The sequence below is a fragment of the Myotis daubentonii genome, chromosome 15, assembly GCF_963259705.1.
Source record: "Myotis daubentonii chromosome 15, mMyoDau2.1, whole genome shotgun sequence".
NCBI classification, from domain to species: domain Eukaryota; kingdom Metazoa; phylum Chordata; class Mammalia; order Chiroptera; family Vespertilionidae; genus Myotis; species Myotis daubentonii.
In genome coordinates this window covers 20,778,768-20,917,042 of record NC_081854.1, presented here as the reverse complement: position 1 = coordinate 20,917,042, position 138,275 = coordinate 20,778,768, and the positions used below count along the sequence as shown (strand labels likewise).

The following is a 138,275-nucleotide window of genomic DNA, read 5'->3' as shown; positions in this document are numbered from 1 at the left end:
AGAGAGAGAGAGAGAGAGAGAGAGGTGAGAGAGACACATTGATTGGTTGCTTCCCGCATGCACCTGACTGCAACCCAGGTACATGCCCTTGACCAGGAATGGAACCCATGACTCTTTGGACCCCAGGCCAATGCTCCAACCACTGAGCCAAAACCCACCAGGGCTGGCCCGGCTTTTCTGCTCATCATTGCTGTACCATTCCTAGAGCAGTCTAGGCTAGGCCCTGTCTCAGGGCCTTTGTTCATGCTGCTCTTTCAGTAACTTGTCTCTCTTGCCCCCCCACCTTCCCCTGCTTGATTTTCTCTATAGCACTCATCATTACTACTTACATTACATTATGATTTGTGGTTCTGTTGGTTTATTGTCCCCACTGTCCATAACTTAGCTTTATAACTTAACTTACTGTGTCCCTTTGCTATATTCTCAGAGCATGATGTGTAGTAGTCGCTCAGTAAACACTGGTGGACCAATGTGAATGAATGAATGAATGAATGAATGAGCTATAATAAGTAGTGAGTGTCATTGCCAGAATGTAGGATGGGGACCCGCTCTGGGTGAGGAGTACAGGGCAGGCTTCCTGAGGAGGAAATGGCACTTGCAGTTAGCTTAGAGAGGAGGTGGGTAGGGGCACTGGTGGCGGAGGGAGCTGCCTGTGCAGGAGTTTAGGCGGGAGCATGCAGGGGCACTTGAGGACCTGAAGAAAGACCAACATCAGTGTCAGTTCTCCAGGTGGTCTGGATTCGAATGATCACAGCCACTCGAGCCTCTCTCTGTCTCAGTTTCTTTCTCTCTCTAGACCTGAGGTTACTCTGGGTGTCTTTACATCTCTGAAGTTCTGCCCCTAACATCCTTCCCCAGGGCCTGGCATGAAAATGTGAATGTGATTTTTTTTTCTTCCCACAAATACTCTGGAGTGCCTGGCCCTTAGTGGCCTCCAGGGACACAGTGGTAGATAAATAGACCCAGTTGCTACCCAGTTTGGAGCCTGCCTCCGGGACTCTGAGCCTTCTGAGGCACCCCTGCCTGGAGGCAGGAGGAGGCCTGAAATAATCTTGGGCCTGGGCGTCTTTATTCCTCAGGCTGATTGAGTAAAAGGAAAACAAATTGAGGGCTTGCAGTGCCAGGCCCAGTGACCCACACAGCACCACCCACTTCTGCCTAAGCCTTCCTGGAATCCCAGAAGGTGGCTACGACCATCGGACCTGCTTCACAGATGAGGGTGAGAGTGACATCAGTGGTGTGTGCTTGGCTCACCCTGCAAGCTGGTGCTGAGCACATGTGGTGGCATCTCCTTGTGGTGCTAATTTGCATTCCCTGGTGGCAGGTCAGGAGAAGGAGCTCTCCACATGTTTTCGAACATCCGGAGAGCCTGTCCTGTGAAGTAGCCCTTCATGTCGCGTGCCTGTTTTTCCCTCGGGCTGTCTGCGTGTTTATCTCTGAGTTAAATTAAATCCTAGATTCTGGAGGAGAGCCTTTGTTTCTAAGATGTTACACTATCTTCTCCCAGTCTGCAGCTTGCGTTTTCACTTTTTAAATTGTCTTTCGATGAACAAAAGTGCTTAATTTTAATGTCAAATGTGTCACTCATTTCCTTTGTAGTTTTATGGTTCTGCTTTTCACATTTATTCTATTTGTTCTGGAATTGGTGTGTGTGTGTGTGGTAAGCATCCAGTTTTATATTTTCCACCTAGATCCCCATTTATTAAAAACAGACCAACTTTTCTCCACTGCGGCCCTGATCATAAATCATGTCTCTGTCTAAGTGGGCCTGTTTCTGGGAGCTCTCTTCCTTTCTCACTCTGTTTTTCTATTCCCGTAGCAATACTACACTGTCCTAATTTTAGTTATAATAAGTCTAGATCATGAGAAAACAAGCCCTCCCACTTATCTTGGTCATTCTTGGCTTTTTGTAATTTTGTTTAAATATTAGACAAGCATCTGTCACACACACAGATATGGCATAGACTCTTTCATTCCATGAATGTGGTCTGTATTTATTTATGTCTTTTCTGATGGCTCTCAGAGAAGTGTCATAGTTTTCCATCACAGTCCTTGTTTACCTCTTGTTGGATTTTTAAAAATATATATTTTTATTTATTTCAGAGAGGAAGGGAGAGGGAAGAGAGATAGAAATATCAATGATGAGAGAGGATCATTGATTAGCTGCCTTCTGCATGCCCCCTTCTGGGGATCAAGCCCACAACCCGGGCATGCGCCCTTGACCAGAATCGAACCTGGGACCCTTCAGTCCTCAGGCTGACACTCTATCTACTGAGCCAAACCAGCTAGGGCACCTCTTGTTGGATTTACCCCCAGGTACTTCATGCCATGGCAGGGGGAGCCTGGGCCCTCCTCTCCAGTGAGGTGCCTTGCTCACTAGGTTGGGCCTTGTTGAGTGAAGCTCTCATAGCAGCGGCAGGGCCCACCTCCCCCATTCCCTGCTTCCTCCCTGGCACCATCCTGGGTCCTGGCAGAGGACAGGCAGGGTGCCTGCAGAAGAGGTTGTAATTTTCCTGCGTGACTTTAAGCCTAATGAAAGGTTTTCCTTGACTAATCAGTTTATGGTTTAATTATCTGGAACAGGCTCAGGAATACGGGAAGTAGGTCTGGTGGGAATCTTACAGTGTGGCTAGAAGGAGCCAGGGCATAGCTCTACCCTAGGGGGTGGCAAGACTGGTATACCCCAACGCCCTGCAGCAGGCCAGTTGGGCTTCTCCATGTCTGTGAGAGAAGATGTGGAGGCCAGCGGGTTCGGTTGAGGTTAGAATGGGTCCCATTCTGCTTAGAATCCTTCACAGCTCTGTTGCCCAGGGAGGAGGCCAGGACCCAGTCCCTCCTCTGGTCCATAAGGCCTGCTCCCTTCTGCTTGCTGGCTGCATTAACACCTGGCTGGCCTTTGTTTAGTGTTCTCACTTCATTTATTCTTTGGGTCTTGGCCTGAAGGTCACTACCTCTGGGAAGCCATGTCAGGCTGCCCCACCAGCCAGAGCAGGTCCAGAGCAGGTGATAAGCTCCACCCTCCCCATGCCTGCTATCAGGGTTACTCATTACACCACTGATAAGTGCTTCGCAAAGGGGATGCCTGGGCTGAGCCTTATGGTCTAGCACTTGAGTTGCAGGGGACCCAAGAGAAGCCGTTCAGGACTGGTGCTCCTACGTGAGGGCTGGAGTGGGTGTTCAGGCCTGGAGGACTGTGTGCTGGCTGAGGCCTACTCCCGGGAGGCGCCTGGCTGGACTGGACTGGACTGAGGATGGGCTCCTGGGAGTTTGTTGAAGGGGGAGGGGACCTGGAGATGGCCGTGCCAGGCCTGGCTTCATTCCTTGCATTCCTTAGCAGGCCCCAGACTCTTGGTGTCCTAAGGTGGGGGAGGGTGGACAGGCAGAGCGTGTGGGGGGGGGGAAGGGGGGTTCCTGGGCAATTGACCCTGTCCCTCCCCACTCTTCCCCTCCTTGTCCCTCCCTCTGCCTGGCTCTCAGTGTGTCTCACTCTGTACTCCCTCCAGAGGCTCAGGCCTGGGTCTGTGTGTCCAGTCCTTCCTCCAGCCCCCTCATCCCACACTCACCCTTGGCTACACATTAGAGTTACCTGGTGGGGCCTCTGTACAGGGACCCAAGCCCAGACTGTTTGAATCCAAATCTCTGGCTGTGGGGCCTAAGTGTTGGTTTTTTTTCTTAAAGCTCCCGGGTGACTCTAGTATGATGCTGAGCTGGGATGAGAGCCACTGGCCTACAGGAATGACAGCAAACATGTATTCGCTTTTGCGATGTTCAGGACACTTCTCTAGGCTTCTCACATGGTGTGGTTAAATCATGTCCCCCTCACAGGCACACTATAGGAAGACATTACTCCCATGTTATGGATGAGACCATGGAGGCCCTGGCGGTGCAGCCTCTGCCACTGTCCTATCTCCCCAACCCCCATCCCTGATCTGGACTGCATCTCTCTGTCTCCCCACCTTCTGCCTTTCTCCCGGTCTCTCTCCCTTCTTCCCACCCTCAATTTCCACTCTCCCCCACCCCACCCCCATCCCCCAGCAGAAGCTTTCCCAGGCTCCTCGTTTAGAGCCAGGATCCCCCTGATGCCACAGAAGGGAGCTGGTTTCTGCAGGCCCAGGGCAAGGATGGGAAGGATGCAGGTGTCATTGTGCACCAGCCTCCCTCACTGTTTCCGGAGTGCAGGGAGTGGGGGAGGGCACCCATCCTGCCAAAGTTGGGGGTACTGGGGCTGGCTCTGCAACCTTGTCGGGAGGACCATCTAGGCTGGTGAACCTTGACAGATCCTGTGACCCTTACCCTTCCGTGGGCCCCAAATTTGGTGTCATCTGTTACCATTAACTTTTCAGGATCCTATGGAGCAGCTGATGGTTTAATGTCAGCAGAGGTTTATGCTAAGATGTGAAGGCTCTGTATCTGGAGCCTTTATTATTTGATGGGAATGAGAGCCCAGCGCTCCCATGCCTGGCAAGGACTGGGGCCCCAGCTACCTCTGTGACCTTGGGTCAGGCCCTGCGTCCCAGATGTCTCTTCATTGGTTCCCACATCTGGAGCAGGAGAAGGATTCTGGCTGCCTCCCAGTTTAGCTGGGTGCATTAAGTGAGTCAGTGTGAGCGCCTGTGTGACGCTCAGCAGAGGGCTGCCGTCATTATGTCATTATGGTTGCTGTTGCCTCGATTACTGTTACAGTTATTAGAGGCAGGTACATGTTTGGATTAATAGTTAAGATTCACGCGGTGAGTGATCCATAATTCTTTGCTATTATGACTAGGTCACATTTCCTGTTGTATAATGTTAAAAGTCTCATAAAATATCATATACTTTAACTATAAATATTTCAGATTTTCCTCCTTTAAGAGATAAGGCATCTTTAAAAAAAAAATAGCCACAATACCATTATCACAGGAAAAAACAACAACAAAATAATTCCTTCATCTCCTCACATTTCCCCAATTGTCTATCACCTTTTCTTCAGTTTGTGTGTTTGAGTTGGAGTGCAGACAAAGGTCAACGCTTTTGGATTTGGTTGGTCTGTGTTCTGTAGTCCATAAGATTTACTCCTTCAGTTCTTTTGTGTCCTTGCTGTTTGGGTCATTTATCTTTCAAAGACCCTGGCCTTTTGTCTACATCCGGCTGATGCTTTTTGCGGTGTCATCTAACATGTTCCTCTATACCCTGTGCTTTTTGTAAATTGGGACTTAGGTTAGAGACTTGGTTATAATTAAATTGTGTTTCTTTCATGAATAGTATGTGCCTGGGTGACTTTAAAAATAAATTTAGTTAAGTTTTATAAAAAGTGAGTGGATTGAAAAAAAACTTCAGTTGCTGCTAGTAGGGCTGGTACCCAGATATAGCAGAGTAAGAGGGGAGAACTGAAGGACTGAGATTTGGGAATTCCTGAGAACAGAGGGCTCAGTATTAGCTTCCAGCCTGCAGTGAACCGCTGTCATAAATGCACAGCTTTGGGCTCTTGCTTTGCTAGGACATAAGCCCCCAGATGAGAACTGTCCCTGACCCCTATCCCCTTCAGCCTGGCCTGGTGGTTAAGCCTGAGAGACAGAGCTAGACTCTGCCCTTGGCCACACTGGGAACCTTTCTCATCCCTTGCCTGCTTCCTCCTGCATAACATGATGGGAAGGGCTGTGGTCAGGACTCAGTGACCACGCGGAAAAGGGCATGGTGCCTGGCGTGTGCTCCGGAGCTGCTGTTCTGCATTTAGTGTAGATCTCTTTGACCTCAACTGCGTCACCCTCCCCTCCAACTCTCCCTTCCTGCCACGCTGGCCTCCACGCGCACATCTTGAAATGTATCAGGCGGGCTGTAGTCCTTGGGCCTTTGCAGTGGCCATTCCCCCCACCTTCAGTGCTCTCCTCATGGCTCCCTCACTTCTTCTGGTCTTGCTCACATGCCACCCCCCAGACCTCCCTGACTGTATTCTCTGGCCCCTCTCTCACTTGTTATATACATTTTTATTTACTTGTGTATTGTATTATATCCAACACTAGAATTTCTGCTCCAAAAAAGAGGGACTGTCTTACTCACTGCTGTGTCCCCAGAGCCTAAAACAGTGCTTGACAACTGAGTGCATAATAAAGGATTGCTTAATGCGTGAACTAATGAGAGAATGAACATGGTTAAGTGAATGGACTTTGGCACAGGTTAGACCTGCCATGGAACCCTGACTGATACACCGTGTGACCTTGGGCTGGCACCTCTCCTCCCTGAGCCTTTTTCCTCCTCTGCAACATGGGGGTGTTAGCAGCACCTTGTTTTGCAACAGCATGCTACCCACATATATGCTTTTTAGCTGGCCTCACGACTGTCCTTTGTCTCCAGCACAAGGCACAGGTGAGCCAGCCAGGGCTGTCCCTGCCATGGAGACACTTTATCAAATCTTAAATAAGGCCTTCTAGTCTGTGTGACCAGCTGTGGTGCCCCAGGGCCGTCCAAGGATATGGATAGGTGAGTCCCCAGGGCCAGAAAGGCTCCCTGGGGAAGGTGACTCACAAAGGACATGAGAGTGCCAGGATGTGGAGAGACCTGTGTGCTGTGGCCGAGTCTGAGGGCTCTGTGGCTGGCTACTTCCAGGCCGTTGTCTTCCTTTCAAGAAGCAAGCAAAGAGCTGCAAGGGGTCAAGAAGGACTGCTGCTCTGAATATAGTAGCAGTTCCAGGAGTGCGTGTGTGTGTGTGTGTGTGTGTGTGTGTGTGTGTGTGTGAGAGAGAGAGAGAGAGAGAGAGAGAGAGAGAGAGAGAGAGAGAGAGAGAATGCATGCAGTCTCATCTGGCCAGCATAGCTCAGTGGTTGAACATAGACCTATGAACCAGGAAGTCACAGTACGATTCCCAGTCAGGACATATACCTGGGTTGCAGGCTTGATCCCCAGTGTGGGGTGTGCTGGAGGCAGCCAATCAATAATTCTTTTTTTATCATTTATGTTTCTCTCTCTCTCTCTCTTTCTCTCTCTCTCTCCCTTCCTCTCTGAAATCAATAAAAATCCTATATAATAAAAGGCTAATATGCAAATTGTCCCCTCAACTAGGAGTTCAACCAGGGGGCAGAGCTGGCCAGCCGGTCAACTGCCTGCAGCCCCTCCCCCCATCTGGCCCCACTCCTGATCAGCACCCCCACCCCGATTGGGGGCGGGGCTGTTCCCCAACTGCCTGCGGCCTGATCGGCCCTGATTGGGGCGTACCAGCTGAACCCCACCCGTGCACAAATTTGTGCACTGGGCCTCTAGTATATTATAAAAAATAAGAGAGCCAGCGCAGCAGAAACCGGTTTGGCTCAGTGGATAGAGCGTCGGCTTGCAGACTGAAAGGTCCCAGGTTCGATTCCGGTCAAGGGCATGTACCTGGGTTGCGGGCACATCCCCAGTAGGAGATGCGCAGGAGGCAGCTGATCGATGTTTCTCTCTCATCGATGTTTCTATCTCTCTCCCTTCCTCTCTGTAAAAAATCAATAAAATATTAAAAAAAGAGAGAGAGAGAGAGCCAGCGCACACATGCATGTGTAGATGAAGCTGCATGTGTAGATGGAGCTGCCAGCTGTCAGAATTGCTATCACTGGTGTTTCCTGCATGGGAGTGTAAAATATGACGTGTATATAAAAGTGTATAGAACCTCCCTGTTCAGTTTAATGACTAATTATAAAGCAAACACTCATCTGTTGACAACCTGATGAAGACAAGCATCGCCAATGCCCTAAAAGCCCCCTCCTTCATGTGCTCTTTCTAGCATTATCAAATAAATGCAATAATCTTTTCTTCTTTTAATTATTACCTCTTTTTGTGAATTATGAAAGATTTCAGATGTCCTAGGAGAATAGAGAATCACCTGATGAACCCCCTCAGGCCTGATGCGCAGCTAGGAGAGAAAACACTCTTGCTATGATTAAAGTCCTCCAGATGCCTTCCCCCAGGTACCCAAGAGCCTCACTGTGGTCCCTCCCTGGGCTTCCCTAAATAGTATACTGGATGATTCTCCAGGTTTTAAAACGGTGTAAATGATCCCAGGCTACCAGTACTTGGCTGCAGCTTGCTCTCAATATTTTGCTCTTGAGGTTTCTCTGGGTGGATAAATGAAGTTCCGTACCAATAGGGATACATCCAGCATTGATCAGAGGCGCCCCCCTTCACCCCAGCAGATAAAAGCAGCCTGCCCTGCTGGAACTCAGGAGGGCACTTGGGGCTCGTCTGTCCTAGGCCCACAGCCCCCACCCCAGCCTGGCATTGCCTCCAAGTGAAAGTGAGCATTTTGGGGGGTGGGGAGCACTGCTAGCTTTGCAGGTCACCAAATGGAATTCAGTTACAGGTCCTTGATGTGTAAGGGGCTACCCCTGAGCATCTGTAAGGTAAAAATGGGTTATCACCTGGGATCTGTCCAGAGAAAGCTGAGGCACTCCCTCCATGTGGGAATAGATTGGGGGTTGAGGTGGGAGGGTCTCTTCTCTTTGGCTTCTCCTGAGGGCTCTGTTTAGTGATCTCATCTAGCAGCTCATGGAGAGGCCCTCTGGGTTGGAGATTATTATCAAAGGCTCTGGATCTGGAAGCCTGGGTTTGCCACCTGGCTCTGCCATCTACTAGTTGGGTGACCTTGGGCATGTGGCACCCTTAACCCTTTGGCCTGTTCCCCCATTTATAAAATCAGATTGTATAAAGGTTATTTCATCTATGTAAAGCACTCAAAAGAGAGCTAGCACATAGAAACCTCTTAATGAATCCTAGTTCTCAATATTATTGTCATTATTGCCATTCACTCATTCATTTTGTAGATACTCACTGAGTTCATCCCTGGGCTGGCTGATGCCTGAGACAGGCTGGTGGCCTGATAGCCCAAAGTCCTACCTTCATGGAACTTGAGGCAGTGACATTCTAGAGTCACCTTGCGGAAAGCACAGTCCAGAGTGTCCCAGCTCTAGCCTAGGAAATCAGGGAGGCTTCCTGGAGTAGGAGACATCTGAGCAACTGGCTGGAAGAGGAACAGAAGTTAGTGTGTGGAAGGCTGTTTTAAGGAGCATGAACAGCATATTCAAAGGCTAAAAGTTGGGAAAGGGGTTGGCATTTTTAATAAAATTATTTTTAATTAAAAATTTTGAGTTAATTGTTGATTCACATGCAGTTGTAAGAAATAATTCAGAGAGAGTCCTTGTGCCCTTTACCCAGTTTTCCCAGTGGCAACATTTGGCAAGTCTATAGTTAGTACAAGAACACAACCTGGATATTGATGTGGATATGGTCAAAATACAGAACATTTTATCACAAAGATTCCTCCTGATGCCTTTTTATAGCTACATCCCCTCCCTGGCCTGTCCCTAACTCCTGGCAACCACTTATCTGTCTATTCCCAGTTTTTATAATTCTGTCATTTCAAGAATCTATCTATATCTATATATATATAAAAGCCTAAGAGACCATTACAACCGGTCGACCGAACGACCAGTTGCTGTGACACTGACTGACCACCAGAGGGCAGATGCTCACCGCAGGAGCTGCCCCCTGGTGGTCAGTGCGCTCCCACAGCCAACCTCCCATGGCTGGCCAACCTCCCACAGTCCCTCCTCCCAGCCGGCTGGGTGGTCAGTGTGCTCCCACAGCCAACCTCCTGCAGCTGGCCAACCTCCCACGGTCCCTCCCCCTAGCTGGTGAGCCGCAATTGGCAGCCAGGCCAAGGGACCCCACCCGTGCACAAATTCGTGCACCAGGCCTCTAGTATATATATAAAAGCCTAAGTGACCATTTGACCTGTAGCTATGATGCACACTGACCACCAGGGGGCAGATGCTCAACGCACAGGCATGGAAACATGGAATAGCCCTAACCGGTTTGGCTCAATGGATAGAGCGTCGGCCTGTGGACTCAAGGGTTCCAGGTTCGATTCCAGTCAAGGGCATGTACCTTGGTTGTGGGCACATCCCCAGTGGGAGGTGTGCAGGAGGCAGCTGATTAATGTTTCTCTCTCATCAATGTTTCTAACTCTCTATCCCTCTCCCTTTCTCTCTGTAAAAAATCAATAAAATATATTTAAAAAAAAAGAAAGAAAAGAAACATGGAATAGACTGATGAATCTCAGAGGGAAGAGGGGAGGGGAGAGGGCAGAAAGAGACTAACCAAAGATCTTATATGTATACTAGAGGCCTGGTGCATAGATTCGTGCACCGGTGGGGTCCCTCAGCCTGGCCTGCAGGGATCCGGCAGAAACCAGCCGTTTGACACCCCCCGAGGGGTCCCAGATTGTGGGAGGGCTCAGGCCAGGCCGAGGGATACCACTGGTGCATGAATCGTGCACCAGGCCTCTAGTATATATATATAAAACCCTAATATGCAAATAGACCAAACAGCCGAACAATCGGTTGCTATGACATATGCTGACCACCAGGGGGTGGGCATTGACCGCAGCAGGATAGTGGAGCAGGTGAGCGGGGATGCCAGAACAAGGCGGGGCACCTGTCGCTGTCATCAGGGCGAGCCTCTGGTGGCTACTGAAAATCCTTTGCCTCTGTGCACTGTGGTCCCGCCCGCCCGGCACTTGCACCTGTTGCCAGTGCCAGAGACACTGCTCACACCCGCTGCTGGTGCCTGGCGCTGGCCTCGATTGCTTGGCGTCATCGGCGGATGTGAGCAGCGGCTGCCAGCCCCGATCGCTCCTGAGGGCTTCTCCTCCTCCCCCTGCTCCCGAGGGGCGATCAGGGCAGCAGCCACCGCTCACACCCACTGATGGCGCCGGCCCCACTCACACCCACTACTGGTGCCGGCCCAATCTCTCTGTGCCGTCAGTGTGTGGGAGCAGCGGTGGCGGGAGCAGAGCTGCCGGCAGACAGGGGACTGGGGGTTCGGGCAGGGGCGCAGAGGATGGGCCAAGACCCTCCCTCGGCCCACCACAGCCTCACGGCCCACAGTTTCTTTCAAGGTGTACGAATTTGTGCATTGGGCCCTTAGTGTTATATAAATGGAATCATGCTATATGTAACCTTTTGGGGTTGACTTTTTTTCACTAAGTATATTCTCTGGAGATAAGTACCTGAATTCATTCCCTTGATATGAATGTACCACAGTTTGTTTAACCATTCACCCATTGAAGGACATCTGGGTTGTTTATAGTTTAGGGTGATGAAAATAAAGCTGCTATAAACAGCCACATACAGGATTATGTGTGAATGTAAATTTTCATTTCTCAGGGACAAATACCCAGAAGTGCAGCTGCTGGGTGGTATGGTAGCTGCATGTTTAAAGAAACCGCCACATTGTTTTCTAGTGTGGCTGCACCATCTTACATCCCCACCAGCAATGCAATGCATGGGCAATCCAGTTTCTCTGCATCCCCACCAGCATTTGTTGTTGTCACTATTTTTCACTTTAGCTGGTATAATAGGTGTGTAATGATAACTCACTGTGGCTTTAATTTGTATTTCCCTAATGGCTAATGATGTTGAACACCCTTTCAAGTGCTTATCTGTCATCTGTGCATCCTCTTTGGTGAAGTGTCTCTTCCTGTCTTCTGTCCATTTGTTAATTGGATTGTTTGGGGTTTTTTGTGTGTTTTTTAAACTAAGTTTTGAGAGTTCTTTGTCTCTTCTAGATATTACTCCTTTGCCAGATAAGGAGTTTGTAAATGTTTTCTCCCAGTTTTTAGTTTTTTATCCTCTTCACATGGGCTTTTGCAAAACAGACGTTTTTTTTAATTTTGATGAGGTGTAATTGATTAAAATTTCCTTTTATGGATCTTGCTTTTGGTGTCATGTTTAAGAACTCTGCACCTAGCCCTAGATTCTGAAGATTCACCTATTTGTTGTCTAAAAGTTTTATACTTTTAACATTTTACATTTAGCTCTGTGATCCTTAATGAATTAATATTTGTGCAAATTGTAAGGTTTGGATCAGGGTCCCTTATTTATTTATTTTTTGCATATTGATATCTAGTTGTTCTAGCACCATTTGTTGAAAATGTTGACTTTTCTTCATTGAATTGCTTATGCTTCTTTGTAAAAAAAATAAGTTACCAGAGTAAGATACCCGTTTACACCTACCAAGATGGCTATTATTTAAAAAATAGGAAAATAACAAATATTGGTGAGGATGTAATATTCCTACCATGCATTGCTGGTAGGAATATTAAATGGAGTAGCCACTGTGGAAGACAGTTCAGTCATTTCTTAAAAGGTTAAATACAGAACTACCATAGCAATTCCAATCCTAGGTATAAGTCCAAAAGACTTGGACAGATATTTGTATACCAGTGTTCATAGTTGCATTATTCACAGTAGCTAAAAAGTAAAAGGTTTAAGTGTCTATTAACAAATAAATGAATACACAGAAGAATCAAGATGGCGGCATAGGTAAATGCCTGTACTCATTGCCTCTCACAACCACATGAAAATTACAACTAAAATACTAAACAGCCATCGTTCAGAACCACCTGAAAGCTGATTGAATGGAAGTCCTACAACTGGAGAAGTAAATAAGAAAGCACATTGAGACTGGTAGGAGGGGCGGAGGCACAGACCAGGACTGGCACCCATGTGTGCCGCTTTTTTTAATCAGGAGGGAGATCATCTTTGTGGAGGCCACCCATGAGGAACAAGGAGTCCCAGACCCACACCAGACCTCCAGCACAGGGTTCCAGAGCTGGGAAGAGGAGTACCCACAACTATGGGCTGTAAAAACAGTAGTTTGTGGCTGAGTGACACCAAGGCTGCTGGAGACCCAAGTGTTCCATTTAACGGGCTGGGCACAAACGTACTCGGACTCTCAGTACGGGTGGCTTTGGGGAACACAAACACATATGGGGAGGAAGTGGGTTGTCTGGCATTGGGGCAGGAACTTGGGGTGGCTTTCTCCCAGATGGGGTTGCTCACAGGGGTCATTGCTCCTGTACTGGAAACTCCTCTTTCGCAGGGCTGACTGACAGCCATATCTGAGTCTCCATCAGCCTAGACCACACTGTTTGCTGTATCATGGGTATTCCCTGACACCCTGCCCCAACCAAGTTGCAGCCCTGCCCAAGTTTGCAGCAGCTTTTCCATATGAATGGCCTGTCCTGGCTCAGGCTTCAGCCTGAGCTGAAATAAAAGGCCCAACCCCAGCACTAGCACCAGCCTTCCTTACTTCCCAGCTGGGCCTTGCCTGGGCACATCCAAGCCCACTACAAATAGAAAATAGCAGCCATATGTAGATCCCTCTATAGCTCCTGTTAGGTGGCCCCAGGCAGTGGCTGACTTTGCATCTCCCTGGAGGTCCTAGAGCCAGTGCGCCTGGTGGGCAGCTTCAGACTATAGCAGATTACAACTCTACACATCCACAAGCGACGCACTCAAGGGGCAGACTCAGTGAGCACCAAAGCCCCACTGAAGCAAATCCTGCTCCATTGGGGTGTTTCCTGCACAGCAGCTCTCCCACTGTAGCCACAGCTGGTCCTCACAGCTAATTGGCCTCCCAGAGTTGCCAAAAGCAGTTAAGGCTTAAGTACAAGACTGCACACAGCCCACACAGGGGTGCACCAAGAGTGCCCGGCTCAGAAGACTGGGGAGGCTGAGCCAATGGGCCCTACAAGATATCTACTACACAAGGCCACTCTACCAATTTTAGGAGACATAGCAACTCTACCTAATACATAGAAACAAACACAGAGAAGCAGCCAAAATGTGCAAAGAAACATGTCACAAATGAAAGAAAGTAAGCAAGCAAACTACTGGATACAGAATTCAAAACCATGGTTATAAGGTTGCTTAAGAATCTTCATGAGACTTTCAAAAATCTTAGTGAGAATGTCAAGGACATGAAAAAGGACCGGTCAGAAATAAAGCATACACTAACTGAAATAAGGAATAACTTACTGGGATTCAATAGTAGAGTAGAGGATTCCGAGAATCAAATCAAGGGTTTGGAATATAAGGAAGCAAAAAACACCCAATCAGAAGAACAACAACAAAAAGAATCCAAAAATATGAAGATAGAGTAAGGAGCCTCTGGGACAACAGCAGGTGTTCCAACATTCGCATTACGGAGGTACCAGAAGAAGAAGAGAGAGAGCAGGATATTGAAAACCTAGTTGAAGAAATAATGACAGAAAACTTTGCCTACCTGGTGAAAGAAATAGACTTACAAGTCCAGGAAGCACGGAGAATCCCAAAAAAGAGGAATCCAAAGAGGCCTACACCAAGACACATAATTAAAATGTCAAGGGCTAAAGACAAAGAATTTTAAAAGCAGCAAGAAAAAAGCAGTTAGTCACCTACAAGGGAGCGCCCATACAACTTGTCAGCTGATTTCTCAGCAGAAACTTTGCAGGCCAGAAGGGAGTAGCAAGAAATATTCAAAGTGATGACTAGCAAGGAACTGCAATCAAGATTACTCTACCCAGCAAAGCTATCGTTTAGAATTGAAGGTCAGATAAATATCTTCACAGACAAGAAAAAGCTAAAGGAATTCATCACCACCAAACCAGTATTACATGAAATGTTTAAGGGTATTCTTTAAGAAGAGGGAGAAGGAGAAGAAGAGGAAGAGATACAAATTATGAACAATAAAATGGCAACAAATATATATCAACAATAGAATCTAAAAATCAAAATAAATGAACAAGAAATCTGATGAACAAAATAAACTGGTGAGTAAAATAGAGTCAGAGGAAGCATTGGACAGACTGACGAATCTCAGAGGAAAAGGGGGGAGGGGCGGTGGAGAGTGGTAGGAAGAGATTAACCAAATACCTTAACTATAGACACAGATAGTAAGATGGTGAAGGGATGGGGCAGGAATTGGGTGAAGGGAGGCAAAGAGGGGAAAATAGGGGGACATCTGTAATACTCTCAACAGTAAAGATTTTCTTTTTTTAAAATTTTTTAAAAAATATATCTTATTGATTTTTCATAGAGAGGAAGGGAGAGGGATAGAGAGTTAGAAACATCGACGAGAGAGAATCATCGATCAGCTGCCTCCTGCATACTCCCCACTGGGGATGTGCCTGCAACCAAGGTACCTGCCCTTGATAGGAATCGAACCCAGGACCCTTCAGTCTGCAGGCCGACACTCTATCCACTGAGCCAAACTGGTTAGGCCCAACAATAAAGATTTTAAAGAAATAAAATACATAGATACACAAATTGTAGAATATTATTCAGTCATGTAAAAGGAAGGAGACCTGGCCGGTCTTGCTCAGTTAATTGGGTGACATCCTGTGCACCAGGAGGTTTCCTGTTCCATTTCCGGTCAGAGCACATGGCTGGGCTAGGTTTTCAATCCCAAGTAGGGGGTGTACAGGAAGCATCCTATCAGTGTTGCAGCCTCACATTGATGTTTCTTTCCAGAAACCAATAAAAACTATTCTTTAGCCTTGGCTGGTATTTCAGTGGTTAGAACACCAACCTGGGCACTGCAGAGTTGCGGGTTCATTTCCCAGTCAAGGGCATGAACCTAGTTGCAGTTTGTTCTCTGCCCTGGTCATGCTGGATGCAACCAATCAATGTGTCTCTCTCACATTGGTGTGTTTTCTCTCTCTCTCTCTCTCTCTCTCTCTCTCTCTCTCTCTCTCTCTCTCTCTCTCTCTCTCCACCCCTCCTTCTTTTCTATTCTATCTAAAAGCAATGGAAAAATATCCTCAGGTGAAGAGTAATACAAAAACAAAACAAACAAAACTATTCTTTTTAAAAAAAAAAAAAAAAGAAGGAAATTTTGATATATGCTACCAATATGAATGGACTTTGAAAACATTATACTAAGTGAAATGAGCCAAACATGTGGCTCAGTGGTTGAGTGTCAACCCTTGAACCAGGAAGTCATGGTTAGATTCCAGGTCAGGGCATATGCCTGGGTTGCGAGCTTGGTCCCCTATAGAGGATGTGCAGGAAAGAGGCAGCCGATCAATGATTCTCTCTCATCATTGATGTTTCCCTCTCTCCTTCTCCCTTCCTCTCTCTGTAACCAGTAACATATTAAGGAAACAAAAAAGAAATGAGCCAACCATAGAAGAAATAATGCAAGAATCCATTTACATAATTTGCCTAGAATAGGCTAATTCATAGAGACTGAAAATGGAATAGAATTTACCAGGGGCTGAGGAGGAGAGGATGGCGAGCTATTGTTTAATGTATACAGGATTTGCATTAAAGTTTTGGGTAAAGACAGTGATGGTGATTACACGACATTGTGAATGTATTTAATGTCATGGAATTATCCATGTTACATACAGCTAAAGTGATAAGTATTAGGTATGTTTTAACACAGTGAAAAATATCAGTGTTTTAAAATGTTAGGTATATTTGTGTGGATCTGTTTCTGCGTCCTCTCTCTGGTTACTGATCTATGTGTTTATCCACACTCCTGATTACTGTAGCTATCTTTTAGGCCTTAATATTAGAGACAGTGAGTCCTCCCACTTTATTCATCTTTTTCAAAATGGAGCTGTTCTAGGGCCTGGGCCTGGCAGTTTTGGAGCCTCTCTCAGGCTCCCTTGTGTGGAAAATGGCACTATGGTTTACCCAGCTTCAGAGTCACCCTTGGCACCTGCCTTGTCCTCAGTCCCCTTATCAACGAGCCTTGCTTTTTCTTGGCAGACATAGCTCTGTCTGTCCTCCTCTCTTCATGTCCAACCTTCTTGACTACCTTCATCAGTTGCTGGAGCAGTGATGCGCTCTTGTCACGTGTCCTCACACCTCTCTGGCCCCCTTAGTTCCGTCCTCCACAGACAAGGCAGCTAGAGTTACATCTTCCAAATGCAGGCCCTCTGGCTCACCCATGGCCTGGCTCCACCACACCCCTGTCCCTCCAGCCTGTGAGTCTCAGCTGAATTTCACATTTAATTTGTGTGATTTTTGACTCTAAGCCCCACAGGGCAAGGACCATGCTGCACCCCCTCCCCAGCCTGTGCAGAACATGGTGGACACGCATTGGACTTCTATTGGTGGAATCCATGAATGTGGGAAGGAAGCTGCATGCTGCTGGAGCTGATGACTGGAGGAGGAGTGTGTTGGGAAATGGGACCGAGATGTGGCAAGAGCCTGGGGAACCCGGGGAGGAGGTAGCTTTAGCTGTGCTGGCCACAGTAAGTAAGGTGCGGGACATCAGGTTTACAAAGCTCTCCCTGCCCATGCAGAGAAATAGGCAATGACTTAGAAGAGATACTCAGCAGAAAAGGAATTCTGACTCTTGTGAAAGGATGTGCAGCCTGCTAAGCAGAAAAAAAGCAGATGACAACTAGGCTGAGGGGACAGCTTCACCTATCTGACTGGCAAGGAGTTTGACAATCCCATGGGCTGTGAGGCCCTCACACTGGACAACTTGGCAGTGCTGAGCTTTGCCTGCAGTTTCACTTCTAGACATTTGACCCACAGGCACACCTGTGAAATGACATCTGTACGTGGTTGTCATTGCTGCACTGTTTGTAAGAGCTCAAGGCTGGAAACCACCAAGGCTGGAAACCACCGGTGGTGACTGGTTCAAGGCACCTTGGCCCTTCCATGCAGGGCTGCGCTTTGTGGAGATCAAGGCGTGGGAAGACTAAGATATACTGTATATATTTTTTCTATTAAGTTATAATAAGGTTTTTATTAATAAACAAAATAGATAAACTATAAATAACAATAAATATAATAACATTTTAAAATAATATAAATTGTTAGTATACATGATGGAAAGTGAATAAAGCATAAAGACGTAGCATAATCAATTATTATTAAGGGAAGACCTACATAGCCCCTGCCTCCCCAGGCCCTCCCGCCCCAGTGGCAGCCCCTTTCCTCACTTTCGAAGCAGTCACTCACGGCCTTGCTTTTCTCTTTGGTTTTACCCCCTCTGTATAGATCCCTAAACAGTGTATTTCATTTCGTATGGTTTCAGACTTTTTCTGGACAAAATCCTAGGATGTGTTTTATGTCTCACTTCTTTTGTTAGCATCGTTTTGCTATTCGTGCACATGCAGCTATGGTCATTCCTTGTCACTCTTGTGTACTATTCCATGCAGCCAGTAGATCACACTTGATTATCCATTTCCTGTGGATGAGCATTTGTGTTGTTTCCAGTCTCTGGCAGATTCAGATTGTGCTTCTTGAACCTTCCCATACGTGTCCCTGGAGCCCAAGGGCCAAATTTTGCGTGGTAGGCTCCCAGGGGAGCGCTGGCCAGGTCCAAGTGTGTGTCTTCACCTTTACTAGATGCTGCCAAACTCCTCCTGGTGCCAGCAGCACAGGAGAACCAAGAAATGTTCTTGAAAAAAGCAGGTGCAGAATAGTCTATGTGGTGTGCTGCCATTTAAAGAGTGTCAGTGTAAGTGTGTACCCGCATACATACGTGGATTTGTAGGCTCTCTCAGAAAGGACAAAACCCACTAGAGGTTGTTTCCGGGGCCAAGCTAGGACAGGGCAGGAGGCCATCCTGTCACTGCTTACCCTCTGGTGCCATTGGCTTTTGAACCATGTGTCTGCATTATAAAGAGACAGACACTGAGATGGAAAGAAAGAAAGGGCAGAGATGAAGCCCAAATGTGTCAGAATGTTAATAGTTGGGAATCTGAGTAGTAGATTTTATGGGGGTTCACTGGTTTAGTCCCTATTTTGAGGAATGTTTAAAAAGTTTATAATAAAATCTGTTCCAGTGAGAGAGGAACTTCGACGACCTCTCCTGGCCCCTGAGGCCTATCACCAGGAGAACCTCTTGTTTCCAGTGAGACTTCTAGAGGCTTGGTGTGCCCTCCTTCCTCCCTTCCGCTTCTCTCCTCTGTGCCTCCTCTTAGGAACTCGCTCCCCTTTGCTGGCCACTACTCGCTTCCCCCACCAGAGCCCAAACCAGCCTATCCAGTTTGGGGAGGTTAGAGGAGCCGCCTCCCTTGGCTCATGTCTGGGTGGCTGCCTGACAGGTGCTCCACCCTGGTGGGGGAGGAGTGGCCTGGGATCTGGGACTTCTGGAGTCCCCTACCTACCCTGCTGTAGCCCTGGGAGCCTCTGGCTTACTGAACAGGTGATGGACAGGAGCGGGTTTGAGGGATTTCCAGGCCCTCCTGGTCTGAGTGATGGGAGTCCTGTGGGAGTTGGCCACTGTGGGGGAATGGGAGTGGCTCAGGTTTCTGTCCCCCTGTCTGCCTGGGCTGCTCACTGTTCTCACTGGGCTCACCAGCAACTGGGCATCTGTCCTGGACCCAGCCACCTACTCGAACCCGGTCCCTGTCACTCACAGGACCCTTTAGTGAGGAAGCCCAGGGCAGGGAGTTTTATCTAGTTTGTTCATTGCTGAGTTCTCAGGGCCTTCAACCGGCCTGCCTGGTATGTGCTAGGAGCTCAGCCCATGTGTGAACCAGTGGGGCAGACAGACATTCAGAGACAGTGACAGCCGGGAGTGGTAGCACTGGGATAAGGCCCAGAGGGGGCACCTGACCCAGCCTAGCGTGCCAGGAGGGCATCCTGCAGGAGCAGCCTGTGGTAGGCTCCAAAGGGTGAACAGGGATGAACCTAATAGCCGACCCCTGCCCCCAAGTCCTCTATCATGGGTGAGACAGACAGAAACAAACAAATTTCACACCAGGAACTCTGACCTGGGCCAGCGAAGGCTTTGTAGAGGAAGCGAGATCTAAGGGCAACGGGTGTGAGGTAGGGCAGCACGGCCCCTTCTTAATCCCCCTCTCTGAGTGCCTTTTTCTCCTGTTCTGGAATGGGGGTTCTGAACAAGTTAGCCTGCTGCTCAGAAAAGCTGGTTTAGGGCACAGGCACTGGGACAGGTGGCAGGCGCCCAACTTCCCTGCCTCAGTTTCCTCTAATGTAAATGGGCCAGATAAAGTACTTGTCCATTGAGGGGAGCAGTGAGGTAAAATGACTTAATGTGTGTCAAGGCTAAGAGTAGAGCCACTTATTTTCAGAAGGGTTAGTCACATCCTGGAAGACAGAGCCAGCATGGCACAGCCCTTTCTCTCTCCCCATTCCCACCATCCATATCTCCCAGCCCTACACCTAGAGATGGCGATGTGGGGGTTTCACCATGAACTAGATCTTCCCCTTCTGGTTAGGCTGCAAGTCTCAGGCCCGTCCTCATGCATGAGTGGGGCAGAGCTAGAGAGGCTACCTTCGTTGTCTTTTCTCGAAGCTCTTGCTGGATTCACAGCCTGGAAGTGGGGGGAGCAGAGAATACATCCAGCCCCAGATCTCCAGCCACCCCTCCATATCAGAGCCCCATCCCTCTGTCCTGCCCCCAGCCTGGATCATTGTTTCAAACCTAGCTGCCCGCCAGCTGCTCTTAGGCACTGTGCAGCACTGCTTGCTTCCCTAACGCCTGGCATCTAGCCTACCTTGGGGACCGAGGTGGGGGTGTGGGTGTGCTAGTGGGGTACTGGCCCTCTGAAGCAAGGGCTGTGGTTGGAGTCTCCTCTGCCTGTGTCCCTGCCTAGCCCCTCCCTCTGCCGGACATTGTGGTGATGGTGATGTGGCCCAGGCTCTCCAGACTCAGCTCCGCCTCCTTCTATCTCTCCCTCCCATTCTCCCCCTCCCTCCTCCTGTGGGCTGGAGCCACAGGGAGCTCAACTTCTGCCAGGTCAGGGCAGCGTCACCACCCACTGCCAGGGAGGCTGGGGCACAAAGCCCAGCCAGCTCTCCTTGGTGGGTGCGTGTGTCGGAGAGCCAGGGGAGCCCCCTTGGTACCTGCTCCCTGCTCTCCCAGCTGGAAGCCTCTGTCTGTGGCTCACCCCAGTGAGGGTGGCCCAGGACCCAGGGAAGAGGATGGTGGAGGTGAGCTGGCCCTGGCCTCAGGCAGGAGGGGAGGATAAGGAAGGGCTGCACTGGGTGTGAAGAGGGTAGTCCTGCGGCCTGGTCACCTGAGCCAGTGTGAGCATGTGATCAAGGGGCCACACCTTTACTGGGCCCAGGAGCAGGGTTCCTGTGTTGGTGGCAGGTGTCTTTGCTGGGTCTTACCACATGTCACAGTTCAGGTCGCTGAGCATGTCAGTGGGAGCGCCTTCCTGGGGTCTGGTTTGCATGGGGTGGTTCTGAGGGGCTGTGCCTCTCTAGGTGACTGACCCTGGAGTTGGCCGTGGCTGTGCCTGGGTCTGCCATGGGGACTCATTGCATAGTGTGTGTGGGTCTGGGCTTGTGTGGGTCTATGGTCTAACTCTGTCCTGGGGAATGTTTCTGGTGTGTGTACGGGGTCCTGGGTCTGCCTTTCTAGGGAAGTCCAGCAGTTACGATCCGTCTGTGGAATTGTAGGTGTGCATGCATGCGCCTGTGCTTCTGGCTGGTGGCCCAGGTCTGTATTGTGTGTGCCATTGACATGTGTCTGTGGGTCTCTTTCAGGAATGCCTGCACCTCTGGGATGTGTGTGGGTCTTTATAGTGGTTTTGGAAGGGTCCTGAGTGCATGGGTGCTTCAGGGACCTGGCTGTGACTCTCCTAGTGTCTGACCCTTCCATGCTGAGAGCTTCCCCTGAGCCAGCCCCACTTTAAGACTGCTTCCCCCACCTTCTCCCATTGATGCCTCACATTTCCTTTGGACTTGCTCTGTGGGTGCCCATATCCAAGAGGCAGGAGCTGAGGCTCAGGGTGTCATGTCCGTTCCCATGCTCAGGCTCTACAGCCGCTGCCTCTGTGGAGTTGGCATGACTGCTGCTGGCCCTGGCTGCTCAGGGAGTTTTCTGTATGACCATGGTGTGTGTTCCTGTGCGCCTGTGGTTGTGTAGCTGGATGTTTATGCTGAGTCTGTGATATGGTCTCTGTAGATGACTGTGCTTCTGTGTCCAGGGTGGGTGTGTGTGTGTGTGTGTGTGTGTGTGTGTGTGTGTGTGTGTGTGTGTATCAGGGAGTTGCATGGCAGGGGACGGCTTGAATTCCGGGGACCTGGGAGGGCTCCAGAGCCTCTTTTCTGCCTGTACCCTCTCCCTCCTTCCTGCCCTGCCTTAGGGAAGAATGAATGAAGTCTAATCTGATTTCCCCGTCCCTGCGGACTCACCCACACTCAGGTTTGCTGTGGCATTCATTCCCACCCTGGGCACCTCTGGGGGGAGAGGGATACCAACAGAGCCCTTTGTGTCTGTGCCCTCTTGTGCCTGGCCAGGAGGGCAGGGGTATTCGAAGCTGGGGCTGCCAGAGGAGCTAACTAGCCTCCCTTGAACCTCTGAGCACCAGCCTGGGCCCAGCTGGGTAAAGGAAGTGGCATCTTTTCATTCAACCACAGTCAGAGCTGTGCTTCCCCCCCCCCCCCCTGTTCCCTTTGCTGGGCAGGGCTGGGCACACAGGGTGGCTGAGATGGCCCCAGGCCCTGTCCTCTTGGAGGCTCCCAGTCCAGCAGGAGAGGCAGATGTGTCCTCAGACAGTGGCAGCCCATTACACTCTCCCACTCCAACCCTAGAGAAAGTAAGACTTAACAGAGATAGTAAGACTGGCACATTTGCTCTGGCAGGAGAGGAACTTGCCCAGCATCCTCTTTTATTTATTTGTCCCTGATTCATTCAACAGCAGCAGCAGCAGCAACAATGGCAGTAAGTATTAATAACAGCAGCTAACATGTAGTGAGGACCCATGGGTGCCATGCACTCTTTTAAATGTCATCTCATTCTATTGTCTAGACCAGCCGTGGGCAAACTACGGCCCGCGGGCCGAATCCGGCCCGTTTGAAATGAATAAAACTATTGAAAAAAGAGACCGTACCCTTTTATGTAATGATGTTTACTTTGAATTTATATTAGTTCACAAAAACACTCCATCCATGCTTTTGTTCCGGCCCTCCGGTCCAGTTTAAGAACCCATTGTGGCCCTCGAGTCAAAAAGTTTGCCCACCCCTGGTGTAGACATTCCTGGGACATAAGAGACTTGTTCCCCTCCATTGCAGATGAGGACATGGAGGCCCAGAGAGGTTGAGTCACTTGCTCAGAGACACACAGCTTGGCAGTGGTGGAGCTGGTATCTGAGCCTGGGCAGTCTGCTCTTAGCCACCAACTGCCTGCTGAGCCCTTGTACTGGCACAATCTGTATGAAGGCCTGGTGGGGGAGAATGGCACTGTGTCTGGCCAGAATTCAGAGAGCAGGGCTGCTTCTCACTCCCCAGGCTGCTGACTCCAGGCTCTGCTTCCCAAGACCAGGGTGAACCCAGATAGATCTATGTGCTTCTGTGGGCTTTCACCCGCTGGGGAGACTCATGGATTTCCAGCAGCATCCTCCACTCTATGACTTGCCTCTTGTCTGTAGCCCAAATATGCCGCCCCCTTCCTCAGATTTCCAGCTTAGGCCACATGGCTGGGGCAGGCCTTCCTGTGGTGGGGAGGACCTGGGATGGACTCCCAATGGGTGCTTCTTGTGTTTGGGACACACACCTGGTTATTTACTAAATAGCCAGCTTCACTAGGACTTGGGCCCCAGTTCCTTCTCAGGCATCAGATCAGACTTCCAGACAGTGTGGGATGGGCCTTGGGGCTCCTATCTGCCCTCTGCCCCCAATACCCTTCCCTGCCTCTCCTCAGGGTCTGGACTCATCACACTGGCAAGAGCATCACTCCTTGTCCACTGATATTTACTGAGTGCCTACTGTGTGCTCGCGTCCTACTCTGGATGGCAGGGACACAGCAAGAACAAGACAAAGGCCCCTGCTCTCCGGGAGCCGACATTGTACTGGGGGGAGAGGTGATGCCAGGTAGTAATAAATGCCATGGGGAATTTGTGAGAGGGGGTCAGGGGAGGCCTCTCTGAGGCAGTTTTATTTACACTAAGACCTGAATGTCAAGAAAGGGTGAGCCATGCAGCTCTGGGCAGAGAAAATAGTAGGTGCAAAGGCCCTAAGGCTGGAACAAGATTCCTATGTCTAAAACGAAAGAAGAGACACCAGTGTGGTTGGAGTAAAGTGAGGGGAGGAGACAAGGTCCTGAGGTTGGCAGGGCCCACTGGGCAGTGCCATGTTAAGTCACAGTTTGAGCCGAGGTGGAAGCCCTTGTCGAGTTTTATTTGTTTAACATTTTTTCAGATTCCCTCCTAACCAAGGCAGCCTTTCTGATCCTGATTCTGGTTATCATTAGTGAAATTGTCTCTGTCCTGGTTCTTATCCCTTAAACCTCTGGGGTCTGTTGTCTGGAATGGAGGCACTGGCTAGAGCCAGGGCCACTGGGAAGCAGGAGGCTGAGGAGGCATCAACAAGGCCTCTCTGTCAGAATGGTTGCTCCTGTGACCTGGTGCTGGGCAGCCCTGTGCAGTGACTTCCCCTCTCTGGGCCTGTTTTCCTGGTTTGGGAAACAGGAAGGAAGAGGACTCCATACCCACCCACCCAAGAACTATTTGGAAGGCTCATCATGGCCGGATCTGCATGCCTGGCATAGGCTCAGGCCAGAGTCAGCATCGAAGCATGTCTGTGTCCTCTCTATCCACCCAGCTGCCTCTAAGGGGTGACCTGTTCTAGGTGCTGAGATCCGGTCATGACCAACCAAAATGTGGTTCCCACCTGTGTGGAGCCACAGGAGATAACAATAGACACACTCATGACCGTATAACATATTAGGTGATACTAAGGGCCAGCAGAGAGTGGACCAAGTGCCAGAATGTGCCAGGTGTTTGTGGGATGTGTTGATGGGCAAGACCAGACCATGCCCCTGCCCCCGGGGAGCTCACACTCCAGCTGTTACTAAAGTTGTATCATTGGTCCTTGGCAAGTCCTACCAACTCGACCTTTATAGCGAGCCTGGAACCTGCCCACTGCTTCCGCTTCCACCATCCCCAGGTGGTCTCCCGCTGGACCCTCAAGCCTCCTCTTCCCCGGCTCCCTGCTCCAGTCCCAACTCCAGGGTCTGTGCTGCTCGCACAGCGTCAGGCCCTGTCTCTCCCCTGCCAGATCTTTCTGTGGCTCCATCTCACTCAGGAAAAAGCCAGTGTCCTCCCCCGTGGTTCACAAGTTCCTACTCGACCTGCCCCCACTGCCTGCCTGCCCTCCTCTTTCATCACGTGCTCCCTCGCTGCCCAGGCCCCAGCCACTTAGACTGACTTCTACTCTTTGTCCATATCAGGCATGTTCCTACCTCAGGACATTTGCCCTGGCTGTTCTTGCTGCCCAGTGCTCTTCCTCCAGGTACCCACATGGCTCCCCCTTCCCTCCCTATTTAGGTCCCTCCTCAAGTGTCATCTTCTCAGCAAGGCCCTCCCAGACCTACTGAAAATTCTAACCTCCCCTTACCCTCCTGATCCATTTCATTTTCTTCTCATCATGTATCTGACTTATTAGCTGTTTTTCGGATTTATCTCATCTGTTTACAGTCTCCTTACCCCTAAACCGTGAGCTCTGTTGGGGCAGGGATGTTTCTGGCTGTTCAGGCCACTGCTGTCGGCCCTGCCTTGCCTGGTAGATATCAGCTCTCAGTAGACAGTGATGTTTGGATAGTGGGTTTGTGAGTGTCATGGGGTCATTGTGGGTAGAGTAGGTGTTTGACAAGGAGGGGGGCATGTGTCAGTCACAGGTGTGTGAGAATTTCTTGGAGGAACTAGGCTCATGGGGCGAAGCTTGAGTGATTTGGACGGGGGACAGCAAGAGCTGAGGAAGGGTGCGGAGGTGGGAATGGCATGGGATGTTAAGAGGGGCAGTGAGGAGCTTGCTGTCAGCTAGAAGGTAAACTGGCTTTTCCCTCCATTGTCAGAACACAGCCCAGAGAGGTAGGCAGTAAACTGAGGTAGGGAGAGGTTTCCTGGAGCTGGTAGGTAAAGATCACGGCAGAAGGGTGAGCAGGAGCCAGTGGTGGAAGCCCTGAGTGCAGCTGGGGACAGTGAGCGCTTCATAGTCCCCTTCCTGGTTTGGGTTTCAGTTTGGAGAAGATGCTGTGATCCCAGTCACATCCCCTCTCTGCCCCTGGGCCCCTGGGTTCCAGCTGGGTCAGCTCCCTTCACTACCAGGGGAGCAGCTTTATACAGAGCCTGCAGCGGGGAGGGAGTAGGAGGTAAGGATTTTACACATGCGCACACACACCCAGACAGCTTTGTCACACAGTGGCTCTTGCTCTTCTGCCTGTTTCCTCTCATGAAAGGTCAGAGGGTAGAACAAGCCAGAGTGACTGGAAAAACTGAAGCTTTTGCTAGGACAGGTTGAAAGCTGCCTGTTCCATATGAGAAATGATGTAATTGAAAATATTTTTTAAAATTGAAACAAACATTTTAGAGTAGGATGCAAAAATGTGTCTGCATTCTTGGGATCAGACACTGGACTTCATTCAGAGGGGTCTGTGTCCTGGCTGGTGGCTGCGGGCTTCATGCTGTCCTCTTCATTCTGTCTGAGCGCACTGGTTCACGCTCTGCCTCTGGGCTCCAGGGCTTTCTCTGCCAGTTTCATAGTCTGCCTGTGCAGAGGCTGAGACACGAGAACAGGAAAGTAATGTAGTGGGTACAGATGAATCTGTGGGCCCAGCCATGTTGTAGGCATTGGGGTACAGTGGGGAGCAATTGAATGACAGGCCCTGCTCTCATGGAGCAGACATTCTAGTAGGTGAGACAGACACTGAAGAATTACACACACACACACACACACACACACACACACACACACACACACATAATGTATGGAAATGCAATGAGGAAAAATAAAGCAGAGAAAGGGGGCATAGAGAGTGATAGGACAGAAACAGGGACATTTGAGCAGAGATGTGGGTGGAGGGAAGGAGAGAGAGCGCCATGTGCAAATCAGTGAGAAGTAAGTTCCAGCAGTTAGCAACCACCAGTGCAAAGGCCCTGAGGTGGGAGCATTTCTAGGGTTTGAAGAATAGTGAGGAAGCCCATGTAGCTGGGGTAGAGTGAGCAAGGGGGTGTGAGGAAGGACAAAGGGGAGAAGTGATGGGCCTTGTGGGTTACAGGGAGGAGTCTTTGTGGGCCAAAGTAGGGTTTAAGGATGTTGACTCTGGAGTGAATAGGACTGTCTCCCTACCTCAGTTCTGCTGGATGCCCTTAGTGCAGGATTTCACTTTGTGAGCCTCAGTTTCCACATCTTCAAAATGGGCATGAGAATAACCACTTCACTGAGATTGTGAGCTCAGCATCAGCATCTGTGCAGGGTTGTGAGGTCCACTGGTGTTGATGGGAGTGTAAATACTGGGGCTGAGCCTCAGCGAGCCACATGTGGTAGTAGGGACTGGCTTTCAGACACCTTTTCCGCGGCAGCCTGTCACACCAAAGGCCTGTGGGAAAGGGGATAAGGAATCACAGGGGAGGGGAGGCAGCTGCCCCACTTGTGCTGCCTCTTGCTATCCCTGGGGGCCGGGGCCAGACAGGTCAGATAGGAAGTAGGGACCCTCCCCCTGAGAAAGGTTCAGGGCAGGAGAAGAAGGACAAGATCTCGGTGGGGAGAGGGGAGGAGGCCAGGACCTACCCCAAGATGATAATGGTGATGATAATGTCATGGCTGCGGCTGGCTAGTATACCTCAGTGGTTGAACATTGACCCATGAACCAAGAGTTCACTGATTCGATTCCCGGTCAGGGCACATGCCCAGGTTGCAGGCTCAATCCTCAACAGGGGGTGTACAGGAGGCAGCTGGACAATATTTCTCTCTCATCAATGTTTCTATCTCTCTATCCATCTCCCTTCCTCTCTCTCTAAAAATCAATAAAAACATGTAAAAATTAATCTACAAAATAGCATGGCATGGTGTCCAACACTCTGGGTTCAAAGCCTGGGTCCCCTGGACAAGGGGCTCATCTCTGAACCTCGGGGTCCCATCTGTGAATTGGGGATGATAAGAGTGCCTCTCTCAGGTTACCGTGAGGATGGAGTGGGATTAGGCACAGAGAGCATCAGGCAGGGCCCAGCACATAAGAATCTCCCAAGAGGCAGCTGCTGCTAATTTCGAAAACTGGGTTGGACAGGCCTGAAATCTCATGTCCACGCTGCTACTAAACTGTGTCACCTGGCGAGGGGGTATGTCCTCATCCTCTCTATGCCTTGTGTTTTATTGTCTTTTTTCACCTGTAACCGGGGTCAGGTCTGTAGCCTGGGTCAGGTGTGCAGATTAAATGAGGGACTCTGGCCCTAACCAGTTTGGCTCAGTAGATAGAACGTCAGCCTGTGGACTAAAGGGTCCCAGGTTCGATTCCGGTCAAGGGCATGTACCTTGGTTGCAGGCACATCCCCAGTAGCGGGTGTGCAGGAGGCAGCTGATCGATGTTTCTAACTCTCTATCTCTATCCCTTCCTCTCTGTAAAAAATCAATAAAATATATTTTTAAAAAAATAAATGAGGGACTCTGGGTTTAGTGCTTAGAAGAGGGGCTAGAACCCAGCAGGTGCGCAGTAAGTGTGGGTTGCCTCTCTAAAGGGCACACTTCCTTTCTGTGTGCAGCTCCTAGGGGCCTGGCCATCAGTGCCTATGCTCTGTGACTCCTTATAGAACTCCGGGAGCTGTCACAGCCCACTTACAGGAGGAGACTGAGGCCCAGAGTGGCTGAGCTGCCAGTGCAGGGCCACCCAGTGAGCTCCCAAGGTGGGCTGGCTCTGCTGTTTCACGGGCACAGAAAACGAAGTGGCACAGTGTGCAGCAATAGAGCCCGGGTTTGGGCCCTGGGCTGACTGATTCCTAAGTTCCAAGCTTGTCTGGGAATCCCAGCATCCCCCATTCCTGGTGCAGGCCCCTACCTTCACGTAGCAGCTCCTCTCCTTTTTCTTCTGAGGCCCCCATAAGGTCAGGAGCTTGGGGATTTAGTGGGAAGGGGGGCGTGGTAAAGAGCCAGCTGTGCTTGGAGCTGCCCCAGGGTGGGGCTCCCGCCGCCTGATCATTATAAACATGGCCAGTTCCTCTGTTTGTCCTGCCCTCCATGTGGTGCCAGAGGGAAGGGGTGGCCCCAGGCAAATATCCGGAGGTGTGCCCCTCTACCCCCTTCCCCTGTGGGGTCACTGCCTGCACTGTGCAGAGGTGGCTTGGTGGTTTATAGGTGGGTGTTCTGGGTTGGCTGCTCCATGTGCCAGGCTGCTGCCTGCCCACCCATCTGGATCCTGAGCTCCCTCTCCTCGGTTAGTAAGGGGTCATGTGGCTAACCCTCTCCTGTGAGGCCTAGGCTGGGAGATGGAGGATATGCAGAGCAAAGAGTGAGAAAGGCCGAGGGGAAAAATGAGGCTAGGCCTGGGGCCAAAGGGGGTTACAGTTGGGAAGACAGTGCAGAGGTGATAGGATATAGGGCAAAGATTGTGGTGACAGAGCAGGGAAGATGGGAGAGGGTCGGGTGTAGGGTGTAGTGTGGGTCAGGGTCACCAATGGGAGTCTGGGAGGGAGGGCTGGTCAGTGTTCAGAGGCCTGGAATGGGGGTAGACTGAAGGGGCTCCTGGTTTGGTTGGGGCTATAGAAGGGGCTGAGGCAGAGGCAGAGGCAGAAGCAAAGAGGCCCCCTCCCTGACCAGGGCTGTCCCACCCCATATCTAGACAGCTAGGGTCCCTGGAGCATGGAGGACAGTGCCCTTGGCTAGGGGAGCTCTGCCCAGATCTGATTCTGGCCACCTGCTGGCCAAGAGGCCCAGACCAGTTGAGACAGGTTAGCTGCTGGGTTCCTGCCCACCTCCCTCCACTGCCAAACCGGTTCTCCTAGAGGCTGCCCATTGATGGTCCTTCCTCTGAGCAAGGGGTGGCAGCCTATTTGGCCTCACCTTACAGAGCTGCTCCCACAGGAAAGGAGCAGCTCTCTCATGAGAGGAGAGCCAGGGGCTGAAGAGGCCACATCCCAGACATGCTTCTGAGCATCCTCATAGGTCATAAGACTCACTGAGCTTGTGACTGACCCTGTGCCAGGCCCTGGGAAGCTAGCCATGAACCAGACAAAATCCCCACCTGGGTGTTTCCTCTCGTCCTTAGATATAAGCTCACAAGCACTCCTCTGGGAATCCTCCCTATTTCCACCCTGCCATTCCTCCATCTGGGCCCGGTGCTCCCTGGCCCAGTCCCTGCCACTCTGGGCTGTCAGAAGCTGTCTCTGTCACCGCTGTGTCCCTAATACCAACCAGCACAGGCTGGGCACAAAGGAATGAGTTATTACTGAATGAGTGGGTGAATAAATGAATGGATGAGTAAATGAGACGTTTTCTTCCCGTTTTACAGATGAGTAACCCGAAGCCCCAAGAGGAGATGGCACCTGCCCAAGGGCACTTCTAGCACAGCCAGTGTCACACCAGGTCTGTGGGCTCCGGGGCTCGTGTGTGGGACAGGGGAGCCTGAGTCCCCCTCCCTCAGGCACTGCTAGCAGTAATCCTAACCATCAACAACGTAAATGAGGACAGGCCCTCCTTCTGTGCCTAGCTCTGTTTGTATTAACTCATTTAATTCTCGCAGCAGTCCTAAGGAGGTTGGTCTAAGCACAGAGAAGTGAAGTCACTTACCCAAGGTCACACAGAGCAAGTGGCAGAGAGAGATTTACTCTCTGGGTATCTTGCTCCTTCCCATTATTTCTCTGGTCTCCCTGTGGGACTCCACCATCAGGTGTCTCCCCTTTGGCCCCTTTGGATTTTTTGTTTGTTTGTTAATCCTCACCCAAGGATATTTTCCCATTGGTTTTTAGACAGAGTGGAAGGGAGGAGGAGAGACAGAAAGGGAGAAATACCATGTGAGAGAGACAGGGAGACACATCGATTGGTTGCCTCCTGCATATGCCCCAACCAGGGCTGGAGATCGAGCCCACAACCGAGGTATGTACCCTTGACCGGAATCAAACCTGGGACCCTTCAGTCCAGAGGCCTACCCCTGTCCACTGAGCCAACTGGCTAGGGCTGTCTCCTTTGTTTGTTTGTTTTTATATATATATATATATATATATATATATATATATATATATATATATATATACACACACACACACACACACACACACATATATATATATATACTTTTATTGATTTCAGAGAGGAAGGGAGAGGAGTGAGAGAGATAGAAACATCAGTGATGAGAGAGAATCATTGATTGGCTGCCTCCTGCATGTCCCCTACTGGGGATGGAGCCCACAACCTGGATATGTGCTGTTGACTGGAATCAAACCCAGGACCCTTCAGTCCGCAGGCTGACGCTCTATCTAATGAGCCAAACCAGCCAGGTTTTTTTAATCAACTTTCATTTACACTGTGCCTGGTACTATTCTGAATACCTGACTGGAGACCCCACACCCTAAAAACAGGGACTGTGTTGTCTGTCAGTATCTGTTATGATGTGGGTCTTCCCAAATGTGTGATCTTGGTGAGGAGCTTCCCTCCTCTGAGCTGCAGTCTCCTCCTCCGTGGAGCGGGAGTGGAGCGGTCAGGCTGCCTGGGCATGGCGAGGCGCAGTGACCATTTGGTGAACAAGTAACCAAAGGGGTGTGGTGTTCCTGGCCCAGAGTCTAGGCTGGGAAAGCATGATGGTTGTGACTAGGCCATCAGGAACGGGTCATGAGCACACTGTGTGCCAGACACTGTGCTACGTGTGGGGGGCGGACATGGGAGCCTGGGCAGATGAGACCTGGCCTACAGCACTGATGTAGTGATGGGCTGTAGACACTAAACTAGTAAACATAGGAATAAACAGCAGAATGTCTAGAAGTTAAACGTGCTATGAAGTGGGGCGTGGAGCGTGGGCCTCTTTTACTTGGGGTAGTCAGCAAAGGATTCACCAAGGACTCTGAGACCTGAAGGAGGGGAGGGAGGGAGCCATGTATGGATACTGGGGAAGAGTATCCCATGAAGGGGACAGCCAGTGTGAAGGCCCTGAGGTTAAAACGCCAGTGTGAGCAAGGGGAGATACAAGTCGAGAGGTGATGGGGCAGGCCATGTGGGGTGGATCATAGGGACGACTTGGCTTCTCCCCTGAGTGAGATGGCAGGACCAGAGAAGCAGGGAGAAATGGGCAGGTTCTGGTGAGTGGCCCCCTCCCCCAGGCCTGCCGCAGGAGCCCACGTCTGCGCCCTCCTGGTACTAAGAGCCTTGGCGCCATGTTTGGGAAGAAGAAGAAGCGGGTAGAGATCTCGGCACCATCGAACTTCGAGCACCGCGTGCACACTGGCTTCGACCAGCATGAGCAGAAGTTCACGGGGCTGCCCCGCCAATGGCAGAGCCTGATCGAGGAGTCAGCTCGTCGGCCCAAGCCCCTCATCGACCCTGCCTGCATCACTTCCATCCAGCATGAGGCCCCCAAGGTATGCTGGCACCCCCACCTCGCCTGACCCTCACCAACCCCACAGAGGGACCCCAACCCTTAACCCCACACTTGACCCTGTGGCCAACAGCTCCTCGCTGACCCCCATCCTTTATGACTTCCAAATACACGCCCCAACCCTCCACACTCATCCTCACCCCCAGTGCTGCCCTTTCATCCACCCCTTTACCCACTGGCGCCTTACCTAGCCTCCAGCCCTGAGAACCCCACACTTACCTTGATCCCTCCAACAGTCCGTTCATACCAGCTCCTAAGTTGTGCTCTCCCAGAGCCTCACACCTAGAGCTCTGTGTTCCTGACCCCAGTGCCATCCATAACTTGTCCTTGGGTCTTTACAGAGCTTCCATGGCAGTGAGGGGGAGGGGGGAGGGCAGACCTATTCCCAGATGGTGACCCCCCGCTTAAGTGGTCAGGGCTGGGCTGGGGAAGCCCAGAGAAGAGGCCTGATCCAGGCCTGGGGTTCAGACCCACTTCTCAGAGGGGACACCTGAGCTAAGCCCTGAGGACTGAGGAGGAGGAGGAGGAGTCCTGGGCAGACGGTGAGCAGCAGGGCTTTTAGTGGAGGAAGAGGCCCGTGTGAACCTTGGGGATTGGGGTTTGGGATTGCCAGCAAACGAGCAGAGCTGGGATTGGTTCATCATGCTCTTTCTAAAAAATATATATTTTTTTATTGATTTTTTTACAGAGAGGAAGGGGGAGGGATAGAGAGTTAGAAACATCGATGAGAGAGAAACATTGATCATCCGCCTCCTGCACACCCCCTACTGGGGATGTGCCCGCAACCGCAACCAAGGTACATGCCCTTGACTGGAATTGAACCTGGGACCCTTCAGTCCATAGGCCGACGCTCTGTCCACTGAGCCAAACCGGTCAGGGCAAAAGGCTCATGCTCTTAATCCCTTTCCTGCCTCCATGGTTCAGGTGCTCTAGCTTGGCCTACAGTGAGGCCGGCCTGGTGGCATGGACTTTATCCCAAGGGCAGTGGGAACAGGAAGGGCCTCAGGCCAGGGGAACGAATCAGGGCTGTTCCGGGAGTGGAGGTGGGTGTAGCAGGCTCAGCGCCTGGGACCAGGCTTGCAGATGACTCATCCTCTCCAGTTGCCCAACCCAGCCTCCAGGTCAGTGAGGTGGGTGTAGACACAACTGTGGACACTCTCCCACCAGGATCTCAGTCTGGGGGCCCACTGAAGTGTTCCTGTGTCCCATGCAGGATGCTTCTGAATATTTTGAATTATTTGTCACCTCTTATAAAGTGAGCGATTTCATGTCCAAACTTCTGTTTCTGGCTTCTCCTGACTGATCAGCTGAGGCTGAGTGATAGCAGCCTCCATAGGCAGGGGACTGGCTCCTCTGAGGTACAGGCCCCACCTGGGCGACCAGGAAGAAGAGGCACCTTGTCTTAATTCACCCAAAGGTGCCACACAGTCTAGCACTGTCCTGGGGCCCCTGTGTGTTTGCTGCCCAGTCCTCCCAGGCCCTTCCTCCCTCCCCCAGGCACTTCTGACCCTAAAGCCTGACCAGCTGTCTGCCAGGCTTCCGGGCTGGCAGCCAAGGCCCAGCAGAGGCAGGGGCAGGCCCCATAGGTGGGTTTTGTGGGATCAGTGTTTTCTGCACAGTAGGGGCAATTCTGACTTCGGGGTATCTGGCAGCCCTGGGCCCATGTCCCTGTGTGTCAATGGTTGACAGCACAGAAGTGGGGGCCATATTCTCTGCTTCCCACAGCCTCCACTCAGCTCCCCTCACTCCCTCACGGTTCAGCAAATGTTTGAATGCCTTCTGCAGACCGACACTGCTCTAGGTGTTCAGATTTAGCAAGAGCAGAAACAGGAAGACCCAGTCGCTGCTCACACACACATTGCACCTGGGGAGCTGTAGGTGTGTTTATATCCACTGGTTTTATGTACTTTATTTTTTAAATAAATATATTTTATTGATTTCAGAGAGGAAGGGAGAGGGAGAGATAGAAACATCAATGATGAGAATCATTGATTGGCTGCCTCCTACACGCCCCCTACTGGGGATCGAGCTCACAACCTGGGCATGCGCCCTTAACCGGAATTGAACCTGGACCCTTCAGTTCGCAGGCCGATGCTCTATTTCCTGAGCCAACCCAGCTAGGGCTCCAGTGGTTTTAAGTGCTCTAAAGGCAGGGAAGAGGGTCAGGGAGTGTTAGGGGCTGGCATTTTAGATGGCTGCTCAGCAAAAGTCTCCCTCTGAGAAGCTGAGTTTCCAGCAAAGACCTGAGGAGAGGAGGGAGGGAGCCATGGCATACTTGGGGGAAGATGTTCCAGGCAGAATGAACAGCCAGTGCAAAGGCCCTGAGGTAGGAGCTGCCTTTGTACTTGAGGAGCAGTGAGGCCCATGTGCCTGGAGCTAAGTGGGGGACAGGGAACCCTGGAGACTGTTTCTCAAAGAGGGAGCCAGGACCTGGATGAGGGTGGTGCCCATGGAGAGGGTGAGCACTGGGTGGATTTGGGACACACGCTCCACCCAGCCCCCATCGGCATTCTCATTGCCATCCCCGCTCCTGGGGTACTCTTGCCCTCTATGTTGGGCCCACTCCTTTCTGACTCTCCCTATACCCAACACTTGGCTTCCAGGGGAACAGAGAATGTGTTTTGGGGGTTAACAACACTGGCAGGCTGCAGGGGAGGAAGCACCAAGCTGTGCCCTGGCCCCGGCATCCTGTAATTTGCAGCTCTCCAAGGCTGATTATGGAGTGGCGTGGCCTCTGCCCTCCCCCTTCACCCACAGGGCAGCAACCGCCCCCCTTCCCCAAGCCAGGAGAGCAGGAGGCAGGAGGGTGCTTCAGCTAGCTTCCGGCTGGGGATGGGGCTGCAGGTGGGGCGGAGGCAGCCTGACTGAGGGATGTTACTCCTTCAGCCCTCCCCCTGCAACTGACTTCTCTGTGTGGGGGTGGGGGAAGGGTGCTGCGGGGCCTCCCTGGCGCTGCCCCCATCTGCCCAGCCCCATCATCACCCATAGCATTTCTTCATTTGTCTCTGTCTTGTCTCTGTGTGTGTTGTATTGTCCTGTCCTTGTGTGTTGGTTACATATCCTTTGTCCCCCTCCTACTTGCCCGGCCCCTCTCCCACCACTGCCCTGGATCCTGGACCCCAGACCATCGTGCGGGGCAGCAAAGGTGCCAAGGATGGGGCCCTCACGCTGCTACTGGACGAGTTTGAGAACATGTCAGTGACACGCTCCAATTCCCTGAGGAGAGACAGCCCGCCGCCGCCACCCACTCGTGCCCGCCAAGAAAATGGGATGCCCTCGGAGCAGGCTGCCATAGCCAGAGGGGGCCCAGAGAAGGCGGCCAGCCAAAGCCGGGTTGCTGGTCACCGTGAGGGGAGTGGCAGCAGTGGTGACAAGCGGCGGGTGGGGCCGGAGAAGAAGCCAAAGTCTTCCAGGGAGGGCTCAGGGGGGCCCCAGGAATCCTCCCGGGACAAGCGACCTCTCTCTGGGCCTGACGTCAGCACCCCCCAACCTGCTGGTGTGGCCAGTGGGACGAAAGTGGCTGCTGGCCGGCCCTTTAACACATACCCGCGGGCCGACACGGATCATCCATCCCGGGGCGCCCAGGTAACTGATCCCCCACCCCAAGACCCCGTATGTCTCCTTCCCCAAAGCTTTTCCTATCCCCACCCACCTACTCCAACCTGTGCCCAGCCCACTGTGCATCTCCATCCTGACCACCATGTGTCTGTGCCACAGCCGGGCCCCTGTCCTGCTCAGGAGAGCAGAGCTGGCCCCTAGCCCCTCCACTGACAGCCTCCTCTCCTTTCTGTTTCAGGGGGAGCCTCACAACATGGCCCCCAATGGGCCATCAGTGGGGGCCCTGGCTGTCCCCCAGTCCTCTTCCTCCCGGCCTCCCACCCGAGCTCGGGGCCCCCCCAGCCCTGGAGTGCTGGGCCCCCATGCCTCCGAGCCCCAGCTGGCCCCTCCAGCCCGAACCCTCGCTGCCCCTGCTGGCACCCCCGCCTCTGGGCCTCCCGGACCCCGCTCTCCACAGCGGGAACCCCAGCGTGTGTCCCATGAGCAGTTCCGGGCTGCTCTGCAGTTGGTGGTGGACCCTGGTGATCCCCGCTCCTACCTGGACAACTTCATCAAGATTGGCGAGGGCTCCACAGGCGTTGTGTGCATCGCCACTGTGCGCAGCTCCGGTCGTCTGGTGGCTGTCAAGAAGATGGACCTGCGCAAGCAGCAGAGGCGTGAGCTGCTCTTCAATGAGGTGGGCCTCCTGGCCTCCCTGTCCTGCCCTCACCTTCCTCCCAGTGCTCCTCCACCTGATGGTGTTGAGGCCGGAAGGAGGTGGCCCCTCTGCCAGCAAGCTTGTTACAAAAGCAGAGGGCTCTGGGAGCAGCCTCTGGACTCTGATGCAGGGTCCATCAGCACTGTGCCCCACAGCCCGGCCCCCACCCCCCCCACCCCCCCACCCCACCCCCGTTACTATGAGCTTCGCTTGAATGTGGCCCTGAAAGCAGTGTGTTCCCACCTCCCCCATCCCCATCCCACCTTCCATTCTAACCTCGGCTCATACCTACTTGTCCTGATCTCAGCCCTGTGCTCAGACGCTCTCTTCCCACTTCCTCTCCCAACACCAGCCTGGTCTTCAGGGCCACTCAGAGACCAGCTCAGGACTGGTTACAGATTGGGATCAGAAATGTGTGTGCGTGGGGAAGAGAGCACCCTCAGAATGGAGGCTTCAGGCCTAAGCTGCCTTTGTGGTCTGTTAACTTTGGGGAAGGCCGTCCAGGGCGATCCCGATGAGCAAGAGCGGCAGGTGGAACTGGGCCTGGAGGGTGGCAGAACCCAAACCCTGGCCCGAGAGCGAGGTAGGAGGGCGGCTGGCGGCTGGCGGCCCTCCCCCCACCACGCTGACCCAGCCTCCCTCGTCAGGTGGTGATCATGCGCGACTATCAGCACGAGAATGTGGTGGAGATGTACAACAGCTACCTGGTGGGCGATGAGCTCTGGGTGGTGATGGAGTTCCTGGAGGGAGGTGCCCTCACTGACATCGTCACCCACACCAGGTACTGCCAGGCAGCACAGCCCTGGCTGGCACCCAGCCCACTGTCTCCCCAGGCTCCCTAAGGTGGCGCTAGATTCCCCCCAGACCTCTCCTGTGACAGGATGAAGTCCCCTCCAGATCCCTTGGGGTGGCGGAGCCAACAGGGCTATATCCCCCTCAGACACCCAGGGTTGGACTGGACCCCCCTTGGACCCTTTTGCCCCAGTTGCTTCCTCCCCCCACACAGGATGAACGAGGAGCAGATCGCCTCAGTGTGCCTCGCCGTGCTGCAGGCCTTATCTGTGCTCCACGCCCAGGGCGTTATCCACCGGGACATCAAGAGTGACTCCATCCTGCTGACCCACGACGGCAGGGTGAGGATTCGGGTGTCTTGGGCTTCCGCTGCCCCTCCCCAGCTCCCCTCTGCCATCAGGGCAGGCTCTGGCCCCCAGTGCAGCGTCTTGAGGAGCAGTCAGCTTGTTCCTCGGGCAGCAGTCCAGCGTCAGGTCAGGTGGCCCAGGCTGACGGGGCTCTGCCATCAGCACAGGACACTGGCACCTGCACTCTTGCCCTAGGCTCAGAAAAGGGAGAACGCATTTGGGTGGCCACCACAGTTTGGCCATGTGCTTCTCCCACCCCTGAGACCAAGCACCTGAGTGGCCGTGGACCCATCCTGCCTCCCGTCTTCTGGACTGAATGAACTTGTGGTCTATGGATGAGCCACAGAGTGCCCAGAACCTGCATGTACAGTCCAAGAGTGGACTCTCAGTGGGAGGGCCCCTTGACTATCACCCAATTCTTGGAGATTCGACCTTCCGCCCCCAGGAAAGTTAATCCAGACAACAGAAGTGGCAGTGTGGAGCTCTTTTCACTGGGCGGGCTCAGGGGGGCAGCTTCAATCCAGGGCCGTGGTTGGCAAACTGCGGCTCGAAAGCCACATGTGGCTCTTTGGCCCCTTGAGTGTGGCTCTTCCTAAGCCTTAGGAGTACCCTAATTAAGTTAATAGCAATGTACCCACCTATGTAGTTTAAGTTTTAAAAATTTGGCTCTCAAAAGAAATTTCAATCGTTGTACTGTTGATATTTGGCTCTGTTGACTAATGAGTTTGCCGACCACTGCTCTAGGGTCTATGAACCCCTGAAGATGTCTACAGAAGTGTTTTAGGGACATGTGTAGCCACCTAAACTTGCACACACTCTGGGCAGGCTTTCCGGGGTTGCGACACACAGACATCCTCAAGAGTCTGGAAGGGGCCTGCGACTCAAAAGAGGTGTGCATCCTTGATTCTGTGGGCCTGGTTGTCGCAGAGGCAGGCCCAGTGTCCTCACACTCCAGGGAAGCAGAGACCCAGGCGTGAGCTTTAGGATCCAGCTCTGGTCTCGGCCCCAGCATCAGCCTGGGTACCCGTAGGACTCAGGCCACTTCCCCTCACAGCCCTAGGGCAGACCCTGTCTGGAAGTCAGATGGTGTGATGTGGAGGCAGTGACACACCTAAGGGCTCCCTACCAGAGGTGGAGACCCAGCATGTCAGAGGCCAAGGAATTAATAGGGGGCTGCCTCTCTCACCCTCCCCATGCCAGCACCTCTGACCTCGCTGCCTGTCCCCTGCCCCAGGTAAAGCTGTCAGACTTCGGGTTCTGCGCCCAGGTGAGCAAGGAGGTGCCACGGAGGAAGTCATTGGTTGGCACGCCCTACTGGATGGCCCCAGAGCTCATATCCCGCCTTCCCTATGGGCCAGAGGTAAGCCAGAGGGAGCAGGTTGTACAGCTGTCAGCACCAGTTCGTGCTGTGAACAGCATGAGTGGCGGGGTTCAGAACAGCCAGAGTGACGGGGTGAAGTGGGTCTCAGTCTGGGGAATGGGTCTCCAGGGATGATTTTGGAGGAAGAGGTAGACATTCATTCATTCATTCATTCATTCATTCATTCTTGATTGGGTACTAGTTCTGAGCCATGCCTAGTGCTTGGCAGTGAGAACAGAATGCTGAGCAGAAGTGGTCACGGCTTTGACTAACAGCTGGTGCAGAGGCCACAAAGTGGCTGGCTCCTGGCTGGTTGGCTTGAAGATGCTTTTGCAAGCATTTAAAAAAGATAAGTTTCTCATAGAAGTCCAAATATCCATTCTCCATCAGAAAACCAAGATGTTTGGTCACATGGAGGCCAATTCCCACATGGCAACAATTGGCAGCACAGATAGGCTGCCCTGCTGTAGAAAGGGAAGCCCCTTCGTCTTGGTCATAGCCCCCACCCATTCCTATTAGGTACACTGACCTGCATCACTGCCATCACCTGCCTGGCCCTGAGGCCTGTGAGCTGGTGCCCATGGCCCTGAGGATTCCTCCACAGTCAGTCAGCAGGACCTGACCCAGTGCCTGGTCCTGGGACAGGCATCCTGGGAAGCACATCTTGGGGGGCCTCAGGCTGGAGTGGGGTCACACTGGGAGGGGAGACTAGTATGAGATTCTGAGGGGACATCTCAGTCAGGACAGCCTGTGAGTGACAAACCCTGCTCAAATGGATTTAGCAAAACCTGGAAGCTAAGGGTCCCCAAAATTGTGACAGGCTTCAGGCCTAGCCGTCCACATGCTCCCTCCCTTCAGGCCCTGATTTTCTCTGCAGTGTTCTCTCAGTCAGGTGCTCCCCTGGTGACAGCAGAGATGACCCTGACAACTGGGACATGTCTCCCTGCCTATGAATACCATAGGATATTTGGCTTATAGTCTCAGGGTTGACTCTGATTGGTTCAGCTTGTGTCCATGTGCCCATTCCTGACCCAGTTACTGGTCCCAGCCAACCTGGTCATGCCCTTGCCTCCCCTTCCCCCCGCCTGCCCCTGGCTAGGTGTGAGGAAGGGTGGGGGGTCCGCCAGAGGAAACTGGTTGTGCTTAGCAAAAAGAAAGGGGACAGGCTAGGTGGGCAGAACCCTCCAGGGGGTTCCCTGGGTGAAGAGTGCATGGGGTTGGCAGGCTCATGTCAGAGCAGGGGTTCCGGGTCCAAAGCTCAGGTTGCAGAGAGGCAAAGGTAGAATGGGGGCCGTCCCTCCCCAGGATTCCCCCAAACCCTGGCCTCCTCCAAACCCTGGCTCACCCAGCACAAGCCCTGCTATTATCCCTTCCTCCGCTGCAGGTGGACATCTGGTCGCTGGGGGTGATGGTGATTGAGATGGTGGACGGGGAGCCCCCCTACTTCAATGAGCCACCCCTCAAAGCCATGAAGATGATTCGGGACAACCTGCCACCCCGACTGAAGAACCTGCACAAGGTGGGCCTTGCCGGCAGGCAGGTAGTGTGAGGAAGATACACAAGCCTGTAGGGTGGCTGGGTGCCACCCGGCCTCACACCCAAGCAGAACGCTGGTGGTTGGTGTGGACTGAACTGGGGCATTGATATCTCCTGGGATGGCATTTACTGGGTGCTAGACTCATGGCCCTCCTCATCCCACAGAGGTGCTCACGCTGGCCTGACTGAAGGCACACAGCATGGTCAGGCCCTGGAGAGGGGCCTTCCGGGTAGAGCTATCTGGGGAGAAGGGGTGCCTCCAGGGCCCCGCTGCTGCCAGCTCCTCACCAAATTTTGAAAATAGGGGGGAAATGAGTCCGTGGGGCCAAGCTCTAGACACAGGGCACCTCTTTCCTCCCGACCTGGACAATAGGTGTCGCCCATTAACAGAAAGAGGCGACTGAGGCCCCCACAGCGAGTAAGCAGTGGAGCTGGCACTCAGACCTGCCCTGCCTCCCCCACAGGTGTCACCGTCCCTGAAGGGCTTCCTGGACCGCCTGCTGGTGCGTGACCCAGCACAGCGGGCCACGGCAGCCGAGCTGCTGAAGCACCCGTTCTTGGCCAAAGCGGGCCCGCCCGCCAGCATCGTGCCCCTCATGCGCCACAACCGCACCAGATGAGGCTTGGTGCCCTGTCCCTGAACCAAAGAGCCCCTTGGGTTACCCCTGCCTTGCCGAAGGCCAGTAGGGGGCCAGCCCCTGCTCCTCCTGGCCTGGGAGACACTCCATGTGGCACTGCCTTTGTTACTGGGGCAGTGTGTGGGACCCTACTACTGAACTCCAGTTTTGACTTTGTGACTCAAAATATGGGATTTGTGGGAGCAAGTGAGGCTCCCAAATCCCCCCCTACAGGACAGGCCCTCCCTGTGTTTCCCTGTCCCCAGGAAGGACAGGCAGCTTCCCATCACTGGAACTCTGCAGTGGGGGCTGCTAGGGGTGGAAAGAACACTACGAAAGAGGCGTGTGTGCGTGTGCGTGCGTGTGCGTGCATGTGTGTGTGTGTGTGTGTGTGTGTGTGTGTGTGTGTGTGTGTACAGGGGTGTGCACACAGTGGAAGGTCCAGCTCCTCTGTCCTCCAGACTGCGAGTGGGTGTCTCTGACCTTGCCTCACATACAACCCCCTCTCCCCCTGAGCCATGGTGGGGGTCGATCATGAATGTCTGAAGAGTGGCCTTCTCCCTTAGCCCTGCATCTCCTTTCTGTGGTTGGATGGGGAGACAGGTCAGGGCTTCCCCCCACCCCCAGCCTCTGCAGAAAATGACTACTGCACCTGGACAGCCTCTTCTTTTCTAGAAGTCTATTTATATTGTCATTTTATAACACTCTAGCCCCTGCTCCCAGTCGGGGACAGATGGTCCCTGTCCTGCGGGGGGCACCGGGGACGAACCACTGCTTGAAGAATCAGGTTCCTGTCCCCTTGGCGCAGCCCCACCTGCCCTCCCTCAAGTTAGTTTTACAATTAAAACATTTTCTTGATTTGTGTGTGTGTGTTTGTGGAGTGTGTAGAGGCCCCTGCCTGCCACACTGTCCAGGCGGAGGGACTCTAGGGTCAGGAGTGGGCGGGCCTGGCCTACCCAGGATTCTAGCCCAGCTTAGGGCAAAGGCTATGTCTGTGGGCGAGTGGGGTGTCCCAGGTCAAAGGACAGCCAGTAAAGCTCCTGCTCACGGGCACATTGACACTGCCCACCCCCTTTCTCCGAGCCTGGGAGGAGTCAGTTTACAAGTCCATGTGCCGTGATGACCACTGTACCAAATCTGCAATTTCTGGCAACTTGTTTCAAAGGTTGTCTTGAGCGTGCTCAGTGGGTAGGAATGAATCCGTGTTGAGTTGATGCTAGTAAATTGCTCAATGGACAGATGGGCTTTGGGGCTTGGCTAAGGTGGATGGACCAAGGCTGCCAGCTTCCCAGAGACTCCATCAGTCAAGCTCTTCCCTCCAGGCTGACTCGGGCCTGGGCCTAGCTCCCAACAGGGGAGAAGGAGTCCAGCTGTCATCGAGTGACAGTGCGGCGTTCTGGACACTGATCTCTCCGGGGCTTTGTGTGTTCCCCCAGCATGCTGAGGGGTTGGGCAGGAGCAGCTTCCTGGGGGCCGCTGGGAGCACAGGAGAGAGCCCCTCTCCATAGCCCTCCGGTATCACTGGCACCAGCAACCCCAGCCTGGTTTGTGGGTGGAAATGTGTGGTGAGGATGGAGAGATTCCAGCTTGGTCCACACTACCACTCTCCTCCACTATCACGTGACTATCTCCAGAGCGCCCCTCTCCACTGGCCCCAACTTCCCCCAAGAATTGGGGTGCTGTTTCTGTGACAGCCTGGCCGAGTCCATGCATGGTCTAGATCAGCCGTGGGCAAACTACAGCCCGCGGGCCGGATCTGGCCCATTTGAAATGAATAAAACTAAAAAAAAAAAAAAGACCGTACCCTTTTATGTAATGATGTTTACTTTGAATTTATATTAGTTCACACAAACACTCCATCCATGCTTTTGTTCTGGCCCTCCGGTCCAGTTTAAGAACCCATTGTGGCCCTCGAGTCAAAAAGTTTGCCCACCCCTGGTCTAGATAAATAATCAGATTTAAACAGCCCAGCACGAGCAATAATTGCTGTATGTGAATGTGTCTGGAAAAAATATGCCAAAATTGGCATAAGGAGAAATAACCCAAAAGACCAAAATATCCCCCGACACACAGTGCTTTGAGCTTGAATTCCTGTACAAATGAGTTGTGCCAGGCTTTGAAGTATCAGGTAGTTCCTACCTTGTACAAATTGTTCCAGAAAACAGGAAAAGAGGATAGCTGTCGGAGGCTATCTTTTAGCCTGCAATACCCATAATCCCCAGAACAGATACGGGTGATGAGGAATGAGCGTTGCAGCCACACTGGGCGCCTGGAGGTGCCACTGTGGGTGGAGACGCCCACCGAGACTCAGCGATGACATTTGCCCCTTAGGTTGTGGAGGAAGAGCCCACGGCAACTCTGCTCTTACCGTGTCTTCAGTCACATAACTGCAGTTTTAAAGAATGGCTTTGGGGAGCCCCTTGTCCAGCCCCCCTTCTTTCCCCCAGCTGCTGACGTCCATGCTGGAGGAGTTCCTACGGTATCAGTAAGAAACTCCTCTAGTTCCAAACAGGATTTAATACAGGGGGTCGGTTACCAAGGCACTGGGGAAGCTGGAGGAGCCACAGAGGGCCAGGAACCCAACCAGTAGTCATTAAAGGCAGGAGCCTCCACTGTGGGGCTAGAGGGACGAAGGGTCAGTGGCCCTACTAAAGTCCACTTGTGTCCCTGCTGCACTGAGCAGAATGGCTGTCCAGCTTCCCACCCTCTACTCCCACTGGAAGCCTCCTCTGGGCAAGACCTTACTGATTCCAACTGTCAAGAGTCGTCCAGGCAGCTTCTCAGGCTTCCCGCCTCCGTGGAAAAGGAGGCACTCGGAAGGGCAGGTGTGGCGGAGCAGCAGTCATCTGCTCCGCTGGGATGTGGGACAGGGGTCTCACTCTGTCCAGATGTTACTGTGCAGACATGGCGCTCCACAAGGAGTGTTAACTTAGCCACAGCGAAGGTCCAGGAGAGAGAGTTAAGGACGTGTGAAGGTCAGACTTAAGTCAGACCAGTGGTTCTCAAAGTGTGGTTCTGGACTGGCAGCATCCCCGGGAACTTAATGGGAATGCAAGTTTCTGGGCCCCACTCACCCCATCACACCATGTGGGACCTGGCCCTCTGGACTACACAACAACCTGCCGGGGATTCTGAGGCCCTCTCGAGTGTGAGAGCCACTGAGACCTATGATTGGCCAAGGAGTGTGGGATTCAGCCCTGCCCAGTCAGCAGGATCCCAACCTCCTCCTATCTCACGCTCCTCCATACTGGGACTGTGGCCTCTCCCCGTGGTCCAAGAGCACTGCCACCACCAGAGGGAGCCAGAAAGAGGGCACCTGCCTTTAAGGATAGGACCCCTGTGGTCGCACCAGGGTCTCAGTGGCCAGAGCTTAGGTGACCACAGTCAGAGCAATGAGGTTAGGAAATGTAACCATTGTGTCTAGCTAAAAATTCTATTACTATAAAATTGTGCTCCTTTATCCCTGCTGATAGACTATAACGTTTTAGAGGAAAATATTTAATGGCCTAGAGGCAGAAAAGGATTTAATTTATTTTTATTTTTTAGAGAGGGAAAAGGAAGAGAGAGAGAAACATTGATGTGAGAGAGAGACATCAATCTGTTGCCTGCCACTGTTGGTGCCCCAACTAGGGATCGAACCCACAACCTGGGCATGTGCCATGACCAGGAAGTGCACAGGATGACATTCAAGCAACTGAGTCACACCAGCCAGGACTTCTTCAATAAAACTTAAAAGGAACAAATTATGCAGAAAATAAATTTGGTTATATCAAAAATTTGTTCAAGGAAGGACATGAGCAAATATAATAGGTTCAGAATGGGGGGAAATATTTGCAAAGTATAACACCTTGTAAGATTTTTTTAACAAGAAAAAGAACAACCCTAGTAGAAAAATGGTCAAAGGCTGTAAACGGGTAACTTACGTAAGAAAAACCCAAAGGCCAACAAGAGTGCACAGGTGCTCAAACTCATCAGTAATCATAGAAAGGCAGCTTCCATCACCGAGCTGACCCTTGAGCATCACGGGTTTGAACTGCATGGGTTCCCTTATATGTGGACTTCTTCTCATAGATACCGCTACTGCTTTCGATCCCCCGTTGAGAGTCTGAGGATACGGAGAGCCGACCATGCATTGAGCTAAGTCTTTTTACATAGGGAACTTGAGCATCTGTGGATTTTGATATTTTCTGGGGGTCTTGGAACTAATTCCCTATGTATACCAAAGGGACAAGTTAAGTTTTGGGGAAGTCAGAAGTTATACATGGATTTTAAACTGCAGGAATAAGGGGGTTGACACCCGTAAGCCCCACACTGTTCAAGGGTTAACTGTATTGCACATTCTATTTCCCAGTAATTCAGCTCCTGTCTGACTTACCACAGAAATCTCACTTGGGACCATGTAGGAGCCTGAGGATGTACACTGCAGCAGGACTGATGGGATGGGAGCTGGAGGCAGCCTGGGTGTCCACCCCAGTGAGTGAGTGAGACACCAAGGGGTGCAGCCGGTAGGACCATGTGTGCCCGCGGGGGGTGGGAGCCAAACCAGTTAGGGCAAAGTAAAATTAAGAGCTATATTGCCAGACAAGGTGTATGAATTACAAATTGTGGACATAAAACAATCATTTTGCAAGACCAGAAAAGAGACTCATTTACATATTACAATGGCTCCCAGTGGGAAGCAAGGGAGGAGGATAAAGGTAAAGAATAAACAAGAGATTGGCCTTGGAGGTAAGGCCTCGAAGGCCATGCTGAAGATCTGTTCTATAAGCAAGGGCAACCCCATTAGTGTGGATTGGGGCCCAGGTACTGGTATTTAAAATGGAAATTATCTAGATGATTCTAACACGCAGCCAGGATTCAGAATGCGAAGATGGCAGTTTGTCACTGTTGACCTCAAGCCTCATGCCTACCTCTTGCCAACACCTCACACCTTCTCAGGGAACATTTCACACCTTACTCTATTTCACAGATGTGGAGACTGAGGTCCCCAGAAGGGAAGGGCCTGCCCAGGGTGACAGGGCTTAGGAAGGCCAAACCTAAACTCTTTTTATTTATTTATTTTTAATACATATTTTTATTGATTTGAAAGAAGGAGAGAGATAGAAACATCAATGATGAGGGAGAATCATTGATTGGCTGCCTCCTGCAGGCCCCCCACTGGGGATCAATCCCACAACCCAGGCATGCGCCCTTGACTGGAATCCAACCTGCGACTCATCAGTCTTCAGGCCGACACTCTATCCACTGACCCAAACAGGCGAGGGCCACACATGCCTTTTTGAAGGGCTGTCACTACTCAGGCCACTGTGGCCTTATGAGAGTTTGGCCCCACAATGCTAAATGTTCTGATATTTCTCCAGAAATCCTCATGTTCATGGAAAAGCTCTTGAATCTTAAAGATAAGCAACTCACTCAAAACATTTAACAATATTCTATGGACCAAGCAAAATCACGATCATAGCTAATATTCATCAAGATCTTACTATGGCCCTGGCCAGGTAGCTTAGTTGGTTAGAGTGTCGTCCCCATACCCCAAAGTTGTGGGTTTCCCTCGTCAGGGCACATACGAGAAACAACCAATGAATCCGTAAGTAAGTGGGACAACAAGTAAGTGCTTCTCTCTAAAATCAGTAACTAAAGCCCTGGCTGGCGTGGCTCAGTTGAGCGCCGTCCCACGCACCAAAACGTTGCTGGTTTGATTCCCAGTCAGGGCACATGCCCAGGTTGCAGGTTCCAGCCCCAGTAGGGAACGTGCAGGAGACAGCCCATGAATGTTTCTCTCATTGATGTTTCTTTCTCTCCCTCTCCCATCTTCTCTCTCTCTAAAGTTAATAAAAACATATTTTAAAAAATATCTTATTGACTCCTAATTGTTTGACCTCAGTCTTTAGTGAGTTGAATGCCACTCCCCTGCCCCCATCCCACCCCTCACCCCCGCACCTGCCACCGAAAGACATGTCCCTGCAGAACCTATTAATGTGCCCTTATTTGGAAAAAGGGTCTTTGTAGATGCAGTTAAGGACTTGAGATGAGATCATTCTGGTTTGTCTGGGTGGGACCTAAATCCAGTGACGTTTGACACATGAGAAGGCCGTGTGAAGAGGCAGAGAGTGGAGTGATGAGGCGCAAGCCACCCCACACCACCACCACCAGCTTCAGGGTGAGCATGGCCGTGCTGACACTGATTTCAGGCTCTGGCCTCCAGAACTTGAGCAGAATACATTTCCTGCTATTTTCAGCATCCAAGTTTGTGGTCCTTTCTTACGCAGCCACAGGAAACTAATACAACCCTCCTAGCAGCCCTCTCAGGAAGCACCTCCCTCACCCCATTTTACAGCTAGAAGACTGAGGACAGAGGCACGAAGCCACCAACCAGGTCACACAGCAAGAAAGGGGTAGAGGCTGAGTTTGAACCCAAGCACTTAGCCTGGGAGTCCCTCCAGGAGATCATCACACCACAGCCTCCCAGAAAGATGATTGCTCAAGGAGAAAGCCTGGGGCTGAGAGATGTTTGGGCTGGGGGATGAGGTGAGCAGCAAATAGAGTCCTGGCCGCCAGTTTGGGGAGGTGGGGACAGCTCAGAGCCTTTTCCTGGAAGACTAGAGGCATCTATAGAAGTTTGGGGCCTCCTGGATTAAACAAAATTAAACTCCCTTTCTTCCTCCCTCTCTTCCCCATTCCTTCCTTTATCTCTCTCTCTCTCCTCTCTCCTCTCTCCTCTCTCCTCTCTCCTCTCTCCTCTCTCCTCTCTCCTCCCTTCTTCTCCTTCTTCTTCTTCTTCTTCTTCTTCTTCTTCTTCTTCTTCTTCTTCTTCTTCTTCTTCTTCTTCTTCTCTCTCTCTCTCTCTCTCTCTCTCTCTCTCTCTCTCTCTCTCTCTCTCTCTCTCTCTCTCTCTCTCTCTCTCTCTCTCATTTAGTATTTGAACAGGTAACCTTAGCACATGGCACAAAATTCCAAGGGGGAAATTGCAAAGTCCACCTTCTTCCCCATTGCAGCCTCTCCACCCCTCCCCAGAGGCAGCCACCAGTACGAGCATCTTGCATCTCCTTCCAGAAATGCATGCGCCTACCAGGACACACCCACAGGCATATACAGACATGTGTCCCACTGTACATAACTCCGCAGTACACCTTCTGTGCCTGGCTTTTTTCTACCCAACATTGTATCTTGGTGGTTGGCCCCGGCTGTTACATAAGAAGCAACCTGCTAATGGAGCATGTGAAACATGATTTATTCATATCATGGTTTATTGAATGTCCCTGTTGATGGCCATTCAGGAAGCTGGCAGTGCTCCACTGTTCCCATCAATGCCGCAGCAGAGATCTGCACGGACTTCATGTGTGACACGGGGGCATATTTCTCTGTGTGCCATGCCTTGCCTCCTCCCCGGCCGCTACAGGACTCCCACCTGCCCCTGTCCCAGGTAATGCTTCCTGGGCATGGCTGACCTCTGGATCCTTCCCTGGCTCTGGTCAACCCCATTGGAGGTTAGCCTGAGCTCTTTCTTTCTGTCTCTGCTTCAGCCTCTCTAGATCTCTCTACCTCTTCTCTCTTTTTATCTTTGTCTCTCTCCCTCCCACCCTCCTTCCCTCCCTTTCTCTCTGTCTCTTCTTATTTCTTCCTTCTATCCTCACTCATCCCTGCCTCTCTGCTGCCCCCTGCAGGGTGAAGCTGGCTCCCAGCACAACTGCTCCCCACCCCTGTGGTTTATATTAAAGGAGACAACACCCAACCCAGCCCACATTTCTCCCACCCTCAAGCCCCCTCCTGACCTGGCTGGGCTTTCCCATCCCCCACAGTCCGGGCTCCTCTAAGCCCCTGTGCCTGCTGTCCAAGACACCATCCCCCCATTCTCTCTATTAGGGGGATTAGGCCTTGGGACAAACTGACACTCCTAGGGGTGACACTGGCTTTGAAGCAGGAATGGTGAGAGCTAGACTTGGGTGCGTTGAATGTGGTTCCTTGGCTGGCAGAGTCTTGCACTCCTGCGGGGGGCCAGGCCTTCTTGCCCTCCCTGTTAGCAAAGAGAGCAATCAGTCTGTGTCATCTCTGAGCTGGGCACAAATAATAAACAAACCACCCAAGGCCCTACCCTGGTGAGTCTGACATTCTCACGGGGTGACAGTTCATGACCAAGTGAGCATAATCATATACTTAAGGTATTTACAAATACCTAAGTTCATGAAAGATAGAACAGGGTGTGGCAATAGGGAATAACAGGGGAAGGCCCGGATTACTGTTGACAAACCAACAGCGAACAATTACCAAGATATTGTTAGGTAGAAAAAAAGCCAGAAGGATATGTGCGTTATGAAGAGGTGACATTTCAGTGGAGACGAAAGCAGCCATGGAAGCATGGAACGTGAAGCCTTGCAGGCAGATGTGGCAGCATGTGCAAAGGCCCTGAGCTGGAAGGAATTTGTAGGTCAAGGACCAGCAAAACGATGGGACACCATGAGTGAGGGGGAGAGTGGCACAGTTTTATAGCTGAGAAACTAAGGCTTGGAAAAGGAAGTCCTTTGCCCAAGGACACACAAGGTTTGAAATGGAACTCGCAATATCTCTGAGGTATGCCTGTATTGCTTTTATTACCTCATTCAGCCCCGCATTTGTGTCTCAGCCCTGACCCTGTCTCAACTCCAGCCTCGAACATCAGCCACCCCTGGTTATCACCCTTTGGATGCCCAGGACCTAACACATGTACAATGGAATGCTTGATTTCCTGCACCACCCCCTCTGTTCTGGTCTCTCTCTTCCCCTCTCTGCAAATGGTGCCACCTTTTGCCTATTGCTCAAACAAAAGACTGAACATTTCATCATCCCAGGAAGTCTACTCCCATATGTCTTTGCAGTTCATCCCCAGCTCAGGCTAACCTCCACCTGCTCTTTTTTATTCCAAACTAGAGGTCCAGGGCACAAAGTTCATGCACAGGTAGAGTCCCTAGGCCTGGCTGGCAATCAGGGCCAATCAGGGCCTTCCGGCTGCCAGCTGGGGCCTTCCTTCATTTCGCGCCACCCCCTGGTAGGCAGCATACGTCATAGTGAGTGATCAAACTCCCGGTCTCATGGTTGAACTCCTGAGGGGACAATTTGCATATTAGGCTTTTATATATGTAGACTAGAGGCCTGGTGCATGAAAATTCATGCACTGGAGGTGGGGGTCCCTCAGCCCTGCCTGCTCACAGTCTGGGAGCCCTCAGAAGTGGGAGGCAACCCGGCCATCAGGGGAAGGCAATGCCCCCATCACACCTCTGCTGCTGCCACTGCCAGCAGCGCAAGCCTCAGCTGTCCCTGGTTACCTGAGCCTCGGGCCTGCCCTGGACAGCTGGGCAGCCAACATCCGAGGCTTGCCTGTGCCTTGGCTGGCCCTAGGCGGCTGGAGAGCCGCCATCTGAGGCTTGCCTGCACCTCAGGCCAGCCCTGGGCAGCTGGGGGGCTGAGGGTAGGTCTGGCCGCACCGTGCGCCTGCCGCCCCCCTGGCTGGGCTGAAAGGACTGTGGAACTCCAGCAGTGGGAGCAAGGAGCAACCAGACCCGCCTGCCACCCCCAGTGGGGCTGAAAGGACTCGGGGACTTTGGTGGGGCTAAGGGGACTGGACACTGCCATCTTGTGGCTATGGGCATCGCCATCTTTTGTGACGGTGTGATAGTCAATTTGCATATTCCATCTTTATTAGATAGGATTACTGTTGTCTTTTCTAGAATTTGATATAAATGGAATTACACCGGCCATGCTCTTTTTTTACCTGGCCTTTGTCACTCTTTGTGATGATTTTAGTTTTGCCCATGTGGTTGTATGTTTCAATAGCTCAGGCTTTTGTCTCACTTAGAGTAGTCCATGGTATGGATGGAGGTCGCCTACATTATCCATTCACCTGTTGATGGGCACATATTGTTCTGATTTGAAGCTATAGTTGACTCTTGAACAATGTGGGGGTGAGGGATGTACAGTAAAGATCTACATATAACCATTTTTTTTGGTTATTTCTCACCCTAGGATATTTTTTTTTTCATTGATTTTTAGAGACAGTGGAAGGGAGGGGGAGAGAGAGAAAATCACTGATGTGAGAGAGACACATTGATTTGTTGCCTCCTGCACTTGCCCCAACAGGAGCGGGAGATCGAGCCTGCAACCAAGGTAGGTGCCCTTGACCAGAATCAAACTTGCCACCCTTCAGTCCTTGGGCCAACACTCTAACCACTGAGCTAGGGCTCTACATATAATCTTTGACTCCCCCCAAACTGAACTGCTTATAACCTACTGTTGGCCAGATAACCTATCGCAGTGATGGCGAACCTATGGCACGCATGTCAGAGGTGACACGTGAACTCATTTTTTTGGTTGATTTGTCTTTGTTAAATGGCATTTAAATATATAAAATAAATATCAAAATACAAATCTTTGTTTTACTATGGTTGCAAATATCAAAAAATTTCTATATGTGACACAGCACCAGAGTTAAGTTAGGGTTTTTCAAAATGCTGACGTGCTGAGCTCAAAAGGTTTGCCCTCACTGACCTATGGTGTAACTGATAACATAAGTAGTCAATTAACACATATTTTGTATGTAATATATATTATCCTATATAATAAAAGTGTAATAAGCTAAGTGTCTGACCAATCGGTCAACAGTTCAGTCGACTGCTTGGCCAGTTGCTATGACATGCATTGACCACCAAGGGACAGACATTCCGACCAGTAGGTTAGCTTGCTGCTGGGGTCTGGCCGACAGGGACTGGGCAAGAGGGCCGGACACATCCTGGAGCCCTCCTGCAGTCCCTCCTCGGCCTGCCAGCCCCCATCGGCCCCCATCGGGACTGGGCGAGATGGCCTCCAATCGGCCCTGATTGCTGGCCAGGCCAAGGAACCCCACCCTCTCATGAATTCGTGCACCAGGTCTCTAGTGTACTATATTCTTACAATGATATAAGCTAGAGAAGAGACAATGTTATTAAGAAAATTATAAGGAAGAGAAAATAAATTTTCAGTATTGATTTAAAAAACCTGCCTATAAGTGGACCCACACAATTCAAACCCATGTTGTTTAAGGGTCAACTGTATTTTTAGAAAGTGTTGGGTGCAGGTCTTTGTGGGGACATGACCTTTCATTTGAGGCTAAATCCTAGGAGCAGGATTGCCGGGTTATAGGGTGGGAGGACAATCAGTTTTAAAAGAAATCATAAAATTGTTTCCCAAGTGGTCGCACCATCACTCATCTTTTTTAATGTTTCCTGATGTATGAAGGGTGGCTTTGGGGGAAGGGTGCCATTTGGTCAACAGGCCTGTTTGGAAAGGAGACCTTTGAGCTGTAATGCTGAAAGCCACTGGGCTTTGCAGGGCTCTGGTTGTTCTCCTGGATCCCTCAGAATTAGGTAAAAATGTTTCTCATAGTAGGAATGTGGGATGTGAGCTTCTTAACATTTATTTATTTATTTATTTGTTTGTTTATTTATTTATTTAATCTTTATTGTTGAGATTATTACAAATGTTCCTCTTTTTTTCTCCCATTGCTCCCCTCCACCCGGTTTCCACCCCACTCCAGGCCTTTCCCCCCTGCTTTCCCCGACTGACCTCGTCCATAGGTGTAAGCTCTTTGTCCAATCTTTTCCCTCACCCCCCACAACCCCTACCCCACCCGCCCCGAGAATTGTCATTCTGCTCCCTTTCCATGCCCCTGATTCTATTCCATTCATCAGTCTGTTCTGTTCATCAGGTTTTTTATTCATTTGATTTTTAGGTTCACTTGTTGATAGACATGTATTTGTTGTCACTTTGTTGTTCATAATTTTTTATCTTTACTTTTTTCTTCTCCTTCCTCTTCTTAAAGAATACCCTTCAGCATTTCATATAATACTGTTTGGTGGTGATGAACTCCTTTAGCTTTTTCTTGTCTGTGAAGCTCTTTATCTGACCTTCAATTCTAAATGATAGCTTTGCTGGATAAAGTAATTTTGGTTGTAGGTTCTTGCTATTCATCACTTTATATATTTCTTGCTACTCCCTTCTGGCCTGTATAGTTTCTGTTGAGAAATCAGCTGACAGTCGTATGGGTACTCCCTTGTAGGTAACTAACTGTTTTTCTCTTGCTGCTTTTAAAATTCTTTCTTTGTCTTTTGCTCTTGGCATTTTAATTATGGTGCATCTTGGTGTGGTCCTCTTTGGATTCCTCTTGTTTGGGGTTCTCTGTGATTCCTGGACTTATAAGTCTATTTCTTTCACCAGGTAGGGGAAATTTTCTGTCATTATTTCTTCAAATAGGTTTTCAATATCTTGCTCTCTCTCTCTCTCTTCTTCTGGCACCCCTATAATTCAGATGTTGGTACGTTTGAAGTTGTCCCAGAGGCTCCTTACACTATCTTCATATTTTTGGATTCTTTTTGCTTTTCTGGTTGGGTGTTTTTGCTTCTTCATATTTCAAATCTTTGCCTTGATTCTTGGAATCCTCTTCTCTGCTTTTGGATCTCTGTATATTATTCTTTATTTCAGTCAGTGTATGCTTAATTTCCGATTGGTCCTTTTTCATATCCCTGAGGGTCTCACTAAATTTCTTGGAGGTTTCTAGAAGATTCTTGAGTAACATTATATCCATGGTTTTGAACACTATATCCAGTATTTTGCTTTCATCCGTTTCTTTCATTTGTGACTTATTTCTTTGTCTCCACATTTTGGCTGCTTCCTTATGTTTGTTTCTATGTACTGGGTAGCTACTAAGTCTCCTTGAGTTGATAGAGTGGCCTTGTGTGGTAGGTGTCCTATAGGGCCCAGTGGCTCATCCTCCCCAGTCACCTGAGGTGGACACTCTTGGTGCACCCCTTTGTGGGCTGTTTGCAGTCTGGTTTTAGTTACCCCTTGATTGCTGTTGGTGTCATTGGGAGGAATTGACCTCCAGGCCAATTGGCTGTGATGACCAGCTGTGTCTACACTGGAAGATCTGTTGCGCAGGAGACACCCTTATGGGGCAGGACTTACTTCAGTGGGGCTTTGGTGCTCACTGAGTCTGACCCTTGAGTGTGTCTTTTATGGATGTGAAGAGTTGTAATCCGGTATGGTCTCACTCTGACCACTGGGTACACTGGCTCTTGGATCTCCAAAAAGGTGCAAAGTCAGCCACTGTCTGGGGCTGCCCAGCAGGAGCTACAGAGAGATCTGCAGATTCCTACTCTTTGTATGGGGTTTGGAGGTGCCCAGATGAGGCCCAGCTGTGAAGCAAGGCAGGCTACTGCTTCTGGCCTTGGGCCTTCTTTTGGAAGCTCTGGAGCTCTCTGACCCAGCTGCAGTTTGACGGGTTTTAGGTGGAGAGAGGACAGGACATTCATATGCAAAAGCTGATGCACACAGCTTGGGTGGGATCCTAAGTTGGGTGGGGAGGGGTCTCGGGAATCACCAGGGCGGAGCAAACACAACGGCTGCCAGTCAGCCCTGCACTGGAGAGGTCCCCGGGTCTCCGTGTCCCACGCCCCCGTGCAGGAACAACGATCGCTGTGAGCACTTCTGAGAGAAAGCCACCCTCGCATTCCTGTTCCGATGCCAGACAGTCCAGTTTCTCTCCATATGTGTCTGGGTCCCCCAGAGTCTCGCCTGGAACTGGAGTTCAGAGCAAGCGGGAGCTTGTATCTCCCTCCTGATTAAAAGAGCAGCCCATCCAGGTGCCAGCACTTGCCACGCCTCCACACCTCTCACCGGTCTCAAGGCGCTTTCCTCACCTCTCTGTTGTGGAACTTCCACTCCGCCAGCTTTCCCGTGGTTCTGGGTGGTAGTTGTTCTGCCTTTTAGTTGTCATTTCGATGTGGTTGTGAGAGGCAGCAAGTATAGGTGTTTACTTATGCTGCCATCTTGGTTCTCGCTTCTTGACTTTTAGATTCTGGGGGCAGAGGGACTGAGTAGGACTCCTGGGAGGAGGGCTTGAAAATACACATTTTAAACAAGCTCCCTGGGTGAATCTGAGGTGCCTTAATGCTTGGGAACCTCTAAGTGTGGGGGTGTGGGGAGAAGGCAGGGCATTCCAGGTGGGAAGAACTTCAGGAGCAAAACCCCTGAGATGAGAGAACAGATCACAGAGGCGGGGGCCCGGGGATGCGGGCCCCGGATGCCTGCCAGAAGCCTGGGACTTGCTGAGGACACTGGGGGGCATGGCAGGTGTCAGTGGGGGAGTGAGTGGTTGGCTGTGGGCTTTCGTAGAACCCCCTGGCTGCCACCGTGTGTGTGTGTGTGTGTGTGTGTGTGTGTGTGTGTGTGTGTGTGTGTGTCCACTCTCAGGGAAGGAATGATGTGGAAACCATGGCAGGCAGGGGGCAGGCAGAGGAGGGGGTGTCAATTTCCGCCTTGCAGACTCTCCCTTGCCCTTATTTTTAGGTGCCTGGCTCCCGGCAACTCCCTGCCCTGCCCTGGATTCTAACCTGGAGACAGCTCTGACTCTACTGGCCACACTCTTCTTTCTCCTCCTCGTCCTCCTCCTCCTCCAATGAGGACAGGTGAGCAAGCCACCAGATAGGGTGTGGGTTTGTGATGCCTGGGGAGAGTCTCTGATTGTTGGGTTGTCCTGGGCTCTTTGAGTGCTTGTCTGGAAGTCTCCTGGCAAGTGCATGTGCTGTGGGGCTAGGCGCCAGTATGTATTAGTTGGTTTGTCCCCTCCCATGGGTCCTTTCTGCCTGCCAGTATCCTAAATTGGCTAATTCCCAACTTTCCCAGGACAGGTTGCTTCACCTCTCTGCCTCTGATCTGTGAATGAATCAGTTTCTGCTTCCTGAGGTTGTTAGAAGTTCAGTGAGTTAAAGACAGACAATAAATATGACCATTATTATCTCCTGTCTGCTTCTGTGTGGACCAGTGTTTCTCCTTGGGTGTGATTTGAATCTGTGTCCCTGTGTATCTTATCTGAAGTTCTGTGTATCCAACGTGCCACATACCAGCTGTGCAACCTTGTGTGAGTTACTAGACCTTACTGTGTCTCAGTTTCCTCATCTGCAAAATGAGTTTAGTATTTGCTTCCTAGGGAGGATGCGGAGATTGAATTAATCACCCCACCTGAAGAGCTAGAACAATCCCTGCCACAGTCAGCCCTCAGTTGCATGAGTGTCATCACTGGGGTGTGAACTCAGTTCCCAGTGTCTGCAGCATGTTTCCCCTCCAATCTGGGGCAGGAAGCTCCCAGGCCTGTGAGGGTGGCCTCTGTTTTCTCATCTGTGAAACAGGGGTAGCAACAGCACCCACATAGGATTGATGTGTATGTGAGATGGGACTGGAGCACGTGGGCGCACACAGCTCCACAACACGTTTGCTGTTACCTTTCCTTATAATAGCAGCACCTCCCGCCTCTGGTCTTAGAGGATGAAATGAACGTGTGCGCACTTAGACGGGCACCCAGCAAGCAGAAAGCACTGGCTGACACTGGGAATCTGTGTGGAACTCTGCGCCTGTGCTTACCTGGTATGCGATGTGGCGTGGGCAGGATGTGGCCGTGGGCATCTGGCCCTACAGGTTTCTCCACCATCCCACTTCCTCCACACCCCCACCTCCTGCCCCCACCATCGTCCCATCCCTCACTCCAAACTCCTCCTCTGAGGGAGGAGGCTTTGGCAGTCTGTGTTGCCTGCCTCACCCCAGGAAGGAGTGCTGGCACCCCAAAAACCCAGGTAGTGTTGCTGCTTCCGTCTCTGCTGCTAGCTCAGTGTCTCACCAGGGACCCCCATGTGGGTGACTCCCTATCTCTAGCTATAGGTCTCTTTCTGCCCTGCACCCCACACCTTGGTTTCCAGAACAGGAAATGTCAGGGTCCCAAGGGAGTGTCCCAGGTGGGGACAGAGCAGGACCTCCCCCTCTGCTGAGAGGAGAGGCTGAAAGAGGGGGTCTTCATTAATTAACCTCCTGCCAAGCTGGATCTTTTTTTAAAAAAAATATATGTTTTTATTGATTTCAGAGAGGAATGGAGAGGGAGAGAGAGAGAAACATCAATGATGAGAAAGAATCATTGATTGGCTGCCTCCTGCACGCTCCCTACTGAGGATTGAGCCTGCAACCCAGGCAGGTGCCCTTGACTGGAATCGAACTCGGGAGAACCCTTCAGTCCGCAGACGGACGCTCTATCCACTGAGCCAAACCAGCTAGGGCCCTGCTGGATCTTAATGAGGTGGATGGGCCTCCTTAGAGAGCACTAGCTCCCTTGCCACACCCCAATCCCGGGGCCAGCGCTGTGGGGGATTGAGCAGGAGGCTTGGGAAACTGAGGAGGGGCTAAAGACCTGGCCTCCTGGTCTGAGACGAGGCGGGCGCTGAGGGCCTGAACTCCTGGCTCTGAGGGAGGAGGGGCTGGGGACCTGGCCTCCCTCGTCCGAGGGAGGGGTGCCTGGGGGCACAGATCCTTCCCACTACACACCCCTCTCTTTAATTTCAGCTGGAGAGCCCCGCCCCCCCGACCCAGTTACCCCGAGCCCTGCGGAGGAGCCCAGACAGTCGCCAGGATGGAGGAGGTGCAGGAGGGACGCGAGCTCGGCGCCCGGATGGATACCGAGGAGCCCGCGAGCCCCCAGAGCCCCCGGGAGCCGCCCTCGCCACCGTCGCCACCTCCACTGCAGTCGCCGCCGTCGCCCGCTACCCCCGAGAGCCCCGGTGTGTCCCCGGCCGAGGAGCCGTCGGAGGCCCACGCGCGGCAGTTGCTGCTGCAGGAGTGGGGGCCGCCGGGTGCGAGCCTGGAGCTGCCGCCGGGCCTCACCTGGAAGCTGCTCTTCCTGCGGCGGCCGCTCTACCGCAACCTGCTGCGCTCGCCCAACCCCGAAGGTGCCAGTGCCGCCGCCCTAGCGTCTTCCGCAGCGCTGCTTACCCAGACCGTCTGCTCTTCTTCCCCCAGTTCCCTCGTCTCTCTATCCCTGTCTCTGTGCCTTTGTCTCTGTTATTTGTACCTCTGTCAGTCCGCTTGAGGCTCTGTCCTGCCTGGTATCCCTGCCTCTGTCTCCTTCTGTGCCATGTGTCTCTAGCTCTCCCTGCGTCTCTTGTCACCCGGCTCACTCCCTTCCTCCTGCTCCCTGTCCCCCCTCCCGCGCCCCCCCCCAGCTCGTCCCTCCTCCCTCTGCCTATATTCTAAGTGCCGTTTTCTGGGTGCCCCCCTGTCCCTCTGTCTCTGCCTCACCAGAACGCACCTGGTCCCTCTCCCCCAGGACATTCTCAGGGCTCTCCCTGGGCCCTGGCTCACTCGACCCTGCCAGACTGGTCTGGCCTGGTGGGTGGCACAGCTTCCTGCCCTTCAGAGGGGCCCTGGGGGTAGGGTGCGGGGAGAGGGTGGACAGGGGCAGCTCCAGCAGGCCTGAGGCCCTGTGTATCACCTGCCCTTTCAGGCATCAACATTTATGAGCCAGCGCCCCCTACTGGCCCCACTCGGCAGCCCCTGGAGACACTGGGTGAGTGCTTGGGGGCTGGTCCCCAGGGGAGGGTGCCCAACACTCTGTGCTTTCTAACCCTTTGCCCCTCCACCTGCAGGCAACTTCCGTGGGTGGTACATTAGGACTGAGCAGCTCCAGCACAACTGCAGGTGAGTGGCCAGGCCCGGGCCTGCGATGGATTCCCTCCTCCAGCCTTCCTTGCTGTGGGACCTGGAGAAAATGACTTTGCCTCTCTGGCACAGTTTCTTGCTCTGTAAACACAGAGTTAGTCACCTGCCCAGAGAATGTCCCTAACACACAGCACAGGCTTTGGCCAGGTCTGGCTTACACATAGTAGGTGTTCCCAAGTAGCAGCTACTATTGTTCCTCTGCTGAGCCCTTCCCCTGGGAGGAGGCGAGTCCCCGGGCCCCGAGAATCTGATCCCCGCTTCTGGGCAGCGGGTGAGATGGTGTAACTCAGGGGCTCAGAGTCACCCTGGCCCAGAGCTTCTTTGTGCTTGACATTGGGCAAGTCACTTCCCTTCTTGAGCCTCAGTTTCCCCACCGCAACACAGGGTTCAGAATGCATCGCATGCCAAGAAGGCGATGGGAACCGAGACTATAAGGTGCCCAGTGAGGGCCCAGCGCCCATACCGGGGTCCCCTGGATATGAGGGTGCTGTGATCAGGTTCCCTGCTCCCAGGGGTCAGGCTGCCCTGGGAGATGCCCGAGAATGCCAGCAGGTCCCAGAGCCCGCCTCCCCTATGCCCCCTCTCACAGCTGGACGGTGAAGCATCAGTGTGTGGATCTGCTGGCCGAGGGGCTGTGGGAGGAGCTTCTTGATGATGAGCAGCCAGACATTACTGTCATGGACTGGTACGTGCCTCCCCCCCCCCCCAGGGTGCACACAGGGGCTCCCCAAAGCACAACCCCGGCCCACCCTCCCCTTTGGTCTGAGCCTCCCACCAGGACTCTCCTGTCCCTGCAGGACCCAGCCCTGCCCACCTCTGTGGCCCCTTCTCTCGGACACCTTCAGGATTTGAAATGTGCCAGGCCCAAGGCTGTTCTTTCCTCTTCAGATGCTTGTCTTTCTCAGGACGATTCGTCTTTGTCCTTCAGGAGTCGGTTACACGTGGCTCCACCGGGAAGCCTTCCCTGACCAGCCCCCATGCTGGTCCTGACTATTCCTGCTGGTCACTGCCTCCTCGCTGGACTATGAATCCCAAGAGGGGGCAGGGGGCTGTGTTGCCAGCACCAGCCAGCCCAGGGGCACAGGGGGGTGTCAGTGAGTGGTGCTAAATGGTGATTGGGGCAAGACATTGGGGTGGGGATGTTGGGTCTGAGGTGGCAGCTGAAGGCCTTCCCCCCACCCCCAGGTTTGAGGACAGCCGGCTGGACGTGTGTGTCTATGAGTTGCACGTCTGGCTGCTGGCAGCTGACCGACACACCATCATTGCTCAGCACCATGTGGCCCCCCGGACCTCTGGGAGGGGCCCTCCTGGCCGCTGGGTCCAGGTGAGACTCCCTGTCCCAGCTGCCAACCCAGACCCATCCCAAGACCTCAGAGAGGGAGGAGGGGGGAGAGCAGAGCTCATCGGTCCCTAATAAGGACTTCTTTCTGACCCGCTGCTGCCACAGGTGTCCCACGTATTCCGCCAGTATGGGCCTGGTGTGCGTTTTGTCCACTTCCTGCACAAGACGAAGAACCGCACGGAGGCTGGTGGGCTGCGGCGAACAAGGGTGACTGACTCCTCCGTGTCTGTGCAGTTCAGGGAGTGACTGGCTGTTTTGACCCCTTGTCTCATCCTGAGTGTCTGACTTCATCGCCCTCCCCGCACCCCCCCCCCACCCCCCGAACGTCTGAATCTTTGGCATTTCCCCTGCACTCTCAGGGCTCCAGGAGGGCAGGGACCATGTCTTCCCAAGGCAGTGCTCGACAGATACTAGGTGCTCAATAAACCCTTGTTGACTAAACCAGTAAACACCTGTGCCCAAGGATTCTGAGTATTTTGCCATCTTTGCTCCTTAGAACTTCACTGAGCTCCCAGCCCACTCACACACCCTCTGCTCTGTGATCCTCCAGCACCTCACACCTCCTCCACCTCCCACACCTCCCTTGACCTCTGATCTCTTCACATACCCCCACCTTATGGTCTCTTAGCATCTCCACCTTCCTCCTTCCCCCACATTTCTTAGCTCTCAGAATCCCCCCGAATTCTCCTCCTCCATCCAACCCCAAGTTGTCTTTCCCCGTGAGCTGTCCCCATATCTTTCCTTCCCCAAGACCCACAATTCTCTTCTTTAGCTTCTCCTAAGAGCCCCCAAACCCAGGTATCCATCAAGGGCCCCATCCCTGGGGGTGGGGGTGAGAATAGGTTGCAAAGTCACATTTGCAGAAATATGCAAATTTGCACTAAAGTGTCTTCCATGTGTAGGGGAGGGGAGGGTTGAAGGATTAAATAACCCATAAGTCCTAGGCTCTGGCCAGATCTCACAACAGACCCTGACCTGGCCTGGGCTGGTCCTTGAAGGCCTCCTGCTGTCTCATGCATGAATCCTGAGTCTGGAGGTCCCTGGCAGGCCAGAGCAGCTGGTATCACTCAGGGAAGGGCTGTGCACCAAAAGGTCTGGGAAGCATGTCAATGTCTAATTATCAGCAGCGGTGCCATAGCATGCCACACATGCTTCCTGTGGGCGTGTGTCTTTGTGCACACCTAAATCCATGTCAGAATCTGTGGGTGTGTCCCCAATCACAGCACTGCCCCAGGTAGGGCTGATCCTGGCATGACCACCCTGCTGTCTCCCCATCCTGGGTGGACTTGGGTCCCAAGCACAAGCAGATGGCAGACAGGGGCAACTTCATAAGGACTGTATTACAGGGAAGGCAGGGTGGGAAGGGGGCGGGCAGAAAGCTCTCTTGTTTGGGACTTGGGGCCCTCAGCAGGCCCAGGGACAAGGCTGGGTGAGGGGCTCCTCATTCTGTAGGGGCTGGAGATGAGGGGCCTCTAAGGCCTCAGTTGCACCTGCAACAGAATAAAAACTTATCACCAGGAAGTGCCAGGAGCTCAAAGATCTGTGGCTTGTGGAGCTCTAGAGCCTGAGATAAGGTGTGGGCTGGGCTGGGCGGGGCTTCCACTTCAGGAGCGGGGGTCTCCTGGAGCTCTTGGGGGATAGGGGGTGGTTTTGGAGGCTACTATGGCTAGACTTAGGGTCCCAAGTCTGTGAGTTTGCATATGTGAGTGCAGGGTGGGCTCAGGGCTCCAAATGCTCCAGAACCTTCCCAAGGACCCTGGGACTGGGTCCTGGTTTTGAGGCCGTCCTAGAGGGTGTGGGTGGTTAGGGAGCATAAGGGCCAGACAGGGTGTCCCCAGATATGAGTCTGGGGTCTTGAGGTCTGGGTCAGATGTAGAGTCTGGGAAGCCTGAGGCAGCTCTGAGATCTGATGATTTGGGGAGAGGGAAGAACTGGCTTTGGTTCTGGGACTCCAGGGTGAGGGGGTGAATGGCTCCACATCCCAAGCTAGACTGGGCAGCTCAGGAGTTAGTGGCCCTCCCTGGACAGTGTAGCTGTGGGTAGGCAGGTGGGGGTTTAGGAAGGTTGTGGGGGGCTCCCTAAATGGAGGGGGTTGCGTCACTTCTGAGTGTGAGAATCCCAGAACTGGTCTGAGAGATCCAAGGGGCATGGGCTTGGGGGAGGGATGCGGGTGAGAAGGGGCCTCCAGGATGGGTCTAGGGATTCCCAATTTGGGTCAGGGACTCAGGGGTCTGGGCAAACTGAAGCTGGGGGTGGTGGTGGGCTGGGTTCTGTGCTGTGGAAGCAGTGTGCGCACTGGCACGGGGACAGGAGGGCACCTGCAGTAGATGGAGGCGATGGCATTGGACCAGTGGCCAAAGATGCCCCTGCGGTACTCTTCAAGGCGCGGGTAGGTGCCTGACTTGAACTTGCGAGTTTTGCCACCCTTGCCACTTCGGGACCACACCGTGAGCTCACAGCGCGGGGCCACCACGAGTGAGGAGATGATGTTCCTCCAGTCAGAGGGCAGGAAGGGCAGGTCGGTGTCTGGCCCTATGGTCAGCTCCGCACCTTGGCAGCAGTTCTCATAATATGGGTCGCTCTTGTCATAGAACTTGGCGCACGTCCGTGTCCCATCGGGGTTCTTGAGGTCAGTGGCTGCCGGGCAGGCGCCTCGGACACCGGGGATGGCCACCAGGGCCAGCGCCAGCAGCAGTGGGCACAGCGGGGCCATGGTGATGCTGCAGGGCTGCGCCCCTGAGCGCTTTTATGCTCCTGACCCGTGGGAAGGGACAGCTGCAAGATTAGGACTCTGCGAGGGAGGGGGAGGGGGAGCCCTTCCTGGTCCAGGTCTCAAACCCACAAGGAGAAATACAGGATGGACATATTTGTATGAAACATGGCAGTTTACATCAATACACAGGACTTGAGGGTGGGTCACTGCAGCACAGAGGGGAACAGGGTTAATAGGTTGGGCAGGAAGAGCTCTTCCAAACTGACCAGGAATGAAACACCCCACCTCACCCCACCTCCTTCAACAGGAGAGGCTGAGGGAGGGGGAAGAGGAGGGGGGCTGGGCCTTCAGGCGGGGCAGGTCTCAAGACCATGGGAAAGTAGAAGCTGGAAATGGGTGGGGGGAAGAAGCGGGGGGGGGGGGGGGTTAAGGGAGTGCAGAAGGAGGGACAGGGAAGAGCGCCTTCACTCAGGAGTGGGAGATCTTCCTGACCAAGTTCAGAAGCCAGAACCTGTGAAATATGAGATAGGCCTATTGTGTAACACTTAAAGCCATTACAGCCCGGCCCTTGTGACTCAGTGGTTGAGCTTGGGCCTATGAACCAGGAGGTCACAGTTGGATTGCAGGTCAAGGCACATGGCCAGGTGCAGGCTGGGGGTCCTGCAGAAGGCAGCCGATCAGTGACTCACTCTCACCATTGACGTTTCTATCTTCTCTCTCCCTTCTTCTCTGAAACCAATAGAAATATCTATTTTTTAAAAGCAAAGAACGAAAACCATTGCAAGGCCCCCTGGTGGGTGTGGCTCAGTTCGTTGGGCCTGGTCCAGTGCAGGGAAAGCTGCTGGTTCCATTCTCTGAGAGTCAACTGGTCAGCCAGTCACTTTGACATGCCCTGACCACCAGGGGCAGGCGCTCCAATCAGTAGGTTAGCTTGCTGCTGGGTTCTGAGTTGGGGGGAGGAAGGGATTATGGGCTTGTAGGTTCAATCCCCTTTAGGGGGCATGTAGGAGGCAGCCAATCTATGTTTGCTCTCACATCTATGTTTCTCTTTCTCTCTCACTTTCCCTTTTCTCTCTAGAAAATCAATTAAAAAAAAAAACACCACACAATACATTGCAAGGCAATGTGCAAAGACTTGGGGAAAATAGCTAGAAAGGTAAAGAGTGCTTACAAACTGACAAGATATCAAACAGCCCCCTTAACCCCTAGAACAGCAGTTCTCAAACGGTGGGTCACCAACCTGTGGGTTGCGACCCCTTTGGGGGTCGAACGACCCTTTCACAGGGGTCGCCTAAAACCATCGGAAAACACATATATAATTGCATATTGTTTTGTGATTAATCACTATGCTTTAATTATGTTCAATTTGTAACAATGAAATTGGGGGTCACCACAACATGAGGAACTGTATTAAAGGGCCGCGGCTTTAGGAAGGTTGAGAACCACTGCTCTAGAAGGATAAGCCTAGGAGGGGAAGAGGGGGGGAGGATGCCACCCCACTACCACTTCCGAGGAGTTCGATTTCCCACGAGGTTGGAGATCTTGATCTATAAAATAAATAGGATCTATCGAATTGTATACAAATTTAGCAGCAAACAAACAAACAAACAAAACCAAAAGTGTAATGCAATAGAAAAGAGACAATTCTTGTAATACACAATGAGTGCTTACCAATCAGCACTTTTCGCTGAAATTAGCTTATTGGCCTTTTGTGTAGAAAGGGGAATTTTTGCCAGGAAGGATGATCCCATCATACTTCTGGAACCAGCGCATGGCCTCCTCTTTGCTGACTCATGTTTGGCCCCAGTGTAGCCTGTCCTTGTTTCTTGCCTGCGGTGCTGAAACCTGGCCTGGCCTACCCTGCACCTTATAAGCCAAAGGGAAAAGCAGGGAGCAAGACAGGAAGGGCAGGGAACCTGGGATCTCAGGATGGGACAGGGCCCCGGGCCCTGGGAGCCTGGCCCAGGCCCTTCAGAGGCTCTTTGACATTCCTGGTCTCCTGCCAGAGAAGTACAGGGTCAAGGGTGGGTGAGCTGCTCAGACAGACAATAGTTCAAGTCTGTGGTTCTGTGGGTGAGTGCAAGTCTGGGCCTCAGTTTCCTCATCTGTAAAATGGTAATAATTCTTCCTACGCTATAGGGCTGTTGTGAGGACTTGAAGGGATAATGGGAAGTTCAAGAGTAAAAGGAACAGCCTGGCACCAGATCCCAGCTCCTCCACGAGTTCTGCACATGCGTCCACCTCGGGCCTCATGGAGACAATGGTGGTACCCACCTCAGAGCGCTGGTGCAAGGAGTAAGGGGACCGATCCACATAACAGCACTTACAGTGGGGCCCACTAAGTGCCATAGGAGCATGTGGCATCGTCATTATCATGACAGCCAGGCACCCAATAAGGTCTCAATAAATGTAACCAGCACAACACAACACCTACAGCGATTTGCTATCATCCAGTCACTCAGCTAGGACTCCCTCCCTACTGGTCGCCTCACAAGCTGTCTGCCACCTTGGCCAGGGTAATACAGTGATTAAAAGCCAAAGGCTGGACCACAGAAGTGGGTTCAAATTTGACTCTGTCACCTTGCTGAGTGGCATTGCTTGCTGTGTGACCTTGGGTAAGTGAACTCGCCTCTCTGAGCTTCAGTTTCCTCCTACCTTCCATGGGGTAATAGAATATGATAATAGAAATAGAATATGATCCTGTAAAATCACTTTATTATAAAGTAATCTATAGCTAAATAAAAACATATTCATAACCATGAATAATCCACATAATTGTTATTTATAAATGTAACATAAAAAGTACTTAATATGTAATATTGAATAAGATAACAGCATAAATCCTATATAATAAAAGCCTAATATGCTAAGTGTCTGGTCATCCGGTTGGCCATTCAACCAATCAAAGCGTAATATGCTAAGGTCGCTCGACCACTTGCTATGATGTGCACTAACCACCAGGGGTCAAATAGTCAACTGGTCAATAGTCCTATGATGTACCCTGACCACCTAGACACCCCACCAGTAGGTTAGCTTGCTGCTGGGTTCTGGCCAATTGGGACTCAGCGACAGGAGCCCTCCCATGGTCCCCCCTTGCTGGTCAACTTCCCACATCCCCGCCTGCCCCAACCATGCACTGGTGGGGTCCCTTGGTCTGGCCTGTGCCCTCTCGCAATCTGGGCTGAGGGACCCCCACCCCCAGTGCATGAATTTCGTGCACTGGGCCTCTAATATAAATATATAAAGCATGAAATATACTGCCCAGCACATGGTAGTGGCTTAATAAATAGGAGCTATTGCCCTAGCGCCTTTTGCTCAGTGGATAGAGCATCAGGCTGGGAACTGAAGAGTCACAGGTTTGATTCTGTTCAGGGCATATGCCTGAGTTTCGGGCTCGATCCCTAGTAGGGTGTGTGCAGGAGGCAGCTGATCAATGATTCTCTCTCATCATTGATGTTTCTATCTCTCTCTTCTTCTTCTCTGAAATCAATAAAAATATATTTTAAAAATAAAGAAATACATAAATAAATAAATAAATAAATAAGAGCTATTATGAATATTCTTATAATGATTTTGAGACCCTGGACCTTGGCCTGGCCCTGCCCCAGACCAGATCTGGATCCTTCTCCCTCTTTTCTTCCAGGACCTTGTGAAATCTAATCTCCAGCTGCTAACTTCCCAGGTCCTTGACCTCAAGGACACAGAAGCTACACCCTCGCAGCTCTGCAGGGGCCCAGACTCAGGGATGGAGCCATGGTAAGTGCTGCTCACTTGGACCTTAGACGCAGTTACCTGGAGTTCACCTGCCCAGGAGTGCCATGGGCTTCAGACAGATGGTGACGTGGGTCAGCAAGGAGACCTGGAGAGGGAGGCAAACCAGGACAGGAACACAGGACCCATTGGGCCACAGCAGATTGCAGCCTCCCCAACCCAGGCACATACACACATGGGCAGGGGGAGGGACCCTCCTTCACACAGTCAGCGACTGATGGCCACCAAATCTCATTGGTGACTACGCATTGAGTGTCAGCACATGCTCGATACACAGTCCCAGAGAAACATAGTCCCAGACCATGTCCCCCCACAGGAACACACAGCCACCATCACCCACAGGCCCCAGCCCCCAACCACTCCCACCCCACACCCCGTGACATCTCAAACTCGAGAACACACTGACATGTCCATGTGAGGACACACACAGCATGTTCACCCCAAAGCAATTTCCTCGCTGTTTATTAACACAAATGGGACAAATCGTAGAAAAATAAATAATTCCAGTTTACACATTTTTTTTCTTCAAATGGAAGAATGCCTGCCCTTGAGAAACCCATGAGCCCTGGAGAAAGTCAGACAATAAATCAATACATTTGAACACAATATAAACAGAGTTATAAGAGAGGTATTGCAAAGGACTCTGGGAATGCAGTGGGAAGAATACCCTGGTTTGGGTTTTGTTTTTATCCCCTGATATATTTTGATTCATATAATAAGAAAAAAAATTCTTGATCTGACATTTTTCACCAAAGAAAGGAGGTGGGTGTATATGTGAAATTGCCACTAGATGAAAAAAGAAAGTACTAGTTTCAATCAGGGTACCTGAGCATAAACATGATAGGTGGCATTAATTTAAATGAAAATGCTGTCTGTTGCATAAACATAGGAAAACTAGAGGCCCAGTGCATGAAATTCGTGCACTGGGAGGTGGGTTTCCCTCAGCCAAGCCTGCACCCTCTCCTATCTGGGACCCCTTGGAGGATGTCCGAATGGGGGATCAGGCCTAAACTGGCAGTCGGGCATCTCTCTCACAATCCAAGACTGCTGGCTCAGAACCGCTCACCTGCCTGCCTGATTGCCCCTAACCGCTTCTGCCTGCCAGCCTGATCACCCCTTAACCACTCCCTGAGGGACTGATCAATGCCTAACTGCTCCCCTGCCGGCCAGATTGCCCCCAACTGCCCTTCCCTGCCAGCCCGATCGCCCCTAACTGCTCTCCCTTGCAGGCCTGGTCCCCCACAACTGCCCTCCCCTGCCGGCCATCTTGTGGCTGTGGGCGCAGCCATCTTTGAGAGCATGGCAGTCAATTAGCATATGCCCTCCTTATTGGCTGTGAGCGCTGCCATCTTTGAGGGTGGGGAAGTCAGTTAGCATTTCCCTTCTTATTGGCTGTGGGCATCTCCATCTTTTCAGCCTGCTGCTCAGTTGTTTGGCTGGCCCTCACTAACCCCCCTGCTGGCCTGGTCACCCACGTAGCCTGTTTGGTTGTCCATTCAGTTGTGATGGTCGCGTAGGCTATTATATAGATAGATATTCAGATCAGTGCTTAAGGTCATGCTGGCTCATCAGAACTCAGTACTCACACTTCTGCAAGGATGTCCCTGCATGGGGTTATTTCAATGGGATTAGCATGATCCTCCAAGGCAGCCATAACTGTGTGGCTTGGAAACAGTGGTCCTCCAAGTGTGGTGCCTGAACCAGCAGCATCAGCATCCCCTGGGGACTCCTTAGACATGAAGGTGCTGGGCCCCACCCAGTCCTACTGAGTCAGAAGTTCTAGGGATGAAAGTCCAACAACATCCAGGGTAAACAGGGGACCCCAGTCATCATCAAGAAACATCCTCTGAAAGTATTTCATCTATTTATTCAATAACCATCTACTGAGTACCTGCTCTGTGCCAGGCCCTGAACTGCATGGCAGTGGACACAGTGTAACCGAGAGAGCCCAGGTCCTGCCCTCACAGAGCTCCCAGTCCAGTTGCTCTTAAACTTGAGCACTTGTTATTTTCAATCTTTTATTTCCTGTTTCATCTCAACCCTTATCCACCTCGAAGATTTTCTAAGAACAGCTCAAGTAAAGCCATGGTCTGCTACTTACAGCAAGGAGGCCCACAGTTCCGAGAGAGACTCCCCCAAGTTCACCCAACGCAAAGCAGGGAGCCAGTGGGCACCATGGGCCCTTGCTTATCTCTAACTCCAGGTCCGGGTCCACAGGGTGGGCTTCTTCAAACCCTGCTGACCGCACCAGGTGAATGTTCATGTGAGAAACAGCCGAACCTGTAGAGCATTTTAATGAGATTATTTGAACCAAACTGGCCACATATGCCGGGGAGCAAGATCTCAAATGCCAGGAAGAACAGGCAGTTTTGCAGTTTCTCTTATGCATTTGTAACTAAGAAGTAAATTCAAAGAAGATTACCTGAAAGTGGGAGAAAGCAAGGCAGGGATTGGATTACAGGCTCCTTAACAAGATTCTGTGCTTTCTTAAGGGTGTCTATGCCTTTGAGGGGTATCACTTCTGACTTCTCAAAGGTGTGTTAACCTGGATGCACAAGAACAATGGACAGAGCTGGTTTAAAAGCCTCTCACTAAAGTAGCTCTCAGCCTGGGGCCTGACTACCCACTTAGGAATTTATAATCAGATCACCCTGAGAAGTTGCTTTCCATAGAACTCCTTCTATCTATTTCCCTGCTGGACTGTGGGCTGGCAGTAGTGGTGTCCCAGAATCTCTGCCTGGGACTAATAGCCACTCCCTCTTGTGTTCCTTCCGGGTTAGGAATGGTAGTGGCTTCTGGCTCTTAGCTGGGCCTGCTGCTTGCCTTTACTGGTGCCCCTTAGCCATGCCCCACCACTGTACATTGTTGCTTAAACAAATCCCTTTCCCCATTTGATGGTGGCATGGGTCTCCTGCAGGGATCCTGGCTGATACAGTCACATAGTCACACCCACACTCATCTCTAGCAGGAGGGATGGGAGTCCCATGCTTGGTTTAGGTCACTGTCGGAGCAGCCAGAGCACAGCTGCTCTGAGTCCGTATATTCTTCGGAATTCTGCTCGATTACGGCACCTGTCAGGGCGGGTTCACTATCAAACCCTATCCGTTGCACTAACTGCTGGGTCTGAGCTCCTCTGCCAGGGGGCTTGGACCTTCTTGGGGCTGGGTTTAGATGGAGAAGCCATGAGCAGTGTGGGTGTATAAGAATGAGTCTTTATTGTAGAAGCCAATGGCCATATAGTCATCAAACAAAACAGTTCTTCACAGCAAAGTCCCATACAGGCAGCTGCACACCGGCTGGTGAACAAATACATCTTTCCCACAAAAATAGCATTAGCCTCTGTGCCCACACCTATTATCTGAGCAGCCACACGCTGCCCCTAGACTCATGGCCTCACATAGTAGCAGCACCTGAGCTCTCTGCCTTAGCAGCTTCTTCCACCTCTCTAGCCTTTCCTGCACATATAGCAGCTGCATCCTCTGCGCCTGCCTTTCCCCCAGCACTGGCTGGCTAACATGCATTATACTATTTAGACCAGCGGTTCTCAACCTGTGGGTCGCGACCCCTCTGGCGATCAAACGACCCTTTCACAGGGGTCGCCTAAGACCATCCTGCATATCAGATATTTACATTATGATTCATAACAGTAGCAACATTACAGTTATGAAGAAGCAACGAAAATAGTTTTATGGTTGGGTCACAACATGAGGAACTGTATTTAAAGGGCCAGAAGGTTGAGAACCACTGATTTAGACCAAAGAGGCTTCTTTCCAAGTAGTGACCCTGCTGCTCACCTTCACATAGTCCTCGGACATTCTGGGAATGAAGCCTGTTTTTGTTTTGTTTTTTAAAGACATTTTTATTGATTTAAGAAAGGAAGGGAGAGGGAGAGAGAAACATCAATGATGAGAGAGAATTATCAATCAGCTGCCTCCTACATGCCCCACACTGGGAATGGAGCCCGAAACCCAAGCATGTGCCCTTGACTGGAATCAAACCCAGAACCCTTCAGTCTGTAGGCTGACGCTCTATCCACTGAGCCAAACCAGTTAGGGCAAGGACATTCTGATTAAGATTCCCATGTTCAGAGTGGCCTTGGCAATCTGGTGTACTATCAACAAGGCCTCCACACTCTAATTAGCCGTGACTATTCGGCAACTGTGGTGTGGTTCCCACAGTCACTCAAGATTCACCAGGAATGATTTGGGGGAGGGGCTTTGCCGAAAAGAAGGCATGAGAAATTTTTGTTTGGCTGGCAACAATGGTGTCTCTTTTATCCAGTTTAGAGGCAAGGATAAAGTTTCCTCTCTTATTTGACAGTTCACATGTTAGAGCTTTTTATTTTATTTTTTTTAATACATATTTTTTTATTGATTTCAGAGAGAAAGGGAGAGGGAAAGATAGAAACATTAATGATGAGAGAGAATCATTGATCGACTGCCTCCTGCACACCCCTTACTGGGGATCGAGCCTGCAGCTGAGGCATGTCCCCTTGACCAGAACCAAACTGGAGTCCCTTCAGTCCTCAGGCTGACACTCTATCCCCTGAGTCAAACTGGCTAGGGCAGCTGTGAATAAAAAAAAAAAAAAGACCGTATCCTTTTATGTAATGATGTTTACTTTGTATTTATATTAGTTCACACAAACACTCCATCCATGCTTTTGTTCCGGCCCTCCGGTCCAGTTTAAGAACCCATTGTGGCCCTCGAGTCAAAAAGTTTGCCCACCCCTGGGCTAGGGGGATAATTTTATTTTTAAATATATTTTTATTGCTGATAATACTACAGATATCTCCCATTTCTCCCCTCTTAACTCCCTCCTCCCAGCCCCTACCCCTCCACCCCTGGTCTTCACTACCCTATTGCCTGTGTCTATGAGCTATGCATATAAGTATATAAGTTCTTTGGTTTATCTCTTCTCATCCCCTCTAATCCACATCAAGGTATGTTAATCTATTCCATGCTTTGGGTCTTATTTTGTTGGCCAATTTATTTTATTCATTAGAATCCACAAATAAGTGAGATCATGTGATGTTTGTCTTTCTCAGATTGGCTTATTTTATTTAGCATATTTTCCAGGTCCCTCCATGCTGTCCCAAAGGATAAGAGATCCCTCTTTTCTACAGCTGCATAGTATTCCATAGTGTACATGTCCACAGCCTATTTATCCATTCATCTACTGATGGGCACTTGGGCTGTTTCCAGATCTTAGCTATTGTAGGTAATGCTGCTATGAACATAGGGTGCATACATCCTACATCCTTTCTGATTGGTGTATTGGGGTTTTTAGGATATATTCCAAGAAGAGGGATCACTGGGTTAAATGGAAGTTCCATTTTTTATTTTTTGAGGAAATTCCATACTGTTTTCCATAGTGGCTGCACCAATCTGCATTCCCACCAGCAGTGAACTAGTGTTCCTTTCTCCACATCCTTGCCAGCACTTGTGGTTCATTGATTTCTTTTTTATTATTATTGATTTCAGAGAGGAAATGAGAGGGAGAGTAAGATAGAAACATCCATGATGAGAGAGAGAAGCATTGGCTGCCTCCTGCATGCCCCCTATTGGTGATCAAGCCCGCAACTCAGGCATGTGTCCTTGACCAGAATCAAACCTGGGGCCCTTCAGTCTGCAGGTCAACGCTCTATCCATTGAGCCCAACCGGCTAGGGCCATTGCTTTTTTTTGATAGATCATTCTGACAGGTGTGAGGTAATATATCATTTTGGTTTTAATTTGCATTTATCTGATGATTAGTGACTTTGAACATTTTTTCATGTCTCTTGGCCATTTTTATGTCCTCTTTGGAGAAATGTCTATTCAGGTCCTCTGCACATTTTTCATTGGACTGTTTGTCTTCCTTTTGTTGAGTTGTATGAGTACTTCATATATTTTGGACATTAACCCCTTATCAGATGTATCATTGGCAAATATGTTCTCCCATACACTGGGCTCCCTTTCATTTTGGTGATGGTTTCTTTTGCTGGGCAGAAGCTTGTTATTTTGATGTAGTCCCATTTATTTTCTCCTTAGTTTCCTTTGCCCTAAGAGATGTATCCATAAACGTATTGCTACGTGAGATGTCTGAGATTTTACTGCCTATGTTCTCCTCTAAGATTTTTATGGTTTCATGCCTTACATTTAAGTCTTTTATCCATCTTGAGTTTATTCTGGTGTATAGTGTAAGTTAATGGTCTAGTTTCATCTTTTTGCCTGTGTCTGTCCAGTTTTCCCAACACCATTTGTTGAAAAGACAGTCTTGACTCCACTGTATGTTCTTGCCTTCTTTGTCAAACATTTATTGACCATGATGGTGTGGGTCAATTTCAGGGATATCTGTTCTGATCAACTGGTCTATATGCCTGTTCTTGTGCCAATACTAGGCAGCTTGGTTGTAATGGCTTTGTAGTATAGTTTGATATTCCATACTGTGAATCCTCCTACTCCGCTCTTCTTTCTCAGGATTGCTGCAGCTATTCGGGGTCGTTTATGGTTCCATATAAATTTTGGGAGTATTTGTTCTACTTCAGTGAAGTATGGGGCTCTGGGTCTTGGTGACAGTGAACGTGGTGGCGACCCCGGTGTGACCGAACCCAGGCGCTGCTCCTTCTCTCACTACCGCTGGTTGGACCCCAGGGCGCTGGAGGCGGTCAAGGCGCTGAGGGACCACTACGTGAGTGATGCCCAGACCCCCAGTCCCAGGGGATGCTGGTCCCGCCAGGGTCAGGATCCTGGTCCCTATCCCGAGGGCCCTGGCATCCTAGAGTCACGCAGGCGCATCTCAGATCTCAGGTCTGAATTCTGACCAGCTGCATCCTAAGCACAGAAAGCACCTTCCTGCCACTCACAAAAGGGCGCCCCCGGAGGACCCTGCTCACGTCGGGGTGCAGCGTCCGCAAGGGGTGCATTTCATTCCCCTTTCCGGTCCTCGTCCTCGGGGAGCTCTGAGGCTCCGTGCACAGTACGCACGACCACCCTGCACCACACAGTCGGGTCACGGGCATGAATCCCCGACTTCCCCGCACTTCAGGGCTCAGGCGAGGGGCGCAGCCTCAGCCCCACCATTGTCCCGCCCAGGAGGAAGAGATGCTGCTGGAGGCCGCGGAACTGCTCCTTCCGCCAAAGGAGGGGTCCCCCGCTGCCCTGGGTGAGGCCCGCGTGTCGGCGTGGGGTGGGCGTTGGAGGGGGGGGGGGCAGGGCGGCGGTCGCGGCGTCTCTACTCCTCCAAGTCCCCGCAGTCGTGCGCACGGCTCCGCCTGGTGGCCCGGGGCCTCTCGGACGCCCAAGCCGTGCTGAGCAGCCTGCCCAGCCCGGAGCTGTTTCCCGGCTTCGCCCCAACCCTGGAGCTGCTGGCGTCCGCGAGGAGGGACATGGTGGCCTGAGTGAGTGCCCCCCGCGCCCGGCCCCTGCACCCCGCACCCGCCTGCTCTGCGCTCTCCCCCCTCAGCTAGGTCGCCCGGGGCCCATCTGTCTCGCGGAGCCCCAACCCGTCCACACACAATTCGCGTCCCGCTGGTGTCCGCAGGGCTGGGCTGGGAGGCTCGTGGGCTGAGTCGGTGGGAGACTGGGTCCCTTCGCCTCCTTGGTTTACTTCATGTGCCCCCTCCAGCTCGAGTTGGTGCGGCCAGGTTCCTCAAGGAAGTCCCCGCGGGCACCCAGGAGGCGTCCCCAAAGGCGGAGACCTGTGAGTGGCGCGGGCGCGGAGCCGGTAGCCAGCAGGGCTGGGGCTGGGTGCGGGGGTGGGGGTAGGGGGTCGCGTGTGGTGGAGCGGCCAGGAGCCGAGGGTCCCTCGATGAGGAAATCGCTGCCTCAGCCCCGCTTCGCTTCCTTCCCGGGTTCCAGGACTCGCCTCGGTGCCATGAAGCCACCATCATCTTCAACCTCCTGCGCCTGCTCACGTGGAACCTGAAGCTGGCGGCGCGCTCAGGGCCTTGCCTCTGACCCGACTGTGAGGCGGGCCCCGCGGCTCTGCAGGCGGGCGGCTTAGGTCGGGGCTCTGTGCTGCCCTCTGGTCCAGGCAGGTCTCCAGCCAGTGGGCGCCCGCGCTCAGGAGACTCTGCCGCCGCCGCTGGCCTCACCTCGATGCCTGTGCTGAGCCCACCGTGAAGTGCGGGGACATTTCCAAGAGGACAGCGCGTCCCCTGGGAGCAGGGACATGTCTGTGGAAGGCATTGCCCTGAAGACCCGCCAGGGGCCTTGTGTGGCAGGAAGAGACTTGAGTCCTGAGTCCACGGGGGACGCTGACCCCACGTACCATGGGCAAGGCTCTACTTCTCTGGGTACCAGCAGCCCAGGACCGAGTCTCCAGGACAGTTCCCACGCCCTGGTTTGAGCCTTCAGTGTCTCCTATGAGATTCTATGAATCTGTGACTCCTGCAGCTCTCCACTGGAGAGGCCTGGTCCCTCAGGGTGAGGCAGTGACAGCGCCCGAAGTCCTTAGGTTACTGCAGAATTTTGGATTCTGTCATCCGTGTTTCCTTTGTATTTGTGAAATCCCTGAGTAATGGGCTACTCTTTCATTATTAAATACTAGAGGCCCGGTGCACAAAAATTTGTGCACTCGGGGGGGAGGGGGTTCCCTCAGCCCGGCCTGTGCCCTCTCGCAGTTTGGGACCCCTTGGAGATAATGACCTGCTGGCTTAGGCCTGCTCCTGCGTGGCAGAGGACAGGCCCAATCCCTAGGTGCAGCCCCTTCTTGGGCTCAGAGCAGGGATGATTGGGGAGTTGGGGCACCGCCCCCTGTCATGCACAGAGCAGGGCGGATCGGGAGGTTGGGATGCCACTCTCAGTCACGCTCAGGGTAGGGCCGATAGGGGGGTTGGGGCACCGCCCCCTGTCACACTTAAGGCAGGGTCGATGGGGAGGTTGCGGCATCACCCCCTGTCATGCACAGAGCAGGGCCAATCAGGGGGTTGGGGCGCTTCCCCCTGTCTTGCACAGAGCAGGGCCCATTAGGGGGGTTGGGGCTCTGTACCCTGTCACGCACAGAGCAGGGCCCATTGGGGGTTGGGGAGCTCCCCACTGTCACACACAGAGCAGGGCTGATCAGGGGGTTGGGGTGCTGCCCCCTGTCACACACAGAGCCGCAGGGCAATCAGGGGGTTTGGGCGCTGCCCCCTGTCATGCTGATCCCGGTGCTGGGAGGCATATTACCCTTTTACTATATAGGATAGAGGCCTGGTGCATGGATGGGGGCTGGCTGGTTTGCCCTGAGGGTGTCCTGGATCAGGGTGGGGTTCCCCACTGGGGTGCCTGGCCAGCCTGGGTGAGGGAATGATGGCTGTTTGCAGCTGGTCACACACCCTTCAAGGTGGGGGTCCCCACTGGGGTGCCTGGCCAGTCTGGGTGAGGGGCTGAGGGCTGTTTTCAGGCTGGCAGGTGACTGAAGCTCCCAACTGCTCCTTTTTTTCTTTTTCTTTTTTTTTTTTATTCTGGGCCAGCTTTAGCTCTGGCTCCAGCTCTGAGGCCTCGGCTGCTGAAAGCAGGTATCTGGTTTGTTTGGGTTCTATAATCGAAACACTATCAACTCCAGCTCTGAGATCCCGGCGGGCTGAAAGCAGGTTTCTGGGCTTTTGTTTAGCTTCTATATTTGTAACAATGTTTTAAACTGCAAGCTCAGAGGCCGGCAAGGCAGGCAGGGAACGTTGGAGTCCTCCGTCACTGAAGCAAGCAAGCCTCATGTTAACTTCAAGCTGCCTGGCTGCCAGCCGCCATCTTGGCTGGCAGTTAATTTGCATATCTTGCTGATTAGCCAATGGGAAGGGTAGCGGAGATACGGCTAATTAACACGTTTCTCTTTTATTAGATAGGATTCTTGCATTAACACTGATTGTTCACCTGTGATCACTCTGAGTGGCACTTTCAGTTAAAAATGCTCAGCCAGGGCAATCAGGTGACTTGAGTGCAACTCTGACCCTGCCTCTTAATCATAGTGTGACTGGGCAAATTACTTCTCTGTGGCCTCAGTTTCCTCATCTATACCGTGGCATTATCATCCTTCCTTTGCGGACGAGTCATGTACATTGAAGTAGCATTTATTCAGCTTCTAGTGGAGGCCATAGGATGGTCTCTATTAAATAACCACACACACCTCAATACACAAGTGATTGCACTTCTTTATTTGTCCAAGCCTGTGGGCTGGAGAGCTTTGCTGCCAACTGCAGGGCTCCTTGTCAAGGTCACACAGCAGATGAGGGTAGAGCCAGGTTTGCATCCCAACCCTTCAGCTCCATGGTTCATGCTCTTTAAAAAAAAAATACATATAGATAGATAGATAGATATAGATAGATATATAGATACTAGGGGCGGGGGGATTGTCCCTCAGCCCAGCCTGCCCCCTCTCACATACTGGGAGCCCTCAGGCATTGACCCCCATCACCCTCCAATCACAGGATCAGCCCCTTGCCCAGGACTGACGCCTCTGGCTGAGGCGTCCGGCCCGGGCAGCGGGGACCCGCAGCTGCAGTGGCCCCGCGATCGTGGGCTTCACTTTAGGCCCAGGCAAGGGACCCCTAGCTCCCGGGACTGCCAGCTTCGACCGTGCCCAGCTCCCATCGCTGGCTCCACCCCTACTTCTTGCTATCACTGGCCAGGGCAGAAAAGGCACCTGATTCTCCGATCATGGCTGGGGAGCAGGGCAAAGGCGGCCCTGGGGCCGCCTTTGCCCTGCCCCCCAGCTCTTAGCTCCCCCCTGGGTTTCCGATCACTGTCAGTGGCAGGGGGCTTCTTCCTGCTTTCCCTTTCGCCTCCCTGCATTGTGCCTACATATGCAAATTAACCGCCATCTTGTTGGCAGTTAACTGCCAATCTTAGTTGGCAGTTAATTTGCATATAGCCCTGATTAGCCAATGAAAAGGGTAGCTCATACGCCAATTACCATTTTTCTCTTTTATTAGTGTTGATAGATATATATAGATATATATAATCCCTAGCCTGCTGGCTCACTGGATTGAGCATTGGCCTGCAGACTAGGGGGTCCTGGGTTCAATTCTGGTAAAGGGCACATGCCCAGATTGGGGGCTGGATCACCAGTTGGGGGAATGCAGGAGGCAGCCAATCAATCATTCTCTTTCATCAATGTTTCTATCTCTATCCCCCTCTCTGAAATCAATACAAATATATTAGTATATAAAATCAAATTAAAATATTTTTAATTGATTTAAGAGAGAGGAAGGGAGAGGGAGAAAGATAGAAGCATCAGTGGTGAGAGAGAATCATTGACCAGCTGCCTCCTGCACACCCCCTACTGGGGACTGAGCACACAATCTGGGTATGTGTCGTGACTAGGGATCCAACCCTGACCTCCTGGTTAATTGGTGGACATCAACCACTGACCACACAGGCTGGGCCGGAGACTATTTTTAAAATACGTCACAACACTAAGCTTCTCATTCACTCTATCAATGTTACTTATATTTAAAAATAGAGGCCTGGTGCATGAATTTGTGCACGGTGGGATCCCTAAGCCTGGCCAGCGATCAGGACTGAGCAGGGCCATCTTACCCAGTCCCATAGGGGCCTGCCAGCCATGGGGAGGTACCAGGGGAGGTTGGTCAGTCTTGGGAGGTCGTCTGTGGGAGAGTACTAACCACCAGGAGGCAGCTCCTGTATTGAGCGTCTGCCACCTGGTGGTTAGTGCGCATCATAGCAACTGGTCACCGGTCATTGTGATCATTCTGGTGGCTCAGTCATAACGGTTGCTTAGACTTTTATCCTATACTAGAGACCCAGTGCATGAAATTCATGCATGGGGGCAGGGGGTCCCCTCAGCTCAGCCTGCACCCTCTCTAATCCAGGAGCCCTCGGGGGATGTCTGACTGCCATCAAGGCTAAACCGGCAGTCAGACATCCCTCTCACAATTGGGACCGCTGGCTCCTAACTGCTCACCTGCCTGCCTTCCTGGTCACCCCTAACTGGCTCCCCTGCCAGCCTGATTACCCCTAACCATTTCTGCCTGCTGACCTGATCACCCCAAACTGCTCCCCCTGCCGGACTGGTCACCCCTCACTGTCCCCCCTGCTACCCTGGTCGCCCCACGCAGCTTGCTTCTTCAGTCGTTTGGTCATCCCTCACCACTCCCCTGCTAGCCTGGTCACCCCTCACAGCCTGCTGCTCAGTCGTTTGGTTGTCCCTCACTAACACCCCTGCCGGTCTTGTCGCCACACTCAGTCTGTTTGGTCATCCATTTGGTTTTTTCAGATGTGACGGCCCCTGGCTCTTTATATAGAGAGATAATAAAAGCTTAATATGCAAATCCTCCCCTCGGCCTAGAGTTCCACAGGGTGTTCGACCTGGAAGCAGGGCTAACCAACTGCCCACGGCTCCTCCCCCTGGCCAGCCCTGACCCAGATTGGCCGCCACCACCCCTATCAGGGCAGGCTGGCCGGACCCCACTCATGCACGAATTTGTGCACTGGGCCTCAAGTATATATAGATGTAGGCAAACTACATTGTGCCCCTAATGTTATCATGGGTTCAGTACTATATTGTGGCAAAGCCTCCGTGATGGAGTGAGGCATCAAGTACTCCCAGATCAGGAGTAGGGGGTGTCTTTTTTTCTTTTCAGATCATGACATAGCTCACTCCCTCACTTCTCACTTTATGTTTTTGCTCAAATGTGACTTTTCTGGCCTAATTCAGTGCAGCCCCCTCCTACACTCTGCTGTCACCTCACATTTGTGCTTTCATTTTCTGTTACCTGATGTAATATACAGTGAGTGCTTACCCCTCCCCTACTCTCCTCTAGTAAGAAGGCCCAGGAGTCCTGGCTGGTGTGACTCAGGGTTGGAGCGTCCTCCCCTGTGAAAGGTCGCTGGTTCAATTCCTGGTTAGAGGACATGCCCAGGTTTTGGGTTCTGTTCCCAGTGGGGATATGTGCAGGAAGCCACCGATCAATATTTCACACTCACATTGATGTCTCTCTCTCTCCCTCTCCCTCTCCCTCTGTAAAGATCAATACAATAAAGTTGTTGTTTTTTGAAAAGCTCCGACCAGTGTTGTTTTATGGGATATCTTTCCAATACTCTGATCCTGGCACGTTGAGCAGTGCCTGAAACAAAGTAGGGGCTGGGTAATACTTGATGAATGAATGAAGGCATTTGTCACACTGACAGGATCCCTTGAAGCCCTTGGCTACACCCGGATTCCCTAGCAGAGACTCCTATCCCTGGGTCCTTCTGTGTCTGGACAATTAAAGATGTTTGTTTGTCAACCTCCTCTCCTCCACTTCATTCACAGCCCCTAAGGGGAAAAGGGGAAAGAGCTGATCTCTTAACTCTGGGCTGCTTTGTGTTGCTGACTCTCCCATACACCCTCTCCAGCCTTCTCCCTTTGTCTTCTCCCCTCCCTTGACAGCCCCCTTCTCAGAAGGGGCAACAGCCCTGGAGGTGCTTTCCTCCTCCTCTCCCTGCACGGGGGTGTCCTGCAGAAAGGCAACCCCTCTTTGTGGGGCTGAGGCTGCCCTAATCCTGAGATTCCTCTTGGGACCTCACCTCCTGTAGGTGAGCCTGAGTGTGTGTCACTTTCTGTTTCAGCTCCAGCTGCTCACCTGGCTCAAGGCCCCGCCCTGCACGGGCTTCCCCAGCCTGGGGCCTCCCCTAATGGCAGGTATGTTTCCATTTTTCTACATCAGCTGGGATTGCCTGCCTGTGCAGGCTAAAAGCTGCACCATGGAGCTCAGTGAGGAATTGCATCGCTGCCTAGCTGGAAGTTCGGGCACACAGACCGAGCAGCAGGCTGAGACCCAGAAAAGGAGACTGAGGCCAGAGACACCACACAAGGCTGAGTGAGACCCAGGAGACAGCCTCTGAGAGGACACTTGGATCCCCACTTGGAATACAGACCAGAGACCAGAGACCAGGATGAAGCTGGGTGAGCCTCCACATCATTGTCCATGACCCTCACTCGCCACAGCCCCCACCCACAGCCCCTGACACTCTGTCCCCGCATCTGCCCATCCTTCCCTAACACAGACTTGGCTGTGTGTTGTGCGCTGGTGCTGATGCTGATGACCACGGTGCTGACCAGCACAGGAGCAGTTCCCGTCACCACACCACTCCCGACACTCCTGGGTGCAAGGGGCTGCGACATGGCCCAATTCAAGTCTCTGTCCCCACAAGAGATGAAGGCCTTCAGGAGGGCCAAGGACGCCTTGGTGAGTCTTCCTCCCTCTCCCCTGCCTCCCCTCCCCACCCCCATGCTGTGGGCTACCCTCCACCCTTCCCTCTGTGGGTCACAACCCCATTTGGCTAAAGGTGGGCCTGTTCCCTTCCTTCCCTGGGCTACCCTCCACCCTTCACACATGGTCTACCTCCTGCTCTTGCTTTGGGGGCTGACTCTTGCTCTTCTGCCCTGGAGATGCCTCTACCATCCTTTAGGACGTTAGCCCCCTGCTCCTGTTGCTAGCCATCCTCCAAGCCCACTGCGGGGTCAACCTCCAGCCCTCCAGCTGTGGCTGACCTCTGTCCTTGCTCTCCAGGGAGAGTCCCTCCTGCTGAGGAACCAGAGCTGCAGCTCCTGCCCACTCCCCAGGACCTGGGACCTGAGGCAGCTGCAGGTGAGTTGGGAGACTCAGGCCCAGCCCTGCCCTCACCTGGCCCCCCTCCTCTGGCTCCTTAGGTGGCCCCTTCACCTTCTCCTTCTCACTGTTCTCTGTGTCTTTGCCCTCCCCAGCAGTCCCCCTGACCTCTTCTCCTCACCTGCTCACATTGACCTTCCCTCTCTCCTGTCTCCTGCCCTCACCTGCTCCTTCCTCCGCCCTCCTCACCTGTTCTCTCTCACCTGTCCTTCTCCCTGCTCAGGTGTGGGAGCGCCCTGTGGCCTTGGAGGCTGAGCTGGCCCTGACACTGAAGGTCCTGGAGACCGTGGCTAACTCGACCCTGGGGGACCTCCTGGACCAGCCCCTTCACACGCTGCGCCACATCCACTCCAAGCTTCAGGCCTGTGTGAGTGCTCTGGGCTCCCAGGCTCGTCTGTGGGTTCTGACCACCCGTATGTCCCTGTGTGTCTGAGACCCTGTTCACTCACCACCCTCCTTCGCCCACAGGTCCCAGCTCAGTCCACAGCAGGCCCCAGGCCCCGGGGCCACCTCCGCCAATGGCTGCACCGCCTCCAGGAGGCTGAGGAGAAGGTGAGTGACTGGGGCAGGACCAGTTTCTGGGGACAACTGGGGGCCCAGGTGATGAACAGCCACTGACCTGTCCATTCCTCTCCACAGGAATCCCGTGGCTGCCTTCAAGCCTCTGTCGCATCCAACCTCTTCGACCTCCTCGTCGGTGACCTGAGATGTGTCGCTGATGGAGACCTGTGTGCGTGACCCTCAGGCCCACCGGCCTCCTGTCCCAGCATCTTGGGTTTTATTTATGCGTCCCTCACGTTTCTTAATTTATTGCCACCCAACCACTATTTATGTATTTATGTGGGTGAATTGTCAAACTCAGACCCGATAAAATATTTATTTTCTACTTTTTGTAAGAATTGTTCAAATAAATGATAAGAAAATGATGTTTCCTGTGCTGTGGGGGTGTGGGTACGATTGTGCGGATTAGTTTTCTCCCGCCGCCATAACAAGATTTCCCAAACTTAGCATCTTCAGACCACACAAGTTTAGTATCTCACAGCTCCATAGATGAGAGCTCTGGGTGGCCAGCCTCTCCCTCTGCCAGGGGTCTCACAGGGCTGAAATCCAAGTGTGGCTGCTGGGATTCTGCTAGGGAGGCCTTGGGAGGAAGGGTCCACCTCCAAGCTCAGTCAAGCTGTTGGCAGAATTCTCTTCCCTGCAGTGGTAACACTGAGGTTCCCGTTCCCGCTGGCAGAAAGCGTCAGTCAGTCCGCAGCTCCTGCCAGCCTCTCACTGGTCCTCGCACATGGACCTACATCTCAGAGCCTGCAGCCACGGGTCACATCCTTCTCTCGCCTGGAATCCCTCTGACTGCTCCTTCCGCCACATTTCTCTTCTGCCTCCAGCTGGAGCAAGTTCTCTGCTTTTAAGGACTCGGTGTTTAGACGGGGCTCAGGGGGATAATCCAGGACAACCTCTCTCTTTTCACATCTATAAAGCTCAGTTACCTCTGTGAGGGCCTTTTGCCAGGTCACATAAGAGATTCACGGTTTCAGGGTTTGGGCTGGGCGTTGGGGCCACTATTCTCCCACCACAGAACGTGAGTGATTGTGTGCGTGTGTGGTTTCTTTGTGGGTATGTGAGTGGATCACTGAGATGCCTTCTGTTATATGTAAAGCACATGAAATAAAAGTGCCTTATAACAACACTTATCATTGCACGTGATGAGAAGTGCAGACAGCAGGGTCCATTTAGAGCTACATTATTTAACCTGCTCCACAGGCCACATGGAGCTCAGCACTGAAATGTCGCTAGTGCGGGTTGAGCTGTGCTCTACGTATAAAATAGACCCTGGAATTGGAATAGATTTTATTTTAAAAAAATGTTTAGATGATGTCTGCCAAGTTTCTCCTCTGTAAAACTACTATTTTTCTCTTTATAATAAATATGTGGAGGACTTTGAGACTATGCAAATACCTGTTAGTTTTCAAACTGCAACCCATTCATTTTAGCATCCATTGATGATGTCAAAGGGTCTTGGACAGAGGGGGACATACGGGTGCTCAGAGCCCACAGCCTGAATGTTAATATTCTGTCAGTTGTCAAATAACTTCATCCTTCTTCTTGCATTATTCATTGCATTCTACTCTTAGGAAGAGCTGTGCTCCCCTCCGTCATGCATGTATTTGCTAATTGATTTATAACAGCATGGACTACTGAATTCTTATTTCATTCAGTGCATTATAATTCTTTGCTATAACTTCAGTTGATGCTCGAACTGTCCTCAATTAGGCCAATGGGAACCCTTTCAAGATGGCTCCTAAGCCCTTTCCATGTGTCCCCTCATCCTTTGAGCACCTCCTTGCTTTCTGGAATAAGATGTTCCAGGCTCGCCTTGTACTGTCCCTGCCTCAGCTCTGTAACCAGCCTTTTCTTCAAGGAGCTCTGGTTCCTCTTCGTGGAGACAGTATTAAAAAATCGCGATCTGGGTGCTAGGAGGGCTGCTTGTGACAGGAATATTGTTGCTTCTACCCACTCTCTATGGACAAAGCTAGGAAATAGATGGATGTACAGATTTTTTATCCACTGTAAAAAAGTAAAATCTCACTAATAATACATTTCATGTTGATTATACATGTTGAAACAATAATATTTTGAATATATTGGGTCAAATAAAATATATGTAAAAGTAATTTCACACATTTCTCTTTACTTATGAAATGTAGCTGCTAGAAAATGTTAAATGACACACGTGGCTCACATAATATTTAGATGTGAACAGTGCTGCCCTAGAGGACAGGCTGTCATAGTGGGTCCAGGCTCTTACTCTCTGGCTGGTGCTCCATCCTCAGTGTATTAGTACTGTCTCCCCTCATGACCGAAATATGGACGCCACAGCTCCAGTCACCACACAATCATATGACCGCCCACAGAGCTGGAGTGGCAGAGACTCCAGCCAGCGCTCTCTGTGCTTCTTCTCCTCTTCTTCCTTTACTTGGAGAACCCTGGACTTGAAGTGGATTCAAGAGTGTTCCACTAAAACAACATTCTTCAACCGTCCCTGCACCTGTGGCACGAAGTTGTGGCCCATACACACGAGTGAAAGTGATCTGGGCCCCTTTTGAGTTGTTCCTTTAAAGGACATGCCATGCCCTCCTCGTCACCTCTCTCCTTTCTTGCTGAATGACAGAAGTGCTAGCAGCCAGCTTGCTTTGCCTTCAGTGTCTGGGACATGTGCAGTGGCTACAGAGTCCTGTGTTGAGAGCTTACTTCTTTCTTTCAGGAGATGGAATTTGATCCTCTTTCTCTGGGGTTCTCTCCATGATGGGCTCTCTCCTCTCAATTTCCGACTGCTCTCACAGCCTCAGCTCTGGTGTCTGATAACCTGAGTCAATGACTGGTTTTCTGCTTGAGTTCACACTGCCCCTTGCCACATGGACAGAGGCCTGTGCCCAGAGATGTCCCGGGCCAGCACAGTGAAGGGTACAGTGAGCCTGAGGAGGGATGGTGTAGGATTTAGAAAAGACAAAGAGCCCTGACTGGTTTGGCTCAGTGGATAGAGCATCAGCCTGGAGACTGAAGGGTCCCAGGTTCGATTCCAGTCAAGGGCATGTGCCTTGGTTGCGGGCACATCCCCAGTGGGGGGGGGGGGGTGTAGGAGGCAGCTGATCGATGTGTCTCTCTCATCGATGTTTCTAACTCTCTATTCCTCTCCCTTCCTCTCTGTAAAGAATCAATAAAATATATATTTTTTTAAAAAAGAAAAGACAAAGAGAATAAGCTGGGTCTAGGTGCATCTCCTGTTCCTGGCTAAGGCCACACAGAGAGAGATCCAGAAGGCAAGCTGAGCCTTTATTTTATAGCCAGAGGTAAACAAGGTAGGGGTCACAATAGTTACAATGTTCTTGTGAGTTTCACTTGTTTTGGCAGCACTTACTGCACCTGCCACAGCCCATTAGCTCTTTAGGAAGGATCTAGGGAGTGTCATAAGGTCAAGCCTAATTATGCCAGGAGGGCTGTGCACTCTAAGCTGGGACTTGTTTGTGACTTTGCCAATAGGTCAGTCCAAGGCTTAACCTTGTAGCCGCTCCCTACACAGAGGAAAAGCCATATAAACTTAGTCTCACACCTTGGTCTGTTCTTTGAAAGATTCTGCCTGCTTCTGGTCACTCTCCAGTGCCTTCAAATAGTTGTGTTTTCAAAAACCGTTTGCCCAGAGTTTGTCATTGTTATCCATGGGGGGATAGCCAGCGCCCTCGCAACGTCCCTGCCTCACCTGCCTCTGTGTCGTGCTCACCCTCAGGTGAGTGATTGTCACTAGGGGTCTCTCCCCGGGTCACAGTTCGATGTCAGTGGGGTGGGTGCCAGTGGTGGCTCACTCCATAGCTGCCTGTCTCCTGGGAGCATAGCCGGGCTGTTGTTTCTCCATGTGACTCAGACTTTTCACAGCACCACAGCCCTTGAGTAGATGAACGTCTTACATGGGGCTGGCTGCCCCCAGAGCAGTGTTTAAGGGTCCAGAAGTGAAATCTGAAGGCTGGTTAATGGCTAAGCCTGGAACTGACACTGTGTTCTATTGGTCCAAGGCGTCTTGGCCATGCCCAGATTCAAGGGGATGGTGAAAATAAGACTTCCTCTGGATGGTGGAGTGGCAGTCACATTGCAGCAGAGCATGTGGGAGGGAGGTATTGCTGTGACCATCACTGAGAAATACAATTTGGGCCCAATAGATGTGGGACGAGCTCAGGAGATCTATCTCAGTGCAGTGGCGGATGCAATGGCATGAGCACACTCTGCCTGTGCAAGCTTCCAAGGCACACCGGGAAGTGGCAGTGCCCGCCTGAGCAAACCTCCTAGAGCCCCTACATAGTCCCCTGATCTTTCCTGCTATTGGCTGCCCTAAGGATTGTGTAAACTTCTGATTGGTCTAAAATGTTATATATACTGCTGCACTTACACAATAAACTTAGATCTGCGTCAATGAACCTGGTCTCCGGAGTCGGGCATGCTTCGTTAGGGCTCCGTCGGCCTCACCCCCTGTTCAAATAGACATCCCAGATCCCTCCTTAATACTCGGTACTCTAAGTGTGGCTGGTTAGCGAGAGGGAATGCGTCTGCCGAGGTCCATGCTTGCCTGGATCCCAGAGAAATCCCAGATCCTGACACTTGAGGAGCTTTGCTGAATGTCAGGGATGGAGGCCATGCCTTCAATGGGTGTCATTCGCCGATGCCCTGAATCCTCTGCCACAGGATGATTCCGCCCCACCCAAGACATGCAGGAGCAAGGTCCTGCTCACCAACATTGTTCGCCTAAGCGCCCCCCAGCCCCCCACCCACACCCGAAACTGCTCTTCCTGTGGTGGCCACTCTACCGCAACCTGCTGCGCTCGCCCAACCCCAAAAGTGCCCGTGCCACCAGCCCTAGCTTCTTCCCCAGCGCTGCTTACCCAGACCGTCTGCTCTTCTTCCCCCAGTTCCCTTGTCTCTCTATCCCTATTTCTGTGCCTTTGTCTCTGTTATTTGTACCTCTGTCTGTCCACTTGAGGCTCTGTCCTGCCTGGTATCCCTGCCTCTGTCTCCTTCTGTGCCATGTGTCTCCAGCTCTCCCTGTGTCTCTTGTCACCCAGCTCACTCCCTTCCTCCTGCTCACCCCCTCCTCCCTCCTCCCTCTGCCTATATTCAAAGTGCCTTTTTCTTGGTGCCGCACCAGAACGCACCTGGTCCCTCTCCCCCAGGACATTCTCAGGGCTCCCCCTGGGCCCTGGCTCACTCGACCCTGCCAGACTGGTCTGGCCTGGTGGGTGGCACAGCTTCCTGCCCTTCAGAGGGGCCCTGGGGGTAGGGTGCAGGGAGAGGGTGGACAGGGGCAGCTCCAGCAGGCCTGAGGCCCTGTGTATCACCTGCCCTTTCAGGCATCAACATTTATGAGCCAGCGCCCCCTACTGGCCCCACTCGGCAGCCCCTGGAGACACTGGGTGAGTGCTTGGGGGCTGGTCCCCAGGGGAGGGTGCCCAACACTCTGTGCTTTCTAACCCTTTGCCCCTCCACCTGCAGGCAACTTCCGTGGGTGGTACATTAGGACTGAGCAGCTCCAGCACAACTGCAGGTGAGTGGCCAGGCCCGGGCCTGCGATGGATTCCCTCCTCCAGCCTTCCTTGCTGTGGGACCTGGAGAAAATGACTTTGCCTCTCTGGCACAGTTTCTTGCTCTGTAAACACAGAGTTAGTCACCTGCCCAGAGAATGTCCCTAACACACAGCACAGGCTTTGGCCAGGTCTGGCTTACACATAGTAGGTGTTCCCAAGTAGCAGCTACTATTGTTCCTCTGCTGAGCCCTTCCCCTGGGAGGAGGCGAGTCCCCGGGCCCCGAGAATCTGATCCCCGCTTCTGGGCAGCGGGTGAGATGGTGTAACTCAGGGGCTCAGAGTCACCCTGGCCCAGAGCTTCTTTGTGCTTGACATTGGGCAAGTCACTTCCCTTCTTGAGCCTCAGTTTCCCCACCGCAACACAGGGTTCAGAATGCATCGCCTGCCAAGAGGGTGATGGGAACCGAGACTATAAGGTGCCCAGTGAGGGCCCAGCACCCATACCGGGGTCCCCTGGATATGAGGGTGCTGTGATCAGGTTCCCTGCTCCCTGGGGTCAGGCTGCCCTGGGAGATGCCCGAGAATGCCAGCAGGTCCCAGAGCCCGCCTCCCCTGTGCCCCCTCTCACAGCTGGACGGTGAAGCATCAGTGTGTGGATCTGCTGGCCGAGGGGCTGTGGGAGGAGCTTCTTGATGATGAGCAGCCAGACATTACTGTCATGGACTGGTACGTGCCCCCCCCCCCCCCCAGGGTGCACACAGGGGCTCCCAAAAGCACAACCCCGCCCCGCCCTCCCCTTTGGTCTGAGCCTCCCACCAGGACTCTCCTGTCCCTGCAGGACCCAGCCCTGCCCACCTCTGTGGCCCCTTCTCTCGGACACCTTCAGGATTTGAAATGTGCCAGGCCCAAGGCTGTTCTTTCCTCTTCAGATGCTTGTCTTTCTCAGGACGATTCGTCCTTGTCCTTCAGGAGTCGGTTACAAAAGGCTCCACTGGGAAGCCTTCCCTGACCAGCCCCCATGCTGGTCCTGACTATTCCTGCTGGTCACTGCCTCCCCGCTGGACTATGAATCCCAAGAGGGGGGGCAGGGGCTGTCTTGGTAGCACCAGCCAGCCCAGGGGCACAGGGTCGGCAAGGGGGGTGGGGAGTGTCAGTGAGTGGTGCTAAACGGTGATTGGGGCAAGACATTGGGGTGGGGATGTTGGGTCTGAGGTGGCAGCTGAAGTCCTTCCCCCCACCCCCAGGTTTGAGGACAGCCGGCTGGACGTGTGTGTCTATGAGTTGCACGTCTGGCTGCTGGCAGCTGACCGACACACCATCATTGCTCAGCACCATGTGGCCCCCCGGACCTCTGGGAGGGGCCCTCCTGGCCGCTGGGTCCAGGTGAGACTCCCTGTCCCAGCTGCCAACCCAGACCCGTCCCAAGACCTCACAGAGGGAGGAGGGGGGAGAGCAGAGCTCATCGGTCCCTAATAAGGACTTCTTTCTGACCCGCTGCTGCCACAGGTGTCCCACGTATTCCGCCAGTATGGGCCTGGTGTGCGTTTTGTCCACTTCCTGCACAAGACGAAGAACCGCACGGAGGCTGGTGGGCTGCGGCGAACAAGGGTGACTGACTCCTCCGTGTCTGTGCAGTTCAGGGAGTGACTGGCTGTTTTGACCCCTTGTCTCATCCTGAGTGTCTGACTTCATCGCCCTCCCCACCCCCGCCCCCCGAACGTCTGAATCTTTGGCATTTCCCCTGCACTCTCAGGGCTCCAGGAGGGCAGGAACCATGTCTTCCCAAGGCAGTGCTCGACAGATACTAGGTGCTCAATAAACCCTTGTTGACTAAACCAGTAAACACCTGTGCCCAAGGATTCTGAGTATTTTGCCATCTTTGCTCCTTAGAACTTCGCTGAGCTCCCAGCCCACTCATACACCCTCTGCTCTGTGATCCTCCAGCACCTCACACCTCCTCCACCTCCCACACCTCCCTTGACCTCTGATCTCTTCACATACCCCCACCTTATGGTCTCTTAGCATCTCCACCTTCCTCTTTCCCCCACATTTCTTAGCTCTCAGAATCCCCCCGAATTCTCCTCCTCCATCCAACCCCAAGTTGTCCTTCCCCGTGGGCTGTACCCATATCTTTCCTTCCCCAAGACCCACAATTCTCTTCTTTAGCTTCTCCTAAGAGCCCCCAAACCCAGGTATCCATCAAGGGCCCCATCCCTGGGGGTGGGGGTGAGAATAGGTTGCAAAGTCACATTTGCAGAAATATGCAAATTTGCACTAAAGTGTCTTCCATGTGTAGGGGAGGGGAGGGTTGAAGGATTAAATAACCCATAAGTCCTAGGCTCTGGCCAGATCTCGCAACAGACCCTGGCCTGGCCTGGGCTGGTCCTTGAAGGCCTCCTGCTGTCTCATGCATGAATCCTGAGACTGGAGGTCCCTGGCAGGCCAGAGCAGCTGGGATCACTCAGGGAAGGGCTGTGCACCAAAAGGTCTGGGAAGCATGTCAATGTCTAATTATCAGCAGCAGTGCCATTGCATGCCACACATGCTTCCTGTGGGCGTGTGTCTTTGTGCACACTTAAATCCATGTCAGAATCTATGGGTGCGTCCCCAATCACAGCACTGCCCCAGGTAGGGCTGATCCTGGCATGACCACCCTGCTATCTCCCCATCCTGGGTGGACTTGGGTCCCAAGCACAAGCAGATGGCAGACAGGGGCAACTTCATAAGGACTGTATTGCAGGGAAGGCAGGGTGGGAAGGGGGCGGGCAGAAAGCTCTCTTGTTTGGGACTTGGGGCCCTCAGCAGGCCCAGGGACAAGGCTGGGTGAGGGGCTCCTCGTTCTGTAGGGGCTGGAGATGAGGGGCCTCTGAGGCATCAGTTGCACCTGCAACAGAATAAAAACTTATCACCAGGAAATGCCAGGGTCTCAAAGATCTGTGGCTTGTGGAGCTCTAGAGCCTGAGATAAGGTGTGGGCTGGGCTGGGCGGGGCTTCCACTTCAGGAGCGGGGGTCTCCTGGAGCTCTTGTGGGCGGGTGTGGTGGTTTGGAGGCTACTGTGGCTAGACTTAGGGTCCCAAGTCTGTGAGTTTGCATATGTGAGTGCAGGGTGGGCTCAGGGCTCCAAATGCTCCAGAACCTTCCCAAGGACCCTGGGACTGGGTCCTGGTTTTGAGGCCGTCCTAGAGGGTGTGGGTGGTTAGGGAGCATAAGGGCCAGACAGGGTGTCCCCAGATATGAGTCTGGGGTCTTGAGGTCTGGGTCAGATGTAGAGTCTGGGAAGCCTGAGGCAGCTCTGAGATCTGATGATTTGGGGAGAGGGAAGAACTGGCTTTGGTTCTGGGACTCCAGGGTGAGGGGGTGAATGGCTCCACATCCCAAGCTAGACTGGGCAGCTCAGGAGTTAGTGGCCCTCCCTGGACAGTGTAGCTGTGGGTAGGCAGGTGGGGGTTCCGGAAGGTTGTGGGGGGGCTCCCTAAATGGAGGGGGTTGCGTCACTTCTGAGTGTGAGAATCCCAGAACTGGTCTGAGAGATCCAAGGGGCATGGGCTTGGGGGAGGGATGCGGGTGAGAAGGGGCCTCCAGGATGGGTCTAGGGATTCCCAATTTGGGTCAGGGACTCAGGGGTCTGGGCAAACTGAAGCTGGGGGTGGTGGTGGGCTGGGTTCTGTGCTGTGGAAGCAGTGTGCGCACTGGCACGGGGACAGGAGGGCACCTGCAGTAGATGGAGGCGATGGCGTTGGACCAGTGGCCAAAGATGCCCCTGCGGTACTCTTCAAGGCGCGGGTAGGTGCCTGACTTGAACTTGCGAGTTTTGCCACCCTTGCCACTTCGGGACCACACCGTGAGCTCACAGCGCGGGGCCACCACGAGTGAGGAGATGATGTTCCTCCATTCATAGGGCAGGAAGGGCAGGTCGCTGTCTGTCTCTATGGTCAGCTCCGCACCTTGGCAGCAGTTCTCATAATATGGGTCGCTCTTGTCATAGACCTTGGCGCACGTACGTGTCCCACTGGGCTTCTTGAGGTCAGCGGCTGCCGGGCAGGCGCCTCGGACACCGGGGATGGCCACCAGGGCCAGCGCCAGCAGCAGTGGGCACAGCGGGGCCATGGTGACGCTGCAGGGCTGCGCCCCTGAGCGCTTTTATGCTCCTGACCTGTGGGAAGGGACAGCTGCAAGATTAGGACTCTGCGAGGGAGGGGGAGGGGGAGCCCTTCCTGGTCCAGGTCTCAAACCCACAAGGAGAAATACAGGATGGACATATTTGTATGAAACGTAGCAGTTTACGTCAATACACAGGACTTGAGGGTGGGTCACTGCAGCACAGAGGGGAACAGGGTTAATAGGTTGGGCAGCAAGAGCTCTTCCAAACTGACCAGGAATGAAACACCCCACCTCACCCCACCTCCTTCAACAGGAGAGGCTGAGGGAGGGCGAAGAGGAGGGGGGCTGGGCCTTCAGGCAGGGCAGGTCTCAAGACCATGGGAAAGTAGAAGCTGGAGATGGGTGGGGGGAAGAAGCGGGGGGTGGGGGTTAAGGGTGTGCAGGAGGAGGGACAGGAAAGAGCGCCTTCACTCAGGAGTGGGAGATCTTCCTGACCAAGTTCAGAAGCCAGAACCTGTGAAATATGAGATAGGCCTATTGTGTAACACTTAAAGCCATTACAGCCCGGCCCTTGTGACTCAGTGGTTGAGCGTGGGCCTATGAACCAGGAGGTCACAGTTGGATTGCAGGTCAAGGCACACGGCCAGGTGCAGGCTGGGGGTCCTGCAGAAGGCAGCCGATCAGTGACTCACTCTCACCATTGACGTTTCTATCTTCTCTCTCCCTTCTTCTCTGAAACCAATAGAAATATCTATTTTTTAAAAGCAAAGAACGAAAACCATTGCAAGGCCCCCTTGTGGGTGTGGCTCAGTTCGTTGGGTCTGGTCCAGTGCAGGGAAAGCTGCTGGTTCCATTCTCTGAGAGTCAACTGGTCAGCCAGTCACTTTGACATGCCCTGACCACCAGGGGCAGGCGCTCCAATCAGTAGGTTAGCTTGCTGCTGGGTTCTGAGTTGGGGGGAGGAAGGGATTATGGGCTTGTAGGTTCAATCCCCTTTAGGGGGCATGTAGGAGGCAGCCAATCTATGTTTGCTCTCACATCTATGTTTCTCTTTCTCTCTCACTTTCCCTTTTCTCTCTACAAAATCAATTAAAAAAACACACCACACAATACATTGCAAGGCAATGTGCAAAGACTTGGGGAAAATAGCTAGAAAGGTAAAGAGTGCTTACAAACTGACAAGATTCTCAAACTGTGGGGCACCAACCTGTGGGTTGCGACCCCTTTGGGGGTCGAACGACCCTTTCACAGGGGTCGCCTAAGAACATCAGAAAACACACATATAATTACATATTGTTTTGTGATTAATCACTATGCTTTAATTATGTTCAATTTGTAACAATGAAATTGGGGGTCACCACAACATGAGGAACTGTATTAAAGGGCCGCGGCTTTAGGAAGGTTGAGAACCACTGCTCTAGAAGGATAAGCCTAGGAGGGGAAGGGGGGGGGGGGGGATGCCACCCCACTACCACTTCCGAGGAGTTCGATTTCCCACGAGGTTGGAGATCTTGATCTATAAAATAAATAGGATCTATCGAATTGTATACAAATTTAGCAGCAAACAAACAAACAAACAAAACCAAAAGTGTAATGCAATAGAAAAGAGACAATTCTTGTAATACACAATGAGTGCTTACCAATCAGCACTTTTCGCTGAAATTAGCTTATTGGCTTTTTGTGTAGAAAGGGGAATTTTTGCCAGGAAGGATGATCCCATCATACTTCTGGAACCAGCGCATGGCCTCCTCTATGCTGACTCATGTTTGGCCCCAGTGTAGCCTGTCCTTGTTTCTTGCCTGCGGTGCTGAAACCTGGCCTACCCTGCACCTTATAAGCCAAAGGAAAAAGCAGGGAGCAAGACAGGAAGGGCAGGGAACCTGGGATCTCAGGATGGGACAGGGCCCCGGGCCCTGGGAGCCTGGCCCAGGCCCTTCAGAGGCTCTTTGACATTCCTGGTCTCCTGCCAGAGAAGTACAGGGTCAAGGGTGGGTGAGCTGCTCCGACAGACAATAGTTCAAGTCTGTGGTTCTGTGGGTGAGTGCAAGTCTGGGCCTCAGTTTCCTCATCTGTAAAATGGTAATAATTCTTCCTACGCTATAGGGCTGTTGTGAGGACTTGACGGGATAATGGGAAGTTCAAGAGTAAAAGGAACAGCCTGGCACCAAATCCCAGCTCCTCCACGAGTTCTGCACATGCTTCCACCTCGGGCCTCATGGAGACAATGGTGGTACCCACCTCAGAGCGCTGGTGCAAGGAGTAAGGGGACCGATCCACATAACAGCACTTACAGTGGGGCCCACTAAGTGCCATAGGAGCATGTGGCATCGTCATTATCATGACAGCCTGGCACCCAATAAGGTCTCAATAAATGTAACCAACGCAACACAACACCTACAGCGATTTGCTATCATCCAGTCACTCAGCTAAGACTCCCTCCCTACTGGTCGCCTCACATGCTGTCTGCCACCTTGGCCAGGGTAATACAGTGATTAAAAGCCAAAGGCTGGACCACAGAAGTGGGTTCAAATTTGACTCTGTCACCTTGCTGAGTGGCATTGCTTGCTGTGTGACCTTGGGTAAGTGAGCTCGCCTCTCTGAGCTTCAGTTTCCTGCTACCTTCCATGGGGTAATAGAATATGATAATAGAAATAGAATATGATCCTGTAAAATCACTTTCTATTATAAAGTAATCTATAGCTAAATAAAAACATATTCATAACCATGAATAATCCACATAATTGTTATTTATAAATGTAACATAAAAAGTAGTTAATATGTAATATTGAATAAGATAACAGCATAAATCCTATATAATAAAAGCCTAATATGCTAAGTGTCTGGTCATCTGGTTGGCCATTCAACCAATCAAAGCGTAATATGCTAAGGCTGCTCGACCACTTGCAATGATGTGCACTAACCACCAGGGGTCAAATAGTCAACTGCTCAATAGTCACTATGATGTACCCTTACCACCTAGACGCTCCACCAGTAGGTTAGCTTGCTGCTGGGTTCTGGCCAATTGGGACTCAGCGACAGGAGCCCTCCCATGGTCCCCCCTTGCTGGTCAACTTCCCACATCCCTCCCTGGCCCCAACTATGCACTGGTGGGGTCCCTTGGTCTGGCCTGTGCCCTCTCGCAATCGGGCTGAGGGACCCCCACCCCCAGTGCATGAATTTCGTGCACTGGGCCTCTAATATAAATATATAAAGCATGAAATATACTGCCCAGCACATGGTGCTTGCTTAATAAATAGGAGCTATTGCCCTAGCGAGTTTTGCTCAGTGGATAGAGCATCAGCCTGCAAACTGAAGAGTCACAGGTTTGATTCTGTTCAGGGCATATGCCTGAGTTTCGGGCTCGATCCCTAGTAGGGGGTGTGCAGGAGGCAGCTGATCAATGATTCTCTCTCATCATTGATGTTTCTATCTCTCTCTTCTTCTTCTCTGAAATCAATAAAAATATATTTTATAAATAAATAAATAAATAAATAAGAGCTATTATGAATATTCTTATAATGATTTTGAGACCCTGGACCTTGGCCTGGCCCTGCCCCAAACCAGATCTGGATCCTTCTCCCTCTTTTTCTTCCAGGACCTTGTGAAATCTAATCTCCAGCTGCTAACTTCCCAGGTCCTTGGAAGGACACAGAAGCCCCACCCTCATAGCTCTGCAGGGGCCCAGACTCAGGGATGGAGCCATGGTAAGTGCTGCTCGCTTGGACCTTAGACACAGTTACCTGGAGTCCACCTGCCCAGGAGGGCCATGGGCTTCAGACAGATGGTGACGTGGGTCAGCAAGGAGACCTGGAGAGGGAGGCAAACCGGGACAGGAACACAGGACCCACTGGGCCACAGCAGATTGCAGCATCCCCAACCCAGGCACATACACACATGGGCAGGGGGAGGGACACTCCTTCACACAGTCAGCGACTGATGGCCACCAAATCTCATTGGTGACTACGCATTGAGTGTCGGCACATGCTCGATACACAGTCCCAGAGAAACATAGTCCCAGACCATGTCCCCCCACAGGAACACACAGCCACCATCACCCACAGGCCCCAGCCCCCAACCACTCCCACCCCACACCCCGTGACATCTCAAACTCGAGAACACACTGACATGTCCATGTGAGGACACACACAGCATGTTCACCCCAAAGCAATTTCCTCGCTGTTTATTAACACAAATGGGACAAATCGTAGAAAAATAAATAACTCCAGTTTACACATTTTTTTTCTTCACATGGAAGAATGCCTGCCCTTGACAAACCCATGAGCCCTAGAGAAAGTCAGACAGTAAATCAATATATTTGAACACAATATAAACAGAGTTATAAGAGAGGTATTGCAAAGGACTCTGGGAATGCATTGGGAAGAATACCCTGGTTTGGGTTTTGTTTTTATCCCCTGATATATTTTGATTCATATAATAAGAAAAAAAACTCTTGATCTGACATTTTTCACCAAAGAAAGGAGGTTGGTGTATATGTGAAATTGCCACTAGATGAAAAAAGAAAGTACTAGTTTCAATCAGGGTACCTGAGCATAAACATGATAGGTGGCATTAATTTAAATGAAAATGCTGTCTGTTGCATAAACATAGGAAAACTAGAGGCCCAGTGCACAAAATTCGTGCACTGGGGGTGGGTGTCCCTCAGCCCAGCCTGCACCCTCTTCTATCTGGGACCCCTTGGAGGATGTCCGAATGGGGGATCAGGCCTAAACTGGCAGTCGGACATCCCTCTCACAATCCAAGACTGCAGGCTCAGAACCGCTCACCTGCCTGCCTGATTGCCCCTAACCGCTTCTGCCTGCCAGCCTGATCACCCCTTAACCACTCCCTAAGGGACTGATCAATGCCTAACTGCTCCCCTGCCGGCCAGATTGCCCCCAACTGCCCTTCCCTGCCAGCCCGATCGCCCCTAACTGCTCTCCCTTGCAGGCCTGATCCCGCCCAACTGCCCTCGCCTGCCGGCCATCTTGTGGCTGTGGGCGCAGCCATCTTTGAGAGCATGGCAGTCAATTAGCATATGCCCTCCTTATTGGCTGTGAGCACTGCCATCTTTGAGGGTGGGGAAGTCAGTTAGCATTTCCCTTCTTATTGGCTGTGGGCACCTCCTTCTTTGAGGCCTGCTGCTCAGTTGTTTGGCTGGCCCTCACTAACCCCCCTGCTGGCCTGGTTGCCCACGTAGCCTGTTTGGTTGTCCATTCAGTTGTGATGGTCGCTTAGGCTTTTATTTAGATAGATATTCAGATCAGTGCTTAAGGTCATGCTGGCTCATCAGAACTCAGTGCTCACACTTCTGCAAGGATGTCCCTGCATGGGGTTATTTCAATGGGATTAGCATGATCCTCCAAGGCAGCCACAACTGTGTGGCTTGGAAACAGTGGTCCTCCAAGTGTGGTGCCTGAACCAGCAGCATCAGCATCCCCTGGGGACTCCTTAGACATGCAGGTGCTGGGCCCCACCCAGTCCTACTGAGTCAGAAGTTCTAGGGATGAAAGTCCAACAACATCCAGGGTAAACAGGGGACCCCAGTCATCATCAAGAAACATCCTCTGAAAGTATTTCATCTATTTATTCAATAACCATCTACTGAGTACCTGCTCTGTGCCAGGCCCTGAACTGCATGGCAGTGGACACAGTGTAACCGAGAGAGCCCAGGTCCTGCCCTCACAGAGCTCCCAGTCCAGTTGCTCTTAAACTTGAGCACTTGTTATTTTCAATCTTTTATTTCCTTTTTCATCTCAATCCTTATCCACCTCGAAGATTTTCTAAGAACAGCTCAAGTAAAGCCATGGTCTGCTACTTACAGCAAGGAGGCCCACAGTTCCGAGAGAGACTCCCCCAAGTTCACCCAACGCAAAGCAGGGAGCCAGTGGGCACCATGGGCCCTTGCTTATCTCTAACTCCAGGTCCGGGTCCACAGGGTGGGCTTCTTCAAACCCTGCTGACCGCACCAGGTGAATGTTCATGTGAGAAACAGCCGAACCTGTAGAGCATTTTAATGAGATTATTTGAGCCAAACTGGCCACATATGCCGGGGAGCAAGATCTCAAATGCTAGGAAGAACAGGCAGTTTTGCAGTTTCTCTTATGCATTTGTAACTAAGAAGTAAATTCAAAGAAGATTACCTGAAAGTGGGAGAAAGCAAGGCAGGGATTGGATTACAGGCTCTTAACAAGATTCTGTGCTTTCTTAAGGGTGTCTATGCCTTTGAGGGGTATCACTTCTGACTTCTCAAAGGTGTGTTAACCTGGATGCACAAGAACAACGGACAGAGCTGGTTTAAAAGCCTCTCACTAAAGTAGCTCTCAGCCTGGGGCCTGACTACCCACTTAGGAATTTATAATCAGATCACCCTGAGAAGTTGCTTTCCATAGAACTCCTTCTATCTATTTCCCTGCTGGACTGTGGGCTGGCAGTAGTGGTGTCCCAGAATCTCTGCCTGGGACTAATAGCCACTCCCTCTTGTGTTCCTTCCGGGTTAGGAATGGTAGTAGCTTCTGGCTCTTAGCTGGGCCTGCTGCTTGCCTTTACTGGTGTCCCTTAGCCATGCCCCACCACTGTACATTGTTGCTTAAACAAATCCCTTTCCCCATTTGATGGTGGCATGGGTCTCCTGCAGGGATCCTGGCTGATACAGTCACATAGTCACACCCACACTCATCTCTAGCAGGAGGGAGGGGAGTCCCATGCTTGGTTTAGGTCACTGTCGGAGCAGCCAGAGCACAGCTGCTCTGAGTCCGTATATTCTTCGGAATTCTGCTCGATTACAGCACCTGTCAGGGCGGGTTCACTATCAAACCCTATCCGTTGCACTAACTGTTGGGTCTGAGCTCCTCTGCCAGGGGGCTTGGACCTTTTGGGGCTGGGTTTAGATGGAGAAGCCATGAGCAGTGTGGGTGTATAAGAATGAGTCTTTATTGTAGAAGCCAATGGCCATATAGTCATCAAACAAAACAGTTCTTCACAGCAAAGTCCCATACAGGCAGCTGCACACCGGCTGGTGAACAAATACATCTTTCCCACAAAAATAGCATTAGCCTCTGTGCCCACACCTATTATCTGAGCAGCCACACGCTGCCCCTAGACTCATGGCCTCACATAGTAGCAGCACCTGAGCTCTCTGCCTTAGCAGCTTCTTCCACCTCTCTAGCCTTTCCTGCACATATAGCAGCTGCATCCTCTGCGCCTGCCTTTCCCCCAGCACTGGCTGGCTAACATGCATTATACTATTTAGACCAGTGGTTCTCAACCTGTGGGTCGCGACCCCTCTGGCGATCAAACGACCCTTTCACAGGGGTCGCCTAAGACCATCCTGCATATCAGATATTTACATTATGATTCATAACAGTAGCAACATTACAGTTATGAAGAAGCAACGAAAATAGTTTTATGGTTGGGTCACAACATGAGGAACTGTATTTAAAGGGCCAGAAGGTTGAGAACCACTGATTTAGACCAAAGAGGCTTCTTTCCAAGTAGTGACCCTGCTGCTCACCTTCACATAGTCCTCGGACATTCTGGGAATGAAGCCTGTTTTTGTTTTGTTTTTTAAAGACATTTTTATTGATTTAAGAAAGGAAGGGAGAGGGAGAGAGAAACATCAATGATGAGAGAGAATTATCAATCAGCTGCCTCCTACATGCCCCACACTGGGAATGGAGCCCGAAACCCAAGCATGTGCCCTTGACTGGAATCAAACCCAGAACCCTTCAGTCTGTAGGCTGACGCTCTATCCACTGAGCCAAACCAGTTAGGGCAAGGACATTCTGATTAAGATTCCCATGTTCAGAGTGGCCTTGGCAATCTGGTGTACTATCAACAAGGCCTCCACACTCTAATTAGCCGTGACTATTCGGCAACTGTGGTGTGGTTCCCACAGTCACTCAAGATTCACCAGGAATGATTTGGGGGAGGGGCTTTGCCGAAAAGAAGGCATGAGAAATTTTTGTTTGGCTGGCAACAATGGTGTCTCTTTTATCCAGTTTAGAGGCAAGGATAAAGTTTCCTCTCTTATTTGACAGTTCACATGTTAGAGCTTTTTATTTTATTTTTTTAATATATATTTTTTAATTAATTTCAGAGAGGAAGGGAGAGGGAAAGATAGAAACATCAATGATGAGAGAGAATCATTGATCGACTGCCTCCTGCACACCCCTTACTGGGGATCGAGCCTGCAGCTGAGGCATGTGCCCTTGACCAGAACCAAACTGGAGGCCCTTCAGTCCTCAGGCTGACACTCTATCCCCTGAGTCAAACCGGCTAGGGGGATAATTTTATTTTTTTATTTTTAAATATATTTTTATTGTTGATAGTATTACAGATATCTCCCATTTCCCCCCTCTTAACTCCCTCCTCCCAGCCCCTTCCCATCCACCCCTGGTCTTCACTACCCTATTGCCTGTGTCTATGAGCTATGCATATAAGTATATAAGTTCTTTGGTTTATCTCTTCTCATCCCCTCAACCCCACATAAAGGTATGTTAATCTATTCCATGAGCTTTTTTTGATAGCTCATTTTGACAGGGTTGAGGTGATATATCATTTTGGTTTTAATTTGCATTTATCTGATGATTAGCGACTTTGAGCATTTTTTCATGTCTCTTGGCCATTTTTATGTCCTCTTTGGCGAAATGTCTACTCAGGTCCTCTGCCCATTGTTTTTTTTAATATATTTTATTGATTTTTTACAGAGAGGAAGGGAGAGCGATAGAGAGCCAGAAACATCGATGAGAGAGAAACATCGATCTGCCGCCTCCCGCACATCTCCCACTGGGGATGTGCCCTAAACCCAGGTACATGCCCTTGACCGGAATCGAACCTGGGACCCTTCAGTCCGCAGGCCAACGCTCTATCCCCTGAGTCAAACCGGTTTTGGCCCTCTGCCCATTTTTTAATTGGACTGTTTGTCTTCCTTTTGTTGAGTTGTATGAGTACTTTATATATTTTGGACATTAACCCCTTATCAGATGTATCATTGGCATCCCATACACTGCTGTTCTCCCATACACTGGGCTCCCTTTCATTTTGGTGATGGTTTCTTTTGCTGGGCAGAAGCTTGTTATTTTGATGTAGTCCCATTTGTTTATTTTCTCCTTAGTTTCCTTTGCCCTAAGAGATGTATCCATAAACGTATTGCTACGTGAGATGTCTGAGATTTTACTGCCTATGTTCTCCTCTAAGATTTTTATGGTTTCATGCCTTACATGTAAGTCTTTTATCCATCTTGAGTTTATTCTGGTGTATGGTGTAAGTTAATGGTCTAGTTTCATCTTTTTGCCTGTGTCTGTCCAGTTTTCCCAACACCATTTGTTGAAAAGACAGTCTTGACTCCACTGTATGTTCTTGCTTTCTTTGTCAAACATTTATTGACCATGATGGTGTGGGTCAATTTCAGGGATATCTGTTCTGATCAACTGGTCTATATGCCTGTTCTTGTGCCAATACTAGGCAGCTTGGTTGTAATGGCTTTGTAGTATAGTTTGATATTCGATATTGTGATCCCTCCTACTCCGCTCTTCTTTCTCAGGATTGCTGCAGCTATTCGGGGTCCTTTATGGTTCCATATAAATTTTGGGAGTATTTGTTCTACTTCTTTGAAGTATGGGGCTGTGGGTCTTGGTGACAGTGACCGTGGTGGCGGACCCCAGTGTGACCGAACCCAGGCGCTGCTCCTTCTCTCACTACCGCTGGTTGGACCCCAGGGCGCTGGAGGCGGTCAAGGCGCTGAGGGACCACTACGTGAGTGATGCCCAGACCCCCAGTCCCAGGGGACGCTGGTCCCGCCAGGGTCAGGATCCTGGTCCCTATCCCGAGGGCCCTGGCATCCTAGCGTCACGCAGGCGCATCTCAGATCTCAGGTCTGAATTCTGACCAGCTGCATCCTAAGCACAGAAAGCACCTTCCTGCCACTCACAAAAGGGCGCACGTCGGGGTGCAGCGTCCGCAAGGGGTGCATTTCATTCCCCTTTCTGGTCCTCGTCCTTGGGGGGGGGGGGTTGGAGGAGGGGTGGTTGGAGGGGGGGTGGGGGGGCGGGTTCTGTGCTCCGTACACAGTACGCACGACCATCCTGCACCACACAGTCGGGTCACGGGCATGAATCCCCGACTTCCCCGCACTTCAGGGCTCAGGCGAGGGGCGCAGCCTCAGCCCCACCATTGTCCCGCCCAGGAGGAAGAGATGCTGAGCTGGAGGCCGCGGAACTGCTCCTTCCGCCAAAGGAGGGGTCCCCCGCGGCCCTGGGTGAGGCCCGCGTGTCGGCGTGGGGTGGGCGTTGGGGGGGGGACAGGGTGGCGGTCGCGGCGTCTCTACTCCGCCAAGTCCCCTCAGTCGTGCGCACGGCTCCGCCTGGTGGCCCGGTCCTCTCGGACGCCCAGGCCGTGCTGAGCAGCCTGCCCAGCCCAGAGCTGTTTCCCGGCTTCGCCCCAACCCTGGAGCTGCTGGCGTCCGCGAGGAGGGACATGGTGGCCTGAGTGAGTGCCCCCCGCGCCCGGCCCCTGCACCCCGCACCCGCCTGCTCTGCGCTCTCCCCCCTCAGCTAGGTCGCCCGGGGCCCATCTGTCTCGCGGAGCCCCAACCCGTCCACACACAATTCGCGTCCCGCTGGTGTCCGCAGGGCTGGGCTGGGAGGCTCGTGGGCTGAGTCGGTGGGAGACTGGGTCCCTTCGCCTCCTTGGTTTACCTCCTGTGCCCCCTCCAGCTGGAGCTGGTGCGGCCAGGTTCCTCAAGGAAGTCCCCGCGGGCACCCAGGAGGCGTCCCCAAAAGCGGAGACCTGTGAGTGGTGCGGGCGCGGAGCCGGTAGCCAGCAGGGCTGGGGCTGGGTGCGGGGGTGGGGGTTGGGGGGTCACGTGTGGTGGAGCGGCCAGGAGATGAGGGTCCCTCAATGAGGAAATCGCTGCCTCAGCCCCGCTTCGCTTCCTTCCCGGGTTCCAGGACTCGCCTCGGTGCCATGAAGCCACCATCATCTTCAACCTCCTGCGCCTGCTCACGTGGGACCTGAAGCAGGCGTCGCTCTCAGGGCCTTGTCTCTGACCCGACTGTGAGGCGGGCCCCGCGGCTCTGCGGGCGGGCGGCTTAGGTCGGGGCTCTGTGCTGCCCTCTGGTCCAGGCAGGTCTCCAGCCAGTGGGCGCCCGCGCTCAGGAGACTGCTGCCGCCGCCGCTGGCCTCACCTCGATGCCTGTGCTGAGCGCACCGTGAAGTGCGGGGACATTTCCGGAGAGGACAGCGCGTCCCCTCGGAGCAGGGACATGTCTGTGGAAGGCATTGCCCGAAGACCCGCCAGGGGCCTTGTGTGGCAGGAAGAGACTTGAGTCCTGAGTCCACGGGGGACGCTGACCCCACGTACCATGGGCGAGGCTCTACTTCTCTGGGTACCAGCAGCCCAGAACCGAGTCTCCAGGACAGTTCCCACGCCCTGGTTTGAGCCTTCAGTGTCTCCTATGAGATTCTATGAATCTGTGACTCCTGCAGCTCTCCACTGGAGAGGCCTGGTCCCTCAGGGTGAGGCAGTGACAGCGCCCGAAGTCCTTAGGTTACTGCACAATTTTGGATTCTGTCACCCGTGTTTCCTTTGTATTTGTGAAATCCCTGAGTAATGGGCTACTCTGTCATTCATTATTAAATATTCTTGCATTTACACTGGTTGTTCCCCTGTGATCACTCTGAGTGGCACTTTCAGTTAAAAATGCTCAGCCAGGGCAATCAGGTGACTTGAGTGCAACTCTGACCCTGCCTCTTAATCATGGTGTGACTGTGCAAATTACTTCTCTGTGGCCTCAGTTTCCTCATCTATACCGTGGCATTATCATCCTTCCTTTGTGGACAAGTTGTGTTCATTGAAGTAGCATTTATTCAGCTTCCAGTGGAGGCCATAGGATGGTCTCTATTAAATAACCACACACACCTCAATACACAAGTGATTGCACTTCTTTATTTGTCCAAGCCTGTGGGCTGGAGAGCTTTGCTGCCAACTGCAGGGCTCCTTGTCAAGGTCACACAGCAGGTGAGGGTAGAGCCAGGTTTGCATCCCAACCCTTCAGCTCCATGGTTCATGCTCTTTAAAATATCTATACTAATAAAAGAGAAAAATGGTAATTGGCGTACGAGCTACCCTTTTCATTGGCTAATCAGGGCTATATGCAAATTAACTGCCAACTATGATTGGCAGTTAACTGCCAACAAGATGGCGGTTAATTTGCATATGTAGGCACAATGCAGGGAGGCGAAAGGGAAAGCAGGAAGAAGCCCCCTGCCACTGACAGTGATCGGAAACCCAGGGGGGAGCTAAGAGCTGGGGGGCAGGGCAAAGGCGGCCCTGGGGCCGCCTTTGCCCTGCCCCCCAGCCATGATCAGAGAATCAGGTGCCTTTTCCGCCCTGGCCAGTGTTAGCAGGAAGTAGGGGTGGAGCCAGCGATGGGAGCTGGGCACGGTCGAAGCTGGCAGTCCCAGGAGCTAGGGGTCCCTTGCCTGGGCCTAAAGCGGAGCCCAGGATCGTGGGGCCGCTGCAGCTGCGGGTCCCCGCTGCCCGGGCCGGATGCCTAGGCCAGAGGCGTTAGGCCTGGGCAAGGGGCCAATCCTGCGATTGGAGGGTGATGGGGGTCAACGCCTGAGGGCTCCCAGTATGTGAGAGGGGGCAGGCTGGGCTGAGGGACACTCCCCCCCACACACACACCCAGTGCACGAATTTCGTGCACCGGGCTCCTAGTATATATATATAATCCCTAGCCTGCTTGGCTCACTGGATTGAGCATTGGCCTGCAGACTGGGGGGTCCTGGGTTCAATTCTGGTAAAGGGCACGTGCCCAGATTGGGGGCTGGATCACCAGTTGGGGGAATGCAGGAGGCAGCCAATCAATCATTCTCTTTCATCAATGTTTCTTTCTCTATCCCCCTCTCTGAAATCAATACAAATATACTAGTATATAAAATAAAAATAAAATATTTTTAATTGATTTGAGAGAGAGGAAGGGAGAGGGAGAGAGATAGAAGTATCAATGATGAGAGAGAATCATTGACCAGCTGCCTCCTGCATCCCCCCTACTGGGGACTGAGCACACAATCAGGGTATGTGCCCTGACTAGGGATCCAACCCTGACCTCCTGGTTAATTGGTGGACATTCAACCACTGACCACACAGGCTGGGCCGGAGACTATTTTTAAAATACATCACAACACTAAGCTTCTCATTCACTCTATCAATGTTACTTATATTTAAAAATAGAGGCCTGGTGCATGAATTTGTGCACAGTGGGATCCCTAAGCCTGGCCAGCAACAGGACTGAGCAGGGCCATCTTGCCCAGTCCCAACAGGGGCCTGCCAGCCATGGGGAGGTACCAGGGGAGGTTGGTCAGTCCTGGGAGGTCGTCTGTGGGAGAGTACTAACCACCAGGAGGCAGCTCCTGTATTGAGCGTCTGCCACCTGGTGGTTAATGTGCATCATAGCGACTGGTTGACCAGTCCTTTTGATCATTCTGGTGGTTCAGTCATAACGGTTGCTTAGACTTTTATCCTATACTAGAGACCCGGTGCATGAAATTCATGCATAGGGGCAGGCAGTCCCCTCAGCTCAGCCTGCACCCTCTCTAATCCAGGAACCCTTGGGGGATGTCTGACTGCCATCGGGCCTAAACCAGCAGTCAGACATCCCTCTCACAATCAGGACCACTGGCTCCTAACTGCTCACCTGCCTGCCTGCCTGATCGCCCCTAACTGGCTCCCCTGCCAGGCTGATTACCCCTAACCATTTCTGCCTGCTGACCGGATCACCCCAAACTGACCCCCCCTGCTGGCCTGGTTGCCCCTAACTGCCCCACCCGCTGCCAGCATGGTCTCCCCTTACTGCCCCCCTGCCAGCCTGGTCACCCTCAACTGCCCTCCCCCGCCAGCCAGGTCACCCCTCACTGTCCCCCCTGCTACCCTGGTCACCCTACGCAGCTTGCTTCTTCAGTCGTTTGGTCATCCCTCACCACTCCCCTACCAGCCTGGTCACCCCTCACAGCCTGCTGCGCAGTCGTTTGGTTGTCCCTCACTAACACCCCGGCCTGTCTTGTTGCCACACTCAGTCTGTTTGGTCATCCATTTGGTTTTTTCAGATGTGACGGCCCCTGGCTCTTTATATAGAGAGATAATAAAAGCTTAATATGCAAATCCTCCCCTCGGCCTAGAGTTCCACAGGGTGTTCGACCTGGAAGCAGGGCTGACCAACTGCCCACGGCTCCTCCCCCTGGCCAGCCCTGACCCCATTTGGCCCCCACCACCCCGATCAGGGCAGGCTGGCTGGACCCCACTCATGCACGAATTTGTGCACCAGGCCTCTAGAATATATAGATGTAGGCAAACTACATTGTGCCCCTGATGTTATCATGGGTTCAGTACTATATTGTGGCAAAGCCTCCGTGATGGAGTGAGGCATCAAGTACTCCCAGATCAGGAGTAGGGGGTGTCTTTTTTTCTTTTCAGATCTTGACATAGCTCACTCCCTCACTTCTCACTTTATGTTTTTGCTCAAATGTGACTTTTCTGGCCTCATTCAGTGCAGCCGCCTCCTACACTCTGCTGTCACCTCACGTTTGTGCTTTCATTTTCTGTTACCTGATGTAATATACAGTGAGTGCTTACCCCTCCCCTACTCTCCTCTAGTAAGAAGGCCCAGGAGTCCTGGCTGGTGTGACTCAGGTTTGGAGCGTCCTCCCCTGTGAAAGGTGTGAAAGGTCACTGGTTCAATTCCTGGTTAGAGCATATGCCCAGGTTTTGGGTTCTCTTCCCAGTTGGGACACGTGCAGGAAGCCACTGATCAATATTTCACTCTCACATTGATGTCTTTCTCTCTCCCTCTCCCTCTTCCTCTGTAAAGATCAATAGAGTAAAGTTGTTGTTTTTTAAAAAGCTCCGACCAGTGTTGTTTTATGGGATGTCTTTTAAATGCTCTGATCCTGGCACGTTGAGCAGTGCCTGAAACAAAGTAGGGGCTGGGTAATACTTGATGAATGAATGAAGGCATTTGTCACACTGACAGGATCCCTTGAAGCCCTTGGCTACACCCAGACTCCCTAGCAGAGACTCCTATCCCTGGGTCCCTCTGTGTCTGGACAATTAAAGATGTTTGTTTGTCAAGCTCCTCTCCTCCCCTTCTTTCACAGCCCCTGGGGGGGAAGGGGGAAAGAGCTAATCTCTTAACTCTGTGCTGCTTTGTGTTGCCTACTCTCCCATACACACTCCCCCGTCCCAGTCGTCCCCCCTGCCCCCCCCCCTCACATCCCCCAGTAGCCTTCTCCCTTTGTCTTCTCCCCTCCCTTGACAGCCCCCTTCTCAGAAGGGGCAACAGCCCTGGAGGTGCTTTCCTCCTCCTCTCCCTGCACCGGGGTGTCCTGCAGAAAGGCAACCCCTCTTTGTGGGGCTGAGGCTGCCCTTATCCTGAGATTCCTCTTGGGACCTCACCTCCTGTAGGTGAGCCTGAGTGTGTGTCACTTTCTGTTTCAGCTCCAGCTGCTCACCTGGCTCAAGGCCCCGCCCTGCACGGGCTTTCCCAGCCTGGGGCCTCCCCTAATGGCAGGTGTGTTTTCATTTTTCCTTCATCAGCTGGGATTGCCCGCCTGTGCAGGCTAAAAGCTGCACCATGGAGCTCAGTGAGGAATTGCATCGCTGCCTAGTTGGAAGTTCAAGGACACAGACCCAGCAGCAGGCTGAGACCTGGAAGAGGAGACTGAGGCCAGAGACACCACACAAGGCTGAGTGAGACCCAGGAGACAGCCTCTGAGAGGACACTTGGATCCCCACTTGGAATAGAGACCAGAGACCAGAGACCAGAGACCAGGATGAAGCTGGGTGAGCCTCCACATCATTGTCCATGACCCTCACTCGCCACAGCCCCCACCCACAGCCCCTGACACTCTGTCCCCTCATCTGCCCATCCTTCCCTAGCACAGACTTGGCTCTGTGTTGTGCGCTGGTGCTGATGCTAATGACCACTGTGCTGACCAGCACAGGAGCAGTTCCCGTCACCACGCCCCTCGCGACCCTCCTGGGTGCAAGGGGCTGCGACATGGCCCAATTCAAGTCTCTGTCCCCACAAGAGATGAAGGCCTTCAGGAGGGCCAAGGACGCCTTGGTGAGTCTTCCTCCCTCTCCCCTGCCTCCCCTCCCTACCCCCATGCTGTGGGCTACCCTCCACCCTTCCCTCTGTGGGTCACAACCTCATTTGGCTCAAGGTGGGCCTGTTCCCTTCCTTCCCAGGGCTAACCTCCACCCTTCACACATAGTCTACCTCCTGCTCTTGCTTTGGGGGCTGACTCTTGTTCTTCTGCCCTGGAGATGCCTCTACCATCCTTTAGGATGTTAGCCCCCTGCTCCTGTTGCTAGCCATCCTCCAAGCCCACTGCGGGGTCAACCTCCAGCCCTCCAGCTGTGGCTGACCTCTGCCTTTGCTCTCCAGGAAGAGTCCCTCCTGCAGAGGAACCGGAGCTGCGGCTCCCGCCCACTCCCAAGGACCCGGGACCTGAGGCAGCTGCAGGTGAGTTGGGAGACTCAGGCCCAGTCCTGCCCTCACCTGGCCCCGCTCCTCTGGCTCCTTAGGTGGCCCCTTCACCTTCTCCTTCTCACTGTTCTCTGTGTCTTTGCCCTCCCCAGCAGTCCCCCTGACCTCTTCTCCTCACCTGCTCACATTGACCTTCCCTCTCTCCTGTCTCCTGCCCTCACCTGCTCCTTCCTCCGCCCTCCTCACCTGTTCTCTCTCACCTGTCCTTCTCCCTGCTCAGGTGTGGGAGCGCCCTGTGGCCTTGGAGGCTGAGCTGGCCCTGACACTGAAGGTCCTGGAGACCGTGGCTAACTCGACCCTGGGGGACCTCCTGGACCAGCCCCTTCACACGCTGCGCCACATCCACTCCAAGCTTCAGGCCTGTGTGAGTGCTCTGGGCTCCCAGGCTCGTCTGTGGGTTCTGACCACCCGTATGTCCCCGTGTGTCTGAGACCCTGTTCACTCACCACCCTCCTTCGCCCACAGGTCCCAGCTCAGTCCACAGCAGGCCCCAGGCCCCGGGGCCGCCTCCGCCAATGGCTGCACCGCCTCCAGGAGGCTGAGGAGAAGGTGAGTGACTGGGGCAGGACCAGTTTCTGGGGACAACTTGGGGCCCAGGTGATGAACAGCCACTCACCTGTCCTTTCCTCTCCACAGGAATCCCGTGGCTGCCTTGAAGCCTCTGTCGCATCCAACCTCTTCTGCCTCCTCATCGGTGACCTGAGATGTGTCGCTGATGGAGACCTGTGTGCGTGACCCTCAGGCCCACCGGCCTCCTGTCCCAGCATCTTGGGTTTTATTTATGCGTCCCTCACGTTTCTTAATTTATTGCCACCCAACCACTATTTATGTATTTATGTGGTGAATTGTCAAGCTCAGACCTGTAAAATATTTATTTTCTACTTTTTGTAAGAATTGTTCAAATAAATGATAAGAAAATGATGTTTCCTGTGCTGTGGGGCTATGGGTATGATTGTGCGGATTAGTTTTCTCCTGCCGCCATAACAAGGTTTCCCAAACTTAGCATCTTCAGACCACACAAGTTTAGTATCTCACAGCTCCATAGATGAGAGCTCTGGGTGGCCAGCCTCTCCCTCTGCCAGGGGTCTCACAGGGCTGAAGTCCAAGTGTGGCTGCTGGGATTCTGCTAGGGAGGCCTTGGGAGGAAGGGTCCACCTCCAAGCTCAGTCAAGCTGTTGGCAGAATTCTCTTCCCTGCAGTGGTAACACTGAGGTTCCTGTTCCCACTGGCAGAAAGCGTCTGTCCGTCCGCAGCTCCTGCCAGCCTTTCACTGGTCCTCGCACATGGGCCTACATCTCAGAGCCTGCAGCCACGGGTCACATCCTTCTCACGCCTGGAATCCCTCTGACTGCTCCTTCCGCCACATTTCTGTTCTGCCTCCAGCTGGAGCAAGTTCTCTGCTTTTAAGGACTCGGTGTTTAGACGGGTTCTCACGGGGATAATCCAGGACAACCTTTCTCTTTTCACATCTATAAAGCTCAGTTACCTCTGCGAGGGCCTTTTGCCAGGTCACATAAGAGATTCACGGTTTCAGGGTTTGGGCTGGGCGTTGGGGCCACTATTCTCCCACCACAGAACGTGAGTGATTGTGTGCGTGTGTGGTTTCTTTGTGGGTATGTGAGTGGATCACTGAGATGCCTTCTGTTATATGTAAAGCACATGAAATAAAAATGTCTTGGCTGCCCGGCTCAGCTCCGCTGTGGCCTCCCGGCTGGAGCCTCAGTGGTTGCGCTGGGCTCCTGCTCACAGCTGTCCCGCTGGGAGGACCCGCCCGCCCTCCGGACGCTGGGCTCTCGAGCACCGCGGGGCTGGCCAGCCGCCGGCCAGGCCGAGGGCGAGGGCGGCTCCAGGGGCCAGGCAGAGGGGCGGGCGCGCCGGGGAGCCGGGGCCGGGTCGGCGCGCCTCGGACCGCCTTTGCCGCTCCGCCTGCGCCCGGGCAGGCACCCGAGTGCGGGAGCGGCGCGGGAACTTGGTGCCCTGGGAACTTTGCAGGAGACTTTGCCTCCAGCCTGGAGAGCCCAAGGAAGAATCTTGTTGAAAAATGAGGTGAACAAGTGCTCGGGTACTCAAGAACCCTGGACAGCTACATGAGGTGTTTAAAAACTGCCCTAACCACCTTGCTACCCAAGTCCCAGTCATGAGGCCTGACAGGATGAGTACGCCTTCGAGGGCCAGCATCCTGCTCCGGAAAAACTCGGACTGCTGACCTGCAGAGAGCAAGCAGGGGACTGCCTGTTGTCTGCCAGTACAATGAAGGAAGTGGTTTATTGGTCACCCAAAAAGGTGACAGACTGGCTGCTGGAGAATGCTATGCCAGAATACTGTGAGCCTCTGGAACATTTCACGGGCCGCGACTTGATCAACCTGACCCAAGAGGATTTCACAAAACCCCCCTTGTGCCGAGTCTCCTCCGACAACGGGCAGCGGCTCTTGGACATGATAGAGACCTTGAAAATGGAGCACCACATGGAAGTACACAAGATCGGCCATGCCAACGGGCACCTCAGCATTGGCACAGACGTCCCCACCCCTGACGGCAGATTCAGCATCAAGGTCAAACCCAACGGGATGCCAAGTGGGTATAGGAAGGAGATGATAAAGATCCCCATGCCGGAACTGGAGCGCTCCCAGTACCCCATGGAGTGGGGCAAGACTCTTCAGGCCTTTCTTTATGCACTTTGCTGTTTTGTTCTCACCACAGTGATGATCTCGGTCGTCCATGAACGAGTACCTCCTAAGGAGGTGCAGCCTCCACTACCGGACACGTTTTTTGACCATTTTAACCGGGTGCAGTGGGCCTTTTCTATTTGTGAAATTAATGGCATGATCCTTGTAGGACTCTGGTTAGTTCAGTGGCTGCTCTTAAAATACAAGTCTATTATCAGCAGAAGATTTTTCTGCATAGTTGGCACGCTGTACCTGTATCGGTGTATTACAATGTATGTAACTACACTCCCAGTACCTGGTATGCATTTCAACTGCCCTCCGAAGCTTTTTGGAGACTGGGAAGCCCAACTGGGGAGAATAATGAAGCTCATTGCTGGCGGTGGCCTGTCCATCACTGGCTCTCACAACATGTGTGGGGACTATCTGTACAGCGACCACACGGTCATGCTCACACTCACCTACTTATTTATCAAAGAGTGTGCTCAAAGAAGCTTCCCAGATGAACCTCTTGGCCCGGGTGTGGTGGTACAAGCCATTTCAGTACTTTGAAAAGAATGTCCAAGGAATTGTACCTCGATCTTACCATTGGCCCTTCCCCTGGCCAGCAGTCCACCTCAGTAGGCCAGTTAAATACAGCCGGTTGGTGAATGACACATAACAGCTGTGCAAAGTGGGGGAACGAGGACCTGTCCGAAGTGCTAAGAACTCCACGAGAGAAGATGCCATAAAATAAACACCTCCCTAATCCCACTATCTTTCAACGGTTACCTTGACTTAGCCTATTGAGTTACCTGGTCAGCACTGTGATCTTCTTTTTCTCTCCAAAGGACCTGTGTTGGACAACAATAAAGAAAATCTAACTTATCATGCACTGTACACAGTTCCTGTTCAGAAGCCTGTGATTTACATAACCCACAACCACCATGTTCCTTTGTATATGATGCAACAGCATAAATGTAAGCTTTTGTATCCTAAGTTCTGTTTTTTCCAGTCACATCTGGAAATAAAGCGTATTATTTTTCTTGGGAAAACATACTTTTCATATCTCTTGCCCCAAAGATTGGGCTGTAAGCCATTTTCTAGCAAATGTCTCTATGAAGGTTTCTAAGTACCTGAATGGGGTCTGATTCTGAAATCTTTCTACCTGTTGCACCGATAGTCAAAAATGACAGACACAGAAAGGTTTAGTAACTTTGGGTTTTGTAAAAAAAGCAGAGACAGTGTGTCAAAAAGTACAAAAAAAAAAAAAAAGATTCTGTTATAAAGTGATTTTCTAAGTATTTCCTAACTTTATTTTTCAAATGATGTTATGAAAACCAAATTTCAAGATTTTTACATGTCAAAGAGAAGAGAGTTAAAATTTAAAAATGCTTCTTGGGAGAGAAATTTGTCTATGTTTCTAGTGCCTTTCTTGTCTTGATTGTGTGGTCAGTAGGCAATCTTAAAAAAATGTTTTTATTTAAAGTATTCCATGAAAATATAAATGTATGTATACACTACTAAATTTTGCATTTATAGCTAAGTTAAATCAGAAGACTGCTTATGGCTTTTCAGTTGCTCTGAATTACAGACTGGGGGGAGGGGGGAACGGGTCATCAGAAAGTCAGAGCCGGCTCTCATATTGTGAGCCTGTGGCAACGACATGGCCCACTTACACTATTTTACCTATTTGGTGGTTCAATTTTAACTCTACAGTGAAAACAGCCATGAATACTTCTTTTTTTAAAAGCGAGTTTTGAAAATGATCACTTAACTAAAACTTGAAAGCTATAAATTAGTTATCCATACTCTCATGACAATTTTGTTGGTGAACAACAAAAAAGTGATCTATTTCTTTAAAATATATTTGTGCAGAAACTGCATGTAATTCTAAGTTTTGCTCCTAACAAAAGGATGTTTGGGGAAGTATTCTATTCTATACTTGCCAATGTGGAGAACAAAATAGTTTTTTAAGAATGAAGAATTATATATATCCATTCTGGATTTTACGTGCAGCAGAATTATCTTCCGTAGGGTTGTTTTTTGTGTGTGTATTCACAAGGTGATATTTGTATTGTAAAACAATAATGGTGAAGGAAATAAAAAGGCTTTTAAAATTTGGAAAAAAAAAAGTGCCTTATAACAACACTTATCATTGCACATGATGAGAAGTGCAGACAGCAGGGTCCATTTAGAGCTACATTATTTAACCTGCTCCACAGGCCACATGGAGCTCAGCACTGAAATGTCGCTAGTGCGGGTTGAGCTGTGCTCTACGTATAAAATAGACCCTGGAATTGGAATAGATTTTATTTTAAAAAAATGTTTAGATGATGTCTGCCAAGTTTCTCCTCTGTAAAACTACTATTTTTCTCTTTATAATAAATATGTGGAGGACTTTGAGACTATGCAAATACCTGTTAGTTTTCAAACTGCAACCCATTCATTTTAGCGTCCATTGATGATGTCAAAGGGTCTTGGACAGAGGGGGACATACGGGTGCTCAGAGCCCACAGCCTGAATGTTAATATTCTGTCAGTTGTCAAATAACTTCATCCTTCTTCTTGCATTATTCATTGCATTCTACTCTTAGGAAGAGCTGTGCTCCCCTCCGTCATGCATGTATTTGCTAATTGATTTATAACCGCATGGACTACTGAATTCTTATTTCATTCAGTGCATTATAATTCTTTGCTATAACTTCAGTTGATGCTCGAACTGTCCTCAATTAGACCAATGGGAACCCTTTCAAGATGGCTCCTAAGCCCTTTCCATGTGTCCCCTCATCCTTTGAGCACCTCCTTGCTTTCTGGAATAAGATGTTCCAGGCTCGCCTTGTACTGTCCCTGCCTCAGCTCTGTAACCAGCCTTTTCTTCAAGGAGCTCTGGTTCCTCTTCGTGGAGACAGTATTAAAAGATCCTGATCTGGGTGCTAGGTGGGCTGATTGCTACAGGAATATTGTTGCTTCTACCCACTCTCTATGGACAAAGCTAGGAAATAGATGGATGTACAGATTTTTTATCCACTGTAAAAAAGTAAAATCTCACTAATAATACATTTCATGTTGATTATACATGTTGAAACAATAATATTTTGAATATATTGGGTCAAATAAAATATATGTAAAAGTAATTTCACACATTTCTGTTTAGTTATGGAATGTGGCTGCTAGAAAATGTTAAATGACACTCGTGGCTCACATAATATTTAGATGTGAACAGTGCTGCCCTAGAGGACAGGCTGCCATAGTGGGTCCAGGCTCTTACTCTCTGGCTGGTGCTCCATTCTCAGTGTATTAGTACTGTCTCCCCTCATGACCAAAATATGGACGCCACAGCTCCAGTCACCACACAATCATATGACCACCCACAAAGCTGGAGTGGCAGAGACTCCAGCCAGCGCTCTCTATGCCTCTTCTCCTCTTCTTCCTTTACTTGGAGAACCCCGGACTTGAAGTGGTCACTTTGCCTTCAGTATCTGGAACATGTGCAGTGGCTACACAGTCCTGTGTTGAGAGCTTACTTCTTTCTTTCAGGAGATGGAATTTGATCCTCTTTCTCTGGGGTTCCCTCCATGATGGGCTCTCTCCTCTCAATTTCCGACTGCTCTCGCAGCCCCAGCTCTGGTGTCTGATAACCTGAGTCAATGACTGGTTTTCTGCTTGAGTTCACCTTGTCCCTTGCTACATGGACAGAGGCCTGTGCCCAGAGGAAAAGCCAGAAACTTAGTCTCACACCATGGTTTGTTCTTTGAAAGATGGAATTCCCTCTTGTTTCTGCCTGCTTCTGGTCGCTCACCAGTGGCTTCAAATAGTTGTGTTTCCAAACCCGTTTGCCCAGAGTTTGTCATTATTATCCATGGGAGGCTAGCCAGCGCCCTCGCACTGTCCCTGCCTCACCTGCCTCTGTGTCGTGCTCACCCTCAGGTGCGTGATTGTCACTAGGGGTCTCTCCCCGGGTCACAGTTCGATGTCAGTGGGGTGGGTGTCAGTGGGGGCTCACTCCATAGCTGCCTGTCTCCTGGGAGCATAGCCGGGCTGTTGTTTCTCCATGTGACTCAGACTTTTCACAGCACCACAGCCCTTGAGTAGATGAACGTCTTACATGGGGCTGGCTGCCCCCAGAGCAGTGTTTAAGGGTCCAGAAGTGAAATCTGAAGGCTGGTTAATGGCTATGCCCGGAACTGACACTGTGTTCTATTGGTCCAAGGCGTCTTGGCCATGCCCAGATTCAAGGGGATGGTGAAAATAAGACTTCCTCTGGATGGTGGAGTGGCAGTCACATTGCAGCAGAGCATGTGGGAGGGATGTATTGCTGTGGCCATAACTGAGAAATACAATTTGGGCCCAATAGACACCCCGGATCCCTCCTTAATACTCGGTACTCTAAGTGTGGCTGATTAGCGAGAGGGAATGCGTCTGCCGAGGTCCATGGTTTCCTGGTTCCCAGAGAAATCCCAGATCCTGACACTTGAGGAGCTTTGCTGAATGTCAGTGATGGAGGCCATGTCTTCAATGGGTGTCATTCGCCGATGCCCTGAATCCTCTGCCACAGGATGATTCCTCCCCACCCAAGACATGCAGGAGCAAGGTCCTGCTCACCAACATGTTCGCCTAAGCACCCCCCAGCTACCCACCCACACCTGAAACTGCTCTTCCTGCGCGGCCACTCTACCGCAACCTGCTGCGCTCGCCCAACCCCGAAGGTGCCCGTGCCGCCAGCCCTAGCTTCTTCCCCAGAGCTGCTTACCCAGACCGTCTGCTCTTCTTCCCCCAGTTCCCTTATCTCTCTATCCCTGTTTCTGTGCCTTTGTCTCTGTTATTTGTACCTCTGTCAGTCCGCTTGAGGCTATGACCTGCCTTGTATCCCTGCCTCTGTCTCCTTCTGTGCCATGTGTCTCTAGCTCTCCCTGTGTCTCTTGTCACCAGGCTCACTCCCTTCCTCCTGCTCCCTGTCTCCCCCTCCCCCCGCTCCTTCCTCCTCCCTCTGCCTATATTCTAAGTGCCTTTTTCTGGGTGCCTCCCTGTCCCTCTGTCTCTGCCTCACCAGAACGCACCTGGTCCCTCTCCCCCAGGACATTCTCAGGGCTCCCCCTGGGCCCTGGCTCACTCACCCCTCCCAGACTGGTCTGGCCTGGTGGGTGGCACAGCTTCCTGCCCTTCAGAGGGGCCCTGGGGGTAGGGTGCAGGGAGAGGGTGGACAGGACAGCTCCAGCAGGCCTGAGGCTCTGTGTATCACCTGCCCATTTCAGGCATCAACATTTATGAGCCAGCGCCCCCTACTGGCCCCACTCGGCAGCCCCTGGAGACACTGGGTGAGTGCTTGGGGGCTGGTCCCCAGGGGAGGGTGCCCAACACTCTGTGCTTTCTAACCCTTTGCTCCTCCACCTGGCAGGCAACTTCCGTGGGTGGTACATTAGGACTGAGCAGCTCCAGCACAACTGCAGGTGAGTGGCCAGGGCCGGGCCTGTGATGGATTCCCTCCTCCAGCCTTCCTTGCTGTGGGACCTGGAGAAAATGACTTTGCCTCTCTGGGCCTCAGTTTCTTGCTCTGTAAACACAGAGTTAGTCACCTGCCCAGAGAATGCCCCTAACACACAGCACAGGCTTTGGCCAGGTCTGGCTTACACATAGTAGGTGTTCCCAAGTAGCAGCTATTATTGTTCCTCTGCTGAGCCTCTTCCCCTGGGAGGAGGCAAGTCCCCGGGCCCGGAGAATCTGAGCCCCGCTTCTGGGCACCAGGTGAGATGGTGTAACTCAGTGGCTCAGAGTCACCCTGAGCCTGAGCTTCTTTGCTGCTTGACATTGGGTGAAAGGACAGAACAGGACTGAAAGCTGCGTCCCTAACCCCTCTTCCAAGAAAAAGCCACAGAATGTATCAGTTACTCAGCCTGCCCTTAACTCGGTCAATGGGAAAGTGCGGGAAACTAGCCCAAGGCCAAAAGTATGCTAGCCACCCCCCTGTCTTTGTGTAACTAGACCCTAGCTGCACCCTGCCCTTGCGTCACTAGCCCCCGGCCCTCACTCAACCAACCGGAATTGGCCAAATCAGTGGTCAGAGTGTGCCCCCGCCCCCCGACCCCAAGCCCTATAAATTCTTTGTTCTCTTGGAACTCCGGGCTCTCTCTCACACCCTATTGCTGCGTCGGTAGGGGAGGCAGAAGGACCAAGCCCCGGGCTTGAATAAAGGCTCTATGCTTTTGCATCGGACTCAGTGCTCCCTATTGATGTCCTTTGGGGGATCTTGAAATCTGGGCATAACATTTGGGGGCTCGTGCAGGACCCCCAAGACTCATGAGGGACCCCTATCCGGAGAGTCTGACTGACCGCAGTAAGTGTCTGTGTTGTCTGTTGTGTCCTGTGTGTTCTGTCCTGTGTGAGCTCACTTCTGAAATCTGTAGTGTCCGAAACAGTCTAGGTGGACGCACTGGGGGACCATGGGCGGAGGAGTAGGGGGAAGCCCCGATCCTCCATCTGGAGGGGCGCAGAAACCCCTCAATCTGAGACGAGGCGGGTTGCTCCCGCCAGTTGGCACATGGCCATCGTCTAATCTGTAGTTTTGATTCCACGGAGTCAGAAGGTTGTTTTGGTTTTGCTTCCATAGAGTTGGAAGACTGTATTTGTCTGTGTTTGTGTGTTTTTTTCTGTTTTCTGTGGACTTACTGGACGGACATTATGGGACAGACTCAAACTACTCCTTTAAGCATTATGGTTGTTTTAAAGTCAAGGGCTGGGCCAAACCTGCTTGCCAGCCTCAGGGGTGGTTTTCCAGAACCTCTGGGAACTTGGGACCTTGAAGCTTACTGAATTCAAATGATAAAAAACCTTGTGTCTTGCATTTTTGAAGTTTATTCTTAAAAATGTTACTGATTGAGAAGTGCTGAATATTTGACTTGCCAACTAAAAGTTTAAGGTTCAGATTGAATTGGGAAAAACTGTGTGTTGTGGTAGCTAAATGCTTTTGCTGAATGAATGTCTGGTGAAAGTGTATGAGTGTGGAGGGAGGGGGCCTTTCCTCTCCTCTTCTATCTGTGTTTCTACGACTTTGGTCAGGTGGGCATCTGAGTGAGGATCTGTGAAAACAGGTCACCCCCTCCCTTGTCTGTCTCTCGTCACCGATCATCATGGGGTTGGGACAAAATTTGTTTGTGTGGGACTATCCAATTTACTACCAAGAAGGGGGACTGGATACAGCTCCAGCCTGGGCTAATCTAAGAACGTGTAAATATGGGGTGTTCACCTTAGCTGCTCATAACTGGTCTGTGTGAAATGAAAGCTACTTTAATTTATTTTGCATTTCTGTTAATTCATCTGGCTGAATGTTTGGATTAGACCCGCAGTGGGCTGCAAGAATCTCTAGCAGTTCTCAGAGTCTTTTGCTCACCATTACAGAAGGAATCAGCCCACTTCGCTAACAAAAATTTCTGTCTATCAGTTGCTCTTACCTGGATTGTAAATCGCTGTAATTCCAAGATTGCTTACTTCTGAGATTGCTTATAAAAGAGCAAGAGAGAAGTCTTTTCAAGTTAACTGTTTGCTTAGCAAATTTCAAAGAACTTGTTATTTATGGTTTTCTTATCTCTTTGGTAGCAATTATGTATTAGAATCCTCATAGAGGACATAACCTGGTCTTTCCCTTCCTCCCTCATCCTGATTCTGAAAGCATCTGTCACTGGATTTCAGATGGTCTCCAGGCTTTCTGTCTGCAAGAAATCTCCCTATGCACCCGTTATCTTTCCAGGCCGCCTAAGAGTCATATTATCCCACAGGTCGGACCCCAGCCTCCAGGAGGGAGCGCTGCTATAGGAGCAGTCTGTGGTTTTCTTCAAAACTCCCACTGTTTAAAGGGAGACAAACAACTTGGCTGTGAGAAGGGGGGCGGGGGTGTTGGCAGTTATGCTACTGGCTGCAAACCTAACAGGTCTTATCAATGAACTTCAAGGTCACAAAAAGTAACTGTGAGCACAGTCTTTTTCTGCCCTGGTTTATTCTTTTTAACCCCTCCAATGCTGAATCAGACTGATACCTGTTCTTAGTTTTGTCACAAAAGGTCTAGATATACCTTAAGAGTAAAAGTACATTTAAAATGTGTTCATAAATATTAATCTAAAATTGCTGAATGTTCACTTTTGGTAATCTTTAAAGGATTAAGGTTTTTAAGAATAAAAAAAAATTCTAATACATTAAAAAAACCAACTAAACTCCCAGGAGAAAATCGGAGGAGGAACAAAACTAAAATCCTCAGCTGCCCTGGTGATTTAGAACTGTTTTGCTAGGCAGACTCAGCCCCTGAGAGCCAGGTCAAAGAAGGAGGGGCTGTTGCCGGTGGTATAGCTAAGGGCGCTGGGTGCACCCGCTGTGCTTTGGGCTGTGCTGGTTATGGCGTCGCCCCTGGCGCCCCGACGACGGGACCATGCGAGCCGAGAGAATAAGGACCTCTGGGAGGCGTGGGGGCACCGCAAGGCCCTGAAGCCCCTGTGGATAAGAAGCGGCATGCGCGAATCAATGAGAGCCTACAGGAGCTGCAGCAGCTGCTGGCGGGCACCGAGGTGAGGCTGGCGGGCCGGTGCCCAGGGGTTGCTGAGCGGGCAGACGGGGGTCAGGGCATTGCCTGGCCTCACCTCCCTCCCCCACCTGGCGCCCCCACCGGCGCAGGTGCAGGCTAAGCTGGAGAACGCTGAGGTGCGCGTGCTGCAGGGCAGGGCTTGCGGGGCGAGCAGCTGCAGGCAGAAGCCAGCAAGCGCTTCACTGCCAGCTACATCCAGTGAACCCCCTGCTTGAGTCCATACCACTGCAAAAGGGCAGCAGCTTCCAGGATTTGCTGGGGGACGTTCTGGCTGGACCCCTGGGAGACCCTAGGCAGAGCAGCTGGCTCACAGGAGGGGCTGATAGCCCCTTCTAGTGCACTCCCTTGAAAGAGGCCTGGTTGCTGCTCTGCCACAAAGGGAACTGGTAAAAAGGCCAAAAAAAAGCAGGGGTCTAAGGGTTAACAAAAAGGCACTCTCCCTGGACCTGGGAGCCATCAGGACTTTGAAATTCTCCAAGAGAGGAGGAGTCTGACTCAGAGACTGGCCGAAACCTCGTTGGGTTAGGAGAACTGGAGGCTGCATGTTGAACTTGTAGACTACAGTTTGCTGAGCAGATGTCCAAGCCCAGTTGTGTAGAGGTTAGCTGCCTCTGTGCAGCAAACAACTTTCTCCTCTGCCAGAATGCATTTTATGGAGATTGTTCAGACTGTGTTTGCGGCTAGAGAGGAGAAGAATGACCGCCGCACACAAGCCCTAACTGTGGCTTGCAGAGAACTGAGCAAGATGACTCCCCTGCTACATTCCCAGGTGCTGGTTGCAGCCAAGAGCATGCATCACCCTGTATGGCATTAGAGCAATGCCCTACATGATGGACGTGGCTGATGCCTTCTTCTCATGGACATGGCTCCAGAGAGTCAAGGACAGTTTTGTTTTGTGTAGGAAGGGTCAACAGTGAACTTTAGTTGCCCTCCCTCGAAGGTATTTGTATAGCCCTACCATGCGTCACATTTGGTAGCATGAGATTTGGCTCCTGAAGTGGCCATGCTGCCAATATTATGTTTCATTGTATTAATATGTTGTATTAACCTTTGATTCTCTTGCAGGTTTGAATGTAGCTGTAGCTGCCGAGAGGGCAGGTGCCCAACTGGGCAAAGAAGAATACCCATCAGGTTTTGGTCTCTATTGAGAAACAGCTAACAGTTGGCAGCCTGTATACTGTCTTGCAGGCCTGCATGACCATGCCCATGTCAGGGGTGGTACAAACCTTGGCTGTAGAGAGCTGGGAAAGGCCTATTTGGAATGGAAGGTCTGAGGCATGGTTGTGCATTTTTGAAGGACATGGAGGGAAGGTTTAAAGGCTGGTTTAAAAGTATGAAATTTAGAAAGGTTGTGTATGTGATAAGAAGGAGAAGAGAAATGTTGAAAGGAAATTAATCAAATGGTACAGGCCAGTAAGCCAGAGAGAGTAAATAATTTACATTCTGCCTCCCTAAACATAGGGTAAATAGTTATGCCAAAGTACTTAGGGAGGACTGATAAAAGAAATCCAACAGTTATTGTTTTGTTATAACTCTGAAAAGTCCATGAAAAAGGACTGACAAGAAAAATCAGAAGATCTTAGAGCAGATCAGTATGTTTTTCTCCTTATATAATTCCTCTGAAATCTGGCAATGCTTAATAAGTCATGGCAATACATTTCTTTGCATGAAATCAATAAGACCGGTTTACAATAGTGATTTTATTAACCGGAAACTTTGACTGGAATATCATGTTTTAAAGAAACCTGTCTGAGCTCTGAAGACTTGAAGCCAATAAAAGTGCCACGGAGAAAGCCTGGTATCCTGCTTGGGAGCCCTGAAGATGGCTGGCGCTGGAGCGTCAGGCCCAAGCCCTACCATCACTGGCGGTTGGTAAGAGTAGAAGAGGAACAATAAGGATCCCTCTGCATCACTGTGGAACCCCCACTCACTCTGGGCCGCAACGAGTAGGAAGGCTACTGAGATGGGCCTTAAAGCCTGGAGCGTGGGCTCAGGTGGAGTTGCTACAGGTGAGGGATTCACCTAACTCAGATACTGCAGGCAGACCTGATGGCAGCTGGATGGCTTGGCTTCCTGGCCCTACGGGGCACATTAAGATTCAATCATGAAATTCCAGCAAAGGTAGTCAGTTACCATTCTTGTTGTGTTTATGCAAACATCAGGCCAAATTGAATACAGTAGATAAATTAATCTTGATTTGGCTTTTTGATAGCCATAGAGGAATTTTTAAGAAGAAAAATCCTATTTCAATAGAAATTGTTAAAGCTAAAATGGTTTCTTTCCCTTCCACTGGACCATTTGTTATAGTTTGTCTCTGCCAGGTCACAAGCCCAGCTCCTTCTGTGACAGCGGACCGCGCGGGACCCCTTGTAATCCTCCTAATGCTGTTGACTTTCGGCCCTTGCATTATTAACAGACTAGTCTGATTTGTCAAAAAGCGCATAGGGGTGGTCCAGTTGATGGTTTTGCAAGCCCAGTACAGGCCTCTAGCGACGGAAGGTAAAATAGAAATGCAGTCCATCTCATGATTGAGCCGGAAGTTCCAAGACAAGGGGGGAATGAAAGGACAGAATAGGACTGATAGCTGCGTCCCTAACCCCTCTTTCAAGAAAAAGCCGCAGAATGTATCAGTTACTCAGCCTGCCCTTAACTCGGCCAATGGGAAAGTGCGGGAAACTAGCCCAAGGCCAAAAGTATGCTAGCCACCCCCCTGTCTTTGTGTAACCAGGCCCTAGCAGCACCCTGCCCTTGCGTCACTAGCCCCCGGCCCTCACTCAACCAACCGGAATCGGCCAAATCAGTAGAGTGTGACCCCACCCCCTGACCCCAAGCCCTATAAATTCTTTGTTCTCTTGGAACTCCGGACTCTCTCTCTCTCTCTCTCTCTCTCTCTCTCTCTCTCTCTCCCTATCGCTGCATCAGTAGGGAAGGCAGAAGGACCAAGCCCCGGGCTTGAATAAAGACTCTATGCTTTTGCATCGGACTTGGTGCTCCCTAGTGATGTCCTTTGGGGGATCTTGAAATCTGGGCATAACATGGGCAAGTCACTTCCATTCTTGAGCCTCGGTTTCCCCACCGCAACACAGGGTTCAGAATGCATCGCCTGCCAAGAGGGCGATGGGAACCGAGACTATAAGGTGCCCAGTGAGGGCCCAGCACCCATACCGGGGTCCCCTGGATATGAGGGTGCTGTGATCAGGTTTCCTGCTCCCTGGGGTCAGGCTGCCCTGGGAGATGCCCGAGAATGCCAGCAGGTCCCAGAGCCCACCTCCCCTGTGCCCCCTCACAGCTGGATGGTGAAGCATCTGCTGGCCAAGGGGCTGTGGGAGGAGCTTCTTGATGATGAGCAGCCAGACATTACTGTCATGGACTGGTACGTGCCTCCCCCCCCCCCCCCCAGGGTGCACACAGGGGCTCCCAAAAGCACAACCCCACCACGCCCTCCCCTTTGGTCTGAGCCTCCCACCAGGACTCTCCTGTCCCTGCAGGACCCAGCCCTGCCCACCTCTGTGGCCCCTTCTCTCGGACACCTTCAGGATTTGAAATGTGCCAGGCCCAAGGCTGTTCTTTCCTCTTCAGATGCTTGTCTTTCTCAGGACGATTCGTCCTTGTCCTTCAGGAGTCGGTTACAAAAGGCTCCACTGGGAAGCCTTCCCTGACCAGCCCCCATGCTGGTCCTGACTATTCCTGCTGGTCACTGCCTCCCCGCTGGACTATGAATCCCAAGAGGGGGGGCAGGGGCTGTCTTGGTAGCACCAGCCAGCCCAGGGGCACAGGGTCGGCAAGGGGGGTGGGGAGTGTCAGTGAGTGGTGCTAAACGGTGATTGGGGCAAGACATTGGGGTGGGGATGTTGGGTCTGAGGTGGCAGCTGAAGTCCTTCCCCCCACCCCCAGGTTTGAGGACAGCCGGCTGGACGTGTGTGTCTATGAGTTGCACGTCTGGCTGCTGGCAGCTGACCGACACACCATCATTGCTCAGCACCATGTGGCCCCCCGGACCTCTGGGAGGGGCCCTCCTGGCCGCTGGGTCCAGGTGAGACTCCCTGTCCCAGCTGCCAACCCAGACCCGTCCCAAGACCTCACAGAGGGAGGAGGGGGGAGAGCAGAGCTCATCGGTCCCTAATAAGGACTTCTTTCTGACCCGCTGCTGCCACAGGTGTCCCACGTATTCTGCCAGTATGGTCCTGGTGTGCGTTTTGTCCACTTCCTGCACAAGACGAAGAACCGCACGGAGGCTGGTGGGCTGCGGCGAACAAGGGTGACTGACTCCTCCGTGTCTGTGCAGTTCAGGGAGTGACTGGCTGTTTTGACCCCTTGTCTCATCCTGAGTGTCTGACTTCATCGCCCTCCCCGCCCCCGCCCCCCGAACGTCTGAATCTTTGGCATTTCCCCTGCACTCTCAGGGCTCCAGGAGGGCAGGGACCATGTCTTCCCAAGGCAGTGCTCGACAGATACTAGGTGCTCAATAAACCCTTGTTGACTAAACCAGTAAACACCTGTGCCCAAGGATTCTGAGTATTTTGCCATCTTTTCTCCTTAGAACTTTGCTGAGTTCCTAGCCCACTCATACACCCTCTGCTCTGTGATCCTCCAGCACCTCACACCTCCTCCACCTCCCACACCTCCCTTGACCTCTGATCTCTTCACATACCCCCACCTTATGGTCTCTTAGCATCTCCACCTTCCTCTTTCCCCCACATTTCTTAGCTCTCAGAATCCCCCCGAATTCTCCTCCTCCATCCAACCCCAAGTTGTCCTTCCCCGTGGGCTGTCCCCATATCTTTCCTTCCCCAAGACCCACAATTCTCTTCTTTAGCTTCTCCTAGGAGCCCCCAAACCCAGGTATCCATCAAGGGCCCCATCCCTGGGGGTGGGGGTGAGAATAGGTTGTAAAGTCACATTTGCAGAAATATGCAAATTTGCACTAAAGTGTCTTCCATGTGTAGGGGAGGGGAGGGTTGAAGGATTAAACAACCCATAAGTCCTAGGCTCTGGCCAGATCTCTCAACAGACCCTGGCCTGGCCTGGGCTGGTCCTTGAAGGCCTCCTGCTGTCTCATGCATGAATCCTGAGTCTGGAGGTCCCTGGCAGGCCAGAGCAGCTGGGGGTCACTCAGGGAAGGGCTGTGCACCAAAAGGTCTGGGAAGCATGTCAATGTCTAATTATCAGCAGCAGTGCCATTGCATGCCACACATGCTTCCTGTGGGCGTGTGTCTTTGTGCACACCTAAATCCATGTCAGAATCTATGGGTGCGTCCCCAATCACAGCACTGCCCCAGGTAGGACTGATCCTGGCATGACCACCCTGCTGTCTCCCCATCCTGGGTGGTCTTGGGTCCCAAGCACAAGCAGATGGCAGACAGGGGCAACTTCATAAGGACTGTATTGCAGGGAAGGCAGGGTGGGAAGGGGGCGGGCAGAAAGCTCTCTTGTTTGGGACTTGGGGCCCTCAGCAGGCCCCAGGGACAAGGCTGGGTGGAGGGCTCCTCATTCTGTAAGGGCTGGAGATGAGGGGCCTCTGAGGCATCAGTAGCACCTGCAACAGAATAAAAACTTATCACCAGGAAGTGCCAGGGTCTCAAAGATCTGTGGCTTGTGGAGCTCTAGAGCCTGAGATAAGGTGTGGGCTGGGCTGGGCGGGGCTTCCACTTCAGGAGCGGGGGGGGGGGGGGGGGGGGGGGTCTCCTGGAGCTTTTGGGTCGGGGAGGGGGGGGTTGGTTTTGGAGTCTACTATGGCTAGACTTAGGGTCCCAAGTCTGTGAGTTTGCATATGTGAGTGCAGGGTGGGCTCAGGGCTCCAAATGCTCCAGAACCTTCCCAAGGACCCTGGGACTGGGTCCTGGTTTTGAGGCTGTCCTAGAGGGTGTGAGTGGTTAGGGAGCATAAGGGCCAGACAGGGTGTCCCCAGATATGAGTCTGGGGTCTTGAGGTCTGGGTCAGATGTAGAGTCTGGGAAGCCTGAGGCAGCTCTGAGATCTGACGATTTGGGGAGAGGGAAGAACTGGCTTTGGTTCTGGGACTCCAGGGTGAGGGGGTGAGTGGCTCCACATCCCAAGCTAGACTGGGAAGCTCAGGAGTTAGTGGCCCTCCCTGGACAGTGTAGCTGTGGGTAGGCAGGTGGGGGTTCCGGAAGGTTGTGGAGGACAGCTCCCTGAATGGAGGGGGTTGCATCACTTCTGAGTGTGAGAATCCCAGAACTGGTCTGAGAGATCCAAGGGGCATGGGCTTGGGGGAGGGATGCGGGTGAGAAGGGACCTCCAGGATGGGTCTAGGGATTCCCAATTTGGGTCAGGGACTCAGGGGTCTGGGCAAACTGAAGCTGGGGGTGGTGGTGGGGCTGGGTTCTGTGCTGTGGAAGCGGATGTGCACACTGGCACGGGGACAGGAGGGCACCTGCAGTAGATGGAGGCGATGGCGTTGGACCAGTGGCCAAAGATGCCCCTGCGGTACTCTTCAAGGCGCGGGTAGACACCAGCGGTGAACTTGTGAGACTTGCCACCCTTGCCTCTTCGGGACCACACCGTGAGCTCACAGCGCGGGGCCGCCACGAGTGAGGAGATGACGTTCCTCCAGTCAGAGGGCAGGAAGGGCAGGTCGGTGCCCGGCTCTATGGACAGCTCCGCGCCTTGGCAGCAGTTCTCATAATATGGGTCGCTCTTGTCATAGACCTTGGCGCACGTCCGTGTCCCATCAGGGTTCTTCAGGTCAGCAGCTGCCGGGCAGGCGCCTCGGACACCGGGGATGGCCACCAGGGCCAGCGCCAGCAGCAGTGGGCACAGCGGGGCCATGGTGAAGCTGCAAGGCTGAGCCCCTGCGCGCTTTTATGCTCCTGACCCGTGGGAAGGGACAGCTGCAAGATTAGGACTCTGCGAGGGAGGGGGAGGGGGAGCCCTTCCTAGTCCAGGTCTCAAACCCACAAGGAGAAATACAGGATGGACATATTTGTATGAAACGTGGCAGTTTACGTCAATACACAGGACTTGAGGGTCGGTCACTGCAGCACAGAGGGGAACAGGGTTAATAGGTTGGGCAGGAAGAGCTCTTCCAAACTGACCAGGAATGAAACACCCCACCTCACCCCACCTCCTTCAACAGGAGAGGCTGAGGGAGGGCGAAGAGGAGGGGGGCTGGGCCTTCAGGCGGGGCAGGTCTCAAGACCTTGGGAAAGTAGAAGCTGGAAATGGGTGGGGGGAAGAAGCGGGGGGGGGGGGGGGGGGGGGGGGCTGGTGAAGGTTGTGCAGGAGGAGGGACAGGAAAGAGCGCCTTCACTCAGGAGTGGGAGATCTTCCTGACCAAGTTCAGAAGCCAGAACCTGTGAAATATGAGATAGGCCTATTGTGTAACACTTAAAGCCATTACAGCCCGGCCAGTGTGATTCAGTGGTTGAGCGTGGGCCTATGAACCAGGAGGTCACAGTGAAGTGAAATTTTTGGACTGGAACATGTGGTGTTCCCCTGAGCAGGATGGTGTCTGTTAGGTTGGATGGAGCAATTGAATTGATACCCTTCCTCCAGGAACTGGCTTTTCAGGTCATTTCACTATGGCCATTCCCTTTGACCACATTCCATTCTCTCCCCTCAGGGTATGCATAAAGAAGTCTCTGCCCAGAAAAAAGCCCGCCAAAAGTCCTTTCAAAGCCGCTGATTCCCGTCACTGGGTGCTGGAGCCACCCAGATTCAGCCACCTGGTGTGTGGATGGTGGAATAAATTCATAATCCCTCACCATTCTGGCCTGTGTGTTCCTCCTCAGGCTGAAGAGGAAACTGGTCTTGCAAGGCGTGTCAGGCCATAAAAACTGTGAACAACATACTGCCCTGCGGGTGGGGAGAGGTCGTTATCAGTTATCGCTGGCCCCAGGACAGATCATCGGATATGGCCTGGAGACCCCCAACAGCTGGGGGCCTTCCTGTAAACCCATGGAAGGGGGCGGAACGCCATCTGCAAGACAAAGACCCCAGAAGATTATAAAAAGTGAAGCCCTCTGCGTGTTTCTTCGCTCTGATTTGGAAATTATTCCCGGAGTCCACTAGTGTTAATAAACAGGGTCCCTCCCTTTCTCTAGGAAGCGTGCTTGGTATTCCTTTGGTCTTCTGTAACATATGGTTCCCTGAACCAGGAAGCTAACCGCATTTGGCTCTTGCCTCCGGTGAGTGGAGGAGGTTTGGGGCCCCAGGGCGCGGGACAGGCCTCTGGAAGGCGTGCATTGCTGATTTTAGCAGAATTGAACTGGGGGGAATTCCAGGCACTCCCGGACCTCAGCCCAGGACCTCAGCCCAGGACCCAGCCGGCATCTGGAGAAAGTGGACGGACACCTCTTGACCTGTCGACAGAATCTGTAAGGTAGGGGCCCCAGTCAGTTAGGCTCATTCCAAGTGAGTGGAAGGGGAAGCTTGATCACCTCCCTGGAAGTCATAGGACTTTGTCAGGTAAATCAGGAACCAGGACTCCGGAGGTAAGTGAATTCAGATTCAATTAAGGAATTATGGGTTCACTCTTCTGTTTGTTAGTGCCAAATTTGCTACCGAGCAGGGGGGCTGGGCGCAGCCTTAACTCCTCCGGTAGGTACTCACCGAGAAGTCGGTTGAGAATTCTGGTCTGGGGCGTGGGTGCCAGGAGTGCCCTCATGCTCATCTGGGGAGTTGGGCATTTTCTGCTCAGCTCCAGTCTGGGCTAGCCTGAGAGAGTGTGAGTACGAATGTTTGTCTTCACATAATTATCTGCTGATTAACTGGTCTGTGTGAAAGCAAAAGCTACTCTGATTTTCTATTAGTTCATCTGGTTAAAATGTTTGATTTGCTGAAGGCTGAACCCGTGATGGTCTACAAAAGTCTCAAGCAATGCTGTTGAGTTAGTATTCTCAGAGACGTTTGCTCTCTATCACGGGAAGAATCAGTTCACTTAGTAAAAATTTCTGTCTATGTTTGTGTACTAGGGGCTTTGGTTTGCTCTGTGATTTTGCTGTGTTAGGTTGAAATTTTGGAATTCTGGGGTAGATTTAAAGGTATTTGTGGCTTTTCTTGTCTGACTGGGACTTTCAGGGGCAGGACTCACAGCTCCGCAGGGCAGAGAGATTTTATGGGCCCTGCCCCCTGCCTGTGCTGAATTAAGGATTTTTTCTTTCAGGAGACCCTCCAGGCTTTTAGTAAAATTTCCCTGTACCCTTGTCATCCTCTGCCTTTTTTTCCAGGCTAAGAGTCATTTTCCTCCACAGGTCGGACCCCAGCCTCAGGAGGGAGGGCTACTACAGTGATGGCCTGTAGTTTTCTCTGAAGCTCCCGCTGTTTCTATTCCTCCCCTCTGTAGAAATTGTCTTCCTCTAACTCACAAGAGGAAATAATACAGGCCAGTGTCATTTGGCTTGCTGGTTAAAAGAAGACAACGGGCCCTGGAGTCTGTAAAAGTGGCCGGGAACGAAGCTGGTCAAATGTACTGAAAGGGTTCGGTACCTGTTGCTGCTGGCAGAGGAGGGGCTGATATCCCCTTCCAGTGCACTCCCTTGGGAGAGGCCTGATCACTGCTCTGTCACAGGGGACGGGGACGAAGGCAGGGGCCTGGTACCCAACCCACTGCCACAGGAGCGCTTTGTAATATGCAGGGCTGTTTCTAACTGCAACTCTGGCTGTTTTGGACTGGCAGCTTATGGCAGGACCCTGTAACTAGTAAACAGGGTTAACAAAAGGACAAAGGAAAGGAGCTCTCCCTGGACCCGGGAGGGAGCCTTCAGGACTTTGAGATTCTCCAAGAGAGAAGTCTGACTGAGGGACTGGCTGAGACCCCATTCGGTTGGGAGGACCAGAGGCTGAACTTGTAGACTGCAGTTTGCTAGGCAGAGGTCCAAGCTCAGTTGTATAAGGGTTAAGCTACCTGTGTACAGCGAAGCAACTTTCTCCCGTGCCAGAATACATTTTGGGGAATTGGACAGACTGTGTTTGTGGCTGGAAAGAGGAATCGGCCGCCACGCACAGTCCTGACAGTGGCCTGCAGAAAACTGTATAATAGACTTAGAAGATGCCTGAGTCCTCATGGACATGGCTCCAGAGAGACAAGGATGTTGTGACCCTTACTATTCTAATTGCTACAGTTTGTCTCTGCCAGGTCACAAGCCCACCTCCACAGAGGCAAGAGGGAACCGGACCACAGACGAAGCGGCCCAGAAGGCTGCCCTGGAAACCAGTGAGGCCTCTACAGATTCTGGTGGGTAAAGGCTGAAATCCATAACTAATTTTTACTCAAGTTCTTGCAGGCTTTACAGTCTATCCAGAAAGCAATCCAGAAGCACATCGGAGATGTTCTGCCTTCCAACCTGGTGACTCTGTTTGGGTAAAGACCACCCAAGGACTGACTCCTACCTGGAGGGGACCACATACCATCATCCTGACCAACCCCACCACTTCCAAGGTTGCAGAACTGAACACCTGGATACCAGAAACACCCCCTGCGGATTCGTTGCTCCACAAGGCTAAAAGAAGCTTGTGGGACAAGGAGGGCGGGGGGAATGAGGAGGAAACTGGTCTTGCAAGACGTGTCAGGCCATAAAAACTGTGAGCAATGCACTGCCCTGGGATGGGCGGGGGCGGGGGGTCATTATCGCTGGCCCCAGGAGAGATCATCGGATATGGCCTGGAGACCCCCAACAGCTGGGGGCCTTCCTGTAAGCCCATGAAAGGGGGCGGAACCATACCTGCAAGACAAAGACCCCAGAAGGTTATAAAAAGTGAAGCCTTCTGCGTGTTTCTTCGCTCTGATTTGGAAATTATTCCCGGAGTCCACTAGTGTTAATAAACGGGGTCCCTCCCTTTCTCTAGGAAGCATTTCTAGATGGTATTTCTTTGGTCTTCTGTAACAAGGCGACCTAACAGTTTCCAGGCCCTTTGTCCCACGGAGTAGTAGAATGCATCCACAGACAAATGGACTCCCATGGGGGAAGAGGAAGATTCCCACAGAACGGGCTCCCACGTGGGGAGGAGGAAGAGTCCCATAGAATTCCTGTTTCCAAGGTTTGTAAAGGCTACAAGTCCCTGTGTCCTGATATCCCTTCTGATTGGTCAATATTCCCTTTTGAATTGGTTACTATAGTAACTCCAGAGACCCTCTTCCCTCATTGTCCTATTCCTTCTGGGCTTTCTTCATCCTTTATTTTGTAAATATAGAACTTTTGGCTACTCCCAGTTCCCTTATGTAAATATAACTGTTGCCACTCCCTTGTGTTATGAAAATGTACCTTCTGGCAGTTCCCTTGTCTTGTGGAAATGTAACTTCTCCCAGTCTGTAGCCCTGTGTGTTTTTTCCATGGACCCCCAATTCTAAAAATTCCCTAAACCTGCCTATATTCCCTATTTTTTTAAATAGATTTCATTGATTTTTTCACCAGAGGAAGGGAGAGGGATAGTTAGAAACATGATGAGAGAGAAACATTGATCAGCTGCCTCCTGCATACCCCTTGACTGGAATTGAACCCGGGAACCTTCAGTCTGCAGGCCGACGCTCTATTCACTGAGCCAAACCAGCCATGGCTAAAGTTCCTATTTCAACAGTTGGATTCCAGGTCAGGGCCCATGCCCGGGTGCAGGGGGGGCCTGCAGAAGGCAGCCTATCAATGATTCACTCTCAACACTTATGTTTCTATCTTCTCTCTCCCTTCCTGTCTGAAATCAACAGAAATATCTATTTTTTTAAAGTATTTTTTTTATTTGAGAGAGGAAGGGAGAGAGAGAGAGAGAGAGAGAGAGAAATCAATGATGAGAGCGAATCATTGATCTGCAGCTGCCTCTTGCACACCTCCAACTGGGGATCAAGCCTGCAACCTGGGTATGTGCCCTTGACCGGAACCGAACCCGGGCCCTTAAGTCCGCAGGCCAATGCTCTATCCACTGAGCTAAATCAGCTAGGGAAGAAATATCTATATTTTCAATGAAAACTATTGCAAGGCCCCCTAGTGAGGGTGGCTCACTTGGTTGGGGCTGGTCCAGTGCAGGGAAAGGTGCTGGTTCCACTCCCTGACAGGGCACATGTGGGGGAGAGGGGAGGAAACTATGGGGTTGTAGGTTCAATCCCTTGTAGGAGCATGCAGGAGGCAGCCAATCTATGTTTGCTCTCACTTCTATGTTTCTCTTTCTCTCTCACTTTCCCTTCTCTCTCTAGAAAATCAATGTAAAAACACACACACACACACACAATACATTGCAAGGCAATGTGCAAAGGCTTGGGGAAAATAGCTAGAAAGGTAAAGCGTGCTTACAAACTGACAAGATATCAAACAGCCCCCTTAAACCCCAGAAGGATAAGCCTAGAAGGAGAAGGGAGAGGAGAGAGGCTGCCACCCCACTACCACTTCCGAGGAGTTCGATTTCCCACGAGGTTGGAGGTCTTCATCTATAAAATAAATATGATCTATCAAGTTGTATACAAATTTTAAACTTGCATAGCAGCAAACAAACAAACAAACAAAACCAAAAGTGTAATGCAAGAGAAAAGAGAGAATTCTTGTAATACACAATGAGTGCTTACCAATCGGCACATTTCGCTGAAATTAGCTTATTGGCCTTTTGTGTAGAAAGGGGAATTTTTGCCAGGAAGGATGATCCCATCATACTTCTGGAACCAGCGCATGGCCTCCTCTATGCTGACTCATGTTTGGCCCCAGTGTAACCTGTCCTTGTTTCTTGCCTGCGGTGCTGAAACCTGGCCTACCCAGCACCTTATAAGCCAAAGGGAAAAGCAGGGAGCAAGACAGGAAGGGCAGGGAACCTGGGATCTCAGGATGGGACAGGGCCCCGGGCCCTGGGAGCCTGGCCCAGGCCCTTCAGAGGCTCTTTGACATTCCTGGTCTCCTGCCAGAGAAGTACAGGGTCAAGGGTGGGTGAGCTGCTCAGACAGACAATAGTTCAAGTCTGTGGTTCTGTGGGTGAGTGCAAGTCTGGGCCTCAGTTTCCTCATCTGTAAAATGGTAATAATTCTTCCTACGCTATAGGGCTGTTGTGAGGACTTGAAGGGATAATGGGAAGTTCGAGAGTAAAAGGAACAGCCTGGCACCAAATCCCAGCTCCTCCACGAGTTCTGCACATGCGTCCACCTCGGGCCTCATGGAGACAATGGTGGTACCCACCTCAGAGCGCTGGTGCAAGGAGTAAGGGGACCGATCCACATAACAGCACTTACAGTGGGGCCCACTAAGTGCCATAGGAGCATGTGGCATCGTCATTATCATGACAGCCTGGCACCCAATAAGGTCTCAGTAAATGTAACCAGCACAACACAAAACCTACAGCGATTTGCTATCATCCTGTCACTCAGCTAAGACTCCCTCCCTACTGGTCGCCTCACATGCTGTCTGCCACCTTGGCCAGGGTAATACAGTGATTAAAAGCCAAAGGCTGGACCACAGAAGTGGGTTCAAATTTGACTTTGTCACCTTGCTGAGTGGCATTGCTTGCTGTGTGACCTTGGGCAAGTGAACTCACCTCTCTGAGCTTCAGTTTCCTCCTACCTTCCATGGGGTAATAGAATATGATAATAGAAATAGAATATGATCCTGTAAAATCACTTTATTATAAAGTAATCTATAGCTAAATAAAAACATATTCATAAACATGAATAATCCACATAATTGTTATTTATAAATGTAACATAAAAAGCACTTAATATGTAATATTGAATAAGATAACAGCATAAATCCTATATAATAAAAGCCTAATATGCTAAGTGTCTGGTCATCTGGTTGGCCATTCAACCAATCAAAGCATAATATTCTAATGATATGCTAAGGTTGCTCAACCACTTGCTATGATGTGCACTAACCACCAGGGGTCAAATAGTCAACTGGTCAACAGTCACTATGATGTATCCTAACCACCTAGATGCTCCACCAGTAGGTTAGCTTGCTGCTGGTTCTGGCCAATTGGGACTGAGCGACAGGGGCGGGACACACCCTGGAGCCTTTGCATGGTCCCTCCCCGGCTGGTCAACTTCCCACATCCCTCCAAGGCCCCAACCATGCACTGATGGGATCCCTTGGTCTGGCCTGCGCCCTCTTGCAATCCAAGCTGAGGGCCCCTACCCCAGTGCATGAATTTTGTGCACCGGGCCTCTAGTATAAATATATAAAGCATGAAATACAGTGCCCAGCACATGGTAGTGGCATAATAAATAGGAGCTATTGCCCTAGCGAGTTTTGCTCAGTGGATAGAGCATCAGCCTGCAAACTGAAGAGTCACAGGTTTGATTCCGTTCAGGGCAAATGTCTGAGTTTCGGGCTCAATCCCTAGTAGGGGGTGTGCAGGAGGCAGTTGATCAATGATTCTCTCTCATCATTGATGTTTCTATCTCTCTCTCCCTCTCTCTTCTTCTCTGAAATCAATAAAAATATTTTAAAAAATAAATAAATAAAAGCTATTATGAGTATTCTTATAATGATTTTGAGACCCTGGACCTTGGCCTGGCCCTGCCCCAGACCAGATCTGGATCCTTCTCCCTCTTTTCCTTCCAGGACCTTGTGAAATCTAATCTCCAGCTGCTACTTTCCCAGGTCCTTGGAAGGACACAGAAGCCCCACCCTCATAGCTCTGCAGGGGCCCAGACTCAGGGATGGAGCCATGGTAAGTGCTGCTCGCTTGGACCTTAGACGCAGTTACCTGGAGTCCACCTGCCCAGGAGGGCCATGGGCTTCAGACAGATGGTGACGTGGGTCAGCAAGGAGACCTGGAGAGGGAGGCAAACCGGGACAGGAACACAGGACCCATTGGGCCACAGCAGACTGCAGCATCCCCAACCCAGGCACATACACACATGGGCTGGGGGAGGGACCCTCCTTCACACAGTCAGCGACTGATGGCCACCAAATCTCATTGGTGACTACGCATTGAGTGTCGGCACATGCTCGATACACAGTCCCAGAGAAACATAGTCCCAGACCATGTCCCCCCACAGGAACACACAGCCACCATCACCCACAAGCCCCAGCCCCCAACCACTCCCACCCCACACCCCGTGACATCTCAAACTCGAGAACACACTGACATGTCCATGTGAGGACACACACAGCATGTTCACCCCAAAGCAATTTCCTCGCTGTTTATTAACACAAATGGGACAAATCGTAGAAAAATAAATAACTCCAGTTTACACATTTTTTTTTTCTTCAAATGGAAGAATGCCTGCCCTTGACAAACCCATGAGCCCTGGAGAAAGTCAGACGGTAAATCAATACATTTGAACACAATATAAACAGAGTTATAACAGAGGTATTGCAAAGGACTCTGGGAATGCAGTGGGAAGAATACCCTGGTTTGGGTTTTGTTTTTATCCCCTGATATATTTTGATTCATATAATAAGAAAAAAAATCCTTGATTTGACCAGACCATAAAAAAGGAGGTGGATGTATATGTGAAATTGCCACTAGATGAAAAAAGAAAGAACTAGTCTCAATCAGGGTAGTACCTGAGCATAAACATGATAGGTGGCATTAATTTAAATGGAAATGCTGTCTGTTGCACAAATATAGGAAAATATTCAGATCAGTGCTTAAGGTCATGCTGGCTCATCAGAACTCAGTGCTCACACTTCTGCAAGGATGTCCCTGCATGGGGTTATTTCAATGGGATTAGCATGATCCTCCAAGGCAGCCACAACTGTGTGGCTTGGAAACAGTGGTCCTCCAAGTGTGGTCCCTGAACCAGCAGCATCAGCATCCCCTGGCGACTCCTTAGAAACGCAGGTGCTGGGCCCCACCCAGTCCTACTGAGTCAGAAGTTCTAGGGATAAAAGATCAACAATCTGAGTTTTCACCTGCCCTCCTAGTGACTCTGCTGCACACTTGAGTTGGAGAACTTCTGGGTTCAGGCTTTGACCTTCTAAAGTTTCATATGTCACTGGTTATTACATCTAGAATTTTCTGCGTTGATACCTCAATTTGCTCAGCTCCTATAAAGGTTATTTCATATAATTTTCCTGATTAAAAAATTTTATAAGCAAAAGAAAAAAAGGACATTTCTAGGGTCCCAGGTCAGGGATTCTTATTAGACAGTGCCTGGAATCCAAATCCCCAAATCAACTCCAACTTCTCCAACATAGAGGATAGGTCAGCCATCATCTCACTTCGGGACAGGACCCAGGACCGAGACAGCTTTCGCAGATACACCTACCTGCCCCAGGTGAGGAGCCCTATTTCCAAGTTTTCCTGGGTCCCACCGCGCCCCCTTCTGGTCCACGCCACAGCGACTCAACCTTCACTGCTGCAGATCACTTGGTGGTCGGGGGTGCTGACCGGTTAATGCACAGGTCCCGATTCAGCGTGCCTGGGGTATTCAGGTTCCGCATTTCCTGCAAGCTCGGTGATACCAGGCTGCTGGGAGCCCTTGAGTAAGCGGCTTTCCACACACTGGCACTCCAGCCCAGACAGTACAGCTCCAAATCGGGAACCTGCCGTAAGGAGGGCATGGCGGGAATTCACAGGTGAGCAAGGCGAGTGGGGACGCAAGGGACTGGTTGAGACTGGAAGAAAAATGCATCTGAGACTTCAGAAGGAAGCCTTTGGAGGAAGCGTAGTCTGAAACTCTTAGGGGCTGGAGCAGGTTTGGCTCAAGTGTCCCTGCGGGTGGGCAGTGGAAACCCTAAACTAAGCCCAGCGAGGGGACGGGGTTTCACGGGTAGCAGGACAGGCTAGAGGAGGCTGGAAGTGTTCGCGAGGTGGTGCTGTAGCACAACTATCCGGCGAGCTGACTGGGAATCCTAGATCTCAGGTTCAAATCCCAGCTCTGGTGCTTGTGTTACTCAACTTCTGTGAGCTTCAGCTCACTCCTGAATGGAGACAAACACAAGACCTAGTTACATCACCAATTTCTGAGGCTCGTAAGGGACGCTTGCTTCCCATTTTATTGCTTGTATTGGTCATTGATACGTTCTCTTTTCAGCTTTAAGATATAATTGCAACATTTTATTAGTCTTTTCCAATTACCGGTATTGTATTTAGCTTTGTAGGTCCTCTCTACTATATACTTGGTTTTTCTTTAATTTTGTCTTGTTTCAATAATAATCATAAATAGCTTCAGTGCCTATTGTGCATTTGGTTTTTATTCGTTCTTCCACTCTACTTTTGTTGAGTTTATTGTGCTCTTGTCCTAACATTTGAGATGGTGTTTAGCTTGCTAATTTTCAGCCCTTTTTCTTTTCCCACATTTGTCTTCAAGGCCCTCTGCTTCCTTTGTAGGAGTGTTGTGTGGCCTCCATAAGATAATAAGTGTAGCACGCTGAGACTGTGTCAGGCACATGGAAAGTGCTCAGTATGCTGACTGTTAATGCTGGTGTTGGTTTTAATTATTATTATTAATCAGAGTCCTTAAAAAAAAGAAAGATTTGAGGGAAGAAACTTGGATCAATTATGCATTGGTTTCCTATTGCTGCTATAACAAACAATTACAAACTTGGATTTATTATCTGACAGGTCTGGAGGTCAGATATCCTAAATGGGTCTCATTGGGCCAGACCCAAGGTGTCAGCAAAGCCGAATTCCTTCTGAAGGCTGCAAGGAAAAATCCACGTCCTGACATTTCCTAGTTTCTAAAGGCTTTTTTTTTTTTTTTTTTCATTCCATGGCTGGTTGGCCCTTCCTTCTTCAAAGCCAGCAATGTAGCATCTTCAATTCTCTCTCTCTGCCTCTGACCTTCCCTTTGCCCCATCTTCCACTTTAAAGGGTCTTTGTGATTATATTGAAATCATCCAGCTAGCCCAGGATAGTTTCCTTATTTAAGGTTAGATGATTAGCAAATTTTAAAATTCCATCTGCAACCTTCACTCCCCTGGCCATGTAAAATAACATATTCATGAGGACTGGGAGTTAGGACACAGACATTATTCTGCCTACCACAAATTAGTATTGAGGTTTACCAAGTAAATGAGGAGTATTTGTCTCTCTTATATGCAGCTTCCCAAGCTGTGTGTGATGGGGGAGGTCTCAGCATAGGAACAATTACTTCTGCTGCCACTTTTGTCTGGGAGAAACCACCCCCAAGTTTTTGCCCTGGTGCCAGACAATCCAGTTCCTTCTGGTATGTCCAGGCATATCAGGCAGAGAAAGGCAAATACTGCATGATTTCACTCATATGTAGAATTTAAAAAACAAAGACAGGAGAGAACCAAGATGGCAAGTAGGTAAATGCTGGTACTCGCTGCCTCTTGAGCTGCTGCCCCAAGGCTGGAGCTCAGAGGGAGCAAGTCTGAGTAAGTCCATGTGCCAGCCCTTTAAGAGGAACTGCCTGGGACTCCTGCAGCCCCTGTGTCACCTAGCCACAATCCTGGCTGGTTTTTACAGCCCAAAGTTATAAGGACTTCTCTTCCTAGCACTGGAACCCTATACTGAGGGGTCTGGTGTGGGGCTGGGACCCCTTACTCCTCATGGGAAGCCTCCACAGAGATGATCTCCCTCCCAATTAAAAAAATCTACATGTGGTTGTCAGACTAGCCCATTCTGCATCTCTATGTCATCCCCCACCATCACCACCACCAGTCTCAATGTGCTTTCTTCCTTATTTCTCAGGTTGTAGGACTTCCATTTAGCCCAAGTTTAGGTGGTTTTGAATGATGGTTGTTCTGTATTTTAATTGTAATTTTAATGTGGTTGTGAGAGGCAGCAAGTACTGGCATTTAGCTATGCTGCCATCTTGGTTCTCTCCTATCTTTGTTTTTCAAAATTCCACATATAAGTGAAATCATACAGTATTTTCCTTTCTCTTCCTGACTTATGTCATTTAGCATAAGTCCCCCAACTTTCACTTATATTGTCATAAATAGCAAGATTTAATTCTTTTTTTTATGGATGAATGGTACTCCATTGAATATATGTACCACATCTTCTTTATCCATTCATCCACTGATAAACAATGTGGGTTGTTTCCATATCTTGGCTGTCTACTTATATAAAAACCCTGGGTGGTGTTCATCACAACCAGAACCGTGACCTAGCGGAAGGAAGTCAGTCCTGCAGGGGTTGTCTTGGCAACGGCTGCGCCCTCCCCCAAGCTGTTTCCCGGAGCTGTTTCCTGTAAGGGCGGGGTTTGAGGCAGGAACCCTCCCTGGGAGCGTGGAGGCATATCTTTATAAAGTGTGCTGCGCCAGCACAGACAAGGGTGAACCTGAGTGAGGGCGGCTGAAAGGCTTAGAAAAGACAGACAAGAGAATGAAAGCCAGGTCTCGGTGGGATGCCGCTTCTCTGAGAGACAGCAACCACGCCCACAGCCATGCCTTTATTTTATAGCAGATGCTACGAGGCAAAGTAAGGGCGTGACCAAGATGTTCACAACATTCTCCCGGGTTTCAATCCTACTCAACTACATGCACCTGAACTCTATCAAGCCCACATCACTCAGGCACATAGGGCCACGTGTTCCAACCATAGGTTCAAGCTTACAACTACAGCTGTTGGCTGGGACTTGCATGTGTCAA

General features: G+C 51.7%; 10 protein-coding genes and 3 pseudogenes across 15 annotated transcripts in view; 10 read left to right on the top strand and 3 right to left on the bottom strand.

Annotated features, from left to right (window-relative positions):
- The window catches only part of PAK4 (p21 (RAC1) activated kinase 4), a 52,110-nt gene extending 10,281 nt beyond the window's left edge, over positions 1 to 41,829 (top strand). For 2 of the 6 annotated variants that reach the window (XM_059666607.1, XM_059666610.1), the window contains exons 2-10: positions 29,989 to 30,062; positions 31,801 to 32,047; positions 35,188 to 35,649; positions 35,861 to 36,298; positions 36,967 to 37,100; positions 37,326 to 37,452; positions 38,693 to 38,818; positions 40,203 to 40,337; positions 40,819 to 41,829. In XM_059666607.1, coding sequence (XP_059522590.1) covers positions 31,844 to 32,047; positions 35,188 to 35,649; positions 35,861 to 36,298; positions 36,967 to 37,100; positions 37,326 to 37,452; positions 38,693 to 38,818; positions 40,203 to 40,337; positions 40,819 to 40,974 — 1,782 coding nt within the window. In that variant the 5' untranslated portion in view covers positions 29,989 to 30,062; positions 31,801 to 31,843 and the 3' untranslated portion in view covers positions 40,975 to 41,829. Of the gene's footprint in view, positions 1 to 20,499; positions 20,694 to 29,988; positions 30,063 to 31,789; positions 32,048 to 35,187; positions 35,650 to 35,860; positions 36,299 to 36,966; positions 37,101 to 37,325; positions 37,453 to 38,692; positions 38,819 to 40,202; positions 40,338 to 40,818 lie in introns of those variants that run through there. The other 4 variants (XM_059666605.1, XM_059666608.1, XM_059666609.1 and 1 more) reach the window with 3 other exon arrangements.
- Positions 41,830 to 57,233: 15,404 nt separating this feature from the next.
- Positions 57,234 to 60,853, top strand: NCCRP1 (NCCRP1, F-box associated domain containing). Its single transcript, XM_059666604.1, has 6 exons — positions 57,234 to 57,743; positions 58,298 to 58,360; positions 58,440 to 58,491; positions 59,102 to 59,197; positions 59,698 to 59,836; positions 59,960 to 60,853. The coding sequence occupies exons 1-6, from the start codon at positions 57,428 to 57,430 to the stop codon at positions 60,098 to 60,100; spliced, it is 807 nt and encodes a 268-aa protein (XP_059522587.1). The 5' UTR covers positions 57,234 to 57,427; the 3' UTR covers positions 60,101 to 60,853.
- A 322-nt stretch (positions 60,854 to 61,175) lies between these two features.
- On the bottom strand, positions 61,176 to 62,567 carry LOC132216357 (syncollin-like). The gene is made up of 2 exons (XM_059665521.1): positions 62,173 to 62,567; positions 61,176 to 61,344 (listed from the first exon to the last, which is right to left on the bottom strand). The coding sequence occupies exons 1-2, from the start codon at positions 62,565 to 62,567 to the stop codon at positions 61,335 to 61,337; spliced, it is 405 nt and encodes a 134-aa protein (XP_059521504.1). The 3' UTR covers positions 61,176 to 61,334.
- A 10,079-nt stretch (positions 62,568 to 72,646) lies between these two features.
- On the top strand, positions 72,647 to 74,282 carry LOC132217370 (interferon lambda-4-like; annotated as a pseudogene).
- Positions 74,283 to 79,683: 5,401 nt separating this feature from the next.
- On the top strand, positions 79,684 to 81,937 carry LOC132216356 (interferon lambda-3-like). The gene is made up of 6 exons (XM_059665520.1): positions 79,684 to 80,206; positions 80,308 to 80,489; positions 80,814 to 80,891; positions 81,136 to 81,279; positions 81,381 to 81,464; positions 81,552 to 81,937. The coding sequence occupies exons 1-6, from the start codon at positions 80,197 to 80,199 to the stop codon at positions 81,648 to 81,650; spliced, it is 597 nt and encodes a 198-aa protein (XP_059521503.1). The 5' UTR covers positions 79,684 to 80,196; the 3' UTR covers positions 81,651 to 81,937.
- Positions 81,938 to 84,328: 2,391 nt separating this feature from the next.
- Positions 84,329 to 88,768, top strand: LOC132217369 (F-box only protein 50-like). Its single transcript, XM_059667493.1, has 6 exons — positions 84,329 to 84,382; positions 86,737 to 86,869; positions 86,949 to 87,000; positions 87,611 to 87,706; positions 88,225 to 88,363; positions 88,487 to 88,768. Exons 1-6 carry the CDS (start codon positions 84,329 to 84,331, stop codon positions 88,625 to 88,627), a joined length of 615 nt encoding a protein of 204 aa, XP_059523476.1. The 3' UTR covers positions 88,628 to 88,768.
- A 927-nt stretch (positions 88,769 to 89,695) lies between these two features.
- On the bottom strand, positions 89,696 to 91,088 carry LOC132216913 (syncollin-like). Its single transcript, XM_059666603.1, has 2 exons — positions 90,694 to 91,088; positions 89,696 to 89,864 (listed from the first exon to the last, which is right to left on the bottom strand). Exons 1-2 carry the CDS (start codon positions 91,086 to 91,088, stop codon positions 89,855 to 89,857), a joined length of 405 nt encoding a protein of 134 aa, XP_059522586.1. The 3' UTR covers positions 89,696 to 89,854.
- A 9,010-nt stretch (positions 91,089 to 100,098) lies between these two features.
- On the top strand, positions 100,099 to 102,732 carry LOC132216355 (interferon lambda-4-like; annotated as a pseudogene).
- A 4,178-nt stretch (positions 102,733 to 106,910) lies between these two features.
- LOC132216354 (interferon lambda-3-like) lies at positions 106,911 to 108,437 on the top strand. Its single transcript, XM_059665519.1, has 6 exons — positions 106,911 to 106,920; positions 107,022 to 107,203; positions 107,528 to 107,605; positions 107,850 to 107,993; positions 108,095 to 108,178; positions 108,266 to 108,437. Exons 1-6 carry the CDS (start codon positions 106,911 to 106,913, stop codon positions 108,362 to 108,364), a joined length of 597 nt encoding a protein of 198 aa, XP_059521502.1. The 3' UTR covers positions 108,365 to 108,437.
- A 1,082-nt stretch (positions 108,438 to 109,519) lies between these two features.
- LOC132216912 (phosphatidylcholine:ceramide cholinephosphotransferase 1-like) lies at positions 109,520 to 111,598 on the top strand. The gene is given in 2 exon segments (XM_059666602.1): positions 109,520 to 110,772; positions 110,774 to 111,598. Coding segments are annotated over 2 exon segments (1,074 nt in total). The 5' UTR covers positions 109,520 to 109,879; the 3' UTR covers positions 110,955 to 111,598.
- A 3,089-nt stretch (positions 111,599 to 114,687) lies between these two features.
- Positions 114,688 to 123,358, top strand: LOC132217364 (F-box only protein 50-like). Its single transcript, XM_059667487.1, has 7 exons — positions 114,688 to 114,701; positions 114,904 to 114,980; positions 115,527 to 115,589; positions 115,670 to 115,721; positions 122,130 to 122,213; positions 122,735 to 122,873; positions 122,997 to 123,358. Exons 1-7 carry the CDS (start codon positions 114,688 to 114,690, stop codon positions 123,135 to 123,137), a joined length of 570 nt encoding a protein of 189 aa, XP_059523470.1. The 3' UTR covers positions 123,138 to 123,358.
- Positions 118,654 to 119,055, top strand: LOC132217183 (transcription cofactor HES-6-like; annotated as a pseudogene).
- Positions 123,359 to 124,206: 848 nt separating the features above from the next.
- On the bottom strand, positions 124,207 to 125,628 carry LOC132216911 (syncollin-like). The gene is made up of 2 exons (XM_059666600.1): positions 125,234 to 125,628; positions 124,207 to 124,376 (listed from the first exon to the last, which is right to left on the bottom strand). The coding sequence occupies exons 1-2, from the start codon at positions 125,626 to 125,628 to the stop codon at positions 124,367 to 124,369; spliced, it is 405 nt and encodes a 134-aa protein (XP_059522583.1). The 3' UTR covers positions 124,207 to 124,366.
- Between the last annotated feature and the right edge of the window lie 12,647 nt (positions 125,629 to 138,275).

Coding starts and splice junctions, on each gene's coding strand:
- LOC132217364 (XM_059667487.1), top strand. Junction 114,981..115,526: donor GCGCTCGCCCAACCCCGAAG/GTGCCCGTGCCG, acceptor TGCCCATTTCAG/GCATCAACATTTATGAGCCA. Junction 115,590..115,669: donor GCAGCCCCTGGAGACACTGG/GTGAGTGCTTGG, acceptor TCCACCTGGCAG/GCAACTTCCGTGGGTGGTAC.
- LOC132216911 (XM_059666600.1), bottom strand. CDS start 125,628: ATGGCCCCGCTGTGCCCACTGCTGCTGGCGCTGGCCCTGGTGGCCATC.
- NCCRP1 (XM_059666604.1), top strand. CDS start 57,428: ATGGAGGAGGTGCAGGAGGGACGCGAGCTCGGCGCCCGGATGGATACC. Junction 58,492..59,101: donor CAGCTCCAGCACAACTGCAG/GTGAGTGGCCAG, acceptor CCCCTCTCACAG/CTGGACGGTGAAGCATCAGT. Junction 59,837..59,959: donor CTCCTGGCCGCTGGGTCCAG/GTGAGACTCCCT, acceptor CTGCTGCCACAG/GTGTCCCACGTATTCCGCCA.
- LOC132217369 (XM_059667493.1), top strand. CDS start 84,329: ATGGACAGAGGCCTGTGCCCAGAGATGTCCCGGGCCAGCACAGTGAAG. Junction 86,870..86,948: donor GCAGCCCCTGGAGACACTGG/GTGAGTGCTTGG, acceptor CTCCACCTGCAG/GCAACTTCCGTGGGTGGTAC. Junction 88,364..88,486: donor CTCCTGGCCGCTGGGTCCAG/GTGAGACTCCCT, acceptor CTGCTGCCACAG/GTGTCCCACGTATTCCGCCA.
- LOC132216356 (XM_059665520.1), top strand. Junction 80,892..81,135: donor GGGACCTGAGGCAGCTGCAG/GTGAGTTGGGAG, acceptor CTCCCTGCTCAG/GTGTGGGAGCGCCCTGTGGC. Junction 81,465..81,551: donor TCCAGGAGGCTGAGGAGAAG/GTGAGTGACTGG, acceptor TCCTCTCCACAG/GAATCCCGTGGCTGCCTTCA.
- LOC132216354 (XM_059665519.1), top strand. Junction 107,606..107,849: donor GGGACCTGAGGCAGCTGCAG/GTGAGTTGGGAG, acceptor CTCCCTGCTCAG/GTGTGGGAGCGCCCTGTGGC. Junction 107,994..108,094: donor ACTCCAAGCTTCAGGCCTGT/GTGAGTGCTCTG, acceptor CTTCGCCCACAG/GTCCCAGCTCAGTCCACAGC.
- LOC132216357 (XM_059665521.1), bottom strand. CDS start 62,567: ATGGCCCCGCTGTGCCCACTGCTGCTGGCGCTGGCCCTGGTGGCCATC.
- LOC132216913 (XM_059666603.1), bottom strand. CDS start 91,088: ATGGCCCCGCTGTGCCCACTGCTGCTGGCGCTGGCCCTGGTGGCCATC.